A 144,179-nucleotide genomic window follows, 5' to 3' on the forward strand; every position below is an offset into this window, starting at 1 on the left:
AAAAATGTTCATCATCATTAGTCATTAGAGAAATGCAAATTAAAACCACACTGAGATTCCATCTCACTCCTGAACAAATGGCCAGGATCAAGAAAACCATCAACAACAAATGCTGGAGAAGCTGTGGGGAAAAAGGAACTCTCCTGCACTGTTGGTGGGAGTGTAAACTGGTGCAACCATTGTCAGTCTGGAGATTTCTCAAAAAGCTGAGATTGGAAGTCCCATTTGTTCCAGCTATTCCAATTCTAGGCATATTCCCAGAAGAACTGAAAGCATCATCCATAGTAATATATGTGCACCCATGTTTATAGCAGCACAATTTGTGATTGCCAGATCTTGGAAACAGCCCAAGTGTCCATCAGCTGAGGAATGGATAAAAAGTTGTGGTATTTTTATACAATGGAGTGCTACTCAGCTATAAAGAAGGATCACATTGAGATATTTATAAATAAATTGATGCAGCTGGAGACCATACTCATAAGTGAAATAAATCAACTCACATGTATGAATACTGAATAGTTTTTCTACTGTAAGAAATGATTCAAATACATAAAAGTATGTGGTAATCATGATTCCCCATTATGTGGCTTTGAAGTTTTCACTCATTAATTGGAATGGTTTTATTCTGGGCTGTTCGATATTATTGTCTGCGATGATATGAACAGCTATTTTGAAGAAAAGAAGATATCATAATAGCTAGTGCTGATTTAATATCATCTTGTTTTGAAGTCCCACCAAACTGTTGTTCTTTTGTCTCTATTGGTTTTATCATGTTGTATCTTACTGGATTTTATTATATGTGATAGTATAAATAAAAATTTTTATAGGCAAAGAGATAATATAGAAACCATTGTTCATTTTCCGTTAGCTGGTTCTAAATACCCTGTAATACTTTAATCCTCTTGAATGGTTTCATACTGCCTTCATATGTTTAATGCTATAGTATATGAAGTGTTATACTCAAATATTTCAAGGAAAGAGACACTATGGTAACCACTATTAAGTTGGGTTATCTTGTGGTGAAAAACACTATGCTGCTGAAATTGTTCTGCTTTGACCTGTATTGTTATGTTGTTATGTGTTCTTTTATCTCAGTCTCCCCCTTTTTTAAAAATTTTATTTATTTATTTATTTTTTAATTAAGGGAAAAATAAAAAAATTAGCAGGATATATTATAGCAACTTTTTGATTTCTTATTAACTTGATTTGAAGCTCTGTATTGCTCCCACCATCTTGTTTTGACTTGATTTTACTCTGGTCTGTTCTGTTTGATAGTATCAAATTTGAGGGTATAGGCAGCTACTTTGAACGCAACAAGATGCACTATGACGCCCATTCTGATTTGACTATTATCTTCTTTAAGTCCTGTAATGTCTCCAAAGTTTCAGTTTTATTGGTTTTGTTCTGTACTGTTTTGTTCAATTTTATTATACCTGTTGACAATTCTTTTTAAGGTAGGCAATTCTTTTTAAGGTAGCAAGAGGCATTATGGTAACCATTGTTGACTACTTTGTATTCTGTTTTTACATCACGTACTATGTCCATCCTTTGTTTTGACTGACTGCTTTGTTTTGTCATATTTGGTTTTATTCTCTTCCAAAAACAAGTAATAAGAACTATGAGAGTAATAAAACCCAAAATGTGTAAATGTTGTTGTTAAAAAAAAAGAGGGAAAAAAGTGCTCTAAAGGATACAACTACAAGTGTGTTTAGGTGTGTAAGATAGATGACCATATTACTAAGTTTTTGTTGGATCATTGAACACACTGTTTGCAGTCTCACTGTTTGAATGTCCACTTTGTATGTTTTAATCCTGTAACTTGAACAACTATCTCTAAGATGACAATATGTAATCTATTAACTAGTGATTTCTTACTGTTTTTTTAAAATTTTGTATTATTTGTACCCTTATGCTGTTTTGTTTTGGTTTTTTCCTTTAAATAAAATTTTTTAAAAACCTGCTACCATAATGGACAAAAGGGAGCGCAACTATGGAGAATGTGCATGTGGGACCCACAGCACAGCAGAACGGAGTAGTGCTGGGGCTGTCACCTCCAGGGATGGAAACTTTGCCAAAAAGTTTGGGGTCCCTTATCCCACCTGCTCCCATGGTCTACTCATTTTTAGCTCCTTTCCTCACCCATGAGCAGCAATAGGAGCCCCACCCCTAAAACACAGCTGCCTCCATCCCTCGTGGTAGAACCTAGAGGCAGGAGCCACATCCTGCTGTACCACTGTCCACAGCAACAAACCTAGAGTGTCACAAGTGCCTGTTTTGGTAGCAGAAGCGTAGTGCTGTCTCCCAGGAAATGTCCTCACCTCTCCCTCTGCCTTTTGTTTTGCATCATCAAGTGAAACTTATTCCTGCAGCTGACTTCACTCCAGCAGGAGCATGTGAGCCAGGTCCTGTTCCTGGGGCTCAGTGGTGGCAAGTACAGGGACCACAAGGACCACAGGACAATCTGTGATGTCAGAGGTGAGAAGGTAGTTGATCTCATTAATGGAAACAACCCATCAGCCTGCAGAGTGGTTCCAGGAGCAGATGAAGAGGAGGGAGCTGGTGGAAGAGGGGCTAGAGAGCCAGGATTCAGGTCCCTGTCCTCCAGCAGCCATCACAAGGGGTCCATTGATAAGTCACATGTTGAATGTGTATAATCAAACTGTTTGGTTTCAGTATCACACCTGGAAAGGACCAGGCGATAGAAAGGGCAGCTCTGCCTTGAGTGAGGCTAGGGCAGCCCTCTCTGTGGTCCTGGAGGCTGGGCTGGCATCTATTTTCCTCTGTGCACCATGTACCATGATTAAGTCAAGATTCATTGGCCTCACATCTTGACTGTGTCACCTCCCTGAACCTTCTCACCTGGTAACTCACATGTTTCCCCTCAGCCTTGAGGCCTGAAACTTGGAGAGAACCTGGTGGACATTGATATCCTACCAGTGCCAACCAAAAGGAAGCTAGGACCTGTAGCCTGAGGGTAGGGGAGGCCTGGGGCAGAGAGCAGCCCCCAGCTGAGCACAGGACCTTGGCAAGATATGAGTATGTCTTATAATCTTGCCACCTGCTTGCTTTTTCATTGCAATCTGTGGCTTTGTAAAAGCAGCCAGTTCCTTGAGGACCTCGGTATGTCCCTGCTGGGCATAGAGAGATGAGAGCTCTGCCCTGCACTTCCTAGCAGAAATGGGAGAGTAGCAGCTCCTTGTGCTCACCTGTCCTCAACAACCCCCTCACTCTGCAGAAGGGATGCAGGTCAGGAGCTGGAGCCCAGGGATCGATCCTCTCCTAGGAAGATACTGAGTCTCCCCACTAACATGCTTTCTTGGATTATGGAAATATCCATTGTTTCCTACAAAGACATGTGTGCAAGTTTCAGAAACATGAGCTACTGCTCTATAGAATATCACTGAGGGGCCAAATCACAGTCACAGGACAAGACCTATGTTTGCAGCATTCCAGGACAAAGGCTGGAGAGCACCTGGGAACTCCCTCCTTTGGCCCTGACACATGGGGACCGATCTTAGAGGTTCCTCCCCAAGCCTAGGAACAGGAAATGGGTTGGGGTCACATTTATGGAATAAAAACACCATGACTCTGTAGCAGCCAGCATGGATGATAGAACTTTATTTTCAGGGAGGTGAGGCTAACAGGGTGGAATTTCTTGGTCAGATGCCATACTGCCCAGCAGAGCTTGTGTAACTGACCACCCCAAGTCAGGAGGATCTGACTTCCTCCACTTCTCTGGAATCCACAAAGTCTGTGTCAAGTTGAGACAAGAAACTGTGAACACACTGCCTTTGAGGGAAGCATGTGATGCTGTCTATGGACTGTGATCCTGGCTCTTTTCATCCAAACGACCATCATGATCCTTCATTTAGCGAATCATTAGAAATTCTATGCACACCACTCAAGTGTTGAATAATGAATCAGGCCATTCTGGTATGATTAATTTTTTTAAATGAGCTATTTGCATCTGGTGATTAATTACAGCCAGCCCAGTTGGGCCCCTGTGGGGCTGGAGCTGGAGGAGGAAGTTGCCTTCTCAGACTGTGTACCCAGGCTTTGCTCCAAGGTCTCAGGTTCACAAACACACGTGGCGCCCAACTCTGCCTCTGGGCTTGAGATGTGAGGGCAGAGTGGCAAATATGGAAACCTAGGGCCCAAAGCAAAGGCATCCAGAATCCAAGAGAGGGTGTTTTCTTTCCTCTCAGCCAAAGTGTCAGAAATGCCGTATTTCCTGTGAATGTCCTTGCTGCAGCCAGAAGCCAGCTCTGTCTGTTAGTAGCCCTCCACATCTGTGGAGAATGTGCAAGGCTGGGCCTCATCTTACCAAGGACCCATGTTAGCTTAGGCGAGTTCTGCTTCAAAGGTGAAGAGGGATCCTGGAGAGGGTGTGATGACCGAGGTCCATGAGGAGGCAACAAAACTGTGCAGGTCCACTGTGGCCTCCCAACCTAAGACGTTCAGAAACTAAGGCCCCTCAACTCCGGGAGTCAGATGTCTCGAGACAGAGGTGTGAATACACCACACTACAGTCATCATGCGCTCCTAGCTGATGAGTTAATTCCACATACACTTAGAAAGCAGCTCTAGGGCTCATCACCCATGACTCACATTCCCTGTGATCCTGCACGGCAGTGCCTCAGCCATGGATGTGTCAATCAAGGGGACCAGTGTCTCCTCTGACCTTGTTGACCTTGAGGAGGATCATCCTGGGGGCCTTTGTGTGAAGCTACTCAGCTTCTGATACAGATGTGCACCCTCTCCCAGAAGGTCCCCAGAACCCAAGATGATCAACAACTACACTTGGAATATGGCAATCAGACTTCTGTCAGGGTGGCATTTGCATTTCAGCTGCCATATGGGCATGCTGGCCTCCTACAGAGGGTTACTCCTGTCCATGAAATGCTGAACTCTCAAAGGCCTCAGCGCTGACCAGAGAGTTTCTGGATATGGAACATTGACCTGAAAAGGAACTTCCCATTGCTCTGTGCCCTTGGGAATTGGTAGTTTAGAGGACAACTCCACAAACTCCCCAGGAGCCAGGAAATGGACCTGACAAAGCCAACTAAATAGGATATATTACCATACTTCTAAGACATCTTATCAAACACTGAAAATACCTTAGAAATGTAACTTTCCCTTTCATCAAACAGGTCATAAGTTCTAGCTTTGCAGCTAAAGCTGGGTCACACCTAAGAATGCTCTCACTTCAAGAGCATCAGCCTCAGAACGCCAGCTCTGCAAGTCACCAGGTGGCAACTCAGGTCCCATTCCCATGGCTGAAATATAGTTCACTTTCCTTCGCTGCTCCTCACAGCTCCAAGTGACATTGCAGGGGATGTTAGGATTGCCCTCAGCACTCCACAGCCCCCTTTGGGGGGGTTGATCCAGGTTCATGACAGGAAGTTCTACTGTCCAGCTCTGCTGGGAAGAGGAGAACGCAAAGCCTGGATGTTGGTGCTTAAGGCCAGTCTGGACGCCTCCCCCTCAGGATACCTCCTCCTCTGTAGAGCCAGTCAAACAACACCCTCTGTGCACACACAGCTGGATCTCTACCCATCATGCCTGGCTGCTGTACTCCTATAGTACTAGGGGCTCTGAGTCATTGTCACCTGGTGTGCTCTTCATAAACCTGGAGTACAAGCACCTTGGGGAAGACTGATGGGGAATAGGAAGCCATGCAGTTTTTAACCTGAGGACTGGGCATAAGTCAGCAAAGAGCATGGAAATCCTGAGCTCAGGAACCTGGCAGGAATCATAGTTTATATCTATCCATTCATTCACAGACTCTGGCTGAGTATTAGATCAGGCTGCTTTCAGGTCTCATGGGACTAAAAAATCAATGGAGCCATGTGGCCAAGAGGCAAAGATCCAGAGGAGACATCAGTCCCACATGGCCCCCCACCAGTGTTCTTCTAGCCAGGAATCAGGCCAGGCAGTTCTTGCTCCCTGCTGTTACTTCCAGATCCCCCAGACAATTTGTACGATTAACACAAAGCTGGTATTTAATCTCCCTCCCCAGGAAGGCAATATGGCAAGCCCTTCATATTTTGCTGTCTATGCTCCCAGATAGGTGTTGGCTCTGGGGAAGTGCCGGTGCAGGAAGCTTCAGGATGGCCAGCACAGGCACAGGCAGGGCCAGCTCCTTGCCTACCCAGGCCTGTCTCTGAGGCTCACTGGGAGCCTCACAGTAGGGCACAGCTGAGTGCGGTAAATGTGATTTGGGGTTGGTGACCTCAGAAGCATGGGTGGTGCTCTTCTCTCGTAACTGTCTCAGAAGAAGTCCCTCTGCACTTGCAACATGTGTTTGGCCAGAGCAACCTCCCTGAGTCAAAGTGCTTACCTGGCTACCTGCTCTGAGCCCTGACCCAGAGCTAAGCCTTCACTAGCAGTTGGGAAGAGCCCCAGACTCCAGCATCAGGCTTCTCTGAGACTGACTGGAATATGTTATGCAAATTTTATCCAAATGCAAACTTATTTTATTCAGTTGTAAAGTAAACTTATAATTGCTGAAATTCTTTAATAGTGACTTTTGATTTTTGCAGTGAGAAAAAGATATTTTCTTGCCTTGGGATGTTCTAAAATACATTCATGAAACATTTTTAAAGTCACAGAATCTTCGCCTCTAGAGGAAGCAGATCATAACCATGTCCATCACTCATGGCTGGGCAGCCAGGAGGTCCCACAATGATGGAATATTACCCTAAGACACCCAGCCTCCCCCAGCTGAGTGCATTCAGAGATGGTCACTGGAGAGAAGGAGGAAAGCAGGCAAGAAGCCAAGTAAGCTGACCAGCATGGAAGCTCTGCCAGAGGCCCAAACAAGGGCCAGGGAGGACATCTGGGCCTGCAGTGTGTGAAAGTGGCTGACCGAGTCTGCTCTCACAAGTCTCAGGTGGTAGTTTCCAAACCACTCTGTTAGAAATACTTGTGTGTTGTATGCAGCACACAAACTGTCTCTAAGTTTTTCTTCCCTTGAAACCACTATGCCTCGGCCCTGTCACAAGATAATCCTTATTCAGCATCATCACTCCCAGAGCTCTGCTCTGCTTTGCTCCTTTCTGGGCTTGAAAATGTGATAGAGTGTTTTAAAGCCAGGTCAAATCCTGAAATGTCCCTTGTTAACTGTTGACTGAGGGCTAAGCAGTCAGGAACCTACAGACATCTTTACATCTCACAGACATGATAAAGAAAATCAGTGACATCAGTGTCAGGTGGGTGAACCCACGGAGCCCATCTTTGTGTAAGCCCAGGCCAGCTGCCCAGAGTCCCAGTTGTGGCCTCAGAAAATGCCCAGAGGTCTTCTTGAATTTTCTTGCCAGACAAAAACCATCCTTAGCTCATGTGCTATTGCTCACTTTCAGGTCCATGAAAATGGACCTGAGTGACCATGTGAGTTCTATTTCCCAGGCTCTGAGGCTTGTTCACAGCTACACAGTCTGATTAAGGAATCAAAATTGAAACTGAGGATGCTATACTTTGCAGACTACAAACTGGAATGTTTCCACGGCTGTGTTCCAGGTTCCAAAGACAGGCATCCAGGAAGCACCTTGGAAGGTGGTCCTTCCAAAGAAAATTGGTTCACTCTGGACAGAGCCTGTGGCATAGAATGACCCTCTAGTCTGCAGTGTGATCCCCTGAGGATGGTGGTCCTGGTCCCCAACAGAAAGAAACAGTTCCTCCCCCTCGTTCTACTATGTTTCTCTTTCCCTCACCCAACACTAGGTGGCTTCAGGGCTCCCTAGACCAGCCAACTCATTCTATGGCCAAACTATTAATTAATACGCACTAACTAAACTCATCATCAGCACACAGGCAGGATTCTGTGCTGTGATTTCTCCCACTAGTGTATGGGCTTCACTTGCTCAAAGGGCTACTTGTGTTTCCTGCCACCTACACCTCCCACCTTCTTATTCATAGGCAGCTAGGAAACTTTGGGCAGTTGCACTCTATATTCATGTCACGCGAGTAAATTCAGCTCTTTGGGTTTTGCGTGTGTGTGTGTGTGTGTGTGTGTGTGTGTGTGCGTGCATATGTGTGTGCCTGCTCTTTCAAAGGAAGAAAACATCTTCAAATGAAAATTGCTTTAGCAAACCAAGCACAGGCCAAAGAGGAAACTTTTAATTTTTTAAGTCTTCTGTGCATTGTTGTTCAACACCTAGACTAATGGGATTTGAAGTGGTACAAGGCACGAATACTGATTCGGTGATGCTGCAAAATAAGTCAGCTGGTGTGAGCCCACACAAACATGTTCCTGGGATGATATTGAAGGGCTTAGCTTACCTGAGAGGCCAGCCAATAGAATAGTCCTAAAGTGAGGATTTTCTTGGGTTAGAGAGTCACAGTTTTCTGAATAATCTTATTGTTTATGTGTCAATATTGTGTGATAAACACCAAACAGAGTAACTTCTCCTGCTCCCATGATTTGGGACTTCAAGAGAAGGTTGTGTCTGTGTCTGAGTTAAAATATGTTTAGGATCCAAGCTGCCTTCTGCAGTAGTTGGGAGCCCTGCTCTTCATCAGGGGAGATTGACCAGGAAGCCTTGAATGCACTTTGGACCCCTCATTCCACAAGTATCCCGTGCCTCTTAGAAATGCCACTGCTACTAGGCCAGCAGAAAGAAGCTTTGCCACAAAACGTTCCTAGGTTCTGGATAGCATCAACCAACAGAAAAACCTCTGCTTCATAGAAAAAGCAGCTGAGGAAGGCAAACATGGATGGGTGGTTGAATGGATGACCTTCCTCACCATAAACACGTTATTTGAGAGCATCCTACAACTGCAAGCAGCTCTGTTCTTCATACTACTTTAAATATGCCCTGAGTGATTTTTGTTTGGCCTTTCTATCCTTTGCTAAAATGGCATTTTCTGCAGTTCAGGCCAAGAAATAACAGTTTTCCTAAGGTGCTCTGTGAATGTACCCTGGAGGCTACTCTTATCTCCTCTCATCCTGAAATTTCCTCTCCAAGCATGAGATTAAGGAAGGCATGAGTGGGTGGGCCTACAGTCCCTGCAGATCTTAGCTTTTCCTCCATCCTGCTTTGATCCTAGTGGTACAGTCACCTTCAAATACTTGGAACTTATGGGGGATATTTTTATCAAAACCATAACATTTTGACCCTGAGAGAACATCATCTCACTATGCAAAATGTGTTTAATCCATCTCTAAGAGTCACCAAAGTGTTAACAGTTGAGAAGTCTAAATCCAAAAGAACATGATAAAAAGGAAAGCATAACTGGGATAAGGGAAAGGAGAAAAGAAAGAAAGATTATATATATGTTGGTAAATATATATAAAGCTATGTGTGTGTTTGTATGCAAGGTAGAAGACATCAATCTCTGTTAGTTCATCAATAAGAACAATTTGTGCTGTCATTGTTTTATTATTTTTGTGCCTAGATCTTGTAACCTGAACAACTATTTCTAAAATAACAATATGCAATATATTAACTAGTGTTAATTTCCTACTGATTTTTTGAAATTCTGTATCATTTCTATCCTTTTTTTCTATTTTGCTTTTTAAAATAAAAAAAAGTCTCCTTTGAGAGTTGAAGTAAACTGTTAGTGTTACTCCATGTAAAAATAAAAGACAACATACAGTACTTCCAACATGCACTTTTCCCGAACATTCCCATTCCAAAAGTGAGAAATAGGGGCATATCATGGAATGAGACCAAAGCAATACCAAAACCTAGCAGGACAAACACTAAATTTCGAAGCTCTGTTGTCCAGCATCTGGGGTACATGGTGGTGAGATGTGAACTCTGAGGGTCTGGATAGCCTTGTCCCTGTGGCCCTCCTTATTGCAGCCCTTCCCACCAACCCTGACCTCTGTTTTGGCTGACTCTGCTGGTTGCCTGTAGTTTTCCTCAGCAAATGTTCTATATTCCCAGCATCTCCAATTTTGGGGGTCTATACTGCACTGTTAGCCACTCATAGCTTCACTCTGTAAGTTGCATGCATCACTCCCACTGCCTGCCTTCCCAGATCTTTTTCTGAAATCTGAGTAGAAACCTCCATGACCCCATAACTCTTACACTGTGCATGATTATAAAACTACCACCACATGGATGGACAATGCTGAGGTCTGCCACAAGGTCAGAGAGTAGCCACACCCACTTGACCCTGGCTATAGCAGTCTCTGAATGCCTGACTGGCTGAACTCCAATATACAGTTCTTTAGGCAGCCCTGACTGAGCAGATGTCTCAGGGCCTCACTTCTCAAATGAAATATTATAATTTTGTAAATCCAAGCCTATGATGGGTGGAGTCTTGCTAATTGTTGAGGTACTCTCAAGGCATCTTTCTTCTTGACCCTGTACAAATTTTTGTTTCTTTTTAATGTTAATATTTTTAGCAGCTAAGCTCTCCTTTGCCCCATTTTACAGATACTTCCTTTCTGGCCACCATCAAAATTTCCTATATCTGTCAACTCTGCTTTCTGCTTCTGATTCTTAGTATAAATCTGAATTGATGCCCCTAGCCATGCCCATACTACAGACTGAACATTGGGCTGCCTTAAACTTTTCTCTGCCCTTAATTTCAGTCTCTTGCAAAGTCTGAGTACACAAAATACAGACAAATTTTCTTCCATAAATTAACACACATAGTCAAGTGTCTGGAATCCTTGAGCCTAAGTGAAACTTTCTAAGCCTGGCCTGTTGGCATTCTTATCATCATTCTAGTCTTTTGAGCTGTCACCAGTATTGCACATTAAGCACAATTTACAGCACTCTAGGCCTGTAATCTGCATGTCAAATCTCTCCAAACTCCTCCCACAAACCAGTGATAGCAGCTACTGAACTACAAAGTTAGATACAGTCACAGCAGTGACCCTACTCTGTTTACCAATGTTCTGTATTATTTTTTCCATTTCTGAGATGCAGTACCTGTCAACAAACTCCTAGGAGGAGAACTTTATTTTGGCTCATAGTTTCAGTGGGTTCAGCTCATGGTTAGAAGACAGAAATGGCATGATAAAAGGGCAAGGCATGGGAAGGCTGTTCACATCATGGAAGCCAGGGAGCAATGATCAGAAGGAGGATCTGGGGACAAGAACAGAGCTTTCCAGGTCATGAGCATCATTGCTCTTCCTTTTCTGACCAGGTATCACCACTCACCTCCAGCTACTAACCTATCAATGGAATCTAATGATGAATGTAGTGCCCCCATGTTCTAATCACTTTCCACTACATGAGATATTTGGGGGATATTTTATATCTAAACTGTAACATTCATCTTCCCATACATACCACAGGCTTTGTCCTTGAGTGCCTTTGGCTTTATGACCAGGCCTCGGGGGACAGAGCGGGTCTGGGGCAAGATGGAGAGCCACCGTGCAGTGTCTACTTCAAGAAGGGCCATAGGCAAGCATCATAGCCCATGGGTGAGAAAAGATGGCCTGACATTAAGAACCAGTCCCAACTGGCTTCATCCTACCAAGGCGTCACAGTGAGCCCAGTTAGTCCATGGCTCCTTCTGCATCACCCACAATCTGCCAGATGTAAGGTAAATGTAGAGATGGAGTCCTTGAGGGGGACAAGGCCAGCATCAACTCCTCCTCATGACTCACATGTCCCTATGGTTGGCAAGTGGCCATGTTTTAGCCAGATGCTCAAACCCTTCAACCCTTAGTCTTCCAGAGTCAGTTCCTCATAAGCTTGGTACTAGATAATAAGATGAGCATCCCCCCCCTTCCACTCATGGCTCTAAATCCCATGATGGCTCTGCCACTTAGCTTCTCTAGACTGCAGGCCACCCACCTCCTTGATCAGTGGCTAGGCAGAAGCTGCAAGAGGCAGCCAGAAGTGTCAGGAGCCAGGTAGGATTTCTCTCATAAGTTGCAGGAGGTCACAGTAATGGCAAAATCAGGAGCTGAGAAGTAGGTGTCAACCTTGGTAAACATATCTGGGAAATGACCTTCAACCTGGCAGAACTGCCACATTTGCAAACACTAGAAGCTGCTACCAACACTGCTTTCCACATCAGTGTGTCAGGCTATTGGTGATTACCCAGCCCCATAGCCCAGTTCCCCCCACCCTGGTTGCCATCTTAAGGGTCATACTTAGTACAGATGCTGAACTTACAAGGAACCATGCTGTCTTCTCCCTAGAGGGGTGTCACAGTTTATGTTGGTGACCCCCAGGCCTCATGCATTTACATTATGCATTTGTGATTGGTTCATTGTATAGTGTTTGGGTTGATGGTGTCAGTGCTACACCCACAAAGGGGTGGAGCCAGGATGTGATGTAATGGCAGGACGAAGGTGTGTCTTGCTCTCTTGCTGGTTTCTGCCTTGCTGTTTGCAACTGCCATGAACTGCAGCCCTGCCATACCACCCTGTCTTGGAACCAACTGAGAATGAACTGAAACCTCCAAAAATGTAAGAAATAAACCTTTCCTTTCCCAACTTTGGGCATCAGGTATTTTGTCTCAGCAACCAGTAAAAAGTAACTAAGATAAGGGGCCTGAAGCAATTCATGACTTCCATGGCAGGTGCTTAAGATACTAGAATGAGCCATTCCAGACTGTCTCTACATCCCAACCAACAGCCCCTGCCCCACCCCAAGGGCAGCTTGTCCTTATAAATTCCATTTCTTCACATCTTTGTACAGGCACATACACCAAATTTAGCTGGGAAGACTAGTCATTGTCCTTGTCTATCCATAATTCACAGCTGCCAGCTGGCAGAGAGCTAAGGCAATTTGCAAAGATTGGTGCTTCCTAATTTAATATGGTAGATCTGATTGGTGATGTGTGTTGGCAATAAAGACAATATGTGTAAAGCCACAAGAACTGTCTCAAGGCTGAGGGAGCTGGCCTCTCAAGTGCAAGGGAGGCTGTGTCCACCTGTCCATCCTTGCCCCCCAGGTCACTGAGCTCTGTAGGCCAGGCTGCAGGGAGCTCTGTATAAGCTAAGGAGGGCTACCCCTGCCACCAGCCTGAGTCCAGCTGCCTCAGCAGGCACAGGGGCAATCCCACCGAGGTGGTGCTCACCTCTCCTGCCTGCTGAGGGCTTCTCTTGTGTCAGGAAGTCTTCTAGTGGAGAGAGAACCCAGAACTGAGGAAGAGGGGCTGCAGGACTAGGCCCTGACACCAGCAGCGCATTTCAGGACCAGCAGAAGGGTCAGGCTCTGCTGTTTCATAGAGGCCTTAGGGTGATCACCAGGCTGCTCAACTGTCTTGTGCCTGCCCTTCCAAGATGGGCCTTGGCCTGAGGCTGTGGGCTTTGCAGATTACATAAGCAGAGACTCAGGGGACATCCAGGAGATAGGCCATACTGAGTCAGAAGTGTAGCCACTATTGCATTACAGTGACCCTCAGGCTAGAGCCTCATCTACTTATTGGTAGAGCTGGCATGCCCTGTAGTCATGGCCTACACAAGCCTCCCTACTGAGAAGAGAAGTACAGTGAACTCTTCTCTCGTGGAAGATAATATACCAGCTATATTTTTTCCCTTGGCCTCTGGAGAGCTCAAGGATGAATGAAGGTTAAATCGGCTTATAGGTTAATTGAGTTGTTTACAGGTCCAAAATTTTAATCTGCATTTTAACAACATAATTCTGTACATATCTGCAGTGTTATAGCAGTCACATCTTCTCTTCACTCCAGCAGAGTATACATATTTGCAAAGTAGAAAACCACTTTTTAGGGCCAAGAAATGAACCACTCACAGTCACCCAGCCATTACTGTGCTCCTGATACTTCCTATTAAGCCATCCTCATTGCCCACACTCATGTGACTTCTCAAAGAATCTAATAGCTCTGGATTCTCTACTCTTGCCTCAGAAGATGCACCTTTGGCCATGAGTGGTCCGAGATCGTTGGAGGCTCCTTTTTTGGCTCTGACAGGTGTCACAAGTAGAGACAGGACTTTCTGCAATGATGTTTTCTTGAGGACTGCATTGACTTGGTGCATATGGTGACAGGGCCCTTCTACAGGCTATCCTAAGAGTGGGCACTGTGCAACAGTTTGTCCAGCAAACTTTTCTCTTTCCCACTCAACCCTCCTGGTAGATATCAGGCACTTGTATTGCACATTGCTTCCTTAGGGCACAAAAGATTCTAAGGAGCTTCAGCTGTTTCCTGTGACATAAGCCGCTGACCTAAATGGCCAACACTGAGAGGACAATGGCCATCAGCAACAGATTAGTGGTGTGAGCTGATCTTATACTGTCTCAGCCTGAATGGCCAGGGCTGAACTTTCTCTAACAGACGGTGGACAACAGATGCATCTTAACCAATGTCCGTAGAAGACCAGGAGATGTGGGCATTAAATTCCTGGCTGAGTGAAAATCAGTAATTCTGGCTCCATGCTGGAAGACTGACCTGGCTTTCATGGTCAAGGAAAATCAAGGAGAGGTGGAGATATGTCTTCTCCTGTTTTGGGGCCCCAGTAAGGCAGGACCATTGGTTCTGGCAACTGCTATTAGTAGGTGTTGACAGGGGCTCATGGGCTCTAGGCATGGTTTGCAGTGGGGGCTTTCTCCCTCCTGTGCCTGTGGTGAATATTTCTGTGGGGTGTAGGATTCATCCACTGATGAGTTTATGGCTAGGTGTGCTCTTAGGAGGTGGTGCTTTTTGAAAGGGGTGTACTCTCATCCCCAGCTCCTCCCTTCAGTCATGCCATGATGTGAGCAGCTTTTCTGCTCCATGCTGTTTCTGCCCTGTAGCTCAGCAGCCATGGATGGAAACTATGAGCTAAAATCAATCTCTCCTTTAAATTCGGGTGTCTAGTATTCTGTCTCAGTGATGGAAAAGCTGACTAATGCAGCAAGCATCCAAAAGGCCTTTTGGAAGGATGCCTGATTGCCAGGGCCTTGGTGTAAACCCATATCCACACCACTGAGAGATCACTTTGCCTGCAAGCTGTGAATCCCCAGTGTCCCAAAATGGAAGAGAAAAAGGGGGCTCAGGAAGACCCCAGCACTCTGGGAAGACCAAGGAGGGCAGGACTGATGGGACATGATGTTATCCCTCACTCTGCACCCTAACCCAACTACCTCTCATTCAGTCAGGAACCCTAGCCCACAGCTGAAGAGGACACAGGGAGGGCTGCAGTACTTGCTCATGCCACCCTAAGTCTGTAAGGTCCTGAGGTGTCCCTGGTACAGGACTCCAGGGCTCTGGAGCCTGGATTCCTCCCACCCTGGTGCAGCGCTTCATAGCTCCCTGGAAGTTTGGATAGCAATGAGCTCCACCCCAAAACATACTCTTTCATCCCAATCACACAAGTCCCATTTACATTAATTTTCTGCCTGGGATCCCACTGAGAAGAGCATGTCCCCATGTCTAACTAACATATAGGTCCAGTTGGTCCAAAACAAGAATCACCTTGGACATGTGTGACAGCAGATCAGGGCCAACTTAACAACCTGCATCTATCTATCATGGCCTCAGTTTCTGTACTGTGCTAATTCCAGACTCTCTGATCAGCTAGCTTGGAAACACTACACCTACTAGCTGTGCCCTGAGCATCAGCTACTTCCTGAGCAGCCACCAGCCTTGGTGAAGAATACAAGGCGGGCTGTGGGATAAAGGCTGTGCTTGTAGGTGGTGAGAGGTGCATCAATCCAAGGAGAGTAACTAAAGTGCTGCCAGCCCTGATGGCTGCATCAAGCCATTGCCTGAGGCTCAAGGTTTTTTGATGCTAGGGCTATGTTGGGAGCAAGTATGTGGCACAGGCATAGCGGAGACCCCAAAACAGGAAAAGACAAGGCCATCAGCACTGATAGAGCCCTGGGGTCCTGGCTGTGGGTGAGGGGCTGGCCTGGCTGAGATTAGCAGGGATTACAATGGTCACTGTCCTCCACCCATACCTGGACCCTCCAAGTGTCACACCAGGGATCCCAGAGTAAACCCTGCCAGTGTCCATTCATAGATGAGGCAGGGTCTGTGCTCCAAGACTGGGCCTTGTGAGCTTATCTAGAGGCAAGACCTCGGTGACCTACAAACTCACAGGGGACCTGCTGGGGGGCTTTCCTCTACCCTTCCCAAGTGAGCTGATGGGAACTGAGACAGTTCCAGCAATGAGGCATAATAAAGCCACAAGGGATAACAAGAAAGTGTAAAAGCCTCTGTGCACAGATTTTTCTCCAAGACACAACACTGGTGAGCCAGCACAAGGCCCTGTGGACAGATGACAGCTCTTCCTCAATCTGGTTAGGATGCAGGCATTCCCACTTGAAGCTGCATCTGAACTATACCAAGTCAGATCCTCCTACAAACCCTCCCAGCTACTGGATGAACTTGAGGGCTGGCCAATAGCAAGACAGGGATCTGAGGGTAAAATTGAGCTTCCCTGCTGCCATATAATAAATTCACTGGATCATTCTTACACAATGAGTGTGCTGTGACTGGTCACAGACTGACTGGAGCTATTTTACCAGGGTCTGTAACATGCTGTTTCTGGTGCCTCAAGCACTCAGCCACACCATCGAACTCAGCCGCATAGAAGCAACACAACACTGAAAGCAGTGGTCTCTTATGCCTGCCCAGCCCAGCAGGGTCAGAAATGTGATATGAGTAGCACACTTCCAGGTACCTCCCAGCCTGAAGCCCAGGGACAGTGGGGTCACAGTGCCCAACAAAGGTGGCCAGGGCTGTCCTTGGGTGGGGACCCTAGAGGGAGGAGGGAACATGGGCAGTGTTCATTCATCAGTGAACTCCCACACAGCAGAGGGACAGACCCCAGAGGATCAGAGGATCTGTGGCTTCAGTGGTGAGCCTTGAGAGGACCCCTCCTGAGAGCATTCCTCCCATACAGGCTTTTGAAAGCAGAAGTGACACCTGTCTCATGACCCCAAGGCTGCAGGGTGACCATGGAGCACTCCCTCTAGCTTCCTCAGAGTCTAAGAACAGAGACTACCACAAGGAACCCACTCAGAACTGGCTTGGGTATCACTTCAAAGTTGGGGGACTAGGGGTGCTTGGGGACATAGTAGCCATTCCCAGGACCCCTGTCCATGTACCCTGGTTGTGCATCAGCTCAGTGCCCACACTAGGCCTTGGCATCTTCATGAGAGCTCACAGCACACAAAAGGCTACAGAGAGGAGACATGTCAATCCATCTGAAGCTATCCACAGTGTCCTTGCAAAGGCTTTCAGCTCTGAGGGCTAATTTAGAAGGAATAAAATAAATGACATTGACCTTGCTTAAAACCTTGTACCAAACAGGTTACTTGTCCTTTCCGTGCACATCACTGGGAAGTCCTGAGGCCTATAGTAAAGGATTTCAGTTCTTGAAGTCCTTGAGGACAGGTAACTGCCATGAGAACTGTCTGTCCCCCAGAGGCCACAGCTCTGAGGCTGCTGTCGCAAGTGCCCTTACAACTATTTGAGAGGAGGGTATGGCCAGGGCCTCAAGGTAGGTGAGAGTCCTGTCCTGAGTGCCTCAAGGATGGCATGGAGGACACATGTCCCTCAGAGGCAGGGAAGGGACAGTCAGTCTTGGTCCTAACTGGAAGGGGCAAACCAGAGCAGGACCTCTTAGACAGGAGAGGCCACTATGGGACAGGCGATGAAGCCTCAGAGACCCCAGACCATTGTCACCTGCCTGCCCAGGCCCTCAGAGCCAGACTATATGCCCTGCAGGGTGAATGCCTGCCCTCCAGGCAGATTGCAAGGGGGAGTCACATACTGTACAGGTGACAAAAGTAGGAAGAGGACATGAAAGGAGGGACACTGGTTGGATCAGGCAGGCTCCTGGACAACTTGAATAACTGGAAGGATGGTAGTGATCAGCAGAACATCAGGGGTCTCCACACCCTTCGAGACCTGGAACATTAAGGAGAGGGAGACAGGTGCTTTTAGTGCAAAGGAGGTCACAAGTGTATTCAGTAAAAGCCAGGCACTATGTGAGGAGATGGTATGCCGAGAAGCCAGGCTGAGGTGATCGTCCCACAAAGCTGACACAAATCAAAACATCACAGATGTCCTGAACACACACAACTCTCATTTGTCAAATGTACCCCCTAGAGCTGGGAAAGACAACTTCTGGGTACATCCTATAGGATTCAGGGCACCCAGATGTCAAGACCTGCAGGTGGAATATGAGACTGCCAGCTCACTGAAATGGCCCGCCATGTTTCCCCAGCACTTCACAAAGGCCTGCGGTATGAAGGGAGTTGTCAGGAATGTTTTGTCCTGTGTGAACTCACAGGAGGTAGCTGGGCTTGGGAGCCTCACAGAGAAGAGGGAGGTAAGGCCAATGTGATCTTCACCAAGATGAGAACAGAGCCAGTGGAGTTTCACCAGGAGAAGGGATAGAGCCAGTGCAAACTTCACACGGAGCAACTGGGCTGGGCTGAAAGGCCACAGGAGGCAGCCACTGACTTCCCTACCTCCTCCCTCACTACCTACCTGTGTGTCCCTGATTTTGGTTCCTGTTTCCAAGTACAGGAGGAGTGCTGAGTCCTCTGTCCACCCAGAATTTTCCAAAGACTCTCTGGGAGATGGTACAGAATTTCAATCAAGAAGTCACCTTTCTCCTTCTTTCTGAAACCCACAGCCCCTCTCCACTTCACCCAGTGGACTGGCTCTTATCTCACTACGGAGAATCCCATGTCTCTGGCTTAGAAATCAGGGAATCCTCACACACAAGGAGGTCTGTGGCTACTCGGGCCCTGCAAGTGTCCCCTGGCTCTCCAATCTCCAGAAGATTCACCATTATGCAGCCTCTGGCAGGGGTTTCCTCCCCGGCCCAGGGTGGAGATATTCCTGCCACCTTGCTCTTGCCTACTGTGTGGGATCCACAGCCCCATGGCTGGCATCTATCTCCTGAAATTTCCTAGCTCTTTCTCAGCCTTCCCAATGATGCTCACTTCAGCAATTTTATTTTTAATTGAGAAAGCTCCTTCTCTCTAATTTTTCTCACTTGCTAACATCTTGTTTTTGGTGTACAGTTGCATTATCTTATAGTTGCAAGACTTCAGTGTGTTTAGTTTGTCTGTGGAGTAGTTTTTTCATCTGACAAAGACTTTTCTATGTCTCAGCCATCCTTGCTGGTGTTGTCCGACTGTCCCATCTAGCCAGTACTGAGTTTGAAGTATAAGGTATTCTCTTGATGCACACCCTTTCCCCTTATCCAGAGTTTGGGGGTTGTCAGTCCTCCTTCTGAGGGTTTCCACAAAGGCGAGGAATTTTCCACCTGACTTGGATGTCAATGAAGAGTTCTGGCTTCTGCCTCACCGCTCTAGTCCCTGGCGTCATGGGAATGAAGCAGCCCCAAAGGCTTGTCTACAAGGAAGCTGCACACATTTTTCTTTTTTTCCCATTTCTACTTCTTTTGTTTCCATTTCTCTTTAAACATTCAAAGTGTTTTACCTTTGCCTTGAGAAACAGAGTTCCTAGACACCCACCTCTCTGCCCCCCACAAGTCAACACAGTGAAGTCTCTGGAAGAAAAAAGGTCTCTGAGGACAGGGAAGATTCTTCAGGGCACAAAACCTTCCTATCTCTCTGGCTTCCAGAAGCCCAGCTTTGAGGCTCCAGCCAGACATTGTCTAACCACCCCAGCCAGGAAATCTTCAGGGAGCCACTGGGCATGAACCTGGCCCACCCAGTCGTCCTTGGCTACCTCTGGTGGCTGAATTTGGGTCTTGATGATGGTTGTGTAGCAATTCACAAAAGCAGTTATTGGCCACTCTGTTCCACACTGGGGGTACCGCGCAAGGGAGGATGGGAGCTCTGTGTCACCTGCACAGTCATTGGCAAGGACTGACTTGGCAAGGAGTTCTCTTCTTGCTCTGGTTTGTGCATTTCAGTCTAAGACAGGCGTTCATCAAGGGGCCAGCAGCTGTAGTCTGCTGCTGATTAGGCAGACAAGCTTGCTTACAGACTCCATGGAGCGCAGCGCCTGTGACTGACTGGCAGCCATACAGCCTAGGCACAGGCAACTGCTACCTCTTCAGTGGTGCCTAGGAAAAATGAGCAGCAGAGCCAGGCTTTAAGCAAAGCTGGCACCCAGAGCCCAGCATAAAAGAGCTGTCACCTCTACTTATCATGGAGACCACCTCTGGTTCCCTTTTGTGCCTGGGATGGCCTCCACGGATGCAGAACAGCCTCCTTGCTGTTCCTTCTTTTACTTAGAGGGAGAACCAGCCAGTTTTTGAAAGTCACCTAACCTCTGTGTTAATACATTTTCAGGGAAAGATCAAATTAACACATTATGCTCACTTTTCATTATACTAGAGTCAAGAATTCCCCCAATGAAAGTGAGCTCCTGAAATAGGACTTCAAGGTCGTTCCTCTACTAAGGACTCCACTCCGCTATCCAGCCACTAAGTTCCAACATCACAGTACCACATACACAGGATGCCCTCCCCTGCCCGAATGCCCATTTTGAGGCCACTCACTCACCAAGCAGGAAATTGAGAACCACAAGCAAGGAGCTACCAAGCAGTCCTTCCTGGCAAGTTTCAGCCTGGCTCAGCAGATATCACATTAGCCAGTTGACAGATTGGGTCCAAAACAGCCAAACTGGATATCTGTCTGAACATACCTAACATAATATTAATACAGTTTTGCAGGGTTCTAGCATTGAATGATGCTGGTAACTTGCTAGGAGAAAACCTGCTCTGATTGTTACCACACTGGCTATTTTCACAAATATTCGGCAAAGCCAAATGCGTACATATCCAGGGCTCAGCAAGACTACACAAGTTCCTATAGCCACCTGAATTGTCCCCAAGTCCAGGAAATCCTCTCCAATCTGTGAGGTCCAGAGATGGCCATGATGCCAGCCTTCCCAGCTCCTTTTGGTGAAGTGCAGCAATAGTGAGAAAGACCAGAGGTGCTCTGTGGGAACCTATGCTTGCCGGAGTGTCCATGCTGCTCTCACTTCCCTAGCCCCAGACCAGTCTGCTGTTGCCAAAGGGAGAGGCCATTCCCTCTTGGCTTCGATCTGACTGAGGGCCATACATGGGCCACATTGCCTCAACTACTGAATGCAGTTATGGAATCATCTACAGCAGATCAAGCCTGCCCCTGCCTCCCTTCTACCACCTAGTCAACTGTTCGTCCCCATCGCTGAGCTCTGAGCCCAGAATTGAGCAGGCTGCCTCCCTTCAGAGGTCTCCTATGGCCCAAGTGCCAGGCAGGTGACCCCTGACACTCCTACCACCTCCAGGCTTCCATGGTCAAATCACACATTTCTACTCAAAAGTCCCAAAGAACCTGCCAGTGCCATGCCAGGAGGGAAGACGGGCAACACCTCAGCTGAGCCTTGGCCCTTCTGAGCTGACATGGAGGCCCCCTCATACTTCTTTGGCTGGTGCTGTCCTGTACACAGTTAAATGTGCAATGAACTTCAGGGATTTGGATTGCTGCTCTTGGAGCACAGGCAAGAAAAAAACGCTATGAGAAATGAGGCCCATGTCACATTCCAGCCACATAGTCTAATGCAGACACCCCATTAGGAGGCCAATCATTTCTAAAGGTTAAATATGATGGTGCTCAAAAGATAATTCTAGCTGTTTAAATTTAGGGCACTGGAAAAAAAGTTCAGTCCAAGAATGTTCTCTGGCTTGAGGCGGGCAGCATTTCCCTTGATGGTGAATCAGACTCTCTATGCTTGCTCCCACCTCCTCCCTCAGGGTGCTGCAAGAGCACAGGGTCTTGGTTGCAGCTAAAAGTCACATGGCTAGGTCCCTCCTCTTCCACCACCAACAATTAGATGAACCTGCTGGCCAGCTCAGCTTGAAAAGTAAAGAGAATGCCGACTTTCTGCCTTATGTCACTTCCTCTCTACCTTCTGGTGGGGGCTTTCCTTATTCAAGACCTATCTGGGAAGTGAGTCAGATCTGACCTAGGGAGAGGGTGCCACTCTGTTCCGCAGTTGCTGTCTGGGGATAATACACACAGTCACGCTGCAGTACCACTTCACACACATATGCTCTGCGACAGCAACCAGATTGAGCATCAGGGGATTCACAAGCTATGAGGCCACTTGGTTCTGGCTGAACAGAAATGGCATGGCAAACCCCACTTCTGTCAGTGACAGTCACTGTCGGGTGGAGTTCCTCATGTGAATATGCCACAGCTTGTCCATTCTACTGTTTTAGATTTGGATTCTGAGGAAGAGTGCTGATAACCCTGTACCTTTCTCTCAGAGACAGAAGTACTTAATTTCTCTTGGGTTAGAATATAACAGATGGAAAAGTGGATGGATAAATGTGGGAGACTTGGCCAAGGAGTAAATGGTTAAACTGCGCAGCAAAAGCACACAGGATCTGTGAGAAGTGAGTGGTTAAACAAGAAGCTTAGATTAGAGAAAGATGCTATGTCTGGCTGCTGTCCTTCCCCTTTCCTCGAGAAATTGCCTAGCCTTGAGACTATCCCTTGCCCAGACTGCTTGACTCTGCTTCTGTTTTCTTATATGATATTCTAAATAAAAGCCAGAGAGTTCTCAGCTTTGGAGCTGCTCCTGGGAGCCTCTATAATGCTGGGTGCTGTAGATTGAGATAGCTCCTCAGGATTTCTCAGTGGTCAGCTCAAGTTGCGTCTCTAATCAGTCTTTTTCATTCTCTGCACAGCCATGGTCCCATGCTGTGAGACAGATATTCAGGCAGATGAGTGCTGGATGAACATATGGAGGCACAGGCAGATGAGAAGATGGATAAATGGATGGATGACTGGAGTGAAAAGATGGATGGGTGGATGGATGGATGGATGGATGGATGGATGACTGGAGTGAAGAGATGGATGTGGATGGATGGATGGATGGATGGATGGATGGATGGATGGATGACTGGAGTGAAGAGATGGATGGGTGGATGGATGGATGGATGGATGGATGGATGGATGGATGGATGACTGGAGTGAAAAGATGGATGGAGTGAAAAGATGGTGGATGGATGATGAATGGATGAGTGGATGGATGAATTATGAATGTAGAGGCAGGTTAGTGGATTGTTGAATGTATTAATACATAGGCAGATGAACTGACAGAAGGGTGGTCATGTGGACAGATAGATAGGGGATGGGTACATGGACTAGTAGGTGGGTGGAAGGCAGTAAAGGATGGATAAATGCATGCACGCATAAATGAGGTAAATGAGACGAAGAAAGAGCGAACAGTTAGCTGCAGTGTGTAGGGTAACAAATGAGCAGTAATGTAGGATGATATCACCTTTCACAAAAGAGAAAAGTTGTCCCTATGGAGTGGTAGTTTAGCATTAGTTTACTTCTGGAATTCATTATATCTTTGTGAATACAGAGGCAGATATTTATTGATCTGTTTCACAAGCAAATTGTTCTTCAAATTCAACTATTAGATGAAATATGGTGAAACAAAATCATGTCTGAACCCCCCTAAAAGAAATATTAGCTTATAAGATATAATGAATTATAGGAACCTAAGCAGAATATTCTTTATTCCTGCATATTAGATCCAAGCAGATCTGACTTGATATGGAAATTCTCCATAGAGCAGCTGGAGCTCGTGAGGCACCATCACACAATTTCCAAAGTTGCGTTGAAAATGCCCTTGAATGCTCATTTCACAGAGAAGTCTGTAAAAGGGCTGAGACAAACATAAGAACAAATTTTTTTTCAGTAATTTTTTTCTTAAACAAGGTTAAGTGTAATAAACACACAAATTAGTTTAACAGAAACAAGCATGTTTGGGACTTCCCCAGCTACTGTGTGAAAATTATTTTGCCTTATGCAAAGAAATTATGGGCTTAGTGTTGTTTCCAGAAATACTCATTACTGAATGTGTCTGAAAGGTGGTGACTGAGCAGTTGGTGAGTTATTGTGATTCACACAACCAGCTGGAGCGGGTTGGGTATGGGCGTGTGTGAGAGACAGACATCCAGACACGCCAACACATGGACATGGAGATACACTTCATGCAGGGATGTCCCTGTCCCATACACCAGAATGCTGTGGCCCAGATGGCCCAGTTACTGATTCCCTATGTTCTGATTGCTTGGGTGCACTAAGCTCAATTGGGATATTTGTGAGTATGTCTCCCTGGAAGACAGAGTAGAGAAATGAGCTCCTGCCCACCTCCTGGGCCACTTGCCTGCTGAACTTACCAGTCCCAGGAACAATACCTTTCTGAATCTCCCAGATAACTCTTACTTTGACACTGTGCTCTGTTGAGATTCAGTGCCTCAGAGCTTCCTGCACCACTTTTGTTTGTCCAGTGCTGACCTTGATCCAAGGATGAGGTTGCCCTAGAGACAGATCATCAGATGGAGAAAGAAATGCTAATGCACAGGGTGCACAGAGGGAGCTGAGCCCACTAGCTTGTTCCCTTCTGACCTTACAGATGGACTCTGGACCTTTTTGGCCTTAAACATCAGCTCAACTAAACTCTGCTCAGTCTGGCAACATGGTCACAGCACCACACATGCTCTACTGGCAGTAGGGGACGCAGTGCCTTGAGGTCAGAAGGGTGTACAGCTTCTTAGCCCATTGGTTAGAAGCTAGGGAGGTTCCTTTCTGCGCTGAGGGGTAGGGCAGCTATGTTTGGGTCAGCTTATGACCAAGCTTCCATGGTCACAGCCAAGCAAGAGGCCTCAACAGGCAGGCCTGACATGGAGAGCATTCAGCCCTCTGACATGGTCAGAGATTGGCCCCTGCTATTTCCTGGCCTGTAATGTATGGTGTCTGCCTGGGACATCCCTATATTTCTTATATTCCTCATGATTTACCCACCTGGCCAGCCCTTCTCACAGATTGAGATGTCACAGGGACTTTTTCATCTGAGCATCCCAGGGACCCTCTGTGAGGCCATGGCTTTACCCATGCTTCAGCTGGACCTGGCATTCCCAGATACAGGGCAGTCCAATGTTATGATGGAGCTGTGACCAGGATGATGAATGTCAGCCAGACCACAATAGCTTCCAATTCTCCCAGTCACTGCCGTGATGCCTGCCCCAAGCCCTGATCCTAACTTTGACATAAAAGAGCAATAAGAATCCTGTTCAACTCTTTCTCTTTCTCATTTCAGAGCAAAAAGACGTTTGCAGGGGCTTCTCTGAGAAGTGGTCATCTCTGGTGTCTGAGGATCTCAGGCTTGGGGAGGAGCAATCATTTTGGGGTTGTGATTAATGTCATCATTATCTACTGCAGAAGTAAGGTCACTGCGAGGCTAAGAGGGTTTTGGTGGATGTCTAAGGGGAGGAGAGAGCCACAACTTAGTACCAGAGTGTCTGGCTGGTGTCACAACCTGGCTTGGGGAGAGGAGGCTCAGAGTGACCAGTTCCTGCAGAGGAGAATCTGCCTGACTCTCAGGCCCTCATAGGTGGCATGTTCTCCTGAGTGGCAGTCAGTGCTGGTCTCAGAGGTCTCAGCCTGAATGATGTGTCCTCAGAGGACATAACCACATGATAGGGACCTTGGCCGAGGTTGAGCTTTGGGAAGGAAAACATGTGTCCCATAGATCCCATGACAATGTATGTCCCTGCAGTGATGCACAGAAACTGAGTGGACACAAAATATACTGCCAGAGGCACACTGGGGTGTAGCTCCAATCAGCACTGGTCTTCGCTCTGCGTGTGTACATAGCTTAGTATGGCCTTTGGCCTTAGAGTCCTTATAGGATGAAGACCATGGCAGTCACCAGACTAGCAACTCTGAGACTGAACCCTGTATTCAAGAACCCAGAGAAGAACAGGGCCTTTTAGAAGGTGAACAGAGAGGGCCTGGGTCTATAGTATAGCGCAGGAGCCTTAGAAAGTTGAAACCATTCTGCCATTCACATACTATTAAGCCCAGGACCTGGTGCCACAAAGTCATCACAGGTAGGCAATGTGGACAGAGAGACCAGTGGGTGGACACATCAGGGCACCACCAGACATTGGAGACTGTTGTGGAGAGTTGTCTCAGAACTGTGGGCTAACAGGCTAGAACTCTCAAGCAGCACCTGTGCATGGCATCCAAAGCTGCTTCTGGGTGGGACACAGGGTGTGTGAGGGTACTAAAGTGGATGGTGGAGCATATGGGTGATGTGACATGGGGACACCAAGCCAAGTCATGAGTGTGTCACACCTGAGTACTCCCTTGAAGTAGGAGGAGTCTAACCAAAACCTGGGATCCTTGATCCCTCCCTCACACTGACCAAGGCCTCCCTCTCTCTGAATTTGGTTGAGTCACTGATGTAAGGGACCACTCGTGTTGTGAGGAAAGACCTCACTTGCCCCTGGAGTGAGAAAGCCCAAGTGACTCCTTTGTAGTTGTTTCTCTGTCTCAAAGGAGCAGCACACATCACTGGAAGGTGGCCAGCACAAAGTACCAGTCCCAAGGTGTAGGTCCCGGTCTTGTCTCTGCCATGACTTGTGGGGGCTGAGAGATGTTGTCTGAGGTGGGAAGCATCTGGCCTGTCCTAACAGGAAGCTTCATCCCCCTGTGGTGAATGCTAGTCCTCCAGATTGTCCCCTGAACAGCTCTGTCAGGTCAGAAAGCAGAGAAGTCTCAGGATATAACATTGCAGCCAGTGTGGCTAATTTTAATTACCTTAGTGACTTTTCATCCATTTTAGACCAAAACAAACATGTCCTTCTATGGCTAAGGGATGTGGTACAAGGCTCACTGCAGGCCTATTGCAGACCTGGGGAACCCAACCTGGACTGTCACTGCCCTAAGCCAGTACAATCACACCATGGACCTGACTCTAACTCCTGCTCGTGGTGCTTATGGTGGAGAAGCCACAGTGGCCTGCTCAGCCTGAGGCAGGGCCTAGTACTCACAATGACCCCCACTGCATGTGGGGCCATAGCAGACAAATCACACAATGAGTGAAGGAAAGAATGAAATGCAGTTAACACTTCAACCATCGAGAGATGCACTGGGTAATTTTAATTGTATTTTCCAAGAGTATTTTTAAATTCCCACAGAACAATATGAGAAAACCACACCCACCAGTGTGGGACCAAGGACTGAAGAACAGGGTTCAGTTTTGTGAACAAAAGCAGAAACCCTCATCCTGGGCCCTTCTCTGCTCTACCTGTACTGCCCAGGGCAACTCAGATCATTTGTACCCAGTTTCCTTTCTTCAGAGAGCCCCTGTCAGTGGGACAGAGGCCTGTGCAGAGTTGGTACCAGACATGGGAGGAGCCCAGTCTACAAGAGGGTAGAACAGATGAGGACAAGACTGACCATGAGGAGAAAGAGGAATGATAGAGGAAGAGGTAGAAAGAGTGAATGAGGACAGACCTGCACATGGTCCACAAAAGCAGGAAAAGACCAGCAGTCCCTGTTCTCAGCTTTGTGGGACACACGGTCTCTGTGAAAGCCACTTAGCTCTGCCAAAGACCATGATGCCTGGCTCTGTGCCAGTAAGACCTTCAATGAAAATCGGGTTTTGGCCATAGTTTCTGGCAGTGCCAGGTGATCATGTGCCTTGTGGGTAGTAGATACAAGCTAGAATATCTTTTTCTCTGGGCTTTTGCCCCCAGCTGTGTACCTCCCTTGGAGTGGCTCATGAGGCTTGTGTTATGGAGAGATGGGAGGGAAGCTAAGACTACCAAGCAAAGGAGGAGTCCACCAATGAAGGTGCATCCCGAAGGCAGAAAATGCTGTCACTTGGCTCTGGGGCAGAGTTGGAGTGGTTCCTATCTTTGGGAAACAACACATACAGCTGGTTCCCTCTCAGCCTCTTATGGTTTGTGCCTAGATGTCCCCTCTGAAATCGCATGTGCTCATACGTGGGGCTTTTGGATGGTGACTTTTGGGCTTTTGGGTATGTGATACTTACTGATCCCTGGATAAGTTCACTGGTGGGTTTATAGCTGGTCATGATGGTGGGAGTGAAGCCTGGTGGAAAGAGGTAAGTCACTGTGGGCATGTCCTGGAACATTGTACATCCTTGCTCCTTCATTTATCCCTTGCTGCCTCCTGCCTACCATGCCATGAGCTGTTTCTCTTTGCCATGTCTCTCTGCCATGCTGCGCTGCCTTGGATCCAGTCAACCACTGGCTGAAACCTCTACAAACTGTGAGCCAAAACAAACCTGTCTTTAACTTATGGGTGTCAAGTATTTTGTCCACACAATGAAAAAGTAAGTAGGACACAGCCCAAGACATGAAGGAGGCCTGAAGCCAAGCTTACTGCTGGCACAGCTCCAGACCACCTTACCCCAGGACTGCAAAAACATTCCTATAGCCCTGAAACTCTCCAGTCACTACAGCCCAAACCCCAGGCCTCTTCTCCAACCAGATGGTTCCCCTACTTGGTGACTTTATGAGTATGTCACCTGATTCCTCCCAGCTTCTTACTGCTGCTGAATAAACTCTGCCTATTCCCACTGGTACTCTGTAACTCCCCTTGCTAGAAGCTTCCCAAACCCTGTGAGTGTCCCTCAGTTCCCATGCATACCAGGGCCCCTACTTCTATGAACACATAGACCTCTCCCTATTTATTCTCTGCTCCTCTGTTCCTTCCTCTGCTTGGCCTCTTCTCACTAAGTGGCTCCTATTTATCCCTCAAAGAACAGTTCAAGAGCTACCTCCTCCAGGAAGCCCTGCCTTCCTGAAGATAGATGATTCCTTTGATTCAGATTGGCTTCTGTCCCATTACCTTAGGCTATAACTATTTCTACACCTTTCCCAGTGGGCAGCAGAGTCTTCCCTTTCCACATCCCACATCAGGACTTTGCATACCCTGCAGAAGACTTAGATCCATCAAGAGGCTCCTGGAGTAACTCTAGGGAATATTAGGTCTTGAGCAGTGGAGGAAGGGGAACCCTTAGCCTGGACGCCCAGCCCATTTCAGAAGCGAACCCCTGCCAATGACTGCATTGCCCATGGAAATCATTTACAGTTGAAATATAAGTGTGTTCCTTTTGGAAACATCACACAAATGTGCATCACAGGAAGAATGTCACCTAACTCAAAGGTCACTTGGATGGCCAGCATGAGGTGGGACATTTGGGAACAGACAGCCCTCCTTTAGGACCACAGCCACATAAAGACTTTCTACAGAGATGTGCAGGGGGATTTCTGTTCTGTACCAGCTTTTTGGTTGTCTGGAATTTTCCAGAACTGGGTTACCTCCTGTCTCAAGTATCAGAGTCAGCCTCCCCCAAAGAGGACACCAATAGAGGCAAGGTTGTCCAGGTTAGAGGGGTCCAAATCAGCTGGACGTGGCCCTGGGACCACGGATGAGGTCTTTTGAGGAGAATCTCAAAGGTTCAGCAGGAGAGAACCTAGTTTCAGGCCACGGGATCAGCCTTAGAACATCCTGTCTGACCAAGTAGGACAGGGTACACCAGAGAACTCCCAATAAGGGGCATAGCCTACTGAGCACTGCCCATGAGTGGAATGTCCACTTAAGGGCTAGTCACCAAGCATGCAGGATGCCCCTGTGGGGCTGAAACAAGCCAAGTGGTTTTGAGACAAAATGTTGGCTTCACATATGTTTGTTACACCTGGTTTAAAGTTTAAAAACTGTAAATATCACATTTACAGAGTTCTGCATCAAGCTTTTCAATTTTATTTCCAGTTTAATATCATCTATCCAAAAGTGTTTTCCTCTCACACGGTCTTTAAAGTTAAGCAGCAATGACCAGAGTGCTTTCAGCATCACTTCCCAAAGCACCCGTTCCAGGAGCACTGAAGGGCTGCTCAAACCCTGGATTTATTAACCCACCCAGGTGGCAGCAGCCTTGCAGATGGAAATGCAACTGCTTACAAATGGGATGTCTATTTCTCCTAGCTTCCTAGTAACAAATCACCAGAAACTGAGAATTCACCTGGAAAAATGGCTTCCGGGAACTGCTTTTTGAACCCTGTCTTGTACCCATCACCTGCCCTCCTGCCACTACCATGCAGTTACACACACACCACAAAATCTAGAGCTTCCAAAAAATGCCCCAGTAATCCCCTAAGGGATGAGCCCCAAGCTTGGCCAATGCTCTGGTCCTGTGGCCAGTGGCTCCTGGCTCAGGGTACATGGTGGCAGATGGGGTACAATGTTCCTTCCAGGGCCAAGGCTGAAAGCAGGGCCCTTGCCCAAGAGGGTCAGTCTCTACATCTCTGCAGCAGGTAAAGACCCCAGTGACTACAGAGATAAAAGGGTGAAAAGAGCTCAGGCCACACTAGAGATCACAGCTAAAAGCTACCTGCATAGACAGATGGTGGCGGCAGCCTTTCTAAGCACACACACAATCATGTATTCACACCCGCAAGGGTGCACGCTCTCACACGTGCCTAGTTTTAACATGGACATTTTCAGTGTGGTAGAGTGACAGTAAGAATGGTAAATGAAATGTCAGTGCCCAGCTTCCACGACTGTCCAAGTCAGCTGCCTATATCCCAAGAACACCCCACCATCCTCCACACAGGTCATTTAAATAAACCTCAGGCAGTTTATTATTGTCCATAAATGTTCAGCATGCTACCTGAAAGATAATGACTCTTACAAATCGCCATAGTACTAGTATGCAAGCTTTAAAAGTTAGTGACAAAATTGCTTTATTTAATTGAACACGAAGCCCAGGTTCTGCTTCTGGATGATCTTCTAACCCTTTTCCTATAACACATCTGACAGGCAGATGTGTCACTCAGCGTCTTCTGGTTGGGTCTCTTCCCTCTCTTCCTCTTGCATGTTTTCTTCTAGAGAAATCTCGTCTTTCCCGATGCTATTTCCACTCCTGAGCTGTGCAATAGCATCTTTGTCTTGTATCTGCATAACTGATAAATGGACAGCTACATGTAGGGCCCTGACTACTGAAAGCATTTCAAAGTAGTTTTTTAGGATGTTGTGCACCCCTCCTCTTCTACTGGTCACTGTGGCATAAACTACTTTGCATAAACTAATAATTTTTTTTAAACTCTGTCATTTTCCTTTTCCTAGAAGGCTTCTATAAAGAGAAACTCCCCTCAGCTTGGAGGCCCTGATGTATACCTACATAGGAAAAGCAGGACACAGGGTCAACATAATGAGTGCATTCCTTTCAGTTCTCCAAGGTAACCAGTGAGTCCAGTTCTGAATGTGTGAGTTCCAACTGAGAGAACCAGGTGGTCCTCTGCAGTCACGTTTCATGTCAGTGCCCACAGCTCCTATGACTGGCAGCTCCTCAGCCATCCTGAGCTGACTCTAGCTATGGTGGTCTTTTTTCTAGTGCAAGCTGATCCTTTAGGCTTCTTTTTCACTCTTCTTTTCTCAAGCTGGGAGCAGCATCTCCCTCAGGAAACCTGGCTTCTAGCAGGAGGACCAGACATTTGGAGACCTCAACATGAGTACTTAGAGTTTAGTTGAAACTGGTTAGTCATTGGTTCTTGGCATTTTTACAGGACAAACTGGAAACACGAGACCATCAAGGCTTAAGGTTTACTGTGGAGATTAAGAAGAGGGATCACAGGCTGTGGGGGTAAGAGGTATGCATAAGAGACACCTGAAGTCTCCTGATGGTGGAGCTGCTGAAGGTCGCCAAGCAGGCCATAGCAGGATGAATGTGCATCTGATCAGATGTCCATCCTGGTGAGACCCTGCTGATGAGGCCCAGAAGGATGAGACCAGGGCAGAGGTCCCATGTCATCATAGGCACAAGAGCAGATCTGAGCTGGGCTGTCTTTTGTCTCTTTGGCAAGTTCTGCATGAACACAGAGATAAACTGCCTGTCTATGCACAGGGCCTCATAGCAGACACCCACCAGGTACTGAGTCTCGGGATGCCCAGAGCACCCATCAGTCCATTCGAAGTTCCCACACTTGAAAACTGCTGAGGACGTTTTCACAGAAACACATTTCTACTGAGCTGCGCAATACTGCAGTGGAGTAAAGCCCCAAGGGGCTACATTCCTCACTATCTATCTCAGCTCAGCATGAAAATATCAATCTTCATGTGACACCGCATCCTCAGGGACTAGCCAAGCATCAAAGCAGGAAGGAGAGAGTCCTTTAGGTTTTTATCCACACATCATGTGGTGGGAAGTGGTAGAGTTTCCTGTTCATCTCAGAGCTATAGCAGAAGCCTCAGGCCAGGCCCTGACCTGGGGCCACAGCAGGAAACAGGCACAAGCCATGGACTCCAAGCCTCAGTGTAGTCCCTTGGCACTTCCTGCCAGAAGCACTGGGTTGCCCTCTGTGCCTGAGGTATTGCTAACAGCACCATGTCCTGGCCTGCTAGGTCCAGACAGACAGTGTCTCACCCATCTGCTGACTCTCCAGATGGAGGCTGATGCTCCAGATATAACTCAGCCAGTTTATGCTTAGAGTCCTTGATGCCTTTGCTTCCCACATAGCAAAGAAAGCTAAGACAGGGAGCCCCAAATCCATGGCCTCCTGCTTTTCCCTCCAGAAACCAAAGATTGCTCCCAGACCACATGGGTACCATGGGAAAGTTAGAGGGCTTAGGTCAGAAGAGGGGCCATTGTTTACAGCACAACTAAAAGCTGTCACTATCTCTGCCCTCAAGTGACCACAGCTAGGGTTCTGTAGAATCCTCCTTGGAACCCCTTGGTCAGGAAAATTCTTGCATCATAAGTGAGCTAATGGCTTCCAGGTGCTAGCTCACTCCTCTGCTCTGTTACACCGAGAAGGGTTGGGGCTAAGATCTGCCTCAGACTCCCTGGCCCCACACGGTCCTGTTTCTTTGGGTAGCTTGGCGGAGGCTTGTTTGTTCTTCCTCAGGACACATTTCCAGTTACCCAGGTCCTGGAGGTGCCTGTCATTGGAAACTACCAACTCAGATGGCAGTGGGCGAGAAAGTTGAGGGAGGACCTAGAAGGTTACCCAGAAAGATCACAGATGGCATCCAGAAGGAATTACTTTCTCAGAAACCTTTCTTTAAAATGACACTTAGCAGGACTTGATTCTTCAGAGGTTTGAGGTGGCTAAGGACAACAGAGCCTGAAGGGGCTCCCCAACTCCTGTGGGATAAACGAGGATGCTAGTCTTATCATCCTCAACCCCAGACACTTCTGAAGGTATCCCCAGCAGATCCTGCCCCAGCACCTCTTCAGGCAGGCTTCAGACCAGGAAGGTCTCTGCTTTCAAGAACACATTGCAGGTCTAGAGATGTGAAAAGTTCACTCACATTTGAAAGCTGTGCTCCTCTCAGAGGTCGAGTTTCTACTCTTGCATCTGTTTATCATAATGGTTTTTTTCACTTTACTTCTTGATTTTTTGTTTGGAATTTTTTTTTTTGCCTTGCTTTGCAGGCAAAGGTTAGAACAAACCAAATAATAACAACTAAGAAATTAAATGGAAAAAAATAAATGTCACAACTATAAAATTTTCATTTTGAGGTCTTTGAAGTGGTTTTATTGAATGTTTAACAATAAAACAAATGCAGTGAAGAAAATCACATCTGAAAATTGGAATATACAATAATAAGGTTATGTATACTTATTACACTGCACACCCAGTACAGTCAGAGCTGGGCTCAGATCCTGCCCACACATTCACACTCACCCATGCACACACACATTCTATTTGCAAACACACACACTGTCACACATATATGCTTGCACACACACTCAGACACATTTGCACACACTAGCACACTCAGCACATGCTGGTGCATTAGTACAGAAGGACTTACACCAGCTTCCCTCCTCTCCCTGACAGGTTGACCAATGGCCAGTGGGTGGATGTGTCAGTTACTCCAACCCACCCCCTATGGTTAGATATTTAGGTTGTTTCAAATTTCCTCTCCTACCATCAGCTCAAAGCAGAAATAACTGACAAAAAAATTATTAGAAATTTTTAAAATACAAAGACTATTTTTAGGCTCAAAGATATTTTGAAGGGAGAGAAAGAAATGTTTCAAGATGTGAAGAAGCAGAAACTATCCCGTGGTGTGGCAAAATTGCTAATGCTTGAAAAACCAGTGACTCGATAACGTTAATCTTTAAAGAAATAATTATTTTAACAAAATTACCAGGTGAAAGGACTGCCTTTCTACATTTAATTTGATAAAACTGCTTTAATTGCCAGAAGATGGCAAGGAGGCAAGCAGGGCAAGGAGGCCATTGCCGAGGGGCAGGCAGCTGGCAAGGCCACACCCACCAGGGCTCATCTGACTGGCCAGCTCAGGCAGGTGCAGGCAGTGGGACCCAGGCAGGGATCTGGACAGAGGCGTCTCCAGCCAAAGTGGGAGGCAGAACTGAGAAGAAGCCCCTCAGCCCTGGAACTGTGCTTGGTAGCACCAGAGACAGCTCATGAGTAGCCTGATCCTGGAAGGAGTTGTCCAAGCAGATTAATACCCCGGGAAGGACTGTCCAGGCAGGTTTATATCCATAAAGGAGGTGTCCAGGTAATCTGGTCCACAGGAATTGGCTGTCCAGCTGCCTATTCACACTATTCCAGATCAGATGGCCTTGTGATCTGAATCTAGGCTTGACCCTCAGACACACTTGACCCTCAGATACACTTGACCCTCAGACACACTTGACACTCAGACACACACAGCGCATAAGTGATGAGGAAAGCAATTAGATTAGTAACCAGGGGATAGAGAGAAGAGGAGGCAATGGGCTGTGGGCAGGTGAGGGCATAGGTAGTTGGAAAGGGAGATGAGTGAGTAGCCCATCATCTGCAGTGTGAAGAGGGCAGGGTTATTCAGTTACCTTCCTCACTCCCACGGAGCCTGCTCTTGATTTGAGGATGGCACTCAGGGACAAGTGTGAACGGGAGCCTAGTTCTCCTTGAATTCATCCACTCTATATCCACTGCCTGAGAGGTGGCATCCCAGTCCTGGCAGAGCAGGGACAGAACACAGAAAGACCCCACAGCCATCTCCATGCCTGGGAGTATCCCAAAGACGGAGTCAACCCCAGAAAGTAACAAGACACTGTGACACTGGCTCACATCTCACCAGGCTGAATCTTTTTATAGAAACCAAAACAGCTGGTTGATTTTTTGGGTCTAGAAATTGGAAAGGTCCCTAAAATGTAAAACTGTCTGGCTAATTGAATGTTTCTGTTCTGTCTTTATCCACATTTGAGGTCAAGACAGGCATCCCAAAGCCAACAAGAGCAGAAGTGCTGCTTTGATGCAGGAAAGTTTCTGCAGATCCATGTTTACAAATGTTCCCAAGGACCCATGTTAACGCCTGAATCCATCTGCTTGAAACTGGAGAATTTCATTGTGCCTATTTCTGCAAAGCCTGCCCCTAGTGGCTGTGTGCTTTACCAGCTAACATAGTGGGTCATGGGGAGGTAGGAGTGTTGCCTGTTAAACTGGTCAGTGCCTCCCTATTGTATATTGCTTACCTTTCTCAATGATTAGCCCTCGTTAAAATTCTGTGCTTCACATGCAGCAGAATCATAGGGGTTTCCTTCAGGCCATGAATCAGCCCCAGGGGGTGCAGATGATGATGTGTTCTGGAGACAGGTGAGCCTGCCCCATGTGGTTGCTGTGTCTCATGCTGCATCTGTGCTGTGTGCTCTCCAACAAGCACCAGTGGCGGTCCCCCTTGGTCTGTGGAGCGCTGATTCTATGTGAAGGTGTCAAGTTCTCCAGGACCATCCATCTGCATGTCCAGGAATGTCTGGACTTGGGGAAAATAGCTGGGGTTCAACCTTCCCCACCTGGTCCTCAGCAGTGTCCCAGGCTTGCTCTTTCTGGAGTTTGGGTGGGCTTAGTGGGCAAGGGGGCCATTCAGCAATCCATGATGGAGCTAGCAGGAGTGTGCAGGAGTGATGAGTACCTCTTCTTGGGCCTCTGTCATCACGGTTCAAGGGAGAGGGACTCTGTTGGTATAGTTCTTTTCTCCTGCCAGTTCTCTCCAAATAGCCCACAATCTGAGGATGCAAGGAAGGAAAGTAGGGCTCTTTGTGCCTTCTTGTAGAAGGGAAGGAATCTGAAGTCCAGGAAGTGGCAACTGGCAATACCACAATGGCTTTGGCCTGGGAACTCAAAGGCAGGAGACAAGGGGTCCCCTCACCCAGAATGATCTTATGGTTAGAGAGCCTCCACAGCTTGGCCTAGGACAATGGGGCCTGAACACTCCTGACCTGAAGCCCTAACATGATTGGGCCCAGACCCAACTGAGAGATCACCTAGACTTGCCTGAACACAGAGCTGTGTGATGGATGCCCTTCAGGAGTGGAACTCACCTGAGAACCCAGAAGGTACCTGTTTTTCACAAAGAGCAGTCAGCAAGAGCTACATAAAATAGCACAGTGGCCTCCATGTGGTTGTGGACAGAAGGTCCCTAAGCTCACTCTAAGCTCTCTCAGGGCTCCTTACTGTGTTAAAGGACCAGCAGCATCAGAATACTTTAAGATTATTAATTTTATTATTTGTTTCTCAAAACTGGCTTCCCTTCAACAAGTTTGTTGGCTTAAATCTGTTGGAAAATGGTTGGCACAAATTCAGACTGATGCGGCGGGGTGGGGGTGGGGGGTGCTGTTGGTTGCCATAGCAACCACTCTATAAACCATAGATGCCATACACATAGGGAGGCTGGCGGTCATGGGTCCCAAGCCCTCCAAAGCTAGGCTGAAGGCTCCAAAAGTCACCCTTTCCAGTATTTGTGGCATCTGATTCAGGCTCTTAGTCTCTAAGAAATGGCTGGAAAGCAAGCAGCTGCAGAGACTCTGTAGCATTCAGTAAAGAGGTCTGTCTGGCAGGGACAGTAGCTATATCTGAGGCCATCCTTACTCCAGGGATGTAGTGTTCTCATAAGCACTGTGTCCTCAGTAGCCTCAGGCCATCCAGGAAAAGCAACATGGCTCAGTAAGTGTCCTGAGTTTCTTTAAATACCTGTCAGATCTTCTATTGTCTTATCTAGTATGCAGCACTGTCTTTAGGTCACTTTGTTGCTGGTCTGTGTCCTGTTCTCCCATAAACAATCTGCAAACTCTGGAAGCCATGAGATGCAGATGGCAGCAGGGACCTCATGGCCCCAGACTGGGGACCCTTAGGCACTGTAGGCACTCTGGCCTGCTCCTACCAAGCTTGGCCCTAACTGGCCCCAAGCAGTATCCACAGCAGCAAGCCTTGCCAGAGACTTGACAGGCTCTTCTAACCACCCTTGGGAGCAGGTAGCAATGTATCACAAGCCACTGCAAGTCTTCTTGTCAAGGAAGACTATTCCTCCATAGGATCTTACACAAGAATCAAAGATTGGAAGGCTCCTGGGGAGGCCACAGATTTGGTCAAGAGGAAGCTAGCTAGAGTTACCTATCCTGCAATGAGACTGTCTAGCTTTTCCCTCACAGGACATCCAGCAAACTGAGCTTTCTGGGAAGGAGAACAGGGCTGAGAACAATGGGAAGCTATGTAGCATCCAACTGCTGGAGAAAGCTACAAACTGAGGGGAATGCTGTATACTCTCCAAATATACAACATACAAGAGTCATGGTTTCAAAAGTGAGCTTTCAGCACTGTTGAACTGAGGATGATAAATGCTTCTTTTGAAGGTTATCAGTCTTTAATGCATTCAGATTAGGGCTGTGGTTCTACCTCCACTGCAACTCATTCTGAGTCCCCCTCAACAAGGCCTTCTGCAACAGCGATGGGGACAACAGCCCCAGAACCAACACAATGGCCACCTGTTCACACACAGCCTAGGAACAGAATATTCTTACAATTTTAAATTGTTGGAAAAATTCAGAAAAGCAATGTTTCATTGCAGCTGAGAACTATGTGAAATTTAGTTCTTGTGCCTGTAGATAACTCTTTATCAGCACCCAACCGTGCTCACTTACCGACTGATCACCTACACTGAAGTGTGGAGCACAGCCCAGAAGAACTGCGCTTTGGAGAAAAGATGGCGGATAGATAACAACTGGCTACAGAGGCTCCCTGAGATAGTCAACTTAGAATGCAACATAATACACAGTGGGGAGCCCCAAACAGAGGGAGATGAATTCTCTCCTCCCAAGAAGAAACTAAGGTAAGAAGAACCAACCAAACATATAGTCCCAGTGCTATTATTGGAACAGCTAAAGATTTAGTGTTCCCGCTGCAGTGAAAACTTACCAAGCTGTTCGAGGTCTGCCGCTTCAACTCACTGGAGGCACAGTTACACTGAGATTAGGGTCAGCAAGCTGAACAGAGAGCTGAGTTGGCAGGGTGCTTGCATCAACCTGTGGTGAGTGACAGGAGTAGAGCCATTCCACAGAAAGGTGGGGGGGGGGGCTCCAGCAGAGGACATCCTGGGACCAGGCAGGACTGGCAAGTACAAGGGGCAACAGTGACTTCAGGCAATTGTTCCCTTCCCGAACGGAATTGGTGGAGTGAGCTAGGCCTGGATCACATGACCTGGATGACATCCAATAGGTTATCTGAAATCAATTCCCTATGGTGGTGGCGCACACTAACCACACTAACACAGTGAAGCCTCAGAAGTTTGACTGACCCAGAGGGGAGGTGGTGCAAAGTAATACAGTGCAGGCCACAGCAGCTTGACTGATCTGGAGGGGAGGAGCCAGCATACTCTGTCCCTGTCTGCAACTCACTAGCACACTAGCAGTGGGAAGGGTCATCTAAGCCAGCGTGCTTCCAAAGAATTGTAACCAACAAAGAAAGAAACTGGGGCCTCCTGGAAGAAGCAAAAAAGATGGGAAGAGGAAGCAACAACAAAAAGTTCCCAGGTCCCAACCCTGAGAAGATTGACCCAAGACAGGTAAATACAAAGGAGAATGAAAACAGCAAACATTCAATATCAGACATGTTACCAGTGGACATAAAGAGATATCTTTGGGACCTCATAGACAAATTCAAAAGTGAAATATTTAGCCAAGTAAAGCAAGATATAAAAAGGTTAATAAAAGAGATGCTAAGCACCCCTCAAGCAGACACAGACAGAAGAAGGGAGGAACTCAAACAAAGGAAAGAACTCTTTGATGAAGAATATAAAAAAAATATAGAATACATGAAGCAGATTCAAAGAGATTACCAGGAAATTAAAAACTCTATTGAAAGATGGCAAATCTAGTTGAAAGAAACTGAGGATAGATTATCCAAACTGGAGGGTGGTTTTGCAATGTGGGATTATGAAAGGAAAAACTATTTTAAAATAACAAGGAAACAAGAAGTAATAATACAAAGGCTAGAAGATGACAAGAGGATCTATAACTTGAGAATAAAGAATGTGAATGAAGAAGCTGGGGTGCAAACAAAGGAACTACCAAGGCTATTCACAAAAATAATTAAGGAAAACTTCCCAAACATAGGAAAAGGAAATGATATTCTGATGTATGAGGCATACAGAACTCCAGCCACCTGAAACCAAAACAGAACTACACCCAGGCATATAATAATCAAGATCCCAGAAATTCAATATAAAAACAGAATATTAAAAGCTGTTAGAGACAAGAAACACATCACCTATAAAGGAAGGCCCATCAGAATAATGGCAGACTTCTCGACACAAACCATCAAGTCAAGAAGAGCCTGGAGTGAAATATTCCAAGCCCTGAACGAAAATAACCTCCACCCCAGATTGATATACCCTGCTAAACTGTCTCTAGAAATTAATGAAGAAGCAAAATGCTTCCAAGACAAAGAGGAACTTGGGAAATTCGCAACCACCAATCCAACTTTACAGAGAATATTGCAGGGCATTCTAGAGAGAGATAAAAGTACTAGGATTCCAGGAACAGTGGCAGAGAGGCCTCAATGAATGGAGCAGAAAACAGAATGAAGAAGATAAGCAGACAACTGATGGCAAAAAAAGAGCATAACAGAAATGAGGCAGAGAAGGTGGGTTATAATTTCTAATATAGATGGCTTTGATACACTAAATTAAAAACAAAAAAGAACCACATGTGGAGTAAATCAGGAGGCAAGGTCCACTGAAATGCTATTTATAGGAAATGTAATTAACATGAAAAAGAGTACATGGACTGAAAATCAAATGTGAGAAAACAATGATCTATGTGACAGAGAACCAGAGATTAAAGGGGCAACTAGACCAGTATTTGTGGATAGGTTGGAAAGACAGGCTTTAATAGGTAAGGGAATACAATTAGAGATCAAGTCCAGGAGAGAAAAGGTTCGGAAACACTTAGGTAAACAGCCGGTTGTCCCCCTCCAATTTAAAACCAAGGGTCTTGTTCAGACCCAAAAATGTATGGTGTACCCTGGGGAAGTGAAAGGGGAGGGAAAGTCTTAACAAAGATGGGAGAACATATTGTTAATAGTGCCTCAGGATTTAAAACCCACATTGCTCCCACCACTCTGCTTAGATAGATTTTATTCTATTTTTTGATAGATTTTATTCTGTCCCAGTTTGCCTACTTGCATTAGATCTGAGGGCACAGACAGCTATCCCAAAAACATCAGGATATAGCACAGTAATCATCTTTAATTTCCTATTATCTTAATCTGGAGCCCTGTATGACTTATACTGTCTTATCATTACTTATCTTAGTTAAATCTGGTTTGTTTGATTGCTGCTTGGTATAGACAGATTTTATTCAAAATTGATATGATTGACAGTATTACGTCTGAGAGTACAGACAAACTACACTGAAGATGACAAGACTCTATGATACACATTCTGATTTGATAACTGCCTGTTTTTGAAGTTCTGTGTATTTTTATTAGTACTGTTATGTACTGATATATTCAATTATACTATGTCTGATGACATAGCCAATTCTATTGAAGATAACAAGAGACAACATAGGAACCATGGTAGAACTCTTTGTACAACAGTCTTATATGTGTTTTTCATTTCATGTGTCTATAGGAATATGCTTTGTTTTGCCTTGCTTTGTTTTGTTTCTCCCTCTAATATAGAAAAGATAGAAATACATGTTAAGACTCATGCATGTGTAGAATCTATAAACAGTTTATGAGAACTGGCCTTATGACACATGATGAAATGAACAGATACTTTGAAGAAAAAAAGACACTAAAATACCCAGTGCTGATCCTGCAGTGTCATAATGTGAAACCCAGCAATAGTATTATTCTGTGTTCAGAGTGATATTAGCTCCTTGGGTTTGTTCAATCTCAACATAGTTTAAGATACGGATAACTGCATGTATGTTTAAGTGTATAGGATTGATAACCATATTTCTAAGTTTTTGTTGGATAGTTGAACAGAACTGGTTGCAATCTCACTATTTGAATCCCTACTTTATATGCTCCACTTTAGTATCTTGAATAACTATTTGTAAGAAGATACTCTGTAATCATCAACTAGTGATTTCTTACTGTTTATTTTTTCTTTGAAATTATGTATTATTTCTACCTGTTTTCTGTTTTGTTTAATCTTTCTTTAAATTAAATTTTTAAAAAAGACACCACAGTACCCAGTGCTGATCACGGAGTGTCATGATGTGAAATCCAGCAATACTATTATTCTTTGTTCAGAATCATTTTAACCGGCTTTAGTTTGTTTAATCTAAACATAAATGAAGATATGGATAACTGTATATATGTTTAAGTGTATAGGATTAACAATCATGTTACTAAGTTTTTGTAGGACAGTTGAACAGAACTGTTTGTAGTCTCGCTGTTTGAATTCCCCCTTTATACGTTCCACATTTGTATCTTGTACAACTATTTGTAATGACAATAAACATCAGCTAGTGATTTCTTACTGTTTATTTTTTTCTCTGAATGTATGTATTATTTCTACCTATTTTCTGTTTTGTTTAGTCTTTCTTTAAATAAAATTAAAGAAAATAAAAAGAACTGTACTTTGGCTTTTCCAGGGAGGGATCTAGTAGATGGCTCTATGCGTCCACTGGGGATGCTGCTGTCCAGTTTTCAACCAAACACAAATCAAGGTATTACTGAGAAGGGGACTTATAAACCTTGTGAACATCAGCAACCAGTTGACTGTTTGTGTCATAGGTAAAGGATATTACCCTTGATAGCTGAGTGATTGACCTGATGTCCAGAGCCAAGACCTCCGTGATGCAGCTAGAATCCTTCCATGAATGGCCGTGTCAGCACAAACTGATCAAACACTGCATGGATCAGCTCCACGCAACAACCTCTTCTTTGACACAACTGTATCTAGCTGCAGATGTAGATGCCTCTCCTCCGTGTCTGTACTGGGACTAAGCTTAGATCTGATTAAGTACCTCAGAAAATTTGCAAATAAAATTTGCCTTGAGTCAGGACTACATGCAAGGGTAGAAAATGACTTTTTCTCAATAAGAATCTTTCCTGGCATATGTTTAAAATGATCTTAAATTTTGGTTTACTTGGTTGCTGTTGTCCTGGTCTTGTCCTCCTCCCCGCTTCTTTTGCCTAGTCCAAAAACTAAGGAGATCTGCAGGTGTTCTTAGCAATGTGCCTTTTTGACACCAAGTAGGTACATTTCTTTTTGGCAAAAATGGGCAAAGGTGAACAATATGGTGGGACTGTGTCCCATGGCAACCTGTGAGGCCACAAGACAGAGGCTTCACTGAGGAGCAGCATAAAGATGGGAATGATTACCTGATCACCTTGGGACCAGGCAAGCACAGATGTCCCAGGGCCCTGCAGACACTGCCCAGGCCTAGTGACAAACACTGCTCCAGGCACCGCCTCACTGAGGCACAAGACCATGACTTTCAGCAGTCACTGTAATGAGAGAAAGAAGATCTCAGTCTCAAAGGTCACAAAACAGCCCCAGACTCACCTGAGCTCCCCAGAAAGGTTCACCTGGGGTTCAATACTAAGGACCAGGCAGCTCCCAGGGCAACAGCAGACATCAGGGTGGGTGACTGACAAAGCATAGGACTGCTCTGTGCCTCAGTTTCCCCCCTCACAGGAGTGCTTCTCTGTATCAAGTGCAGAGTACGGTATACCAGATGGAGCATCACAGCATCCCTGTCCCTGACACCACCACAGAGACTAGGTCTGGAGTAGATGTCCTCTTCAAGCTGTTCCAAGGAATAGGAAGTGGGGCAGCCACAGAGGATATTCAGGCAGCTATGAGTGGGCAAGGCTAAGTGGCCCAACACCCCCTGAAGCCTGAGCTCCAGGCTTTCAATCAGAAGACTCCAGTCAAACCTGTGGCCGGGCTCCCTGAAGCAGGGGAGAATGATCCTGTGACCACTTCTGGAGCCCTAGATCACACCACGATGGCCTGGGAGCCCCTTGAGGGGAAGAGGGAGTGGCCTGTGTCAACCCTTGCATTGCACACCTGGGTTGCCTCCATGGGAATGTGAGGGGCTCGGGTGTCAAACAGAGCCCTCCCCAGTCTGGATTCATCCTTGCCCCACTGCCTTTCCATTTCTCTAAGACCATTACCCAAGTGCCACCAAGGTGCTTCTGGCTTCCTTCCAACTCCTTGGGGCCATCCTGGGAAGTCAGAATACCTCAAGGCCACCCTGACTTACAGAGAGCTGGAGGAGACAAGTCCCCATGGATTCCCTCCAATTAAGCTCCTGGTTCATTGGTGCATACCCATAGAGGGGCACAAGGTACCAAGGGGTACCTTGGAATGAAGGCACCAAGCCACACCATGATCAGAAGCAGCATGTCCCAAAACTGTGGGATCTAGAGCTGCAGTATCCCTCTAACTGACTCTTCCTTTGTGGTTTTTATTGGCAACACCTCCTCTGCTAGGAGTTCCAGCTTCAGGACCCTCAAAATCCAAGATGGCAGAAAACTGAGCATCCTTAGAGAAGACGTCAGCATTTGAACACCCAGAGGAATGAAGCCCCTGTGGGGCCGAAGACCAAGGAGAAGGAAAGGTGGAGGGCACAGGTGTCGGTTCCCTGACTGGCGGGTCTCAATCATGTTTGCCAGACTTTGATCCTGGCAATGTCTCGGCCACATTAACCTTGTGAAGAGTCCCTTGCCAACCCAGACCTGCATCTCAGGCAACTGTGGGCCGGGTAAAGCTGCCCACTGCATGCGGACCAGCTCGCCTCCTCTCCATCATGCACCTTCCTCCGCAGTGCCCTGTACTGTCACTCTAGCTACAGGGAGAGGGTGTCCCAGATGAGGGATGCTCTCTCCCCAGCCAAGCCCTGTCCACATGGCAAGAACAGCCCTGCTGACTCACGCTGGGATGGATTCAGCAGACTTTACCTCAGTTTTGCCTTATTTGAATTTGACAATATTTTATTAAAGGACTATGAAAATTGCTCCAAAATCAATTTCCTTTTTCAGATTTCTGTTCTTGAAGCCCTCGACAGACACAGATTATCTTTTAAAATGAAATAACATTATCCTGTCCTCCTTTCAGGGAAATGCTTTAATGTGAGTTGTCTGAATCTGTTGGAAGCGAGCGGCAAACCCTGGTCGGTTGTCTCTTTAAATCGGCTCTGCAGTGTGACAGGCGGCTGGCCGGGCTGGCTGGGAAGAACCATTCCCACCCTGCCGCAGGGAGCCCGGCCACGGCTGCCGCCATCCATGCCTCCCCCAGTCCCCATGGTTACGGCTCCTGCTTCCTGGCCAGTTTCTCATCCCTGGCTGCCGCCACAGAAGACAGGCGAAGGCGGCTGGCATCCCCCAGCAGAATCCTGGAAGCTGCCCGCTGATCTCGATCTCGCACTGAGTGCCTGTTCTCCCTGGCTCTGACTCATCCTCTCCCAGTGCAGAGCTCTGTCACTGCCGCTGTGCACTGGCCACAGCCTATCGCCAGGCTGCAGCCCTGCAATCTGTTGATAACTCCACTTTGGAGCTCCAGTCCAATGCCTCTTGTGATGGAAAGCTTTTCCCGGCACAAGTACCCTGCAACATCGCACCAGTGACAGGAAGCACAAAACCAGTGCCGCTCCAGCCTTTTTTGACAAAACAGGTGAGAGGTTGGACAGTCATTCTGGGGTCTGGAGGTAGAGGGTCTTTGGGGCAGAAAGACAGTGGGACAAGCACGAGAAGGCGAAGGTTGAGCTGCTGGCTGCAGTGTCTGCTCACCAGGGCCATTTCTCAGGCAAACACGCCAGCGAAAAGATGAGACAACTCCTGATACTGGGAAGCAGATTCTGAATAACTTTGGGTGAAGGGGAGGCACCGAACCACAGCCAAAACCAAGCAGCCTCGGCACAGACAAGAGCATCGGTGTGAAGATGCCAGCCTCTAAGTCTGGTCACAATAAGCAGCAGAGGGTTCTGCCTGCCAGGTCAGGCTGTATGCTGGGAGATTAATTCAGGTTTATTTAATTCTCTTGATTTAAAACTGACAGACATGTTTATTTGGTTTTGGGCAGCCTAAAACAATTGAGTTTAGTTCTTGTATTGCGATGGTGAGCACAGATTGATTTTTAAATAAACAGAGAGAATGTTACCCAAGAGGGCAGTGTCTGGCTGCTGACACTTCTCTCTGAAGTCTCTAAGATTCACAAGCCCCAACCTGTCACCTGGATCCCCTGGATGTCCCAGACAGAACCTGAGCCAACCACTCTAACAGGCTGGCCCAGGTCTAGAGGAGCTGAGAGGGGGCAAACTTCAGAAGGTGCTGGCAGGACCAGCACCCAGGTGCTGAGCTGTAACAGACATGGGAGGCCTCAAGCTACAGACAGGAGACGAGCCCTGTGCCTGTGCCTCTGACCAAGTGCTATCTTTGCAGATGAGTGCAGCCTGCGGACCCTCACCCGCCCCATCAGGGTCATCCTGAGGCACACTGCTCTAGAGCTTGACTTTAGCTGCTGTTTGGGACTTTGACCTTCTGAATGGCCATGGAACCTGGTGGGGAGAAGGGCGCGACATAATTGTCTCTGCGGGCGACACCACCCCCACCAGTGCTCTTACCTCAGTAACTCTGCAGGGCTCATGGTGAGTACTCCCAGCTCAGTGCATCCTTGCCAGCCAACCAGCCAGACCAAGGGCTATCACCCCCTGTTGGAGAAGACCCAGGTCAGAAAATAACTTGTGGTTAGTCAGTTAGCAGCAGTCCAGCACGTACTCACTGCTAGGGTGGGGAAGCTCCGGGGCAGAGCAGGGGAAGCAGGGCTTGGGTCTTGGGCTGCCTGTGCAGGTTCCCACTGCCTGCTGGCTTACTTATTGCTGTTCATACTAATTAGCTGCAGCCATACAGCAATGTCAAATCATTTAATCAAGAGAATGTCATCCACGCCCCTGGTCTTGCCTCCATGTTCCGGGGAACCTTGTCTGGTCCTGAGCTCGGATCCATTCTATTCAGTGCCCTGTGGCCAGGTCTCAAGGCCTTTCCCAGTGCCCCTGCCCAGCAGAAAGTCAGTGGGCCTCAGTAGTCAAGGCAGTGATTGGAAGGGGGAAATAAAGGGTACAGTGTGGTCAGCTGACTGGAGCAGTGTCTGGGACTCAGTTGGGGCCCATTCCAAAGGCTCCTGCATGGTTTTATTGAGGTTGCCACCAGTCTGGACTCTGGGAAGGTGGACAGGCAAGTAAATAATGCATTGTGTGTGTTTGTAAAGGCCAGCTGACAGGGACACGTGCAGCGAATGCTGATGGCCTGTTAGGATGGCGCCTTCGCAGGCCAGACACTACGGGAGCACCTCAGCACAGACCAGGGTGTCTGCCTCATGAGGCACTGTTCTGTCTGAGTCACTATTGCATTTTCTTCTTGTTGGATTCAAAATGTCCAAATGAGGAAGATGCTTGCTGCCAAAATCCAGCATCATCTTATGCTGCTGCTCCGGGCTCTGAGTCTGAAGGCCATCAGCCGCATTCCTCTCGGACATCTGACAAGGTTATGTGGACAAGGCTCAGGCAGCTGTCTGAGGACAGCAGGCTGGCCCCAGGGCTCCTTGGCTATAGCCTTCAGGTGCCACACCCAACATGGCCACCACCCTTCTAATGGAATCATCCATGGCTTTCTGTCTTCAATTTAGTATGTTTTCAAAATGGAAATCTGCTCTTGGCAGGTAACAGGCAAACTGAGTGTAAGTTTAGGAGGACAGAGTGGCCATAGCACCACCTCTTGGGACCTTGGATGGGGGTGGAGGGGTGTCCAGGATCCTGGTTGAGCCCCAACTGTCTCCAACCTAGAGAACCTTCGAACATCTCCTGCATTAGTCTCCCACCCAGGAAGCCCATCACCCTTTCGCTCCCTATCAATCAGTCCAAGTAGGGGACCTACCTTGGTCCCTAACAGCACTATGGAAATCTCTTTTCTACTCCAGGGCCATGCCTGGTCCCAGCAGTTCCATGCTGCCCATCAAGGTGCCTCCTGCGCCACACTGTAAAGGCAGCCCAGTCAGCCACACCTGCGGAATGGTGAATTTCAATGGCGTGTTGAGTTACTATTCTTAATAAATAACATTTACATTAACACTCTCACTGTGAGAATTTCTGAAAAGTACAGAAAATGTGTGGGGTTGTGTGATGCTGGGGTTCCTGCTTTCTGCATGTTTCAAGGCTGTGAACAGGCTTACCTGAGCCCAGGGACAAGGAAGGGTTAAGTGGTCCTGGCCCTGCCTATTCTCAGCTAGTGCATCATGACACCAGTATGGTGCCCACTGGAGCATCCCTGACTCTCGTCCAGAAGCAAGCAGCCTTCTCAGCTCCCCACTGTGAGTTGTAGCTCACGCTCTCCTGAGCCATGCACCTGGGTTGCCACAGTGCTGGATTGTGAGCCTGTGACTGTGCCATGCTCCTCTCTCAGGGTGCACTCCATGCCTGGCTCTTTGTACTCCAGTGGGTACAGTAAATCACTCCTCTCCAGAGGGGTCATGTCCTACAGGACACACGTTCACTGTGGGAGGCCAAGGGCACCTCCACCTCTGAGTGGCACGTCTGCATTATTGTTGATGATAAGCAAAGCAGACATGGTCTATTTTGTTTCTGAAATAGGTGCTGTTACCGTTTAAATCCAGTAGACACTAAGATACATACGATTTTGTACTTTGTCATCTGTAATCCTCATACTTAGCTCCAAGAAAGTGTGTACTTAAAGGGAGCAAAATGTCATCTGTGAGTTACAGTAAACATAGTTTCAATCTTTGTATGTTCATACTTTATGCTTCCTTGAGAGTTCCTGAGCCTGGTGAACTGAACAAGGAAGCTTTTACATGCATAGATCTGGTCTTCCAGCAATGTTCTTCTTGGTGCTAAGAGTTAAGTGGGATAGACAGTGTGATGAGTGTGGAATGTGTCATGTGGGTGGGGTGGTGCAGAATAGCGTGTAGGCTAGTGCAGGATGATGTGATGTGGTTTGATGTGGAGGGAGATGGTGTGTTGGGTATGTGTGATATAGCATGGTGTGAGATGGCATGGTGTGGGATCCAATGATGTGGTGTGATATGGGATGGTGTAAGATGATATAGGGCACTGTGGTGTGAGGTGCTATACCATGGTATACCCTGGGGTGGGATGGGTGCTACAGTGTGGAACTGTGTGGGATAGGGTGGCACATGAAGGATATTATATGTAAAAAGATGTAGTGTAAATTGGTGTGGCATGGAATGGTGTGGCAAATGAGATGGTAGGGCTTGGCATGGTGTAGGATGAGGTCGTGTGTGTAGGATGGTGTATGTGGAATGCTGTATTTAGGATGGCATACATAGAATGGTGTATGATGTGGTGTAGGGTGGTACATGTAAGATGCACAGTGCAGTACAGTATATGTAAGATGATGCCTGTAGGGTAGTGTGGTAGGCTCTTGGCACTACTTATTGCTGGTAGTAGCAGCACTTGAGTCAAGCTGATCTGATGTGCCTCCCTGACCCTCTAGTGTCTGTGCCAGCGCTGGGGCACCATGTCTGGACTTCAGTGGCTTTGTTTGTTAATACTGCAAGCAGCAGGGCTTGGAAGCCCAGATAACTTGCTGGATCTCTGCTTACTCTAGATTCAGGGCTGACCTCACTGTGGTCTTTGCCACATTTTTCAGGGAACTCAAGACCAGGAATGCAGAGACTGGTCCTGCTGCTTGGGGTAATGGGGGGAGCATTCTAACACATGGTATATTAAAGTACCCTTGTGGCTATGATTTTCTTTTACACATGTAAATGTCCCCCATTTTAAAAAAAAGATGGGATTAAGACTCCACAGGGACCAGACAGATAGATGGAGGGTGGGGTCCTCTGACTCTGGAACTATAGCTCCACAGGATACAGACAGGCCATAGGGAATTGCCCTTTCCCCGCAGTGACCCAGAAGATCAGGAAGACAGGAGACATCTGTGTGAGATCAGTTCTGAAAGGACCAGAATCAGGACCTGAACAAAAAAAGGGGGTGAGATAGTCATAGGTCTGCACTGTCAGAAAATGTGGCCCTCACATATTGATTTATGGGCCTTGATAGAGGCCCACAAGAGATAATATGTCACAATTACAAATATTTTAGAACTTTTAATAAGTTTTTAGTCTGTCAATTTTTATTCAATGTAGTATCTAAATTACTAAAAACTCCTAAAATTTACCTTTATCTCACAGATGGAGTTTGTCATCTCATCTAACATATTCCCATCAATTATGAAATTTAAACAAGTAACTACCAGTCTAGAAGGAAACTCTCTGTGATATTTTAACGTTTCTCTCCAAATCTCTTTAAAATTTCTCTAGCCTATGTACCCCTCCAAACAAGAGAACCATAGAGAACTATATTTATGCAATGTTCAATTAGGGTAATTTGCTTTTCAAATTAATAAATTACTTATCTTCTTCCTTTCCCCCAAAACACTTCCATGAAAGCTGATAGATCAATAAAATGCAATTATTAAAAAGGCAGACAAGAGAATGCATGAGGTTATAATTAAATCAACGTGAGTTGGCACAGATCCAGGAAGAAGAATTACGGAAAACCCAGTCGATGCCTCAGCTGAAGCCTTCAGGGCAGGCCAATGGTCACCTCATTGTGCAGGAAGGAATGTGACTTCAGACAGTGGCTTTTGAAGAGTTCACTTTCCCAAATCTCACTGTCACAAAAGGGCAGCATTTTTATCAAACAATTGACACATCACTGGATTGGCCTCTTTTGATTTTGTCCTCCTTAATACCTGATTCAGTTTGCAGGAAATATCAAAAATGGCGCATCCAACCAAAATAAGAAAAAAATATAAAAGGAAGCCATGATTTAAGAAAGGGAGAGAATAAAGATTGTTACATGTCAGGGCCAGGATGCTTGTGAGACTATTAGCGGTCAGGTCAGCCTATCACAAGGGGACACCAAGGCTTCCCAGGAGAACAGAGGCATTTCCAAAGTGGCTTTTGCAATCAGGCCCTCCTACAGGCACAGAAAGCAGCAGCATCCCAGCTGGCCTTTGTCCTGCCCCTGAGGGTGCTCTGGGCTGTTTTTCCAGTCTTTTGACCTGAGAGCCATGCAGTGCTGCTCCAAAGAGTGCTGCGGTTTCACCATCTCAGGGAGACCTGTCCACCCATCAGGCAGATTCTGTCTAACCACACACTAAATCATCATCATAATTTTGCCTGAGGAACAGTTGCAAGGTAGACTCTTCCAAGAGGAACTTGCCCATGTGTGAACTTTAAAATATATCTCTATTTTGTATTACCTACTTTGAATTTTAAATGTCACCTCTAAAAATGTAGAAAGTCACTGCTGATAACTGTAATTTGGAGAAAGAAAAAATAAGAAGCCAAATCAAATCCCTGTTTCTTACCAAGTTCATTGCTGACCCTCAAGACATTTTGTCTATAGTCACAGGAATGTGTCCTCACATAGGTGATGGCGATGTCCCTCGCCCTGGCTTCACAGAGCTATGAAATTGCTCACCTCAGAACTGGGCCATCAGACAAGAATCAAGTCTCCTACCCCAAGATGGTGCAGCCTTCATGTCCGGCCTCCTGCATAACCTGGCTAGGTGGCATTTCTAACACCTCTGCCTCCAACACTGGCTCCCTGAGAAATCTGCATGTTGCAGAGGTTGCCTGCTGTCTGGAGCACTGTTTTGACTTTTCATTTGACTTCCAGGAAGGGGCTTTGTTAGGTGATTTAAAACCAATAAATAAGATGTGACCAAATGCAAGCTCTCCTATGTAGACCCTGGGGACAGATGGGAAGGGACACAGTTCTCAGACAAAGGACACCAGGGATATTTCAAGCACTGCTTTAGAAGTATGAGCTGAGCCATTCACCCACCATGACCAGCAGAACAGGAATCTGAAATGAACCAGAAGGCCAACCCACCAGGTATGCTCACCACAGTGACAGTGGCTCCAAGGAAGCCTGTGGAGGACTTGTGAGTCCTGGGCCTTTCATGACTAGTACAAAACCCTAGTTCCAGTTGACCATCGGGGAAATATTCTGGTAGCATCAGGAGAGAACTGGATTCAAGGAGCAGACTGCCCTACTGCAGTGGACATCTGATTCTTTGGGGTTTGGGGGCTTTCCTCTTTACCAAGGGGCATGGGGCACAAGGGCAGGAGTCTCCAAGCAGACTTATCACAATCCCTCAGGGGCAGGAGGCACTGTCCAGAGCACACTTCGAAGTCGAGCTGAGTCATGAGTCTGGGTGCTTGGCATCCAGGAAAAAAGAGCACGCACAGCCCTGGTAAAATGGTCTTACCACTTCTCTCAGTCCCACAGGCACCTGTTGTTGTTCAGACAAAGGCTCTGCCCAGCAGGTGTTGCCTGTCCACACTCCTGGAGGAGGTGCCCTGGGTTGAAGCAATAAAGGACAGGATGGGGCTTAGCAACACCAGGCTTTGGGGATTCAGACCACAGACCCCTCCCAGTGCTTCAGACCAAAGATGGCCAGCCTATCAATCAATCAGGAGCAGGCTGGCCTCAGGGTCTACTGAAGAAGTTGCTTCAGACTGTGGCATTCCTGACATCTGAAGCTGATATCTTCAGTCATGAGCTGACAGCTCCACCACGAGCTTATGATCTGGTTGTAAGGTGGCCTATAAAGTACCAAGAGTCCTGAAGTCCTGTGTTATCCAGAATCATTTGTGCTCTGCTGAGGTCCACTCTGCCTTGCTCTATCCCTGGCCCAGAGGCTAAAGGACTGGGGAGCCCCTAACTTCCCATCTGATCAGGACATCTCCCTAGGACTGTGGGACCAAAACTTGGCCCTCTGCCTGAATCATGAGGATGAGGGCATCATCCCCACAAGGCCCAAAGAGGGCAAAGCTACAGCAGTTATAACACTGTTTACCTGAGACATTCAGATTTACTCTGCCACAGAGAAACCATGCTCTTCTTTGAACTGGGACCTGGAACCTTTTACTTTGGCTGTGATATTACAATGGGGTTCAGGATGTCCAAAATGAGAGTCAGGTCCTCAGTCTCATGTCTGTTTAATTTTTTTCTTTGTAACAACTTCTCTTTCTCCACCAGCTTCAGTCAACAGGACTCAGATCTGCTAAAATGTGATACAGAGTTCCCCTGGGAGACATTTAAAAGTAGAATGTCAAGGGGTGTGAAGTGCAGAAGTAGGATGGGGAAATTTGATGTTTAACCGCCTTTCCAGAGGCCCCATCCAGACACCTGAGCAGGCATGCTGCCAACAGACAAGTACATATCAGAAGCCAGTGCTGTGTCCTGCCCTCTGCCAGCAACATTTGACAGAACAGGGACTGCAGCCAGGCGTCTGGCACTGCAGAAATGCTGCCTCCTTCTGGGAGCTGCTTTCAAAACCACATGTAGACAGTCTTGGCTGAACAGACCTAGGGGAGGTGAAGACCAACCCCACTGCAGGGCACTAGCTTGCTGCAGACCCCCACTGTGAGCAGTGTGATTCTCAGCCACCAGTCTGACCCCTCCTAAGCAACTAACAAAGCAAAGCTCAAATCCAAAGCTTCCTTGAGCCACTTGGAATGAGGAGGCTGAACTTGAGGTGAGAGCTCAGGTAACTGGCTGTGTAGAGACGCTCAGCTACATAGTCAGCCTTGGTCTCCTCTGCTTCCTTTTTAGGATTTGAAGACTGTCCTCTCCCTGCCCCAGTACCCAGGGGAGTTCCTGCACCCTGTGGTGTATGCATGCACCGCAGTCATGCTGCTGTGCCTCCTCGCCTCCGTTATCACCTACATCATGCACCAGAGGTAAGGCTGGCATGAGAGGGTGGTATCCCCATGCTACCAGAGACAGCAGGCTTTTATTCTTAAGTGCAAACCCCTTAGGCAAGACCTCAGCCCCTCCACATAGCAAGATGTTCCTGGAAGGTACTGCACACACCACATACCAACCCACGGTGCCTATCACAGCAGCCAGCAGGGGACGGTGCCTAGGGAAAGCCTACCTCTTCTGTTCTGGACCTCCATCAGGTCTTCTCAACAGTAGCCTACACATTCTTATCAAATTAAGTGAAATAAGTCCTTTTTAAATGGGTGCATGTTGGTTCAAGTACACTGAGGCCCTGCCCAGAAGCCTGTAAAACTTTTGTTATACATTTGCATCATGCCTTTTTATCTGGAGAGGGGAGAAAAGTTGGATTTATACTTCTGAGCTTGCTTCTGGCCACCTTGTCTGAGAGCAGGGGTGGGGGTGACCTCACTGCATCACTGGGAGGTGCACTGGAAAGCATGAGGAGGGGCTCCAGCCACAGCCACAGTCCAACTCATAATTAAAGTCATGGGTAATACATAGGCCTTGGCTATAGGTGCAGCCAGGGAAGAAGCCTGAGTGCATTTGTGGTAAGAAGCCGAGGTTCACCTGAGGCCATGGTCAGGACAGGAGTGAGCAGGCCCAGGGTCACAGTCATAAGAGAGTTTCAGGCAGATGCAGAGCTGTTGCCTTAGCCTGTTCAGGCTGCTATAACAAATTACCACACACTGGGAGGTTTATGAACAATTGTTTAGGATGGAAATTGAGTTCTCACACTTCTGGAGGCTAGAAGTCCAGAACAAGACACAGTGAGATTTAGTGTCTGGTAAGGTCCTTTTGCTGGTTCCTGGTGCCATTGATGGCACCTCCACCCTCTGACCTCATATGGTGAAATGGGCAAGGCAGCTTTCTGTGATGTCTTTTATAAAGGCACCAATCCTTATGAGGGCTCTGCTCAAACATCTAACCTCCCAATATCATCACATTGGTGATTCGGATTCATCATATGGCCGGGATATAGCTCAGCAGCATAAGTACCTGCCTGGCAAGTGTGTAGTCCTGAGTTCAAGTCCTGACACACACACACACACACACACAAGATTCAATATGTGAGTCTGGAAGTAATACATACATTTAGACCATAGCAGCTGTGATTATAAGAAAAAGCTTGGGCATGTTCAAGATCGTGATGAAGTCACAGTTATAAGTTAAGCAATATCACTCCTGGCCATAGCCAGCTGGGCAGAACCTTAGCCATGGAGATGTTCTCAGCCATAGACATTGTGCCAGTCCAAGCAATAGGCACTGGGACGTCTACAGTCATGCTCAGTTACATAGCCATAACCCTCTTCCTGAGAGGCAGACATCCATGTGGAGGGCAGAACATCTGGGAGTCAGGAGCAGGACTTCTATCACTGAGACTACTGATTAGGCATAGTCCTGGGGCCTTAGCCCTTTCACTTGTCAAATAATCAGCCCGGCCTACAGTCTGCAAAAGCCCTACCAGCCATCACACTGCAAGATGAACTACCACACAGCTAGCCAAAGGCAACCCACTGAACTGCACACGACACCATCACTTACCTCTCTGTCCCATAATCTCATCCTTTGCACAAATTGCTCCCAGCCCCACTAAGGGTGCACTATTCCCACTGTAAACAGAGCTTTGCACTGGGACAAGAGTGCCTATTTCCATACTGCTCCCTGATACATTGGTTCCTAATATGAAATCTCCATTCCCCACAGTGCCATCCGGATCAGCAGGAAAGGCCGGCATACGCTCCTGAACTTCTGCTTCCATGCAGCTCTGACCTTCACTGTGTTCGCAGGTGGCATCAACCGCACCAAATACCCAATCCTGTGCCAGGCGGTGAGTGCTGTCTGTGTCTCGCTGTTCCACAAAAATGAAAGTGTTTATCAGCATTCTGACCAAGGAGAAATGTATGCTAATTGTCTTATTTATGAACTAATACTCTAGTATTTGCTCAGCTGTTGCTTATGAAGGGAATAGTTAGGCATGTATCTAGCAGGTCCCTGTTACTGTTTCACTCCATCTGAAGCCAATTGCTTTGTTTATAATTTGATTCTATAGAACAATTTGTTTTCAATTGGACCAGCTTTTCTGAGATGTGATACGCAGCTCCAGCTCTAGTCATAGTGAACCTTTTAGAACTTTCGATGATACAAAAAGCCCACTGTGACATGTGTGCCATAGGTTAACCACCTCTGATCTAGACATTTACTCAGCAAATGGTAAGCTTCCCTAGAATTGGGCACAGCTGCCTTTCCTGAAGAAACCAGCAAGACAGAATTAGGAGGGGCTTAGTGAAGTCTCCTAGCTGCCATCAGGAGAAAGGACTACAGCATTTGGAGGTCACCAGGTTGTCCTCAGTTGGCAGCACCCTCAGAAGTTCTGTCCTATCTCAGGGAAAAGGGAGCTTGGAAGTATCTGAGAGTTGCCAAATGCATTTTCCTTACACCAGTGATCTGGTTTTGGTTTACAGGAAGGAAATATAAAATACCTCTAGCTGTAACAGAGTCAGTTGTAGAGACCCCCGCATGAAAACCAGGCATAGTCCTACTCCTGTTGGGCAGTGGCTCTGGACCCACGAAGAGAGTCCAGCTAAAGTTCCAGGGTAGTACCTGTATGCACATTCAACCTCCAGGCTAGCTCTGTGCCCATGGATGGGACCATGCCCAAAGACCCAGAGCAACTTACCAAAGATACCTACATTTCTGTCACTTCGTGGACCAGTGTCTGACTGGGCTCAGCGTCACCCTGCTTCTCTGCCCTTTGTTGCAAACTCAACAAAAATCTGTTGACAGTCACAGATACAGCCTTTGCCCAACTACTTTGGGCCTGGGTGACCCTAAACTGATGGCAGTGACCATTAGCCATCCCCTGCCCTCTCTACCTGCACAGATGGCCGCAGTCAAGATGTCCCCTGGAGTGTCTTGGCAAGAAGCTCTTCCCACAGAAGCACTTCAGGGAAAGTCCAGAGCACATGCCTCCCTCCCTGTGTAGTTCCCGTGCCACCTGACACTGGTCTGGCACATTCCTGGGGCTGCTTTCTTTCCCAGATGACCCAAATTGAGGCCAAGTGAGAAACAGTTGCTGGTCTGGGGGACACTGCTACTGTCCCAGAGCCCTGGGCACCAGATGATATCTGGAATGTGTGCCTGAATGTCATGTCCAAACCCCTCCAAGGCACGAGCCTGTGGAACAGTTGGCAGCACAAGTATAAAGGGAGACTGAGGGGAGAGGCAGACAGTTTCTGTCTTCAGGCCTGTCCTGAGCTGGAAACAACCACAACAAGCACAAGGAAGTCTCATTTATGCTCTGCTGCAAATGCCTGCCTGGGAGCCATCAGAAGGGCAATCAACTGTGTCGTTATCTTTATGATTGCACTTTGCTACCAAGAACTCTATAGCCAGGACCTGCCAGCCACACAGCCCTCTGAAATCGCTCAGGGTTTCAGACAAACCCTCCCAGGGCCCTGCAGCACAGCTATGACTGTCCCCATGTTCTGACCAGCCTAGATAAGGTTTGTAGAGGCTAAGTACCCCAGGGAATTCAAAGGCCACATGAGGTCCATCAGTGTTTGGTAAAGACCAGCAGGGACACATCTGGAAGGACCTGAAGAGCTCAGATTTGTAAAGGAACTCCTGCTATGCTGGGAAATGTTCAATTCATTGTGACAATCCTTGCAATCCCCATCTGAGGGACTGGGCCTGGTTGGTGGCATAGGAAAGACCATGGTCCTTCAGATGCTGTCTTGATCTCCTGATTACTTTTCTAGAATATGCCAGGCTTCACCCACTCACTTGGCAAACATACCAACCTGGTGCCTGAGCTTGCTGTGGGTGCATGAAGCAGTCAGAAACACACCCACTGGGCTTGCAATACAGAGCCACCACTGGGGTGGGGGCTGCAGACAAACACATCAACAAGCCACCAGCGAATTGGAAGATGCTAAGCTCCTAAAAGTGGGAGTAAAGCCTGCCTCGGGTCAACAGAGGCAAGAGGGGCTGAGGGGTGCAGCTCTCAGTGCATCCACCAAGCCCCATTACACCCAGATGTTTATCTCCCCATGCCTGTGGACAGAAGTATGAGTGTCTATTATCACCAAGGGCTTGTGAGCCAGAGCCCAGGCTGTTTCTGATCTGTAGCCTGGTGGGTACAGGAAACCGGGCCCAGTTTACGTAGCACAGGATCTACATCCATCAGTGCTGAAGGCGAGACACCTGAGGAGGAGCAGATTAAAAGCCAGACTGTTGGAAGATAGAACTGTCCCCTTCTCTACCAACAACCTGTAACCACCACTCCCAGGCCTTCCTCCTGTGACTCAGTATCACAGCAGAACAAACAGGAAAAGTGGTCCAGAATTCTGAATGGCTGGAGTGAACAGACAGTTGTTATGGTAACAGGAAGATGACCATGAGATTCATTAAAGTATTAAGTGACATCATAGAAACAGACGGCAGCCGGTAGTTCCACATAATGAATGTGCGTCAGCACTGGCCCTGTCAGGGTCTGGAAGTGAGAGAGAGCAGTCTGCTTGCTACCTCCTTCCCTCATGGCTGCAGAGTGCTCTCTGGAAGCCAGCACAATGTTCCTAAGACCTCCTCTTGAGTCTACCCTAATGTGAGTGTTTGGAAGACAGAATCTTGCCATCCACACATTCTTATGATCCTAATCCCACACCTAAGTGAGGCTTAGATAAGAGGAGGAGAGAGCCAGATCTCCCAGCTCTGTTACTGTCCTCTTAGCCACATTCCCCACCCTCCTGTAGGTGCCGGGTCAGCGTACCACAGCTGAGGATCAGGCTCCTTCTTAGAACAGGTGTCCTGAGGCTTTGTTTGGACATGACAGTGATAGCCATCCTATAGTTACCTGAAGAGAAAGAGGAACCTTCCTTCAAATCAGGGCCAGGCCAAAATGGTCACCTTTGCCCCACTGTTTTCCAATACAGAAATGTCTCACTGGCAGGTTCCAGTGCCTCCTGCTCTCAGCAGCCAGCATGAGGTCTGTGTACTTGGAATGCCCACACGAGCCCCCACATGCTGAGGGTCAGGAGACCCAAGGACAAGATGACTTTCGGGATGTGTGAGCTCTACACAGAGAGCTCATTCAAAACCATAAACAGTTTTTTTGATCTTTCTACCCTACAAAATCCTCAACAATTTTTGCAGAGTTTGCTCGTAAGTAAAAATTGAACTCTGGATTTGATAAATCATTATAGTGGTGCAATGTTAACTTTATTCAGGGAATCTCTGTATTCCTTAAACATTTATGTCCTTTCCAATTATAACAGTATTTTACTTGTCATTTTGAAATGTCAGGTTATTACCTCAAAGGTAACCTCGTTTTATGGAATCAGATGGAGACGAAGGAGTGTGGAATACATAATCAGCTTGCACCTAAGTGCTGTGGATGGGCCTCAAGTTGGCTGTTTCCATAGTAATGAGTCACTCTGACATGCATGGGTGGGTTGTCCAAGTCTCATCCCTGCAGTGCTTTATCCTACATGCAGTACCACCGATCCTGGCACACTGGGAGTGCCCCACTGTACAGCAGCACCCTCCTTCCACATAGTGGACCCTGCAGGTGGGGGCCCATAGGGAGGTGTGTGTGCACAGGTCCCACATGGGGGAATGGCATGGGCACCCCTCAGGGACCAGGATGCAGGCCGGTAGGCTCCACACTGGCTCTGCCCCACCTCTTGCAGAAGGAGAGCAAAACTCAGCAGTTGAAGAGTCTTTACACTCCTCTGGAGTGTCCCTCCATCTTCCTACTAGTCTTACTTCTTGTCACTAAAGGGCTCTAGAGAAGCTGCTGGGGCTCTGCTCACTGAGGCTTCCGGAAAGGCCTGGGTGTGCACTGCAGGTCAGCAGTACGGGGCAGGTGGCTGGCAAAGGCAGGCCTGGCTGATGACTCTCCCCTTCCAGGTGGGCATCGTGCTGCACTACTCCACACTCTCCACCATGCTGTGGATTGGGGTAACTGCCAGGAACATCTACAAGCAAGTGACCAAGAAGGCCCTGCCATGCCCAGTCGCAGACCAGCCACCGTTCCCCAAGAAGCCCCTGCTCAGGTACCCAAGCCCACTCCTACGCACAGTCCCTTCCATCCTCTGGGTCCCTGGAACCCTTGCCCTGGACACATGGTTTACAGGTCTTGGAAAATTCCTTCACCAGTCAACTCTGCTTGGGGCAGAATGGGGTGGGAGGTGTCCAGAGATGAAGGTTGGGGAATAGCATTTAGGGATGAGGATGGGGGCAGCACAAGGAAAGCAAGGTAGGGTCTTGGGTGAGACAAGGTGGGGAGGGAGTGAAGCTGGGGTAAGAGCAGGGTCCTAAAATAGGACTAAGGATCAGTATGCTGGTGGAGGAGCAGGACATTGCTGTGACTGAAGCTTGGCTGCTGTGGGACATGTGTGCCCACATGCTTGGTGTGTTCTCCCCAGCTGCTCAGGTTCTGGCATGAGGCCCTCTGTGCCCTCTGGGGTGGTCAGGCTGCAGATTGAGTGGTTGTGACTTGGTTTACTTCCTGATATTAGTGACTCTAAGATCCTTGCTGCTTGCTGGTAGTAAACCATTATGCACTCAGGCACAGATTTCAAGGTGACTTTGGACCAGAGTCAATTGGGAAAAGGGACCAAGTTCAGCAGGGCACTCCTCCTCCTTCCTCAGTGACTCCAGCAGAGAATGGGTGGTGGTGCTGACCAGCAGTGGACTGCAGGCCCTGTTCCTGTGCTCTGATAAAGCTTGCATTCATGATGCTGCCAGGAGCATCATCATCCCTGCCCTTTCCCCTGGGCCTTTCCATGGTGCTGTGATCCTCAGAGAGTCCCTTGGTCACTGGCATGCCTTGCCCCTCCTGACTCTCAGCTCCTGCCCAACGTAGATGGTCATGGACTCAGTGTACTGCCCTCTACAGTTGCAAACCGTCTGCAGAGGTGGCCTGGCCGTAAGGGACCAGCATCACATTCCACCGAGTACCTGCTCCTCTCTGCTGCTCTCTGGCCTGGCTGGGGACTGGTTGGGGAATATGCCGCCCCTTCCTGAGGAGATCAGGCAAAAAGCAATTAGAGACCAAGAGTCTTCCCTTTCAGATCTCCTAAGGGGCTCTCAGGCCCTGACTCATAGCCTATGCTGCATCCTCTGCAGTGTAGTGTCCCTCTCAGATGCTGCCCTTTCCCTGGCCCCACCATGAGCATCCCTGAATCTGCATCTCAGGCCCCAGCCCCAAAAGGCATATGTGGTCTATGTATATCCACAGTGACAGAAATTGCTCCTGAGCCCTGAGAACTCAGCCCTGAGGACAGCCCCAAAATGCCCTGACATGTCAGGTCTTGCTTAGCCTCACCCTTCCTGCTGGACCCTCAGCAAAACAGGCCGGGCAACCAGATCCCAAAAGCAGCAGGCCAGGGCCACTGTCTGTAACGAGGAATCTATATGTCCTGGCCCATCCTGCAAGTTTCCAATAAGAGGTTTAAAAATAAATGTCCTTGAGAGGCTTCTGTGGAAAACTGGGTGTTGTTATTTGGGCTTTTAACTTTTGAAAAGCCTTCCCCTTCCCTGAGCCCCCCACAACTGGGTCTGCATGCACTCTTAGAACTCACCTCTGCTCAGTTTTGGGCGATGTATGCCCATTTCCTGGAGGTTTCAAGGAAGATACAGTCATTTAAAATTTTGCAGATCTGAAGTCAACGAATACTATAGAAGCCTGCATCTCCTTTCTGTGTGAGCATTGGTTGGGAAGTTAAACTAGGGGCTTCTTTTCTTCACAAGACTTGGTGAGGAGAGAGCACTGACATTCACACAGTCCTCACAGGTGTGTGGGGAATTTGCCCTTGAGTTAGAACTGGGTCAAAAAGGGGGAAGAGGGGATTCAGCAGCAAAGCACCTGCCTGGCAAGCACAAGGTTGCGAGTTTGATCCCCAATACCAAAAAACAAACAAAACTTTGAAAAAAAAAGTAGGGGTATGGGGGGAAGACTCAATCAAGGTCTTGCAGAGCAAAGCACCAGCCTTTGAAAGTTCAAACCTTTCAACTGAGTGGGCCTCATTGCCAAGGTTAAAGTTATCTACTCACGCCTCAATCCTGAGGGAGGTTTCTGGTTTCCATGACAACACAAACTGGAGTCTCAGTGGAGATTTTATGACGTTAGACAGCAATCCGGCTGGTTTCATTTTCCCCTTAGTCCCCAGTGCCCCCATATAAAAATATGGCCTATGGAAGCATCCTGTAGATCCTCAGAGAATCCCTGTTGGTCATGTAGAAAAAAGTCAGCCCACTCAGGCCTCCAGCCTGCAATATGGGTATAGCAGGAATCCATATCAGATCAAGTCACGTAGTATGGGAGCCCAAGCCACATGAGCTGGGGAGCACTAAGAAAAGCAGCCAACACCCAGGCCCCGGTCCTGTGTGTGACAGGTGAGCAGACTGACAGACACAAGGCATGGAGTTTGTATCCTGGGAATCAGCCATCAGATAAATCCCACAGATAAAGAGGCAGACCGTGTGCAGAACAAGTTCAGCAACCAGGCCCAGGGTGGCCCATGCAGGCCCTCGACAATCTGTCAGGGTCCATCACAGGAACCACACTGGTCGAGACCACATGAGGGAGTATTACTGTTTTCACAGGGTTGACTCTTCTGGTTTGTAAGAATGGACCTTGTCATTCACTGACAATTTCTTCCTGCAAAGCTTTGTAATCTGCAGCACACAAATCGTACATCTCCTTGACTGTTTGCCCTGTTTTTTGTTCTTTATAATATTACATAAATGGGATTGAGTTTTCATTTCTGATTACTCATTGCTTAGATATAGAAATACAATTGACCCTTGTGTGTTGACCTTGTATCCTGCAGCTTTGTTGAATGGCTTTATTAAGCACAATAGTTTGCTGTTAATTCTTCAAGGTTTCCTGTATGTGTAATGATCACGTCATCTGTGAGTAGGGCTTTTCCACACCACCGTAAGTGCTTCTCACTTGGTCTTTCTCGCGCTTTCACTAGAACCTTCCAAATCAGTGTTGATCCTCTCTCTTTCCCTTGGGCAGCCTAGCAGGGTTTGCAAATTTTGTTAATCTTTTTAAAGAAGTTGGTTTCTCTGTTTTTCTATTCTCTGTTGCTACTTTTGCTCTGGTCCTTGTGATGTCCCTTCTTCAACCACCTTTGGATTCGGTTTGCTCTTCTTTTCTCACTTCCTTGACAGTACAAAAATCAGATGATTGATTTGACCTTTCTCCTTTCATATAGACATTTACAACTGTAAAGTCCCCTTCTGGGCTTCGTTGCTGTATTCCAAAGCTTGTTGAGTGGCTAATTAATTTATCTTGAGTATTTTCTTTGCATTTCTTCTTTAACTGTTGGTTATTTAAGAGTGTGTAGTTTAATTTTCACATATCATTAAATATTCAGGGAAAAAACACCATCTCTAGAAATGCACTGATACTTCAGAGATGAGAGGAGTGAAGAACTTTCAGCTTGATCACAATGGTGCATTGCTGCACAGCCTGTCTCAGTGGAGAGGCCTTCACAACAGTGGTGAGACACGTGGCTTGTTCTTTTCTGTGTTTGGAAATCTCTGCATTTGCCATTGGCTCTGTGGGCAGGGAAAGAGCAAATAATCTGTATGTCCTGCTTGTGGGTGGCTTTGGTCAGACTCATCACTGTGACTTATATGGGGTGTGAGCAAATTGTGGGACAGTGCAGTGATGTACCCAGCAGGGGTCACTACCTCCAGGAAGTACCAAGGTCTTGTGTCCCAGGCCTGACTTCAGCCAAACTGATTCAGAACCTCTCTGGAGTCCCTCATGCAGGCATGGCTGCAAGTTGAGAATGATTTGGTTCCCACCCTTTGGTCTCTGTGGGTTAGATACCACCTGGATCCTAGTGTGAGCCCCAGGCCAACGACACAAGTGCTGCCCTCTGCGTGGAGGAGGAGTCAGGAGGGACAATTGTGAGACTAGGAAACTCCAGAAGAGGAATACTTTTTCAGTAGGCTGAGACCAACCTAGCACAGAGCAGGATGTGGCCTAAAGAGGGAACAGTGTAGGAAGAAGAGAGGATGAACCTTCAGAGGCACGAAGGTAGACCCTAAGAAGACAGAGGGAAGCATTCAGCCACTCATTCAGCTTATGGGAAGCACTGCCCCAGCAACCCAAGGATCCCTTCTGATTCTAGGACACATCACCTGGAACCTCCATGGTGACACAGTTAAGTCTGACATTCTCAGCTCTTGACCATGGGACTCTTGCCGCAGTCAAATGACACTGTGGCCATTCCAGCATCTACATCAGTCTAGACTTTTAGACGCACAGATCTCACTGTCACTCCCAGATGTCACCAGGCACCTCAAGTGTGACCACAAGGAACTAGAACTACCTTTCTCAGGACCACGATGGTATTTCTTTCCTGCCTGTGTCATCAGAGCCTGGCAACTAACTTCTGTTCATTAAATGTTGTTATCAGGGCCCAGTGTATGTCTGTTAGATGAACCTCCAGGGAATCACCTCAGTGTCCAGTATGATCTGAACATTGTTCGATGACAATGTATAATTTCTGCCTTCTGAGGTTATTGACCAGCAGGATTAAATACCCTTGTGGGCAGGCAGGACTCCATGGCTACTCACCATAGGGAGCAGGCTAGGACTCAGCACACAGAGACATACTCTTCCTGAGCATGGTTCTTCTATGCAGCAGACCATCTAACAGGGCTGCAAGGACAAAAACCACAATGGACAGCGTCTGGGAGATCCAGGCAGGGGATTCAAGATTTCTGCTTTGAAGGGTGGGAACCCGGAAGATCTGTTCCCTTTCTGCTTCAGCAAAACACAAGATGCTAACTGTATTTCCATGCAGGGAGGCCACCTCAGTCCTCCTCAGAGTTCTTACTGGAACTAGTCACAGGTGTGCTCTACCCACTGACTGGCCACAGTCCCAAGCCCTGCAGGCTACCAGGGTGAGTACAGGTGCTCAGCACACACCACGCTGCTGGCATATGTAGCCTAGAGAGCTGAATTGCCTCTGCTGATAACATGCCAGAAGCCAACTTCTCAGAATCCAGCCAAGAGCCAGCCCTGGAACAGGTCCCTTACAGAGCAACCAGGGCCCTGAGGCTCTGCATTCTAAAGGGAAGCCATTGAATCTGCCCAGTCCTAACTATATGGATGAGAAGAGAGAGGGGAGATTAAGAAAAGGAAATTGGGTAAAAACTTTGAAGAAAAGAAAAAGTACAGTACAGTATCCCCAAGCTGACCCTTCTCCCCAAAGCAGGGGCACACTTAGGACTTCACATCAAAGTTTCACAGTAGACATGTTACTTCACTGAGCTCTCATTATCACTGTCTCTATCTTCAGTTTAACTGTTCACCACAGTTGGGACTGCTGAACAGATTAGTGATCGCAGTCCTGAGTACATCCTTGGATTTTACACATGGCTGCTTTTGACACGCTCCACACCTACTAGGTTAGCGGGAGTATGGCTGATCCTGCATAGTGCCAGTATGCTGGGCCAGCTCTCCGTCGTGGGTACCTTTCTCTAGCCCTGCTGGCCAGTCTTTGCTCAGGAAGGTCTCTGAGAATCCACATCTGTTCATATCTCCTACTCCCTCCGTCACCCAAAAAGCAGACATTTCAGGAGGACCAGACCTTCTTGTAGATGCTCAGGGGCTAATTTCCAATTTAGCTACATGGAATTACATCCTAATTCTGTAATCTGTTCTGCCTCTCTGATAGTGTGCCTAGGTGGTTTCCATTACCGACAGTTTGCTGGTGGTGTTTCTGTTTAGGATGGTTTCAGTAGCACCACATCTGAGTTTATGTCCATCCTCATAGGCCAGCACTGCTGACGCCATTCTGTTTCCCAATCTGCTTAGATGCTTCCCTGGTCAGCAGAGAGTGGTTTCTTTCCCAGCCAGGAACCTCTTCTTGGTCCACAGTTGCAAATTCTAATAGCTTCCCTGGGGCTGGGACATAGTCACATGTCACACTAGCCACGCTTGACCTACACAAGCAGCTGGGCCCCTCAGAGTACGCCAGCCCTAAGAAGAGCCAACACAATGCTCCATTTTGAATCCACACCTGTGGGCCACTTCTTAGGCAATCTGTTTTAGAGCAAACTGGGGTCATAGGTAGGTGGGCAGATGCTGGGCATGGGGTGGGAGCATAGCTGATCTACCTTCTTCTGGGTGCCTACTGCTCAAGAGAGCATGGAGTTCATGGAGCCAAGGAATGTAAAAAGCAGCAGCTGATACACTCGTGTGATGGTAAAAGCTTCTAGGGACACAGTGAAACCCAGAGCTCTTCATGAAGCAGCCCCGTATCAATTTCTACTTCTCCCCATTCATCCTCTGGCACCAGGCCAGGAGGGCCCTTAGGGTTAGTCTCCTGGCTCAACTCTGAGCTTCGCAAATAGGAAAACTGAGGTCAGAGAGGCACAGTCTCAGCTGGCCACCAGCTGGCCCCACCCTCTAACCCATAGACCCAGTAGGACCCTCAGTCCCCTCACCAGTCACTGCACATCCTTATCCAGACCAACTGGGGGCCATGGTGGGAACTTGTTCCCATTATCTGCTGGCCAGTAGTGAGGGGTAGGGAGGGGTCACAAGAGTACCTGAGGCTTCTCCACAAGTCCTGTTGCTGCCACTGTGTCTGCCCACTGCTTGGATGCCCTCTGCAGGAGCTTAGAGTGTTAGAGGTCTCCAGAGCCTCAGCAGAGCAGATCACACTGAGGCTGATGTCCATATCCAGCAGCAGCCTCTTAAGACCACACTTGAGCACAGACATTCTGAGACACAGATTTAATCCAGAAAGCCCAATATTCTTCATGACAAAAGGATCATGTTGCCTTATGTATGTGCACCTGCCTCCAAGCAAATCCTAGCAAATGGTGCTGTGATATTTTAATGCATCTCATTAATCACTGCATTTCTGGACATGGCATGTCACAGTGTGGTCTGCAGGGAGAAGCCCAGAATGCTGATCTCATTTTGCACTTGATGCCCACCATCCTTGTCCACCAGCTGTTCTCCCCATGCGTGCAAAGCCTCACCATGCACCTCCACCTCTCACTCAAAGGCTGTAAAAAACAGATGGGCATGAACCATCTCACAGCAGTAACTAAGGCAGTATACTTACACAAATTGGTGGACGTAGTTCTTGTACCTTAGCTGAAACTATCAGTTTGATTTCTTAGAATTCAAGTCATTTTTAATATCTCTCAAATGAAGTTCTGCATCTCAGAGATGTAAAGAGCTGCAAATGGCTATGTCAAGGTTTCTGGGCTCCTGCCTGGGCCAGTTCAGGGGAGCCAGGTCCATATACAGTCTCCACACCCCTCACATTCCCCTGCTTAGCATTAGCCTCATGTTCAGATCAGCTTTGACCCAGTGGCCCCTTGGCAGGATGTGATTTCCTCTGTGACAGGAGTTGGGTCGGGAGCAACACTGCTTATGTGGTCCAGGGGGAAATCTTCAGTGAGGTGCATTTTGGGTAGCATTTTGGGTTGCTCCTTCAAGGGCAACCTGAAAAGGCCAAGACATCAGAGATCAAAGTGCCCCAGAGCCTTGTCTGTCACCTGTGTGAGGCTGTGGATTCCATTCCCAGTCTATCCCCACCAGCTGGAGCAGGCCAGGGCACAGGGGGCCATGCTTGGTTGGCAGCAGCAGGCTGGGCTGAGGGCTCCAGGATAATGGGAAACAGCCAGGCCCTAGATCCGAACATGAACAGCTCTCCTCTAGCCTGGATACCCAAGCCCTGAGGGGCACTGGAGTGGGCGACATCCCAGGAAGCTCAACAGTGGTCAGTCAGGCCTGGCCAATGGCTCCATTGAAAGGCTGCAGTGGCTAGGCATGGAGACTCGCATTCAGAGCAAGTGAGGAAAATTAAAGTGGGGAAGTGCAAAAAAGAGATCCCTGAGTAAGACTGGTGGTCAAGGAATTTCTTCAGTAACAAGGATATAGACCACATCTACAAGTGAAACACACAGCCGGGGACACCATGAGGACTCAGCACGGCCCAGAAGTAGGTTGCAGGTGCCTGACCTTGTCCCAGCCTTCTTGGTCACCTGCACCCTTTGTGCCCTACCCCCACCCTGTTAGCAGAAATCGCCTTGTCCCTCAGTGTCCCAAGGACAGCCACGTGCCTTCTGCCTCCTCAGCTTCCAGGGTCATTGCCACACCTCACCAGCCAACATAGGCCCCCTGTCCCTCCCTGCCTTCCAGAGATCATTTCCAGGAAAGAGTAGGTATTCAACACTCAGCACCCACCCCCAGCCACTCTCTGCTCCTATCCTCAGCCCCTCTGTGACCGCTTCTCTCCTTCTGCCCTCCATCCAGTCACGCTGGGAACTCCCAGGGTCTGCTCTTGACTCAAGCTTTACGTGCCTAATAGACTTCCTTGTGATGGTCATTTGGCGAAGACTGACTGAGCCCACCTGAGCTACTTGAGAGGTCTGGCCTGTGTTTTAGGTCTGGACCAGCAGTAGGGCTAACACATATCCAGTGCATCTCCGCTATGGCTAGACTCAGCCCCACAGCTGCTGGCAAAGTTCTCAGCCACTGGGATGCCAATTCCAGCTGGCAGGTGTCGTCACCTCTCTGACCTGTCTCTCTGCTCTCTTACTGGCTCCTGTTCCATCTGCCCATCCTGAAGGACAATGGGCTTATGTCATGTCTACTTCCTTAGCCACATGTGATGGTGGAGAGACTGGGTGAGAACAAACTCCTGAGGTGAAGCCCCCACCAGGACTTCTGGGTGATTCTCTGGTCTCAGCGCCTCAGGATCTTGAAGCCCTGACTCCCTTCCTGCCTTTAGGCTTGTCTGCTCATAAACAATAATTCTTCAGGAACCCCTTTCTGCCTGGCTGCCATAGTCCCACAAGGGATTCATATTGTGATACCCATGTCAAGGCCTTGCTTTTACTCATGTCCCTCTAAACTGTACTTTAACTGATGTCCTAACCTATGTGCTTTCTATGGATGTGCAGGCATGAGTATGAGAGTCAGTACATGAAAATGTATATGTTCAAGTGGTCCCCAGAGTGACACTGGAGGCATGTGCATGTTGTATATGCATATGCACAACTCTGTGTGCGGGAGTGTTTGCATGTATGCATGAGTATGTACATATGAGTGCATACATGTGTGAGTTTATGGGATTATATGAGTGTGTGTGTATATATATATATATATATATATATATATATACCAACCATGTGTTAGTATGCACTTGTGTGATGTGTGGAAAGTGTGAGTATATGTATTCATGTGTGCATATGTGTGTGTGCAGGTATGTGAATATGTGACTTTGTTTATGAGAACTGTGTGTGAGTACACATATTATATGTACATATGTACAACTATATATATGAGAGTGCATACGTGTGTATGAGTGTGTGCATGTAAGGGTATGTGCATGTTTTTGTGGTTATGAAAGTGTGCATGTAATCAAGCTGTAATGTAACCCTGCATTCTGTGTATGTGGGCAAGTGCATGTGCAAATATGCACTATGAGTGTGTTACAAGCATGTGTGTTATGAGTGGTGTGTTTGCATATGCAAATGATATGTGCAAAGGTATGCATTACTGTGTGTGGTGAATGTGCACACATGCAAGTTTGTGTGTGCAAGGGGTCATGTGCTACTGCTACTGCGTGGTGTGTGTGCAAGCATATGAGCGTGCACTCAGGTATGGCTGCACCATCAGAAGGACGAGCACCACTGTGAGGCATCTGTGGGTGCAGAGATGATAGAGACCCTCTGCCCCCAGGGAGTATGGGCAGCCAGGAAGGGAGGGTGCTGAGTTAAGGCAGAGCAGCAGCATGCCATCTTCTATCAGCTGTGACTGCCAGGTCACTTGTGCAAACAGTGGGCTTCTGTGTGGACAGAACTTGTGGTAGGAGTGCCTGGGTCGGGCACTTTTCCATGCTTTCTACACATCTTAGAAGGTGGTTTATTACTACAGAACCACAGATCCAATCAATAGTAAGGTGAGTGTGAAAGGTAGGGGTCACCGAACTCACAGAGGACAGCGGGCTACTAGGATCAAGGGTACGAGCAGGGTTAGCTGCTCTCAAGTGCCAACAGGCTGGGTCAGAGAGTGTGTGCCCCCTTGTGTAGGAAGCTTTGCCCACAGCAGGGTTAGGGTTAAGGTTAGTTAGTGCTTCCTTCTCTTTTTTAAAATACATTTCTTGATATAACTTGCTCTGTCTCTGTCTCTATCTCTGTCTCTGTCTCTGTCTCTCTTTTTCTGTATGTGATGGAGCTCTTAACCAGAGAAACACCAAAATGACCAAGTGCATGGCACATGGCCTGTGAGGCAGGACAGACCTCTACGTTTGGCCCAGTCCCGCGTCCTCAGCAGCAGTCCTCACTGACACTTCACTGTCTTTGTTCACATTTTGCCACCCGAGTTTGTATCCCTAACCCTGATACTGAGCTGGGTGTGTGTGAAATAATTTCACATCATTTTGGTTGTGTGTCTTTCTCTGCCTGTTGATTTTACAGCCCATCACATAACTGTAGTACAAGACAGATTCACCATGCACGGCACTCATCAAGCTCTCCTGTCACCGTTAGCGTCTGTGTCACATGCTTGCAGCCTTCAGCCTTAATCATCTCCAAAGCAGTGTTACTCATTTCCCATGGACCCCGACTGAATGGGAAGGCTCCTGGTGCTGCATCCATCTGCTCTGCATCCTTCCATGGTGTATTCTCACTGGGTTTGGGCGACACTTCCCATGATCACCATCACTTCTCCCCACTATGGAAAGTATCTGCTGGAGCCTCTTCTCCTTTTCTCTTGGCCATGTCTGGCCCTCACTGGCCAGTATGGCCTGCACCAGCATTATATAAGTCTTCCAGTGGCCTCACAGCAGACACCACAGCTTGGTGACTTTATGCAACAGTCTGTAGGTCAGAAGTCCAAGGCCAGTCCACTGGGTTAAAATCCAGATGTAGGTAGGGCTGCTTCCCGCTGGAGGTCCCAGCGAAGATCTTACCTTCTCAGCCCTCCAGCGTCCAGAGGCCACCTTGCTGCCTGCACTCCCTGGCTCTGTCCTCTCCCTCCATCCTCCAGGCCAATAGCATGGACATTTCCCTCTCTTCTGCTGACTTGTGATCACACCAGATCCACCCAATCTGGGACAATGTCTCCACCTCAGGATCTCTCATATAATCACATCGGTGAAAGTCCCTTTTGCCACAGAAGGGCACACATTTACAGGAAATGGACATCTTTAGAAAGCCATCATTAGTGAACCGCCACAAGAGCCAATTGCTAGTCTTGAATATGATCATTCATTTATCCCAATCTCAGCCCTCTTCCTGCTATAAACTTGCCCCTTTCCCCTGTATGAAATGGCTGTCTGCTCGGGGCGGGTCTGAACTCTCTCATCAGTCTTCAGACGAGGGTCTATTGTGGTCCTACTGCTCCATCTGTGTAGCTCTATCCATGTGGCTTTATTAAATGTGGCCCTATCTATGTAACACTATCCATATTGCCCTTTGAATTTCTGTGCCTCATAGTAAGGACTAGAGAAGCCCCCCGCAGCCCCCGCCATTCTTCTGATATCTAAGAGATGAGAGTTTGACTGAGAGTTAAATTTCCCCCACTGTCTTTCTTTAGGAAGAGGCCAGTCTGACCTTCAGCAGCTGGACACAGAGAACCATATCTGCTCTGTACCCCCAGGAGACCTGAGCACAGAGGGGTGGATGGGGGAAGGCAATTCCTAAAGACCAGAGTCATCTGTGCTATGCTGGTTAGGGTTGATATAGCTAGAAGAAAGAAACCTTCTCACAGCTTGATGTGGCATTTAGTATAAATAAAGTGACACTCAAGTGTCCGGGACACAGGAGAGAGTTCCCAAGGAGGGAGCAGCCCAAACTGGGGACCAGACCCTGTTGGAGAGAATTTAGCAAAGTGGGTGCCCAGCAAGGATAAGCTGAGGTTAATGCAAAGGGTTCTCTATGGATTTAGGACAACAGTCAAGACAAGTCCTGGACAAGACAGGACTTTGCAGACATCCACAGTCCTGATAGCCCAGCAGTCTCCACAAGAAAAAAGATGGCTGGGCCAGCAAGGCAACTGCAGTGGCCTCTCGCGCCCTCTGCTGACCAAACTTGGCCCTACATGCAGGGAAAGAGTCCACAAAAATTGTAGGCCTGGTTCCTGGGAACGGAACTGGAGCAGCCCAGAGGAGGGGCCACCTCCTTGGCCTCTATTTATGCATGATATGTGCCCTTTGAGCTGGTGGTGGCAACAGCTTCTCCGCAGTGCATGGTGGTGGTGGTGGGGGGGGACCCCATAGGGGTTCCCTGAGGGCCAAAGGAAAAGCAGGCATGGACAGGGCTGAGTGGGACTCACATGGGTAAGTTGTCCTTCACGTAGCAACCGGCTTACTCCATCCAGCCTGGGATGCCAGGGACCTGCTTTCATGGGCTACCACGAGTCCTGAGGCCACAAGTGGGTTGGGCCTCAGGTTTGCCCCTGAATCAGAACAAGCGGTGTCATTCTTGTCACATGGCTGCCTAATCCCTGTGAGGGATGTCAAGGGGGACCTCATAACCAGAGCCTGCAGAGGCTGGGTAGATAGTGTGGGGTTCTGTAAACTGTGAGCAGGGTCTTGAGATTCTCTGTGCTGTTAACTAGCAAATTGCCCTTTCTCTTCCTACTGTTTGGCTGGTCTTGTGTGTGTATATTCATGGTGGGCCACAGAGAAAGCCCTTAGAGGCTCACAGCCTTAAATCATCCCTTTGGTAAGTCCAGGACTTTCTGTGACATCTGATTTTCCCAGGAAAGACAGAATCATTACCCATCTTGCAGCTTTTGGTGCCTGCTATATACTGGAGCAATCTAAATGCCTGGGGTCAGTGAGGCCCTGCCTTTGTGGTGAGACTAACAGATGAATAAGCAGGTTGGTGTAAGGTGTACAGAACAACAGAACGTAGATATGTGGCAGGCCCCCAAGCTGTTTGTCAGGCTAGAGTTCAATTTACTCATGGTGAAATGCATCAAATACACACACACACACACACACACACACACACACGTGTGCACACACAAAGTACACATTGAATTCAACAGATGTCCATGCCAACCAACGCAAAGAATTTGATCAAGTCAACTAAAGAAGAGTCAAGGGGAGATTCTCTGAAAATGAGATCATTGGGGAATGAGAGCTTTTCAAGGAGAAAGGCAAGAGGAAGTTTTAGGGACAGTAAGGAGGAGAACCTCAGATACTGTGAAATGTAATCCTCGACAGCAAAGCTCCGTGAGAGTGGACCCAGCCTAAGACTGAGAAGTGGCTGGATAACATCCATAGGAAAGTGATTTTTGCAAGGTATGATGACCACTGCACAGGCTGATGGCTCTGGTAGAGTCTTTCGTGATGATGATTCTGGTGCATGTATGAGTTTTGCCTCCTTTATTGCCTGCTGCTTTATCCATTTATGTTTTGTGTGTTGGGTTGTTTCTGCTGGGGAAGAGATTGTTTGTTGGTGGGTTGATACTAGGGATTAAGTCCAGGACATTGGCAATGAGCTATACCCCCAGCATCCTTATTTTTATTGTGAGACTGTAACTCACTAAGTTGCCAAGGCTGTCCTCGAGCATGATGATATGCCTGCCTCGGCATTCTGAGCCACCAAGATTATAGGCAATGTCATTCTGTGTAATTTGTTTTATTTTGATTCTGACAACTTTTTCTCATGACCAGTTTAGGCAGCTCCATCTGCCTCCAAAGGAATCACTATGCTTCTTTTCCATCATAGACTGATTTTGGCTGATATACAGCTTCTAAATAAAATCATTTGAGAGTGTGTTTCAGTGGCAGACTATTTGCCTGGCATTCAAGAGGCACTGGGTTTCAGCCCCAGAACCACCAGAAGCAAGAAAGCAAAAAAGAAAGATAGAGAAAGAGACAGGAAGAAAGAAAGCAAGAGGAGAGAGAGAGAGAAGGAAGGAGGGAGGGAGGGAGAGAAGGAGGGAGAGAGGGAGGGAGAAGAAAGAGAGAAGAAAGACAAGAGAGGAACAGCAGGGTTTGGCGGCTCACACTATAATCCCAGCACTTGGTAGACTGAGGCAGGAGGATTGTCTTGAGTTTGAAGCCAGCCTGAGCAACAGAGTTCAAGACCAGCCTGAACTATACAGCAAAACTTTCTCTGAAAAAAAAAGAAAAAGAAAAAAGGAAAATTAATAGCAATAAAGAAGAAAAGGGAGAAAGAGAAAAATGAAAATACACCCTGCACACAGGATGGGCCAGTACAGAAGCAGGAAGACAGCAGAACAGAAAGATGGCGGGGGCTGCAAAGTCAGTGGCCTCCATTCTGTACACCCCTTTGGCTCTGGTACCTGGGAAGCAGCTCCACCCATGCATCCTGACTGTGACTGACAGGTCCCATCCTGTTGTTTGGCCTCTGTCCCTGGTCTTTGCAATTGACAGGTTACATTCTGTTTGCCAGCCAGACTGCCATGCCCCGAAATCCTCTGCCTCATTTACACTTCTCCCTTGTAAACTCCTGTGGCTGAGTCTCCGAGTCACGGGATGGGTCTGTGCTTTCAGAGTGGACCCTTTTATCCACTGGGTGAGGAGCACTCCAGTTGCCCCACTCTCCTTCCAAAACTGGAGTGATTGGTCTTCACATTAGTGACTGTGGCTGTGAGGTGAAACCTCCAAAATGTGGTTTCACTTTTCATTTCCTGGTGACTCACAACCTTGAGCACTTTTTCCTGTGCATATTGGTCCTTTAGATATCTTAACTGAGGCAGTAACCTCTCAAATCTTTTCCTCATTTTCACTGAATTTTTAATTCTTTTTAGAGTTTGTATACATCCGGAATGCCATTCCTTTGTCAGAACCATCTTCTGGAATTATTTTTCCCACTCCACAGCTGTGTATACATTTTCTTAATATTTCTCATGAGCAGAATTTGCCAATTTGTTCAAGTTTTGTTGATCAGATTTTCATTTCTACTTACACTTTTTCTGTGACACACTGGAAAACCCTCTCCCTATCACCACACTGTGATAATTTCTCCTGTTTTTTCCCATAAATCTTTGGAGTTTGAACTTTTCCTTATAGGTCTATCTTTGAGTCACCCACACCAAGTTTTCATACAGCATAGATTTGAGTCAAGTTCCAGCCTGCCTCCACCTTCAAAAGGAATGCCCTTTCCTTATCATATTGTTTGATGGCTTAACAGCAAATCATCCTACTGTGTGACTTCGAGTCTATTCTGGACGACTCCTGTGTGTCTGTGGGTCTGTCTTGCACTCCTCCTAAATGACTCTTTTCTACTTTTTGGCAGGGCGGGTGGTACTGTTTTTTGCTGTTTGGTTTTTCGACAGTACTTCCTCCTGGCCCACACTGTCTTGATAGTTGTTTTTCAGAAAGTCTTTAGTCTGATGAGGTGAGTCCTTCAGATGGCTCTGTATATTCCATGCCAGTTACATCCTCATACAAATTTTAGAGTAGATTTTTCAACCTTTACAAAAAGAGAATCAGCCCAGAGTACAATTGTGATTATGCTTTTCATGCCATTGTGAAACTTTTTTATTTCCCAGTGGTTTCCTGTTGATATGTGAATATAAAACTAGTATTTGTATATTAATCTTGCTACTTTTCTAAATTCACTTCTTAATGCTAATAGTAGTACATTCTACAGAATATTTCATGTAATCAGTCATGTTACCTGCAAACAAAAATATATCTACTTCACCTGTTATCTAGGATAAAGTTTTCCATGAATGCATTTTACAAACTGAGGAATGTTGCCTTTTCTTGCACTTATTGAATGATCAGACTGTGTTCTTGCTGTGTTCATATGTTGAACTATGTTCACTGATATCTGTGAATTACAAACTAGCTTTGCATCTTTTAGCTCAATGAAAGCATAATGCTTGGCCTTTGCATGAAGTTCCTAGCTTTCGTTCCTTGATGCTTTATTAGAGGAACTAATGTCTGCGGTCATAAGGGACAGTATAGTAACTTTATTTTAGTGCCTATGTTTGGTTTTGAGATCAGACACTTGCTAGCCTTGTAAAGAAATTAAGAGGTGCCTCCCTTTTCAGAGCTTATATGAGAATGGTATCACTCCTTCTGTGAGTATGTGGTCAGACTTACCAGCCAACCTGCCCATTAAATGTTTCTAAATACTGAATCAATTTTTATTAGACACTGGATACCAAGACTAATTCTTCCTGCTTAAGTTTGTCAATTTGTACTTTTCCCAAGGAATTTATGAATTTCATCTAAGTTTCTGAGTTTACTGGTATGTAATTATTTATTATCCCATTTTATTATTTTTAACACCTGTAGGATATATGACATTGATTCCTATTTTTTAATACTCGTAATTTGTCTTCTGTATTTTTTTCTTACTGACTCTTGCTACAAGTTTTTGGTTTGGCTTGGGGGGGGGCTTCTTTTTTCTGTCTGTCTGTTTGTTTGTTTGTTTGTTTTCAAGGAATCAGCCTTCACAATTTTGTTATCTTTATCATCTGCTTCCTCTGGCTACTTGGGTCCACTTTGATCTTGTATTTTTCTATCTTGTTAAACTGTATTCTTAGGTCACTAAATTTTAGATGTTTCCATTTTTTTTCAAACACAAGCATTTAAAGCTATAGATTTCCCTATATGTCCTGCTATAGCTGTATCCCAGAAATTTTGGTATGATGTATTTTTAAAATCATTCTACTTAAAATACTTTCTGATTCCCTTGTGATTTCTCTTTTGATCCATGAATTATTAACAAGTTTGTTGTTATTTCTACACATATTTGTGTTTTTCCTAGTTATGTTGTTGTTAATTTCTTGTTTAATTTAGTTGTAGTTAGAAAATATACTCTGTGTGATTTTAAGTCTTGTATTTTTTAAGGCTCATTTTGTAACACATCATGTCATCTGTCGTGGTGAGTAAGCCACTTACATTTGAAAAGAATGTCATATGTGATGTTCTACAGCAGTTAGGTGAAATCAGTTATTATTCTTCATATCTCTATTCCTTTTCCAGTGTTTTTCTTTTGTGTCTCATCACTAGCTAAGAGAGAGGCATGGGGTCACCAGTTATGATTCTGGCATCATGTATTTCTCCTTTCATCTTGTCTACTTTGGTTCAGGTGTTTGAAGCCCTTTCCTGGGTACACCCTGACAAGCACTGCAATCATGAGAGAATGCCACCTTTTCTTGGTGCCACAAAACCCACTTTATCTGGTAATAATGAGCTTTTGGGGGCTCATGGATGAATAAGAGCAAATGGCTTTTTCTATCTATTCTATTTCTTCATATTTAAAGTATTCCTATTGTAGAACACAACACACCTAGCTGGATCCCACACACACACATTCTGACAATCTCTGCCTTTGAACTGGATCTTTTAATCTGTTCAAATTTAATAGAATTTTGGCTTGAATTGAGTCTGAATTTTACTCTATTTTTCTTAATAATAAGCAATATTTATTGAGAAAAATAAAGTTTCTATCTAAGAGAGACAGAAGGGATCCCAATGGAGTAGTCAGGGACTTTGATTCTCAAGGGAGTTTTATAGGGCAAAACACAGTGTAAGGCTGGTCTAAGGTGAAACAGGACTACAATCAACCACTAAGATGCTAAGTATTTTCTTCCAATTTTTAACCTCTTTGATTTTTGTTTTGTTTTGCTTTTGTTCAGTCCTCCTTTTCTTCCTTCTTTTGTATTGTTTTAATATTTTTGTTTTTATCTAGAGCTTCTTTTCTATTACTATCTTGCAGACTTTAAGGATTAAAGTGTGCAGCCTCTCCAAATCTACATAGAGTATAAAGCTACATAGAGTATAAAGCTAGAGTATAAAGCTCATGTAAAGCAGAGGAACCTTTCATTTAGGGCCACCCTCCTTCTTCCTTTTGTGCCCTGCTGTATGTCACCCCTATATAAATTATAAATGTCACACAGTGATGTTAAAATTCTCCCATTAAATAATTACATGTATTTTGAGTGGTGTATATTAGTATCACAAAAGGGTGGGGTTGGTTTGGGGGAAGTTGGTAATGTATCTTGATCTTCTTCAGTCCCATTACTTCCTCTCCTCTTATTCCTCATCTATCTCTTTCCTTCTCTCCAAAAATCTACCTTTTGGTTTCCTGTCATCTCTCCTTTATTTTATACATTTATTTGTTCATTTACTTGGGTTCTCATGAAAGAGGAGGAAATATGCCATTGTTAGCTTTCTGAGTCTGTCTAATTTTACTTAACATGATGGTTTCTAGTATTTTGAAGAAATTAAGGGAAAACAAGATTTTTCAGTAACCCAGAAATTAACATTTCTATCCTTTCTGATGACCCTTCCTCTAGGTACAACACCCCTCTGATTAGGGAACTACATGTAACATTTCTCAAAGCACAGCTTGGCTGAGGACAAATTCTCAGTTACATGTTCATCAGGAAATGTCTTTATTTCACCTCCATTCTTGAAGGTCATTTCCTTAGCTACAGAATTCTAGGAGGTGAGAATTCCCTGGGGTCCTCCTACTCCTACTCTTCAAATGTGAGACCCCATTACTGTGCTTGTAGGAACAGAACACCCTGCTTCCCAGGTGTTTTGTAGTCCCCAAGAAGGTGGCCCCTTTTCTTAAATGGGCCCCACAGTGGCCCTTTCAATAGGTCACCCATGGCTGGGCAAAGGGGCCATCACTGGGTACCCTTGGTGACACAACCAGTGTGCTCTCAGCCCCATACCCAAAGCACACAAGCTCTATGCTGGTATGACTAACATTTGATTGCCCTTGGTGAACTCCTCTTAACTTTGGTGGGGATGAATGCTGTCCTTCTAGGGCACTGGCCCACAGGAGAACAACTTGCCTCAGGATCTGCAGAGGGCTGAATAGGACTGAATTCTTACTCCAAGATTTTGGGGTCACTGGTCAGTGACTGACCCAGAGAAGCTAACTTAGAGGAGGAGCTTGACCTGGGATCTGGCTCAGAATAAATCCAGGAGGAATCAAACTGAGTCACCAGCTCCTGGCCCAAGGGATCTAGGTGACCCCACTCAGTGTCTCCAACAACTTGTCCTCATCAGGGATATGCTCGCTCTATCCCTCTGTGGCTGACCCACCTCCACCAGGAACCTTATAAGATCTTCACTGAGTCTGTAGCAGACTGGAGCTGCCACAGGCCCATCCTTCCCAGAAGCACCAGCCAGCCCACCAAGCAGCTGAGTCTCCATCAGGCTTGTGCTTCTCTATCCAGAGGGGCTACTTGGCTGAGGACTCCTCAGCTGTCTATTTGTACGAAGGAAGCAGAAAGAGCAGTTGGACTCAGGTATTCTCAGGAATTCAACACTTTGTTCTTTCTGACAGGTTTTACCTCATAAGTGGAGGCATTCCTTTCATCATCTGTGGGGTCACGGCTGCCACAAACATCAGTAATTATGGGATTGAAGATGAGGACACAGCATAGTGAGTACTGAGTCCTAGCCACACATATGACAAGGGAGGGTAGGCAGGACTGCTGAAGGACTTGACTATTTTCACACCCAGATGTTGGGTGGGGGAAAGCTGGTCTCCACAGGCATCCAGGGGAGTCAATTTTGGTCAATAACTTTTCCCAAGGTGCCCCTGATAAGAAAGGAGCAGCAAGCCCTGGGCCCTGGGCCCAAGGGGCCACTCAGAGCTCTGGATCCCCTCCCCTTCCCTGGGTGTGTAGAGCTGCTTCTTCCCTACAGTTTCTTGCTAAATCTCTTTGCCTAGACACAAAAGGCTTGGTTTTCTTTAGGTAGAAAGTGCCTCATGGACAGAGATTCAGCAGCAGCCCTGAGGTCAGCTGAGAATGGACACCCAACCCTTGAGCAGGAACAGACCCACCCCACTTCACCCCTTGACCATCCTCAGAGCTCTGGTCAGACTCTCCTCACACTCCAACCACCACACTTACCCTCTCCCTGTGGCCCAGAACCTCTAGTCCTGAGGCTCAACCCCAGTGCTTCCCCTAGCCCTCCCCAGTTCTGCTCCATTCTCAGCCCCCACCCATCCCCTCTACTCACTTCTGCTTTCTTCCAGTCCAGGATACTTTCCTATCACCTCCCTTGACCTCCCAGGCCTGCAGGGCTGACATCAGGCCCCAGATTTCCATCTGGTGACATCTGAGCTACCAGTGATTGCTCCAGTTCTGTCCCCATTAGCCAATACTTATACCTCTCCTCTGACCAGTCTCCGATGCTTTGGCTTCTTCCCTTTTCCATCTGTTTCCTTCCCACAAATTAGTACAACACACTAGAAATCTTCCTTAGTCTGCCCAACCAGGCCCACACTGACTGGCATCTCCTCGCAGCTGCTGGATGGCCTGGGAGCCCAGCCTGGGTGCATTCTATGGGCCGGCCGCCTTCATCGCCCTGGTCACCTGCGTGTACTTCCTTGGCACCTACATCCAGCTGCGGCGCCACCCTGAGCGCAGGTATGAGCTCAGAGAGCGCACAGAAGAGCAGCAGCGGCTGGCAGTACCAGAAGGAGGCCACTGCCATGGGATGAGGCCCAGTACCCCAACTGCCTGTGATGCCCTGTTGGCCTCACAGCTGCAGAATGAGCACTCATTCAAGGCTCAGCTGCGAGCCGCCGCCTTCACACTGTTCCTATTCACAGCTACATGGACCTTCGGGGCATTGGCTGTGTCTCAGGGCCACTTCCTGGACATGATCTTCAGCTGTCTGTATGGCGCCTTCTGCGTGACTCTGGGGCTCTTTGTGCTCATCCATCATTGTGCCAAGCGGGAGGATGTATGGCAGTGCTGGTGGTCTTGCTGCCCTTCGCGTGGGGACACCTCCACCACCAAGCCCAGCACTCATCCTGCCCTTGATGCCAATGGAGACATACTGGGGCACACCTGCCTGCAAGACTCACCAGGCCCTGGCAACCCAAGGGGCTTTGGCCACCCACCCACAGGCCACTGCAAAATGACCAACCTGCAGGCTGCCCAAGGCCATGTCAGCTGCCTCTCACCAGCCACCCCATGCTGTGCCAAGATGCACTGCGAGCAGCTGATGGAGGAGGAGGCCCACGTGCACATGCCTGAGGAGGACGCCTTCAACCCAAACCTACACAGGTGCCTCAAGGGCAGAACTAAGCCTCACTACTTCAGCCAGCACCAGGCAGCTGCAGCTGAGCATGAGTATGCCTACCACATCCCCTCCAGCCTAGACGGCAGCCCCCACAGCTCACGCACAGACAGTCCCCCCAGCTCTCTTGAAGGCCCCATGGGGGTACATACACTGGCCTGCTGTGCCCAAGGTGACCCTTTCCCTATGGTCAGCCAACCTGAGGGCAGTGACACCGGTCCTGCACTCTATGGCTGCCCCCCAAGGCTGCCTCCAGGCCCTGCCCACTTGGAGATGCTCCGGAGGACACAGTCCCTGCCATTTGGTGGCCCCAGCCAGAATGGGATGCTAAAGGGTACTGTTCAAGAAGGCCTGTCATTCAGCTCTGACGGGACAGGCAACATCCGAACAGGACCCTGGAAAAATGAAACTACCGTGTAATAGGGACAAGAATACATCGCCCTCATCAGTGCCACCATGTCCCTGGAGGAGTTTCAGAGCAAAAAGGGGACATATTTGCCACATGAGATTGGTGGAGAGGCTCCCCAAAATGACCAAGCCTTTCAGGAGCAGCTCACACCTTAGAGCTACGCGCCCTTTGTTGTGAAAGATTCCAGCAGGAAAATGCTTTGGGCCACAGCTACCAATGTCAGTCCCAAAGTGGGATGTGGCTGTCTACATAGTCACCCAATTTCTGTTCGTAGCATTCCATCTCCAGGGTGACCCAGGAACAGAAAATAGATTCTATCAAAAGCCACCCCAGTGCAGGGCCACGCACCCATGCTGTATTGCTGGGTGGTGATCCAGGCAACCTCATCAGAGGCCCATCTGATGTTTCCTGGCATTGTGTGCATATGCACACATGCGTATGTGTATGTGTGTATATGCGCACGTGCACACACATATGTTTCATTTTGTTCCAGGATCCTTGGTGGCCAATCATAAAGAGCATTCTCCCACTGGGCAGTTTCCACAGGTCCCTTCCAGTTCCTTATGTCTATCACACCAGCATTGCCCCCTGGCACTTCTGCCAGCTCACCTAACCCTAACCCCCCAACCACCTGAGAGCATCTTGGATGCTGGGGGATAGGGTCCCCTCACCATGGAGATATAGGCAAGGAAAGCAGCCAATGGCTTCCAGCCTTCAGAAGGCTGGCCACATACTCCTGGGGGCCCATGTGGATGCCCAAACACTTCTTAATGGAGACTCAGCTTCCAGATGCAGTCACTGTTGGGATTGGACTGGATTCTACACCATAATGGGCATTTCTCTGTTCCACAAAGAAGAGGAGCTGACTAGGGTGTGATAGTTATCAGAGACAAAATTTACTTTTCTTTTTTCATCTTCATCTGGGTACAAAGCCCCAACTCAAAGGGCAGATGTTGATGACAATGAGCCTTTTGTGAAAAGACATAGTCTGTCCCTGGGAAGAGTTCCGAGGCTGGAGCACTTGTGTTCAGAAGGCCATGCCAATGGGACTGTGCATGGCCCTTCCTCTCTCCTCCCAGCCATGGCACATATGCACACACATGTACACACATACATGTACATAAGCACATATGCATATATGACACACATGGACACACATACATTCACACAGGGTGCATACCACAAAGGTGCACACGTACACACAGGTACATGCACATGTACTGCAAAGTGTACATGCACACACCTGCAGAACAGGCATGTGTATGAGTGTATGTATGCACAGAATACAAAACACACATGAATACCTGTATGTATCTACCTGTGCAACATAAATTTGCACACACTGCAGTGTATACAAATATGCACATGTGGACACACATTTACACATGTAACCCACACACAAGTGTTTTCTATCCACTTCAACCCCTGGGTTTTCACTGCAGATGCTCATGTCAGCATCGGGATCAGTGTCACTGTGACTGGTCAGTGTGCTCCACTGTTGGGGCAGGTGGTTTCACCAGGAGCAGCAGCTTCCCAAAGCATGCCTCAGAGGGGACAGCATGAGGCAGGTTGAGGCACCTTGAAGGTGGGCACACTCTTCAGCGCTGCAGTGGGAAGTGCCATCCGGAGCCCAGTGCTCAGTATCTGAGTAAAGAGCCTGTCAGCCCTGATACTTATAAACTCATCTGTGACACTGCGACTTACTGCAGGTCGCTGCACCCAATACAGACCCCATGTGTCCTTACAGGTCAACCAACAGACAACCAACAACCTCCGGGTGGTGTAAGCTCCTGTTACTGTCCAGGCTTGTCACCTGCTTCCTAGCTGATGCACACAGAACCCAGCGCTATGCTGTGTGCTCACTGTAGATGCAGACCGTCCAGATGAAAATACAATATTTTGCATTGTTTGTCCTTGGTGAGGCTGGTCAATAGCATCCTGTGTGTGTTTTTTTGCCCTTGACGGAACAGTGGTCCAAGTGGGGCTGGGACCCCACCCAGGCTGCTCCCTTGAGCTGTGGCCCCTCACATCCTTTCTGCCCTCCACGCCCCTGGAAGAATAAACAGGGCACCTCGTCATTCAACCAAAGAAAATTCAGCATTAAACATTGAACTTTATTGTGTTTTGATATTGATTTAGCCTTGTGACTAAATCTATTTGACACCAGTGTTGTGACATATCCCCTGTGTGTGTCCTGATTGGGGAGTACAAAGATTCACAGAATTACTGCGTGGGGCCAGCCTGCACAGGACATGGTTAGGAAAGCAGGCCACTATCATTGTCTTGGGCGTTCTTTGTGTCTCTTCTTTCTTTCATGAGTGCCCACGTGGATATATGTGTGGATATGCTGCCTGTATGTATGTGTTGTGTCTTTGTGAGTTGTGCTTGGGTCCTATGGATATGAACATGCATGATTGTGAGTATGTGAGGGTGTGTGTGCCTGTGTTTGGGGGTGGATGTGTTTGTGAGAGTCGTTGCATGTATGCATGTGCAAATGTGTGTGCCCGCACATGTGCACTCTCGAAAGAAACAGTATGAGGTACCCCCTCCTCTCTGTACAGGTACTAACTCACAGAGGTGACCTCTCTACCACACAGGGGAGCTGTGATAAGTTTGATCACCTTAAGTATAAGAGAAAGTGAAATTCACCTGTGCCTTAGGGCACAGGAGGATCTGAACAGGCTCCTCTGTGGTGATTCTAGCTGAGGAAGCCCCCAGAGGTCTGTAGGCTATACAGGCAGCTGCTCTCTTTCCTGTGAAGTTGCCCTATATCTCCAGATAGATCTTATATCTGCTTACTCAGATGCCAGAGCTGCTTAGGTAGATTAAGAGCATCTCTTTGGCCACTAACTGTTCCATGAAGCCCTCTGAACAGTCTCTGAATAAGTCATCTCTGTGAGGGCTTTCAGTACCTGAGATTTCCCTGGGACTTCTAGTAAGGAGTGAGGCGATAGCCTGCCTCCCAGAGATTCTAAGAGATACAGGAGGCCAAAGGCAGTTCTGGGCCCCTGGGAAGGACAGTCAACTCAGAAGAATGACCTATTCATCAAAGGGTGAGGGTTAAGGAGCAGCTCCCTAAATGGGACCTGCATGCAGATTCTTCTGCATAGGCAGCTGCCCTGAGGGCTTCTGAGTTGTTCTGGGTTCTGGTATCCCAGGAAATGGAGGCAGCTTCAGGAAGCTTGTCTAGTCCTCCATCTGTCCTTGAGACTTTTAGTGTCTCTGGGTGGATATTGCCAGGTTCTGCATGGTCTTCGGCCTGGGGCAAGGGGTATCTGTTGGCCCTGAGGATTGCTGAGCCCTCCCCAGATCCTCCCATTATACTTGCTCCACCATGGCTGTTACCAGGATTTGCATTTGAGTCTGAAGACCTCAGTAACACCTTGGCTTCCTGAATCATTGTGAGGCTGAAATGCTGCTCATTAGGGTTACAACCAAAAATTGTTCTAGCCTTTGAGTTAGGAATGGCAGAGCCCCTGGCCCTGATGCAAGCCAGCTTTGCATCTGCAGGAGAAGGGACAAGGTAGGAGAAAGAAAATAGGATGGACACCAGACACAGGGCAAGGCAGAGGCAGGGCCCTGATGGGCTTCTGGGGAGACCATATCAGGGCAGAGAGGCTGGCAGTTGGAAGATCTCAAGGCAAAACCTGAGCAGTCATGTGACCCCCACGGTCATTCAAAGGAATGGATAGAGCAAGAAATCAACCACAGAAGCCAGGCATGAGAGATGTCCATCCTTGGGCCACTGCTGGAAGATCCCCATTCCCATTATGGGTTAGGTCAGTCTTCAAGGGGTGGGGAACAGAATCACTGTACCATCGTAGGCCCCAACAGGTCAACTCCTGTGGGCCCAGGAGGGAGTGCTGGAAGGGTCAGAGATTTATATGAGTACCTCCCACTGCCCATGGTCAACTGTCAGAGCCTCCTGGGCTATGGGGCCAGTGGGTTGAATACAGATGCATGTGGCCCATGATCAGTCCTCCAAAGCCCAGAATAGAAGATGCAGGCAGCCTCCCCAAATTGTGGCCCAAATTTGCAGAGGCTGTGCACCAGGTTCACAGAGACTGTAACACACAGCAACACCACAAACATCCCAGGACCAGGCTGGTACTGGTCAACTTACCTTTGTATGTCCTAGCACATCACCTGATGACAGGGGCCCCAGGTTGTCCCCATCTCCCCAGGATGAAATATGGTGGCTGAGAGCAGCACTGTTTGAAAGGCACCCTTAACTTCAGATTATTTTAATTCTTCATAAATGTCAGTACCTTCATAGTTTAACAATAGCACAAACCTTTCTTCACAATTTAAGCTCTAACTGTTCCCCTGGTATAGCCTCTTTGGGGGTGCTCTACTGGTCAAGACTGTTAGCTTTCCACCCCTATAACAAAATACCTGAGAAAATAAACTTATAAAATAAAAAGATTAATTTGACTTACTTGGTTTTAGAGATTCTAATCCACAATCAGGAGGCCCAATGCCTGTCTGCTGAGGGTGCCACAGCAGTGATGGGGAGTAAACGGCAGTGCTAACTGCTCATATAATGATCTAGGAAGCAAAAAGGAGGAAGGAGGATGTTGGGACTCACAATCTTCCACTAGGGCACAACCCAGTGACCAAAGGACCTCCCATCTCTTCCAAGTGCACAAGAACTTCCCAAGGGCATTTGAGGCCCATGAGGCCCTACCTTCTAAAGGTCTATAACACCTCCCAGGGGAACCACCCTGGAGACCAAGTCTTTACATGTGGACCTTTAGGAGACATGCATCCAAATCACAGCAAAGACATTGCAGCTAGGGCACCAGAGTTCCAGTCCTCCCTAACTCCAGGTGTCATCAGTCTGTTCTCAGAGCAGAATCTCTTGCCTGGATATAAAGGTGAGGAGGGTTAACAAAACCCAGAGTGAGTATTCATGGTCAGTATGTTCAAGGCGGGGCCACATCTCAGCTCATGCTGAAACATATTAGCACGTCACTGTCTGTGGCAAGGCAGACAGTAGGTACTCACCACCAAGGCCACAGGGAGTATATGCTGGGTCTGTCATGTTGCACTGTACAGCTACGGTCGACATCATGGTGAGACAAGGTCTGCTGGTTTAAACCATGTCTCCACAATCTGCATCTTGAGATGGCCTAGCATACGATGCTGGTGTTAGGTAAGCTGCCTATGCAAGGACTCTTGGCCTTGTTGCAGGGTCCAAGGATTCAGTGCCTCAGTGGAACAGGAGCAATGGCTTGCACCAGATGAAGACTGTTAAAGAGCTATCCCATGACACTTGCTATAGCATGGAAGGACAGTCTTTATCATGACCATGGGGCTTGCAGTGGGGGAAGGGACTGGGCTCAACTTTGAACTCACACAGCCAGATAGAAGTCAGGTCCTTCACTGGTCCCCAGAGTTCAGCCTGGACATATGAAAGCCAATGTGCTTCCCAGTGGAACACACCTCTTCCCACTATATATCAGGCTTTAGAAGCAAATGAAGAAGCAAAGTGGTTTTGACTTCAATTCCATTCCAATGTAGCCGGATTGAAGATTAACAATATTGACAAAAAGCAGAGGTCTGCAATAATGATGTGGTGAGTTGGATGACATGTCACAACACTACAAATGCCCTTGGGAAGTTCTTGGGCACTTGGAAGACATGAGAGACTGCAGAGGTAGAGCTGCCCTTGTGTCCCCTAATGTATCTAGCAGTGGGGACTGCCAGGAAAGGCTCCCTTGAGAGAAGATGAGGCCCGTACAGGGTGTCTGGGCCTCTTCAGGTGGAGGCATGCTGCCAAATGTGCTTTCCTCCTCTGCCCTCACCACTGCTGCCCGCCAGCAGTCATTCCTGCCCCCATAACGTCCCCAACACATCTGCCTGCCTTTTCAGTAGCATCATCCCCTTCCAGGAGCATCAGCCACAATCCCACTCACTGCTCGCCAGTGGGATCTCTGTTTCATGAAGCAAAATGGTGGATCACAGAGGGCTGACTTGGGCTGCAAAGGGCACCAGGAGCCTGGGAACAAATGTGCTTTGTTAACAATGTAAAACAAATGTGAAGCTCACAGAGCTTCACAATGCCACCACATATCAAACTTAACAGGGTGTACATTTTAGCAACATGCAACATATTACCTGTCACTTGTACCTCAACAGTGCTATGAAGACAACTTGACACACCAGCAAGAAGCAAGGGACAGAACAGGGAGGGCTAAGCCTGGGATACCAGACCTGGGCCATCAGATTCTGAAGCCTGTTTCCTGGTGCACTTGGAGCAGCACCAGATCCGTTGGTATTTCTGGAGCCAAATGGTCACCTTTTGAAGTAGAATCAAGACAAGGCTATTTTGTAAACCTTAGCCCTCAGGCATGCTCAGGGTTTCCTGGTGCTGAGGCCCCACAGTGCCTTGGCAGCCCTTGCACTTCGGTATCTGTCCCTCTCCATCCCCCTACTTGCAAGCAGGCTGACCACTCTAGCATGTATAGAGACCCTTTCCCTGCATGGCTAGAGTCTCCACAAGGACACAGAGAGGAAGGGTAGGGGGATAGGGTGGACAGACCCCATAGAAACTCCTGTGGCCAGCTAATAAAGCTATCTAGATGCCAGCCGCTGGGGGGAGCTGGGAGCCAGGCAGGCATCCCTTAGCTATTCCGGTTACAGAGAGCAAGAAGATAGAGCTGTCAGAAGCTAGTTGTAGTTTGGAGCTCCTGGGAGACGGGTCCATGTGGTAGTCAGCTCAAGACCTGGAAAGATCACTCAGGAAAAGAATTCAGAGGGAATGAAAAAAGAATCAAGAAGCCAAATCATGCCTTCCTGTGAGCCAGGAGCAGCCACCATATGGAACAGGAAGAAAATCAAGAAGCCAAATCATACTTTCCCATGAACCAAAGGTAGCCTCCACAGGGAACAGGAAGAGAATCAAGAAAGAAAACCATGCCTTCCAGTGAATCAGAGACAGCCACCATGGGGAGGAGGATGAGAATCAAGAAGCCAAACCCCAACTTCTCATGAACTAGCCAGTGTGCAGGCTGGGAGACAGGAAGAGCAACCCCCACCTCCACCCCATAAGCAGTAGGCTAATTTGGAGGAAGTCAGGCTGAGATGATAGCAACTGAAGTAAAAAAATAACTTAATGCTTGTCTTGTTTGATTGACTTTGCAGGCCTACAGCTGGTAGTCTGAGCATGTATTTGGAGAGTAACAATATGCACTATAGCAACTGTGGGGGATTTCCTTCTGTCTCATTTTTGAAATGTAATATTTTTTTCCATTTTACTGCTTTGTTTTATTCCTGTATCTGGTAACCTGAATAACTATTTTGAAGATAACAATATGCAATATAATAACCATTGTTAAATTGCTATCATCTTGTTTTGAAAACCTATATAGCTATTGTTGTTCTCTGTTGATATTTTGCTTTTGTTGCTCTGTTGTCATTTTGCTTTTGTTGTTTTTGGTTTTTTTGATTGGTTTGTTCCTTGATTTTTCTGCTATTTCTTTTTTCTCTTTAAAATAAAAAAAGTTATCAATTATCAGATAAAAGGCTTCTAAAGAACAGCAAGGGATTACAAAAAGATCAATCCAATGGTTCTTAAGTGATAGAAAGAAGAATAACATAAAATTGATAGGAATCAATGAAAAAATCAGAAGCTAGCATCCAAAAAAAAAAAAAAACCTATTCACAAAAGTAATTGGCAGAAAACTCTGCAAGCATGGAAAAAGAACTGGACAATCAGATAAATGAGGTATAGAAATCTCCAATTAGCCATGATCCAGAAAAAAAAACTACACCAAAGCATGTAATATTCAAGATTACAGAAATTCAATACAAGAATAGAATATTAGAAGCTGTTAGAAAAGAATAAGAAGTCACTTATAAAGGAAAGCCCATCAGAATCACATCAGGCTTCTCAACATAAGCCCTTAAGTCAAGGAGAGTTTCAAGAGAAGCATTTCAGGCTCTAAAACAAAAGATTTCTAACCCAGATTAATGTATCCCTCAAAATTATCTTTCAAAATTAATGGAGTAATAAGACATTTCTGTGATAAGAACACCTGAAGAATTTCATGGCAACCAAACCAGCACTCCAAAACATTCTGAACTATATTCTAGAAAATGACAATTCATAAATCCCAACAGAATGAATCTTCCAGGCAAGGAAAGCAATGGAACAGAAAGGAAAGAAAGAGAACTAGATGTCTCCCAAAGTCTCATGTAGTCACAGGGTTTCTTCAGAGATGGCTGACTCTAGAGTATGTGACTGATTCAGAGTGCAAAGCTTGGATTAGGTGTGGTGGGATTAAGGGTGAGTGAATCAGTTCACTGACTGGATTGCTAATCCTGGCAAACTGGAGATAATATAAGGGACACAACTGCATATGTACCACATACAAGCACATCCAACTATATAAAACAAACATTATTTGACAGGAAAAATCAGTTTAGCACTAATAAAATTTTTTTTTGTCTTTTTTTTTTTGTTTTTATCGGTACCAGGGATCGAACTCACAACTGCCTGCTTTCAATGCAGGTGCTTATGCCGCTGAGCTAAATCCCCAGCCCCCAGCACTAATAAAATTTAATAGCATACCTCAATACCCCACTGTCATGAAAAGATCAAAATCAGCAAAAAAAAAAAAATCAACAAAGAAATATCAGAGCTGAGCCAACTGTTTGAACAAATAGACAGTAGAAATCTACAGAACATTACACACCACAACAGCAGAACACATTCTTCTCAGCTGCACAAGGGAATGTCTCCAAAATAGGCCACATACTATCTCATAGAACATGATTGAGTAAATTCAAAGGAATTATCCCATGCATATTATCAAATAATAATGTAATGAAATTAGAAGTCAATGCCAAAGGAAACACAGAAACAGTACAAACACATAGAAATTAACACTATCCTGAGCAGCCAAGGGGTCACAGATAAAGTTAGATAGTTTCTACAATAATGCCAATACATCATACCAGAATTTATGAGATTTAAAGAAAGCAGCCCTATGAGGGAAATTTAGAGTGGTGAATTTCCACATCAGAAAAACAGAACAAGCTCAAATAAATAACCTAATATTGAACCTCAAGTTTACAGAAAAAGAAGAACACATCAAGCCCAAAGCTCAACAAGAGAGGAAATACTTAATCTGGTAGCAAAAATTAATACAGTTAAGATGAAAAACAATACAAAGAATCAATGAATCCAAAGTTGGCTTTTTGAAAGATTAAGTAAAATCAATGAACACTTAGCCAATCTTATAAAAAAAAAGTAAAGACTCAAATCCAAAGATGTCACCAAGAAGCAAGCCCTCCCTGTGAATCAGCGCCATGCACAGACCACTGGAAGTATAACCAACCCCAGCTTTTTCCTGGGAGTCAGTGCCATCTGCAGGGGAACTGCAAGGGAATTGCAGGGAAAGAGAACAAGATGTCATCAAGAAGCAAGCCCTCCCTGTGAATCAGCACCATGTGCAGGCCACTGGGGTGATGGCCAGACCCAAGCCTTTTCCCATGAGTCAGTGTGATTTTCAGACTGCAGGGAAGAGAACAAGAAGTTGCCAAGAAGCAAGGGCTCCCTTTGCATCAGTACCATGTGTGGTCCACTGGGAGTACAGCCAGACCCCACCCTTTTCCCGTGAGTCAATGCCATTCACCGACTGTGGGGGAAGAAAACAAGAAGTTACCAACAACCAAGCCCTTCCTGCAAATCAACACCATATGTAGATCACTGAGGGGAAAGTCAGATGCCAGCCCCTTCTGGGATGTGGGCTGGGAAACATGAGCCAACTCCACACACACACACACACACACACACACACACACACACACACAGTAAGCAATCAGCTGATCCAGAGAAACACAGGCTGCCATGATAGCTATTGTGGCCTGTACTGGTTAGTGTTTTACTAATTTTGCAGGTCTAAAGTCAGTAGTCTGATCATTTATTCAGAGGATAACAATATGCAACATAGCATGCATGGGGGAATCTCCTTCTGAAGATGGTAGCCATTCTTAATTCCCTATCATCTTGTTTTGAAGTCCTGTATCACTTTCATTGTTTTGCTCAGTTGGGTTTTATTATTTTGTTTTGATTTTATTATATCTGATGGCATGGACAGTTGTTTGAAAGACACAAGATATATTATGGTAACCATTTTGGATTTACTGTTGTCTTGTTTTGAAGTCTTTTATCGCATCCATTGTTTTCTTTTTATTAGTTCTACTTTGTTCTGTTTTGTTTGATTTTTACTATGTCTGAGAGTATCTGCAGCTATTTTGAGGATGGTAAGAGGCATTGTGATAATCATTGTTGATTTCCTATTGTTTTGAAGTCCTGTGTCACTTACATTGGTTTGTTTTGATTGGCTTTATTGTTTTATTTTACATGGCTTTATTCTCTTTAAAATAAAAATTAAAAAATTTTTAAAACACTCAAATCCATGCAATTAGGAATAAAAAGGGAGAAATCACATGGATACTACAGAAAATCAGAAGATCATCAATACCTATTTTGATAACCTGTACTCTAATAAGATAGAAAATATTGAAGAAATAGACATATACCTTGATACATATGAATTACCAAAGCTGAATCAGGAAGATATAAAAATCCCAATGAACCCAGTATCAGTCAATTAAAATGAAGTAATTTTTTTAAACTACCAACAATGAAAAACGTGGGGCTGGTATAATCACTGTGAAAATCAGTGTGGAGATTCCTTTAAAAAAAAAAAAACTTCAGATTAAAGGTTCAATTTGACCCAGCTTTCCCGTTCTTGGTCTCTTCCCAGAAGAATCTTCCCAGCAATATTATGCACACCCATATTTATAGCAGCACAGTTTGTATCAGCCAAATCTTGGAAAAAGCCCAAATGCCCATCAAATAGTGAATGGATAAAGAAGATGAGATTTTTTCAAAAGTGCAATTATTATGGTTTGTGTCTGGGTGTCCCCGCAAAACCTCATGCAGTCACGAGGGCAGGCTTCTAAAATTTGTGACTGATTCATGTTCCAGTGCTAGGATTATGGGTGTGAGTGCTACATCCACCCTAGGATAGGCAGCACACATACAATAAAAGGAACAGAAAGAATCTTCTCTCACACTCCTCCCTTTTTGCTCTTGTTGCTTTTTCTGTCTTCTAGTTAACTTGAACTGTTGCTTCTCTGCCCTACCACGCTCCTGTGGGGCCAGCTGATTATGGACTGAAACCTCCACAAATTGTGAGCTAAATAAACCTTTCATCCCTTAATTTTTTTTTTTTTTTGTCTTTTTCCTTTTTATCGGTACCAGGGATCTAACTCAAGACTGCCTTTGCAAGGCAGGCACTTATGTCGCTAAATCCCCAGGCCCCCATCCCTTAATTTTGAGTGTGAGATATTTTGTCTCAGCAAAGAGAGAAAAGTGATTAAGACAGCAATGGAGTACTACTCTGCCATAAAGAATAAGCTCAAGATATTTCTAGATAAATGGATGCATCTTCATATTATACTTTTTTTTAATCGGTACCGGGGATCGAACTCACGACCGCGCACTTGCAAGGCAAGTGCTTATGCTACAGAGCTAAATCCCCAGCCCCCAGATCATACTCTTAAATGAAAAAAATTTGACACACATCTGTAAATGCCACATTGTTTCTCTGATATGAGAAACTAAAAATGTAATTAAAGACCAAAATATATACTGAAAGGAAAAAAAAAGATGGATTCACTGCTGAATTCTACAAAAAATATAGATTTAAAGCAACTACTCCTCAAGCTCTTTAATGACATTGAAATGAAAATAATTTTTTTTTGCTTTTTTTTTTTTTTTTGTCTTTTTCCTTTTTATCGGTACCGGGGATCGAACTCAGGACTGCCTGCTTGCAAGGCAGGTGCTTATGCCGCTGAGCTAAATCCCCAGGCCCCGAAAATAATATTTTTGACCCCTTCTTGGAAACAAGCATTACTATGATACCAAAACCAGAGAATGATCCATCCAAGAAAGAGAACTACAGGCCAACCAATAAACATAAATGTAAAAATCCTCAATAAGGCCAACAGAATACAGCAAATCATCAAGAAGATTTTACACCATAATCAAGTAAGATTCATCCCAGGATGCAGGGTTTGTTCAACACATGCAACTCAAAAATATAATATGTCACATTAACAAACCCAAGGATAAAAACCACATGATCATCTCAGTAGACAGAAAAAGCATTTGTCAAAGTTCAACATCCATTCATGATTTTAAAAATCCTACATAAAATTGTAATAGATAGTCTTCATCTCAATCTGATAAAAGCCATCTATGGCAAACTAACAATCAACACCATACTAAATTTTCAAAAACTGAAATCTTTCATGCAAAAATCAGAAGCAAGACAAGGATGTCCACTACCACTACTTCTATTCAACACAGTTCTGATTATATTAGCCAGAGCAATTAGACAAGAGTGAGAAATAAAAGGACAGGAAAGGAAGTGGTTAAATTATCATTATTTGTGGATAACATCATACATGTCTTAGTTACTTTTCTCATTGCTGAAGCAAAATCCCAACACTCAAAGTAAAGGAGGAAAGGTTTATTTACTCACAGTTTGTAGAGGTTTTGGTCCATAATTATATGGCTCAAGGAAGGGTGGTGTAACAGACAAGGATGGCAGAGAAGAAACAGTTCATGGCAGGCAGAAGTAGGCACAATAAACAAGGAGAAACCACTGCTTTTTCTAGCCCTTACATTCTTATCCAATCTACCCAGGGTGGCAGCATTCCCAACTTTAATCCTAGTGCCCTTCATCCTAGCATTCCACCATGAAACAGTTCCAGCATCACTCTAGATCCAGCCACCTCTGAAAAGCCACACCTAAGACCACAAGAGGCTTTGAGAGGACAGCTAAACACCAGCATAATATACTGCCCTATCCCCAGAGTCATGCATACTCCTTTATGGAAAAGGCTTTTAGTCCATCTCCAGGGGTTGTCAAACCCAAACAGTTTCAGCATTGCCAAAAGCTCCAAGTTCCAAATCTCTGAGGTTTAAGGCAAACTCAACTGCAAGATCCTGCACAAATGGGAAAAGAAGACAAACACTTTAAATGTTAGATGGCACAAGATAAACATTACCATTCCAAAAGTTACAAAAAGAGAATGGGAAGCAATGGTAACAAAGTGAGACCCAAATACAGCAGGATGAATATTAAATCCCACAGTTTCACTTCCAGAATCTGAAGTAATTTGTGGCAAGTTGTGAACTCCAAAGGGCTTCAGTGGCTCTGCCTCTTCAACACTTCTTGTGGTTGTAGCTTCCATGGCTTCTTTCTTTGGCTGGCTTGGCCATGGCTTCCCCAACCTGCTGAGGTCTCCACTGGACCTTTGGATCCACAATCACAGCTTCACCACACTGCCCTCTCAGGGGCACACTACCTGGCCTCCTGAGCCTTCTGAAACCTGAATAGAAGCCTTCATGATCCCATAGCTCTTGCATTATGCATGTGTGTAAAGCTAGCACCACATGAATGATGCCAAAGTCTTGATACCAGCCAGAGCAATAAGCAGACTTCCATCTCTCTTGACTGTAGAGGTCTAGTGCCTATGAAATGAATCCTGAGGAACAACTTCTGAATGTTATCTACATTTTAGAAAATGGTGGGCATCTCATCTCAAAGCAAAGTTTCACTTTTGCAATTTTGAGGCTGCAAAGGGTTGACTCCTGCTACTTCTTGTTATGCTCTCAGGCCATCTTTTCTATTTCCTTGTTCCTTTGCCAGCAATCAATGTCTCTTCTGTCCCACTTTAACAGTCTACAGTTTTACTGAAGCCTCTTTTCTGGCCAAACTCCAAATGTTTTAAACCGTTCTGGTGACCTTTTTTCTTTTGATTCCAACATAGATCTGGCTAAAGCCCCCAACAGCATCCATGCCACCACCTCATAATTAAATTGCCTAGAATTTTCTTCTGCCTAATTATTTAGACCACCACCCTTACTCTCAGGCAAAATCTCTGGACACAAGCCAAATACAGACAAACTTTCTTCCAAGGGATACTACACATTCATTTGGAGTCCAACAACTAATTCAGTCTTTCTCTCCTGCAGAAATCTCCTATGCCTGATCTTTACAGAATAATTTCTACCATAATTTTGGCCTTCTGAGCTCTGATCAGAATCTCCTATCAAGTACTATACCAGGCATGCCATCTCTACTTTTTCAGCCCACATCTCCAAATCTTTCTTAACCCTTCCCTTCCCCACAAGCCAGCTCCAAAGGCCTAAACCACATGGACACATACATTCATAACAATAACCTCACTCTCAGTACCAAGTTTTTAGTTACTTCTCTCATTGCTGAGAAAAATACCTGACACCTAAAATAAAAGGAGCAAAGGTTTATTTAGCTCACAGTTTGTAAGGTTTCAGGCCATAATTAGCTGATGCCAAAGTAGGATGACATGTCAGACAAGCATTGTAGAAGAGAAACAGTTTATGGCAGGCAGAAGATAGCAAAACAACAAGGGAGGATCACAGCTCTTTCTACACCACTTCAGAGAGTCCAGGTAGATTTCAGATTGTTCCACCTCATTGTCCTCTAGGTTTGCCTTTGGTGAACTGGCTGTTTAAGGCTGCATCTTATTTAAGTGTCTTCTCATTTTGTATTTTTTAAAAGTTTTATTCCTGGGTTGATGCATATAGATTGCATTTGGTGAGTAGCTTTATTGCCAATATTTAGAACCTTTAGGAAACGACTATATCTCAGAGGTATCTTCCAGGTATAGCTGGGTTTGGGGGGTTGAATGCATTGCAAGATCCTACCTCTTCAATTTATTGGGAATGAGAAGTTGCTGCCTAGTTGGCCTGGCCTCTGGCTCTTTGCCACTCGCTGACAAAATTTTCTATGACCCTTAGGCAATCTCAATACAGGTATAACAGGAAGAACAAGTTGTCACTTTGGCTACAGTGGTACAATCAAGAATAACAATAGCATTAAACACAACCTAGAAAATGACAAACTGAGGCAAGCATTAATTTGCCACCTTTAACCATATGAACTAGATTTGTGGTTGTATAACAAAATGTGAAACAAACCAAAAATTATATGCAAGAAATATGGCCTCAATATGCCAGTTTTACCCTCAGAAGAGAAAATTTAAAATGGGCTAGGGGAAAAAATAGAGATACAGAAGAAGAGATTAGAATCAAGACTAGAGAACAGAGAAGGATTGTGCAAACACTGGGAAGCTGGTGCAGAAGAGAGGAGGGGAAGAGAGAACGTAGAAATAAAAGGAAGAACAGAGCAGAACAATAACCACAAAAAACTAGAAACCACATTTACAGTGCTACAAAAACAAGATCAAAGAAAGAAAGAAAAGAGAGAGACAGAAAAAGTCCACTTCAAGTTTTTCTCTGATGTCACTGATAGACAAGTAGAAACTGTGTTGATTAATTCCAGAAAGCCAGCAGTAGCTTTACAGCAGGGTAGTGGGTTGTCTTAATGAGTCTGAACCTTTATTTTTCCTGAAGTTCAGGCTGAGTTCTGGCCATAAGGCTGAAACCAGATCTGTTCACCCTGAAAAAGTCAGTGCATCTTCTGCTGGCTTTAACTCAGCTGAGATCTTGTAGATGGAGCCAGTAATGAGTCTGAGGTCTAGGCTCAATTGGCCCCTCTCCAAGATGGTTCCCGGTCAATCACACTCCGCACCAGATGGCCGAATCTGTGCTACCTAGCAGCTGGTGAAATAAACTGGACACACATGTGCCATACTGCATTGTTTCTCTGGTGTGAGAAACCAGAAATGTAAATAAGGATCAAAATGTATATTTTGTATTGTGAAATAGAAAGAAAATATTCAAATGGAGAGGGGGACAAGAGAGGGGAAATAAAGGAAGGGGAAAAATGATGAGAAAAGAAGGAACAATGGAAACAAACTTTTGTAAATATGAAGAGGAAAAAGGTTTGGAGAGAGTAGAGGAATGGGGAAAAAACCAACCAAGACATATCATGTACAAGTACAAATTCCTTGCAATGAATGTGATCATTATGTATACCTACAATGCATCAATATTTTAAAAATAAGGGAAACATACACTACAAGCAGACCCTAAAAACTGTAACTGAATGATTTCCAGATTTAATAACCAAATTCAGAAGCATATCAGGATACAAAGTCAAACTTAAAAATCAATAGTATTTCTGTACACATGTAACAAACTCATTGAGAGGGAAATTAGGGAAACAACACCTTTCACAATAGCATCAAGAAAATGAAACACAAGGATCAATCTAACAAACGAAGTAAAAGACTGTTACATTGAAAACTACAGTTCTCTGAAAAAAAGATTGAAAAGGCTTTGGGAAAATGCAAAGCTATGCCTTCTTCTTGCATAGGCAAAACCAATGTGGTGAAAATGCCATACTCCAAAATTATTATACATATTTAATGCAAGTCTGATCAAAATACCAAGAGCATATCTCACAGAACTAGAGAAAAGAATCATAAAATTGATTTGGAACAAGAAGAGAGGTCGTGAGTTCAATTCCTGGTACCAAAAACATTATTTTTCAAAAAAATAAGACCCCCTCACACATACCATTTAAAGATTCAATACAAAAATGGTCATCTGAAATGAATAAACACTCCTCAGATGAAGGAATACAAACAGCAAATAAATAAATGAAAAAATGTTCAACATCACCAATCATTTGAGAAATGCAAATTAAAACAGCACTGATATCCCATCTACCTCAGAATGAATGCTTACAATCTGGAAAGTAACCAATAGTAAATTCTGACACATCTGTGAGGGAAAAGGAAACCTTCTTCACTATTGGTGGGAGTGTAAATTGGTACAGCCAATATGGAAATAATATGGAAATGTCTCAAAACACTAAAAGTAGATGTTCCACTTGATCCAGCTATTCTCCATCATGCTATCTTCCTGAAAGAGGTAAAAGCATTTTACCACAGTGATATATTCACACCCATGTTTATAGAAGCACAACTTACTATAGCTACATTTTGGAAATAGCCAAGATGTCCGCCATTTGAAATGGATAAAAAGATACGTTTTTAATACAACGGAATACTATTCAGCCATAAAGAAGAAAAACTGCGAGATTTTTAGGTAACTAAAGGTACATTGAGACCACACTTTTAAGGGAAATAAATCAGACACACATACTTCAATATCACTTATCACTTAATCAATATTGATTCTCTTGTGTGAGAAATGAAAAGCATAAATAATAATCAAAATTGATGATAAATACTGGGACATAGAAAAAATGTTCAGATAGGAAGAGGAAAAAGGGGAAGAATAAAGGAAAGAAGATAAAAATAGGAGAATAAAAGGGGGAAAAGGAAATAAAACTTTTGTAAATAAGGAGAGATAGGAGGGCTGAAGGGAGGGAAGAGGAATGAGGTATAAAAGTGTTATTGAGGCTTATTATGTACAGGTTCAAATTCTACATGATAAATGGGATCATTATATCAAAAGTGTACCAGTAAAATTAATCTAATAAATAAATAAGTTTAGGGATGTAGATGAGCCTAAATTCCTGATTCAGCCCCCAACACTGTAAGAAGGAAAAAAAGAAGGAAGCAAAGGAGAGAGAAAGGCAGAGATAAGAACTTTCCTAAACTGATTAAAAGCAAAGACATGGCTTTTTGAAGCTCCACAAACTTCCAAGCAGAAACAGAAGAACACTGAAATAATACAATAAGAAACATGCACCACAAGACAAAAACGAGTAAAATGAGCATAAAGCAAGTGGAAAAACAGAAAGCACAAAGACAGATAGCCACACTACTAATTCTGTTAGTTCACCAAAAAGAAGAGCTTGTGCTGTCCTTGTTTGTCTGTTCATATTTTATGCTTAGATTTTGTAACTTGAACACCTACTTCTAAGATAACAATATGTAATACATTAAATAGTGTTGTTTTCTTACTGTTATTTTTTGAAATGCTGTATTATTTCTACCCTTTTTTCTGTTTTACTTTTTAAAAATACAAAACTGTAGAAAAACAGACAGCACCTAACAAAAATGATAGATTTCATGCAAATATATAAGTAATTAGAGCCAATATAAGTGTTCTAGTTGAAACAAAAAATGACCACTCTGGGATTTATGTATTTCTTTATCTATGTGTACATTTTCTGTGTACAAAAGATATAATCTAAATATAAAGATATAAAACATTTAAAAACAAAACAGTGAAAAACACTTGCTTAGGTAACAGCTATTTTTTAATATTAATGTTAAAATCAAACATTGTAGATTCTAGTTCACAATATATTTGCCCAAATACTTCTTAAGGCAAGAAGTACTTACCAAAATTCACAAATAAAGGATTTCATAAAAGCAAGGGATAATTTTAATAGAAAGTTAAAATTAATTGAAATTTGTGTATATGTATAATAATAACCAGTACAGGCACTCAGATGACCTCTGCAGCCCAGGAGAGCCTTGATTGCACATCCCCTGCACCTCAGCAGCCAATGGGATTGTGGGCCACCCCTCCCCAACATCCGGACTTTAGCAGCCAAAGGGAACCTCAGCTGACCTTCCCCTGCACCTGAAGGACCTCAGCCACCAACAGGCTTGTAGACCACGATTTCCCACCCAAAAACCTCAGTGGCCCAAGAATCATCAGTGACCCCTTCTACCGCCTGCAGGATTTGGTGGGCTGGTGGGAACCCTGGCAACCTCTCTCTCTATGCAGGGGACCTCAGAGGGTGAGAGACAGTGTGGTGAGTTTCCCCTTCAAGTAGAGGACCTCAGTGGGTCAACAGGATCCTCAGCAAGCCCTCCCTGCAACTCTAGGATCTTGGCAAGACAGCAAGAGTGTGAGTCATTTTTTTTTTTTTTTTTTTTTTTTTTTTTTAGTGCATCACTTTTGCATACAGAGAATCCCAAGAGAGTTGGCAAAAGTGCTGACAAGGCCTTCCCCCACCTGGTCTAAAAGACCCTCCCCCCAGTGACACAGTAGCATTCCTGCTGGGGCACACACTGTAAACAGATAGATCTGGCAACCTGGGACAACCTGAAACCACAATGACAATAGGAGATAAGGGTTGGTTTACATCAATATTCCTAGGTTAGCAAAACTAGGAAAAATGTAGGCTTCACCCAACAGGCCCTGCAAGAGGAATTCAGGTGACTGCCCCCTCTCCTACACTGTAGGAACCAGTAATTGGGTGAAAGTCAGTCACATGTTAGGAGCCAGAGACACACAACAGATAAGACTAGCAAAACTGAAAAACCAAAATATTAACCGTGAGGTGAAAATGACAAAACAAAAAAGTAAAATGCAAGCTCAAATACCCAGTCCATCAGGAACAACTACAGGAGACATCAAAATAGAGGACATTAGAAGTCATACACCTGAAATTTCTGAAAAGGTAGCAAATGAAATAAAGAAACAAATACATGAGGCTATAGAGGAAATCAGATTAGAAATACTCTCCCAGGTAAAGAAATAAATGACAACCTTAATAAAGGAATTGTTCAGTATAACTAGAGAAGACATGGATTTTAAAAAGTACAGGAGCATGAGGAAATGATGGAAACAATGGAAGAACATTATAGGGTGGAAATAAAACGCATGAGACAAATTCAATGAGATACACAGGAAATTAAAAATTCTATTGAAGGGAGGGCTCTTCCAGTGTCATGGTGCCAAAGTGCTTACCCCTAGCACATTGTGGAGAGAAACTTAGCTGAATGGGTAGTTTTCTGTGACTTCTACAAGATACAGCATGTATAGGCAATATCCTAGGAGACCTTCAAGCTGCTCTATGGTTATTTCCTGAGTTGATGCTGCTAAGTTGTCTATAGTGAGTTAATTTATTGCTAGAATTTAAACCCATTAATGGGAGAACGCAGTGCCGTGAGCAGTGGATCCAATGGGAAGAGCTATATTGGTTCTTGGCAACTGCTGGAAATTGGGACCTGGGGCCCCGAGAAGCAGCCAGAGCCACCTGGCCATGCTGGAGGAGACTGCAAGAAGTGTCCTGAAGCTGGACACTGCACAGTTTTTTGACTGATCCACACTGTGCTGGGAACGCAGTGAAGACACGTGGCACATGGCGCAGTGTGCAGTGGACCCAAGGGTAAGATCTGCATTGATTCCCAGTGAGTGCTAGGGATTGGGTCCCACGGCTGCTGTCACTGGCTGGAGGACATCTTAGAATTGGGAAGAGTCCAGCACCCTGGTGACATCAGATAGTCGCCCCTGGTGTAGAGAGGTCTGGTGGAGGACAGCTTGGAGTTGGGCAGAGCCCAGTGCCACCATAACATCAGTCAGCCGCCCCTGGTGCAGAGAGAACTGGCAGGATCTGCTGGAACTGAGCTGCACCTCTGATTGGGACCCAATAAGCAGGTACAAAATTGTTGCAACTCTGTGACATCCACAAGGAATAGCCTAACTTGCGGATTGACTGGCTCAGAGGCTCCAGGCTAGCCTGCACTGTCCCTGCATCCCTACACATACCTCAGATAACAGCAAATTGGGGAAGGCAGCAAATACTCCAATCAGCTTAGGGAAAGACCCTAAGCAATACAGAGAGGGCCAGAGACCCCCAGGACACACCAGTCTGAAAGAAACCAGAAACATGACAAGAGATAGAAATTTTTAAAATCTCCAGCTGCTAAACCTGGGAAAATATGCCCAGGAGAAGTAAATACAGAAGAGAGCCAGTGCAGTAACCATCCAATACTAGACACAGCATCAGCAGACATAAAGAAATACCTTCATGACCTCATAGATGAATTTAAAGCTGTACTTCTGATCCAAGTGAGGCAAGATATAAAAAGATTAATTAAAGAAATGATAAGCCTCTCCCAAGAACACACAGATGGAAGAATGGAGGATATCAGAAAAAAAAAAGAAATCTCTGATGAAGAATTTAAACATAATCTAGAATACATGAAACAGATCCAAAAGATTAACAGGAAACTAAAAACTCTATTGAAAACTGGCAGAATGCCTTGACAAAAACTAAAGTTAGCCTTTTGAAACTTGAAGAGAGGTTGGCGTTGCGGGCGCAGGGCGACGGGACATCTTCCCGGGACCGACCTGTGTGCTGGTCCCGGATTGACGGGTTTCCGACTCGTGTCTCTTGATGGAGGCTCCCGGAGCCCGGCGGGCTTGGGCCTCAGTATTAACAGAAAAGGTTGGCTGGGCAGATCTGGGGCACCTGCATCGGCCTCTCCGTGTGTCTGGAGGTCTGTGGATATCTCGCAGGTTCCTGAGGTACCGCAGCCTGTGGTGAGTACCCTAATCCGGCTGTGATTGGAGAGCTGTGGAGCTTCCAAGGGACAGGTGGACGCACAGTGTCCCTAAGGCCCAGCTTGTCTGGAACTGCAGAGTTCTGAGCAGGCAGAGGAGGGTCATTGGTTCTGCAGGCCCAGAGGCTTGGGGTGGCATGGTGCCAGAGTCTCAGTAGCTGCAAACATAGAAGGGGATTTTCAACAGATCCTGAGGAAGCTTTCAAATAACACTTGAAACACAGAAATATAGGAAAATGACAAAACAAAAGACCAAATTACAACCTCAATCCTCCAGCCCATCTCAAGAAACCCTAGGAGCAATGTATATAGAAGAAAATATATGCCATCCACCTCAAATATCGGACACAATAGCTACTGAAATTGACAAGCAAATCCACGAAGCTTTAAAGAAATTCAAACTCGAAATAATCTCCCAGATAAAAGAAGAAATGATAAAAGAAATGAAAGAGATTCTGAATATATCTAAAGAAAACACAGATAAAAAATTGGAGGAACTAAACAAAAAGATAGAATCCCTAGACGAGCAATATAAGAAACAAACAGAATACATAATGCAGATGCACAGAGATATACAGGAAATAAAAAACTCCACTGAAAGTTGTAAAAACCGCCTTAATGAAAGTGAAGATAGAATTTCAGACCTTGAAGACGGGATTGCAGCTAGTGAACAGGAAAGGAAAGATCTTTTTAAAATAACAAGAAATCAGGAAACAACAATTCAACAACTGCAAGACGATGCAAAGAAGAATAACATAAGAATGATAGGGATTAATGAAAAAGAAGGAGACAACATAAAGGATGTCAAGAGGATATTTAGAGACGTAATAGCTGAAAATTTCCCAAGCATGAGATCAGAAACTGACATCAGGATCAGTGAAGCATATAGAACTCCAAATAGTCATAACCAAAATAAAACTACACCCAGACATATAATAATCACCATCCCAGAAATCCAACACAAGAATAGATTATTTAAAGCTGTCAGAGAGAAAAGACAGATCACTTATAAAGGAAAACCTATCAGAATCACAGCAGACTTCTCAGCACAAACAAAGTCAAGAAGAGCATAGAGTGAAGTATTCCAGATCCTAAAGCAAAATGATTTCCAACCTAGACTGATATATCCTGCAAAACTATCATTCAAAATTGATGGTGAAATACGATACTTCCATGACAAAGAACAGCTGAAGAACTTCATGAACACCAAACTAACCCTGCAAAAAATATTGAAAGACAGTTTAGATACACAAAGGAAAAAACCACTAAGCAAAGCAAATAATTAAACAGAACAGAAAGATAAAGATGCAACAGCAGAGAGATAACATTCCTACAATTAACCAGCATTTAACAGTAATAACCATTAATGTAAATGGTCTCAATGCACCAATCAAAAGAAACAGACTAGCAGAATGGATCAAGAAACAAAATCCAACCATATGCTGTTTACAGGAAACCCATCTAACCCAGAAGGATACTCACAGACTGAAAGTCAAAGGATGGAAAACAATTCTTCATGCAGCAGGAATCCAAAAAAAAGGCAGGAGTAGCCATTCTGTTTGCAGACAACGTGAACTTTAAACCAACAATGACCATAAAGGACAAAGAAGGTCACTACATACTCGTAAGGGGAAAACTCCAAGAGGAAGAGATAACTATCTTAAATATATACGCACCAAACTCCAGAGCACCCAGTTATATAAAACAATTATTAACAGAAATGAAAACTCAAATTATCAGTAACACAATTGTAACAGGAGACCTTAATACGCCATTAACACCAAGGGACAGATAAACCAGACAGAAAATGAGCAAAGAAATAACAGAACTGAATCACACCTGTGAAAAAAATGGGTTTGATAGACATATACAGAATGTTCCACCCAACAACATCAGAATACACATTCTTCTCAGCAGTACATGGATCATTCTCTAAAATAGACCATCTATTAGCTCACAGAACATATTTAAACAAATGCAAAAGAGTTGAAATCATCCCTTGCATGTTATCGGATCATAGCGCTCTGAAATTAGAAATTAATGATAAAAGATACTGCAAAAATCCCGCAAACACTTGGAAACTGAATAACACACTCTTGAGTAATCAGTGGGTCACAGAAGAAATTAAACAATACCTAAAAGAAAATGAAAATGCAGATACAACTTACTGGAATCTGTGGGATGCAATGAAAGCCGTCCTGAGAGGAAAATTTATTGCCCTGAGTTCCCACATCAGGAAAACAGAACGAATACAAATAAATAACTTGATGCTACACCTCAAACAGCTAGAAAAAGAAGAGCAAGTCAAGCCCAAAGCCAAAAGAAGAGAGGAAATTATAAAAATCAGAGAAGAAATCAATGCAATAGAGACTAAGAAAACAATCCAAAGAATCAATGAATCAAACAGTTGGTTCTTTGAAAGAATAAATAAAATCGATAAGCCCCTAGCCAACCTTATTTAAAAAGGGGAAGAAAAAGCTCAAATTCATGCAATAAGAAATGAAAAAGGTGAAATCACTACAGACCCAATAGAAATACAGAAGATCATCAACACCTATTTCGAAAACCTCTATTCTCAAAAGTTTGTTAACACAGAAGAAATAGACAGATTCTTAGAAACATATGAAGTACCAAAGCTAGATCAAGAGGATGTAAAACTGTTGAATAACCCAATCTCTGTTAATGAAATTGAAAATGTAATTAAGTCCTTACCCACCAAGAAGATCCCAGGCCCAGATGGATTCACTGCAGAATTCTACAAGAAATACAAAGAAGACCTAATGCCGACACTCCTCAAACTATTCAATGAAATTGAAAGGGAAGCAATCCTTCCTAAGTCATTCCTGGAAGCAAATATCACTCTAGTACCAAAACCTGAGAAAGACCCAACTAAAAAAGAGAACTATAGACCGATCTCCCTAATGAACACAGATGCAAAAATCCTCAATAAAATATTGGCAAATAGGATCCAGCAAATCATCAAGAAGATTATACACCATGACCAAGTGGGATTCATCCCAGGAATGCAAGGATGGTTCAACATACGCAAATCAATAAATGTAATCCACCATATCAATAAAGCCAAAAATAAGAATCACATGATCATTTCTATAGATGCAGAAAAAGCCTTCGATAAGGTCCAACACTTATTCATGATAAGAACTTTACAGAAAATTGGAATAAATGGTCTTTACCTCAATATAATAAAGGCCATTTATGACAAACCAACAGCCAGCATCATACTAAATGGCCAAAAATTGAAAGCCTTTACTTTAAAATCAGGCACAAGACAAGGATGTCCTTTATCACCACTCCTATTTAATATAGTACTGGAAGTACTAGCCAGAGCAATTAGGCAAGAAAGAGAAATAAAAGGGGTAAAGATAGGAAAAGAAGAAGTTAAATTATCATTGTTTGCAGATGACATGATACTCTACATAGAAGATCCCCTAAACTCCATTGAAAGACTCTTAGATACAATAAATAAATTCAGTAATGTGGCTGGATACAAAATCAATACTCAGAAATCAATAGCATTCCTATACACAAACAACAAAATTACAGAGAGGGAAATAAGAGAAACTGGACTATTCACATTAGCAAGCAAAAAAATGAAATATTTAGGAATTACTCTTACGAAAGAAGTGAAAGACATACAGTGAAAATTATAATACACTGAAAAAGGAAATTGAAGATGATCTCAGAAAATGGAAAGACATCCCTTGCTCATGGATAGGAAGAACAAACATTGTGAAAATGGCCATTCTCCCAAAACTGTTATACAGATTCAATGCAATCCCAATAGAAATACCATCAACATACCTTATAGATCTAGAGAAATCACTCCTAAATTTCATCTGGAACCAGAAGAGACCTAGAATCTCAAAGGCAATTCTAAGCAGCAAAGACAAAGCAGGAGGCATGACAATCCCTGACTTGAAGTTATACTACAAAGCAACAGTAGTAAAATCAACATGGTATTGGAATCAAAACAGAGCCGAAGATCAGTGGAACAGATTAGAAGATACAACCACAACTACAAACACACTCAACCACCTTATCTTTGATAAAGGAGCCAAGCAGGTTCACTGAAAAAAAAGAAAAAAAAAAAAAAAAGAAAAAGAGCTCTAACGGATATAACAGCAAGTGTGTTTAGGGGTGTTAAATAGCTGACTATATCAAAGTTTTTGGATCATTGAACACAGCTGTTTGCAGTCTCCCTGTTTGAATGTCCACCTTGTATTCTTTGATACTGTGATTTGAGCAACTATTTTCAAGATGATAATATGTAATCTATTAACAGGTGATTTCTTACTGTTTTTTTTTTTTGTAGTTCTGTATTATGTGTACCCTTACACTGCTTTGTTTTGTTTTGTGTTTTTCTCTTTTTCCTTTTAAATAAAATTTAAAAAAAAAAGAAACTTGAAGAGAGATTTATGATATGTGATCACGAAAGAAACGACCTCTTAAAAATAATGAGGAATTAGAAAGAAAAAAACAATTCAAAGGCTAGAAGACAACAAAAGGATACATAACTTAAGAATAAAGCACGTGAGTGAGGAAGCAGGAGTAACCAAAAATGAACTACAAAGAATATTCACAGATATATTAAAGGAAAACTTCCCAAGCATAGGAAAAAGAAATGATATCCAAATAAATGAAGCATACAGAACTCCAGGCACCTACAACCAAAACAGATCTACACCCAGACATATAATAAGCAAGATTTCATAAATCCACCAAAAGAACAGAATACTTAAAAGCAGCCAGGGAAAAGAAGCAGATTACCTACAATGGAAAAATTATCAAAATAACAACAGACTTATCAACACAAACTCTCAAATCAAGAAGAGCCTGGGAGGAAACAGTCCAAGCCTTGAAAAAATAATTTGCAACCAAGACTGATATACCCAGAAAAACTATCAAAATTAATGGAGAAATAAGATGTTTCCAAGACAAGGAGGAACTGTGGGAGTTCATGGCCACCAACCCAACCCTACAAAGAATGTTGAAGGACGTTCCAGAGAGAGAGAAAGAGATACTAGGATTCTAGCAATAGTGACAGAGAGGCTAAATATTTGTAGAAGAATAGCAAAAAATTTCCAAAACATGGGGAAAAGACTAATATACAGATAATCAAGGCATAAAACATTCCAATTAGCCATAATCAAAATAAACCTACACTCAGATATACAATAATCACATCCCAGAAATTCAGCATTAGAACAGAATATTTCAAAAGAAATCAGCCAAGTGAAAAGAAAACCCACAGAATGGGAAAAAATTTAGGCATTTATCCCTAGTTCCAAAAGACTTGTATCTAGAATATATAAAGAATTGAAAAACATCAGACCCCCCACATTCAAAGACCCAATCTAAAAATGGGCATCTGAGAATACACACTTCTCAGATGAAGAAATACAAATGGTAAATAAATGCATGAAGAAATGTTCACCATCACTGATCATTCAAGAAATGTAAATTAAAACAACACTGAGAGTTCATCTTACTCCAGAAAGAATGGCTGCCATCAAGAAATCAACTGATAACAAATGTTGGCGAGGCTGCAGGGAAAAAGAAACATATCTCTACTGTTGGTGAGCGTATAGGATGGTGCAGCCACTGTGGAAATCAGTGTGGAGATTCCTCAACAAACTAGGATTAGAAGTCCTATTGAATCCAGCTCCTGGATATTTTCCCAGAAAAACTGAAAATGACATGCTACAGTGATATATGTGCACCCATGTTTACAGCAGCACAATTTGTAAAAGCTAAATCTTGAAAACAATCCAAATGTCTATCAACTGCAGAGTGGATAAAAAAGATGTGAATTTTTATACAATGGAATATTACCTAGCTATAAAGAAGGATAATCTTATGGCTTTCATAGATAAATGGAGGCAACTTGAGACCATACTCATAAGTGAAATAAATCAGACCCACATTTGTAAATATCATATTTTCTCCATAGTGTAAAAAAAACCTGAAAGAGTAATAAGATCCAAAATGTACAATAGATATTGTGATAATGAAAGGGAAAGAAAGTGCTCAAAGGGAAAGAACAACTGGGATGGGGGAAAGGAGAGAAGGAAGAAGGGAAAAGATTTTATGAATATAGGTATACATATTTATATATGTATATATGTATGTGTATATATACAAGATCCATAGCTATACTACTAATCTCTGTTAGCTCATCCAAAAGAACAGTTTGTGCTTTTATTGTTTGATCATTTTTTTGGTGCCTAAATCTTGTAACCTGAACAACTACTTCTAAGATAATAATATGTAATATATTAATTCATATTAATTTCTTACTATTTTTGAAATTCTGTATCATTTCTACTCTTTTTCTGTTTTGCTTTTTTAAAATAAAGAAGAATTTAAAATAAAATAACAATAATAACCAATATATTGTAATGGGCACTAAGAAAAACTGGCCAATTCTCATCATAATGAGTGGTTTCACCAACCCTTCTCAGAACTGAAGGAACAAGCAGATTAAAAAATGAAAGGGCATAGAAATTCTGGTGACGGGAGCAATAGAGTTGAACCAATGGCATACAGAGAACGTATTGAGCATAGCCCACAGTGCAACGTATTCTGGAACATAAAGTGTCAAACATTCTCTTAACACCCGGCATTTACACTAGAAAGAATTAACATCAAGATGACTAGAAAACACTCACATGTTAAACTGAAAGAAAATATTTTGATCTGAATGACAGTGGCAATTGTGGAATTTGTGCTGAAACTATATTTTGAGAAAATTTATGGGGAAAGGTCAGGAAGAAGGAAGGAAAGAGTTTGAAAACCAATGAGTTATGTATCTATCTTAAGAATTTAGAAAAGTAGCCAGATAAACACATTCTATCATTAGGAGGCTGAAGCAGGAGGATCACAAATTTGAGACTAACCTAGACAACTTAAGGAAACTCTGTCTCAAAATAAAATAAAAAGGCTGGGGTGCAACCTTTGGGGTGCAGCAGATGTAGAGTGCTTACTTAGCATGCAAAAAGTCCTGTATTCAATTTGCAGTACCAAAATAAGAATTTAGAAAAGGAACAAGAAATTAACCAAAAGTAGAAGAAATGAAATACCAAAGATCAGAAGGTAACCAAATAAAATTATAAATGTTCATTTAAAAAATTAATAAAATAAATACAGTGCTGACAAATCTAATCCAAAATCATAAAAGGAAACACAAGCCACAAATGTTGAGAATTAAAGAGGTGCCATTAACAAAGACCCTACAGACATAAAGGATAAAGAGAGGGTAGACAATGCATGAAACAATATGACATTTAAGTTTGAAACTTAGATAAAGCAGATAAATTCCTAGGGAAAAATGTAACAAAATTAATAAAATACAAAGGCATCTTAATAACTGTCTAACTATTAAATAATTCAATAATTTCCTACTTTAAAAAGAATGTCTCAGTTCAGATGGCCAGATGGCTTCATCAAAGAACACTTAAGGAAGAACTAATATGAATTTTGCAAGAGCTTTTCCAGGGAATAGAAAAATTATGAGCAAGCATAAACTTGGTATTTAAACCAAACAAGGACTATACGGAAGACAAGTTATAGGCCAATAAAAATAAGTGCAAAAATTCTTACATAAAATCTTAGTCAACTGGGCTGGGGATTTAGCTCAGTAATATAAGCATCTGCCTGGTAAGTGCAAGGTCGTGAGTTCAATCCCCAGTACAAAAAAAAAGTCTTATTCAACCACTAGGCATAGCGGCACATCTTAGCTCTTGGAAGACTGAGGCAGGAGGATCTCTGCAAGTTCAAGGCTAGCCTGGACTACATAGTGAGTTCAAGGCCATCCAGGACTACACAGTGAGACCCTGTTTCAAAACAAAAAATATTCAACCAAACTCAGCAATATTGGGAAAGATAATATATCGCAATCATGTGGATTTATTCCAGGAATGCAAAACTATGCTTAAAGGATAAAATTTACCAATATAATCTGACATAGCAACAGAACAAAAAAATCATAAACACCTTAATTGATGCAGAAAACATATTGCAAAATTTAATGTCTATTTTGATTTTATAAAGAACACCTGGCAAATTAGCAGTTGAAGAGAAGTTAATCTGCTAAAGGGAGCTACAAAAACCCACAGCAAAATTATACTTAATAGTGAACTGGAAAGTTTGCCTTGTCTCACATTCGGAATATGACAAAGGCTCTTATTACCATTTCTATTTAATTATTACATAGGGGGTTCTGGTAGGAACAGTAAAGAAAGAGAAAGAAAGTGTATGACAAGAATTAGTGAAGAAATCAAAATGTTATTATCCTCAGATAATATGACTGCTTACATGAGAAATTGAAAGCCATTTATCTATAGGTTAGAATTAATAGGCAGGCTTAGCAAAGTGGCTAAATACAATGTCATCATACAAAAATCTTTTTATGCCTATAGTCTAACACTAAATAGAAAATAATGTTTTCTAAATTATATAATTTATCATAACACCATGAAATAGTATGGTAAATATAATACAAGATGCACAAAATCCCTTCACAGAAAGCTATAAAACATTATCAAGAAGACATAAAGAGAACAGGAGCATACATGTTCATGGACTAGAGAAACTCTTCTTACAAAGATTTGTGGATGAGTGAACTTAGTGAAATCCTAACCAAATCCTAACCACATCCCTAAGGCACACAATAAGCCAATTCTAAAATTTATACAGAAATAATGAAAAACCAAGAGCATTAGAGATAACCTTGTACATAAAAGGAGGAGACAAGGAAACTTAGTAGGTGGACATCAGTGCATTTGTCAAGACAAACTGACAGCGCTGTAAGACAGGAAAAGACCAATGGAAAAGAACAGTGAGAGGACACAGAAATACATGGGTGCACACTTGATTAGATGACAGTTGATATGACAAGCTCGTGGATAAAGAAATGTCTTCAATAAATGGCATCTGATGTATCAGACATCCACCTGGGGAAAATTATAAAATTTGACAGTTGCATAATGACTCAGCAATTCCACTCATAAATATGGACCCAGGAAAAGCATGTGCATATGTGCAATGAGGAACTTGAACCAAATACATCCCCAATATCTATGTTCATACTATGTCAAATTTAGAAATCACCAACAACTGTGGGAAGAGAACACACACTGCAGCATGTTCAAATAATTGAGCATGGCTCAGTAACAATAACTAACAAACTACCTCTGCCAACACAACGTGGCTGAATCTCAAAAGCATGATAAAAGCCACACCAAAAAAAAGATACTGTATAATTACAAGGTATAAAAATAGCCAAAGAAAAAGGGGTAAAGCTAAATTATAGTAATGACATAAACTTAGGAGGGAAAACTATGAAAAGCAGAATCATACAGAGAGTGCTTATACATGAGCATGTGTGTGTGTGTGTGTGTGTGTGTGTGTGCGTGTGTGTGCATTCACATGTGTTGGAAGAGATACAGCTTTTGGACTAGACTACTAAGGCCGGATTTTCCCCTTCCTCACTGGGTCCAGCCTCAACTTCATGGGTAGTTTCCCACCCAGATTCTCAAATGGGGAGACTGGGCTTCCAGAGCTCTCCAGGTGTGAGAAATTGTCCCGAGCTTTTTGAGGTGTCCCCACTCTGGGCATGTTTCCAGGGGCAGCAGAGTAAGAGACACGTGTTCTTTTGTGATCTCATCTCCCTATGCACTTGATCACTGAGCACTTCTAGATGCCTCACAGCCAGCTGGGGAAGGCACAGGGCACACGGGCCAGAAGCTTGGGTGAGGCCAGCATGCATACATCTCAGGAGAATGTGTGCTGGTGAGGAAAACCTCACAGGTACCCTCACAGGTACCCCAAGCCTCAGTCTGGGTTGAGCTACACGTGTGTCTGGTTGCCAGCTTCTTCCAGCAGGTCAACAGGAAGGAACCGCAGCAGCCTGGGTGTGCTGGTAAGTGGTACTCAGACATCAAAGGGCTAACAGATAGTGAGGCCACGGTGAGCTTCTTTCGGAGACAGAAATTGCAAGCACCTACTCGGGGTAGGGGCTTCTCTGATTCCCCAGCTGCCCCCAGTGCCCCTATAACAAAAGCCATCATGACAAGGGAAGCCTAGTGCACATGTGCACAGACCAAAGAACAAGGGCAACTCACAGCTGCCAAGCAGCAGGAGCAGGTGTCCACCCTCCATGTTTGTCAGTGCCGACTTCTCAAAAGCATCATCAGCTACTTTGTCATTTACTTCTGTCCTGTAAGTCAAGCCTTGGTTATAAAAACCAAGAAAAGTATAAAATTTTTAAATTATTAAATATTCAATTTATTAAAATTTACATGTGTATGTAGAGTGTGATGCAGGGGTCAATAGACACTTTCAGAAATAAAAACACATCACATGGTGGGATGAAATTCTAAACAAAACTAGGTACCTAAAGTGAGCCTAAAGAGATTTCTGACTCAGAAAAAATGTACTCATGAATTTTTGAATGATTGATATCAGAACCACTCTGATGTTTAACTTCACAGACACATTAACAAGAATGACTAACAGTTTTATTTCAAAACATCAATGTTTAAAGCACACCAAAAATTACATTCTTTGTAATTATTTACATTTTAATTTTAAAAAATTTAAACGTCAAATTCCAAATGTACAACTGGTTTGACACCTTGTCAAAAAGATTTTTTTTGAGACAGGGTCTTGCTATGCAGTGTAGGCTGGCCTGGAGCTCACTTTGTAGCCCAGGCTGGTCTCAAACTTGCAACAATCCTCCTGCCTCAGCCTCCCAAAGTGCTGGGATTACAGGCATGTGCCACCACACCTGGCTTCAAAATTCTTTTTGAGAAAATAAGAGCCAAGGCCTGGAAGCCACCCGTTCCACCTGCCTCTGTGCCCCGACTGGTCAAACTGAGGATTTACTGCATGCTCTAAGGATGCATAAGCCCCATCCAGGAGAGAAATGGGGATCCCAAGAATGAGGCAAATCCTGACAGTATTCAAATGTGACAAGGATCCAGTGACCAACACAAAACAAGATCTCAAAAAGTGTCCTCGGCTGGACTCCTAGCCACTTCTTGAGGAGAAAGGTCAGGAGAAGGCAGGTCCCTGCCAGGGAGGCAGCTCAGGCCAGGAAGAACAGAGGGGCAGAAGTGTTGATGGAAAAGGGGAGGGTCTTTCAGGAAAGGCAGGAGAGCGGAGAGTGAGTAGATGGCCCAGGGAGTGTAAAAAGGCCACCCCTTGACTAGGGGCTGATGCTGCAGATTGGCTGCCTCTGTAGAATTCTTACATCACCCGGGAGAAGCCTTAGGACACAGAGGGCAAGAAGAGTCACTGAGGGGTCAACTCGGAGAGGCCACTCCATGATCTGTCATGGAGTGGACATCTTGAGATCGCTTGGACATTCAGTTAACCAGCTTGCTGGATCATCAACTCTGGGAAGACTGGAAGTGCCAGAGCAAGCCTGTTCTCATCTCAAGCACCATGTCCTCACCCAACGTTAAGCGAGCATCTACAATACACAAGCTACCAAGATGTGGGACCAACTTTTCCCTTAGAGCAAAGCTTGGACCAAATGCTATAAATGCGCTCAGTAAAGGCTTCACATCACCACACAGAACAGGAAAGACCAAAGATCACAAACCTTTCAAGGGAAGTAGCCAGCCCGCTGGTAAAAGAAGAGATGATATTGCTCCAGTCCAGGCCCTCCAGGAGCCCCTCGTTGACCCATCTCCAACTCACTATGCCTCCTTCTCTCCACAGGAGCAGCAGTGGTACTTGACCAATAAGGGAAATGCCCACTTTGTAGTTCTCAGCTGCCACAGCCAAAGCTGATTAAGCCCAGTGTTCAGTTTTAATCCCAATCACAAAGCACTTTTTCAGGAGTGAACAGTCATTATTAGACCCTGGAACACATGTGACATGACTGCTGCGTAAGTCATGGGATTATCTCCGTCCTTCCCAGGAAGTACCCCAGCCCTCCCCGTAAATCTGGGCCCCAAAAGCACCTGACAAAATTCAAGGCCTTCCCTTTGTAGTTGTATGAGGCCCAGGTTCCAAGGGAGCACAAGCTGGGGACAGAAAAGGGCCACATTCACACCTCAGCAAAGATAGCAGCTTCTCAACCCTGCAGCAAGGGAACCTGAGGCCAGGGCACAACTGTGCTCTTCCGGCCCCAACCATAGGCTGGAGCAGCATCTGCCTCCCACGTATCCCCTCCTGAGACTGAGCCTGGGGCTGCTGCAGACCCCATGTGGTGTCCACAGAGACAGCAGGCTTGTACAGCTGGCCAAAGCCACACACTGTGAGATGCCTTCTCTCCCACTCCAGTTCAGCATGCCTTCCCCATCCCCCAATCCCAACTACTTGCTCAGAGCTCCCAGACACCCCAAGGATGGGGGAGGCTGCCCAATTTTTTATTCAGACAATTAGAATGGGGCTTAACTCAGGTTTTGTTTGGCTTTGGATGTTTGTTTGTTTGTCTGAGACAGGATTTCCCCGTAAAGCCCTGACTAGCCTTGAACTTTTGTATTTAAGCAATCCTTCCAAGTACCTGGGGCTGCAAACATGCACTACTGCACCCAGCTTAGGACCAGGGTTCAAACAAGGTGAGGCTGCCTGACTGGATAAAGGACACTGCCCAACACCCACAGCTTCTCGCTGAGGCCTCGCTGTCTGCTTTCTTCAGTGTCCTCAGTGCCCCTTACACCAGACAGGCATGGCTGGGGGCCGCAGCACCTGCCCCAAGGACGCTAGGAATTAATATCCCTGCCCACACTGCACCCTCAGACTTTACACACCTGCCACAGCCCCGTCTCCTTCATGCAAGGAACATATTTAAGTGCCTGCTGTGTGCCTGGTCTTTCTAGGCTCTGGGGCTAGGGTAGCCCCATGGGGGAGCTGGAAATCAGACCCACAGTTCTGCTGTCTACAGTGTGAGGGGACCTAGCCTGGGTGATGAGCATACCATTCATTCTGTGGAGAGGAATGCGCAGAGCCCTTTGAGGAGCTAGGGAAAAGGCAAACTGGCCCTTACCTAGCTGCACAGGATGCATCCTGGCTCTCCGCCCCACCACTAGCTCCAGCTAATAGCAAGACTCACTCTAGTGCTGAGGAAAGCCCAGAGCCCTGACCTCTAGCCAGTCCCTGGTGGGCAGGGGCCATCTGAATTGCAGCAGCCCCACCCCGGGAGCAGAGTACGGGGAACCCAAGGAGGACGGCGGTAGCACATACTCTCTGGGCAGCCCCGGCTCACAATACTCAGGTAGGCGCAGACCCAGGTTTCTGCTCGCTCCCTGGAGTGGCTCCGCCCCGAATGGTCACGGGCCAAGCAGGCGGCGTCCGGTGCACCCATGAGACCCACGTCACCTAGAACGCCCGCTAAGCCCCTAGACGTCCCGCGCCAGCAGAAGTGACCGCGGGCCCTTAGGGCCCCGCCCCTGGCCCCGCCCCAAGCGTCCCCAGCGCTGCCGCTGGGCGACACTGCGGCAGGCGGCGGGCGCGTTGCCATGGCGTCCGGGCGCGCGTAGCCGGCGGTGCCCAGCACGGCCGGGCGAGAGCAGAGGCGGCGGCCAGCTGGGGAGGGGACCTGCTGGGGAGAGAACACAGGGGGAGGGGACCTAAAGGGACACGCGGACGCAGCCGGAGACCCAGCCTGCCCCGCAGGCCCCTACAGAACGCGCACCATGCAGGCCATGGACCCTGCCGCGGCAGGCTTCTACGAGGAGGATGTCAAGGACCTAGACTTCTACGACTTTGAACCGCTCCCCACGCTGCCGGAAGACGAGGTGAGCCCCGGGCCCGCGCGAAACCCTCCCATTCCCAAAGAGGGGTCTGAGGAGGAGCAAGAAGTGATGAGCAACCTCAGGCATCTGGCAGAGGTTGGGTGACAGGTGGTAGCCACAGGGGGTCCTTGTCCTCCCCCCAGGACTAGTGAAATGCCGCATAGAACATTTTAGGATGTCATAGCAGAAGTCGGTGCCCTCCCCCCAGGCTGTGGGGTGGGCTCCTGATTATAACTGTTATGCAGACCAGTGGGTATCTGCCAATGCAGAGGACAGTGGGGGCACCATGTACCTCCCTCTGTGGTCTAGGTACAGGAGCTGGAGGACTAGAACCACTGGACTCCTTGCCAGAGCTTAAGGTTCCGGCTGACTTGCTTAGGGTCTAAGGTAAAGCCCTCCCCTCCAAGGGGCAGAGTAGCCGGGCCCCACTTCGTTCACAGGCTGGGGCTTTGGAGTCAAAGGCTGTAGTTTGGGGTCCATGGTTCTGACCAAGTGTGAAAGGTGGCCCTCAGAGGATACAGGACATCGTGTCCACTACCAAGAATATGGGGTCATTAGGGAAACCCTGCCAAGCTGGGCCTCTGGGTTCCTGTTAAGGAATTGCATTCTGCAGCCTACTGGGCACCCTGCGGTGTTAAAGATTCTTCACCAACCCTTCTGGGCCTGGCAAACGGGTGAATAAAACTCAACCAGAAGCCTTCTGGAGCAGATGCCCCACGGGTGTGTTCCCCAGGGCCTGAGCCCCCTTTCAACCCCAACCCACTTCCCTGCAGAAGTGGGCTCTGAAGGATGAAGAGTCTGTGGCTGCTGCCCAGCTGTTCAGAGGCCTCTGGGCAGTGCAGGGGGTGGCACTACCTGCACCCTTAAGGTGGCCTGGATTTGGTGCAATTCAAGGCTGCAGAGAGAGAGGCCAAGGAATAAATAAACCTTTGGATCTCTCGCTGGCTTTGATGTAAAAGAAAGGGTGCCCTCAGAGCACCAGAAGACAGGACATATTTCAATGTATCTACTAGAAAATTCGCTTTCTAGTTGCCGTCAGAAGCAGATCTGAGACTATGGCTGTGTACCCAAGTACTTCCTTTGTATCAGCTGCTGAGCTTTGAGGGTCTAGTACACCAAAGTAGTGACTGAGACCACATATAGCAGAGTGTGTCACGATTGAAACGTAAGTCTCACACTCAGAAAGTGGTCTGCCTTTTCACCAGGCCCTCCACATTCTGCTATAGGAATGTCCCCAGTGTTCCTCTGGGTTGGAGATGCTTTCACATGCATAAGTGCATGGAGGAGGGGGTCTCCTTCTGTGACAGTGCCAAGGCCCCTAGGTGAACTGCAAAACTCCTATTTTAATGTCATCCAGTGGGAAGTTCAGGTGGGCTTGTTGCCCAGAGGGATCTCCTGCCTTTGTTTGTGCTCACAGGAGGGGTCCCCAGGACATCCTTGAGCCAATATTGAGCTGGATCTGAGAACACATGTCAGGTTCATATTTTATGCTTCCTTCACGTGTTTAGTGTGGTTTACATTGAGAGGTTTTACTCTGTACCTGTCACAGCCTTCTATAGTTGGGCTGCATCTGCAAGCCATGAGGTATAAGATGGAGAAAAACAAGGCTGTATCATCATCCTAGTGGCAATGCTAGAAGAGCCATCAGGAAGGGTCAGTGTGGCCCAGGCCAAGGGCAGTGCCCAGGAAGGCATGATGGACCCAGATACAGGTCACATCCTATGAATAGAACGTAGGAATTCACTCCAATGAGGTCAAGAGGTGGAGACCTACAGATCCTCTAAGATCCCCTGGAGTATCACTTCTCCATTGTGACCCAGAGAAAACCTAAATGGTTACTGAACTCATGAAAAGGTATTTGACCTTATTATAATCTAGAGAATGCAAAACATGCGCTCTGTGAATACCTCGACATGACCACCAGGGAGGGGTAACAGAGAAGGTGGACAGGCATGTGCTGGGAGGACCTGTGGGCCCCCATAGTCAGTGTTGTGGTGTTGCTGTGGAAATGTGAGTGGGAACAGCCTGCTAGTCACTGGGGAGACATAGAGACTAGCATGCAGCATCCTGGCAGTTTCACTCAGATGGACCGTGAAGACACGGGATATATGAGTGGACCATGCATGTGTGAGAACCACTCAGCTGGAAATCCCCCAAAGCTCTTGGTGAGCAGACTGGTGCAGCCTAGCTAGATCCTGGAAGCTGTAACCACTGTGTCCCTGGCCACCTGCAGCTAGGACCACTGGGTTAGTACAAGTGGAATATTCCAGGCACAAAGGGAAGATGTTCTGCCCAGGCCCTGAGGAAGGTGGGTTTTCTGAAAAAAGTATCTCTCCCTGGATTCACATGGAATTTCAGCTTCTGTGGACAGGAGATGCACAATCAGGGGCAGAACAGCATGCTAGGATGTGGGCAGGACCATGGTCCACAGCACTTGCTGCCAGGTCAAGAGGGAGGTGGTGCTGGTGGCTTCAGCCTTGCAAACCACAGCAGGTTGAAAGATGAAGATGGTGCCATTTGAGTGCCAGATGGGGCAATTCCTGTCCCTGTTCCTATCAAGAACATTCTCACCCCTGAGCCCAGCAAATACCTTCCCAGAACCTTATAGGGATGGGCTCTGGACTGAGCTTAGAGTTTGAGGAGGGATGGGGCCCACAGCTAGGAACATCCTTTGAAGAAGGGTTATTCTCACTGAGCCCTCCAGGGGCCCTGTGAGCTGTACCCCAATTGTTAGAAGGCAGCCTAAAACTCAGGAGAGCTTCACAGCAAGGGACAGCCACAAGCAGGTACACCAAAAGGACACCATTCAGAGATCCCCAGGGATCTGGAAGCTCAGGGACCTGGGTATTTTCCTGCCCTTAGCAATGACTTCAGTTTTGCTTTGGCAGAACTTTTAGGACATTCCACAGCTGAAAAGTTAACTAGGTATGAGAATTATATTTGAAATGTGCACAGTGACCTTGGGTCCCTTGCAACCCCAACTCAAAGTCAGTAGAGTGGGTAGGTTCTTCAATACTCAAAAGCTCTTAGAGAAATAGAAGGATCCCACCCTCTGGGGACCCAAGAATAAGCTAAAATGACATTGCTCTGGAAAGCAGCCCCTTCTAGAAGTCTCATCCATTTGCTTTCCCATATTTCCCCCACCCCAATTTCATTTAGCACCCACACAGTTGTTCATTCTTGCCCTGCAGGAAACATAACTTGGATGACCCTGGGCAACACCTAGGCAGCACCTTACTGCTTAAGTGTAAAAGCAGGCTGGGGTGTGAAAGACCCTCTCACTTGCCCGAGGAGCAGGGGATGTCCTGGCAGGTGGAGCCACCCGAGGTTGGCTAGCAATGCAAGGAGAGGCTGTGTTGGCAAGAGCTAGCAGGGTCTTCCGTGTAGAGTCATGATGCGGTGGTCTGTGTGGGGTCCTCATGTGTGCTGGGATGGGAGCTTTATATGGATGGGCCTCTGCTGAAGCCAAAGCTGCTTTTCTATTCCTAGCACATCGCCTCCCTCTGAAATGTCTGCTATGGTCCTACACAGCCCACTTGGGCTGCCTGCAAGCAGGCTGAAATTGGACCCACCTAGTTGTGAGGCTAAGAACCACAGGACCCTGAGGGGCTTCTCTATGCAAGAGCTACAGGGTGGGTGTCTGTCCACGGAGTTGGCTGTGGAGTGTCTGCTAGAATTGGGAGAGGGGATATGGACTGAGGCTGAGCAGCTGGCAAGCACTGCCCACATTCCTGCTGGTCTCTCATCCTTGTCCCTGGCACCTTAGCCAAAGCTCATCCCACACTCCCACCTGTCCTAGCTGAGCTGCCATATATTTTGGCACGGATGAGTGATTCCTCACACCTGAGTCAGAGCAGGGAGGTGGCAGGGGCAAATGTAGATTCCAAAGGGCAGGTGACCATGAAGTGCAATATTCAGACCTGGGGTCCTTGGTGATTGACAAGGGGAGCTAACAGGGTGCCATGGGCTGAATGCCACCTGGGGAAAGCAGATGTCAGGGGGCTGAGATGGTCCCATCATTGAGGAGGCTTTAGCGATGGCCAGAGGCAATGACTCAAGAGGCCTCTCACAGTTCATCCCAAAGAAACCCAGAGAATCCCCAGGGCTCCTGCTTCTCCACATTTAGACCTCTGCCCATAAGTACTGCAGGGTCTGCAGGTGTCTAGCTGCCCTGAAGACCAGCTCAGGAGTAACTTCCTCCTGGACCTGAGCAGGAGGTGCTGGGGGCCACAAGCTCACCTGATGGGGCTCCCTTCTCTTGGCAGCACACTCTGCCACTGTGGGGGTAGGGGACGAGCAGGCAGGCCTGTTGGCCAGTGTAAGCAGCAGCCAGCAGAGTGTTGGCAGGCCCTGCCGTGGAACTGGGACTGGCTCAGACTCATATTGTGGGCTGGCTTCCCTTCTCCTGAATGTCACAGACACATGGGGCCAACAGGGTTACCACACTTAGTGTGTGCCTGTGTTTGCTTGCATGTTCACGGTAAACACATGCGCATACCTATATATATGCACCATGCTGTGCACTCATGTATAGGTACACGTGTGAAGATACATGTGCAGACCACATGTCTGTGTGCAGGCTTGATACATATGAGTGCATTTTGTGCACTTCTTTAGCTGGGTCTCATAGGCACTGCTGTCATCTTCAGGTGCACAGAGGTTTCAGGACTGAGCCCACATCAGAAAGACCAGACAACCAGGGAGCTGCCCACCACAGAAAAAGCTGGAAGGCCTGGGGAAGTGACATCATTGGGCCTCTCTGAAAGGGAAGTAGTCAGGTGGATATGCCAGTCATGTGGGAAGCAGGAGATCCAGAAACTCAGCCATGTTCCTCAGTGGGATGATGATTCTGTTTGTTGGCTGGCTGGTTGTTTGATTTAAGCCCTTTATTCCTTCATCTGTGCTTGCGGGCACTCTTTGTAATACAAGCCAAAGGTGGACCTGGCCATTTGGCTGTCCTGGGCAACGATCTGACAAGGCTGGAGGAAAAGGTGGGAGTCCTGATTGTCCATGCCCCAGTCATCCTGTTCCCATGGCCGCATCCTTTGCTGACCCCAGCTCCAGCCCACTTCCCTCAGAATCTCCACCCTGTTCTGTAAGTGGGATGGTGTGCAAACAGAGTGAGGCAAGGGAGTCCAGGAACAGTAGGCCAGGAGAGGGCTTAAATTCCTGGGGATCTGATGTGTATGCCAGTCTGAGTGCTTATGTACATGTGACAGCAACTGTGTGCTTGCGAGTGTGGATGTGTGTAATGTGTACATTTGTGCACATAAGATGTATGCTAAATTTGAACATGGTAGCATATATGTGTGGAAGTGTGTGTAAATGAGTACACACATGCATGAGAAAGTGTGCTAATGTTATGTGTGAGTGTGGTTCATGTATTGTGTGGATGTGTGTGACAGGGTATGAGTGTATAAATATGGTTGTATATGTGGAAATAAGTGAAAGGATATGTGTGTTTGTGGTGTATGCTTGTGTGTATAAGAATGCTTGTTGCCAGATGTGGTCATGCATACCCATTATCCCAACACTTGGGAGGCTGAGGCAAGAGGATTTCTGTGAATTTGAGGCCATCCTGGATTATATAGTAAGTTCAAGGGTAGGCTTATCTACATAGCAAGACCCTGTCTCAATAAAACAAGACAAAACAATGATTGTGACTCTTGTATGAGAGTGTGTACATGAGTGAGGCATGTGAGAATGTGTGATGCCTGTGGGTGAGGCTTGGCATGTAAGTATGTGCACATATGAAAGCATATATGCTAGTACATGTTAAGGCTACATGTGTGTTTCTGCATGTGCACATGTGTGCAAAGAGAACATGGCATGTAGGTCCATGCATGTGTGAATTACCTGTGTTGTATGGGGACATTGCCCGTGTACAGGTATGCACTTGTTATGTGAGTGCACCTGTGTGGGTGTTGATACTGACCGTCATACTCACAGACAAGTTCTCACGGAGTCACAGAACCCACTTGAATGTTTGTGTTGAGCTGAGCAGGTAAGCAATCAAGCTATGCAGGCGGAACCACCATCAACTGCATCCTCCATGTGACCTGCATCTTGGCAGCTTCACAAACATGGGATACAGCATAGGATTCTGTCATAGGCTTACGCCACATTAGCTAGTTGAAAGCTTCCCATGCACAGATGCATGTTCTGTAGGCATTGACTGTCTCCACAGGTACCTGTGACTTATACGTTCATAGCCTCAGCATGCTGGCTGCACTGTGAATCTGTGGGTTAGGGGTAGCTATGTGAGTAGCTGGATGCATGTTGTCAGCCAACCTCCGGAGAGGGTGGCCTTCTCCCCAGGCTACATGAGCACACATCTGCTCTGGACAACATACCAGTGTTTCAACAAATGCTAGACGGCACTGACATTCAGGGAGCAGCAGGATGAGACTTGCTTTTAAAAGACCTGCCTAAAACTTTTCTTGATACATAAGATTGCTGAACCAGAGATTCAGTCTCAGTGTGGGGTGGAGGGCTCTGCCCAGAGGAGGCCCCTCAGTGGGCTTACACTGAGGTGTATTTTGGCAGGAGAACGTGTCCCTGGCTGACATCCTCTCCCTGCGGGACAGTGGTCTCAGCGAACAGGAGGCCTGGGCTGTATGCCTGGAATGCAGCCTGTCCATGCAAAGCGTTGCCCACTCTGCCATCTTCCAGACCCTGTGCATCACACCCGACACTCTGGCCTTCAACACCAGCGGAAATGTGTGCTTCATGGAGCAGCTCAGCGGTGAGGCCCAGCGGGCAGTGCAACTAGGTGGAAGCCTCCAGGCAGCAGCTAAGTGGGCACAGGGCGCGGGCCCAGGCCCAGGTTTCCTTGGAGCTTGATAGCACCCTCAGCCTGAGGTATCTCAGAGGCAATAAGCAGGAGCTGTACCAACCAGAGGTCTCACATTCCCCAAGGCTGCCACATAAGCCCTCAGAAGACCAAGGAGAGGTTGGCTGATGCAGGCAGTAATCCTAACCCTAATTCTACCCCTGAGGAAGGTCTGGGCTCCTTGTCTTGCCTGCTAACCTGAAGCAAATTACAGATGAGGCTCACCTGGCCGAGGTGGACCAGCCATCTCCCTGAAGAGCCTGAGCCAACAGACATGATTTTCTCAAATGGCGGCCTTCACTTGTCCTTCTTTAGGAAGCCAAATGATATATTTTTTTCCTTCCCTTTGAAATGAATTTTCCACATTTACAGTTAAGGTATCTTTTTTTAACTGCTTAAAACTGTGCTCTGGGATGGCCAGCCCCAAGGGAGGGGCTGGAGGGAGAGGACTTGGCTCTGGGGACCTGGGCCACACCTTCCTGACCTTTCATGGAGCATCTGAGGGGCTGAGCTCTAGTTGATAATTTTCTTTCTTCACTGATTCTTTGTGGGTGTCACCAAAACATCTTTTTCTTTTCTTCCCCAAGATGACCCTGAGGGTGCCTTTGTCCCTCCAGAGTTTGACCTGACTGGGAACACCTTCGAGGTAAGAGCTGGGGAATCCCTTAACTGAGCCCCTTCCTCTCCGCCTGTACCTTTGTAGCTACTTGCTTACCTTGGGTGCTGCAGTGGGTGGCCCTCTGAGTGTTCCAGACTGTTGCCAGTGGAGGCTGTCCTTGGTGGCAGCAGGACAGCTTTCCACATGTGGAAGAAGTGGCCTTGGACACTGAATGAACTTGCATTCAGGCTGCTGCAGTAAGACATCAGATGTCCTCTGAACCTCCCTGTCAGCGCAGGAGAGAAGGAAGGTGAAAAAGGAAAATGGTGGGGCTGGGGATTTAGCTCAGTGGCATAAGCACCTGCCTTGCAAGCAGGTGGTCATGAGTTCGATCCCTGGTACTGATAAAAAGTTAAAAAAAAAAAAAAGGCAAATGGTGAAAATAGTTCTGAGCTCTTGAAGCACACTTTGAGGAAAGCCACCTGTAGGTATCCTCTGTGGAAAAAGAATGTCTCAGTTTTAATGCGATCATATCGACTAGTGCTTCCTTTGTTAGAGTGTATCATGTCCTTAACAGACTTCCCCAGCTCAAGGTCTCACAGATACTCACTGACATTTACCACCAAGAGTTTCAAAGTTCTGTTCTTCATACTTAATTCACTTGAAGCCGATCTTTCCTTGCTTTATTAAAGTGTAACTGACAAACAAAATTTTCCTCCTTACACAGAGTACATGGCAATGTTCAGACATATGCACACAATGTGAAATTACTAAGTGAATTAGCGTGTGGTAGCCAACGTTTTTTATCCAGTGTGAGACAGGGATTGCTTTTGTCCTGCTCTGTGTTGCCCGCCAGCTTTCCTGGCTCTGTTTATTTACTGGTCCCAGAGCAGCCACCTCTCCCATACCTAGGCCAGCAGAGATGAGAAGCTTTGGGAGGTCCCCGTCCTGCTCTGTTCCTCGGTCCCTCATTTGTCCCCTTCCTAGAACAGCGTTCTTTTAATCACTCATTTCTGGTGAGCTCTGCTGCTTGCACAACTGACCTGACTGTCCTCAACTCCTTATTCCATACATGTTTTAGAGTAAATTTGTCACGTTTCATGAAAGCTCTGTTGGCAGCTTGTCTGGAATGGCAGTAATCTGTAGATCAATTGGGGAGAATTCACCTCTTTATCATGTATGAGCTTCTTTTTCTAGAATCACCTGACACTGCCTCCCTTACTGTGTTCCTCTTTAACATCTCTTAGTACCACTATAAACTTTTACCGTAATGATCTGAGATATCTTTTATTAGATTTATTCTCAGGAATTTACGATCTGATTCGATTATAAAATCGATGGTCATCTTTTAATTGGTTCTCTGCTTGCTTGTTGCTATTTACAGAAATGCAATTCATCTTAATATCTTAAGTTTATATCCAACCATCTTATAAAATCTTATTTCTAATAATTTATAGATTCTTTTGGGTTTTCTGTTTAAGTTATTCAGTCACTGGCAAAAACCAACAGCGGTGATGCCTCAGGCCTCCCTTGTGCCAGGAACAGTGTTGAACCTTGCTGGATCTACAGTTTACCCATCCTGCCCAGGGAACTGATTCCATCCACTTCCCACCCCCCATTCTAACTGTGTTTTCACCTTTTGCCAACCAGGAAGGCTTCAGACTTGGCCACAAGTTCCCTTCTATGCTGAATTCACCATGGTTTGTCAAGGATTTATATTTCATCTTTATGAAATGCTTTTTGCATCTCTTCAAAAATTCTATAGTTTTAAGATTGTCATGTTTATATACGTATTTTCTGGTATTAAGTCACCTTTTTCTACTTAGAAAAACCAAGATTGGCCAAGTGTCTTATTTTCCCTATTAACTGCTGAATTTGACTAACAATTGTGTGGCGTGGATTCTCTCATATTTTTTTCATGAGTGGCTAGTAATTTTCCATTCTCCTGCTATTTCTGACTGGCATTGACATCAGGATTACCCCACTCTTGTCTGTCTACCCTCTCTCTTTTTGTTCTGTTTGTATAAGAATGGAATGATCTATCCCTTGAAAGTCTGGTAAAACTCACTGCTAGTGCCATCTGTTTGCTTTGCAAAAAGATTTCTAATTACTTTCAATTTTTACTGGTTATAAGGCTAGCCTGATTTTTAATTTTTATTGAGTCAGGTTTTTTGTAAACTACAGAAGGTGCGTTAAAAGGGCTAGCTGCAAAGGAAACCCTTTCCCCTCCCATGGTTTCGGTAGGCTGCCCCCTTTCTCACACTGATCATTTAATTTGCACTATCTCTTTCCTTCTGCTTGTCAGTCTGGCCATGGGTTTTTTGTTCATTTTTTTCACAAAATCTTCTCTGCACCACGTGGTGTCTACATGTTTGCATGTTCTTTTACTTTTTTTTTTTTCTTTTTCGTCTTTTTGAGATGGGGTATTGCTATGTAGTCCAGACTTTATACTCCAGACTTTGTGTCTGCCCTTTGTAGCCCAGACTTTGTAGTCCAGTCTGGTCTTGAACATGTAACAATCCTGCTTCTATTCCTGCCTCAGTCTCCAAAGTACTGGGATGACAGACATGTACTACCACACCCACTTTATTCTTTTCCATTGATTCATTTTTTATTTCTTCTTTACTTTTATTGTCTTTTCCTTTTGTAACTTGAGTTGCAGGCTCAGCTCATTCATTTTTAGTCTCCTCCTTTCTAATACCATTGTCACTACTTTGGGCTATGAATTGAGTTTTGCTGTGTCCTGTGAGCTCTACCACATAGCGTTTGGTTCTAATTTTTTTTAAATTTCCATTGAGATTTCTTCTTTAGTCCCTTGATGGGTTGCAATTTTCATATTTCATGTGTGAATGGGGAGAGTTTACAGAGAATCAAACCCCTGGGCAACTACCACTGACCTATATTCCCAGCCCCCCTTTTTTGAAATGCAGTCTCACTAAGTTGCCCAGGTGGAACTTGAACTTGTGGTCCTCCTGCCTTCCTCAGTTGTTGGGTTACAGGCATGTGCTGCTATGCCTGGCTGGTTCTGTTACTCATTTTATTGAGATATGAGCCTCAGGCTTACAAGCCTGCTCCCATAGGCAGCACACAGATGGAGTTAGAATGTGACCAGCACCTGGTACCACCCAGGGTGGCATCCAGATGACAGAAAGCAGAGATGAGGGTTTCATCCTACTTTTGTGATTTCTGTGGGTGGTCTTGAACAAAGCTGACCTTAGCTGGCTTGTTCTGGCCAGCATTTGTGTCAAGTCTATCATACAGGCCCACTACTTTTGCCCTGTCTATTGGTCTCCCATCAAAGATGGTCCCCTATAGGGATTGTGACCTCCACACAGCAGGACCCCATCTGTCCTGTGGCTCTGATCCTTGTCAAATGCACATTCATGTACAGGTGATGTGTGACCATTGTTGCTGTTTCTGAGCACACTGTGGCTTCTTATTTGTCTTGGTCTTTCTCTTTATGACTTCTTAGTCTGTCAGATTGTGAGTGAAAAATGCTATCTGTGCACCTGTTGTTTGCAGTTTGTTAAGGTTTTTTCTTTTTGATATTTGTGTTCACCAATCAGGATGCAGGCTTCTCTGGATGACTCAAACCTACTCATTGGGTTGTTTTTACCTTCTGTAACATTTTATTCCATTTATTTCATTTTATTGCCCACTTCCCTACTAACCATCAAGGTAAATGCATTGAGATTCCTGGCTCTGCTGGTGGGCGGATGCTATTCTCCCTGTAGAGTGCATCATGTTCCCACATTTGCAGAGAAGCTGAGGCCCAGCATAGCAGGAGCCACTGAACTATAGGTGCCTAAATTTCCCGGGGAGGGACTTTCCTGGAAGCCCAGGGTAGGAACAGGTGGTGCAGAGACAAGACACAGTGGTATTGACATCCAGGATGGATGTAGGAGGCTGACGGGCATGTGACAGGGGAAGGACCCCTATCTTTACATCTCAGAATCATCCAACAATGGAGCCTTCTGTTCTTCCAGTTGTCTCAGTTCCCAGAGTGACAAGTGATTTTCCTGTCATTCTAACCACAGAGGGAGAGGGTTTGTTGTACCTTACCCTTGTGAAAAAAACTTCTGGGTGTGCCAAGGCCTGTTCCCACTTCTACGTGGAGCCACACACCCCATTCCATGGTGCCTAGGGTCTCTGATCGGTCCGAGATTAGCTTTACTCTGGTGACTTTGGCTGGGAGCTGCCACCCCTCAACAATTTAACTATTGCATATATTGACTCCCAGGATATTAAGTCTCCATGTCTTGCAGAATCTTGTCACACAGGTCAAGTCCATCCTATGACCTGGAACTTGGGGCACCACATGCCAGCTCACCTTCCTGGTGCTATTGTGCTCCTGGGAAAGTCTGGCTGGGTCAGCCTGTGTGTTGGACACATGATACCCTGCTCTGGCCTCCTGGGTTTCTGTTGAAGGTGGTTGTCAGTTGCATTCATGCTGAGCTCACTCCCTCACTTACTCAAGGGCACCTCCTCCTGGCCATTATCCCAAACCTCACTGCACTGATACACAATGCAGTTTCATGCAGGCCATAACCCCTCTGTGCTGGCCCAGATATTCCAGGGACCACAGAGCCTCTCCCTACCCTCCAGGGCCATCTCCCCTCCTGCTCCTGAGACTGACACCTCCACTCCCCAAATCTCTAGGACACATTGCAGCAAGCCTTCCCAGGACCATGTCTGTACACCTGACTCTTTGCTCAGGAAACTCCAGAGGACGCTTACTTCCCAAAAGTTAAAAATGGGCCAGGTTCTAGCCCACACAGGACCCTCTGTTACCATCATTGCCCTGAGAAGATATGGGCTCCTGAGGAACCAACTAGGACATCTCAGGCCTGATACATGTTGTTTGCTTGTTCACACATCACCTGTCCATGGGTGTGCATTTGACAGGATCAGAGCCACAGGGCAGATGGGGTCCTGCTGTGTAGAGGTCACAGTCTTCATAGGGGACTATCTTTGATGGGAGACCAATAGGCAGGACAAAAGTAGTGGGCCTGCAAATAAGGCTTCAAGGAAATAACAGGTGTCTTTGTTTTCATCGAGGGTCCCAGAGTCCATAGTGAGCAAGTGAGCCTAGGCCAGAACTGAAGGGCGCGGGTCACCAGGTGAGGAACAAGGAGCTTATAAGACATGAAGGGGCTGTGAGTGAGAAGGGCATCAATACAGGGTAGGCAGCTGAGGCAGGCTACAGGCTCCTCCTCACCCCATATCCTGATGCCCCTCACAGATGTGACACCCATTGCTGCCTCTGTCATTTAAAAAGTGACAACACTGAGAACCATCCTAGGGCTCAACAACAGTCTGTAGCTTGGCTGGGTCCCCACAACATGTGAGAGGGAAGATGAGGAGGGTTCCAGCATTTATCTGTGAGAAGTGGGGGAGACTGAGGGCCTGCATTGTGAGCATGAGAATAATGGTGGGATTCAGGAGGCCAGGGGAGGACAGGGTCCTGTAGACCTGTAACACAGAGAATAGGAGATGTCAGAGGCCAACTGAACACAAGATACATCCCCAATAAGTGCTTTCCTTTGTTGTAATTACCAGTTAGAAATGAAACTTAAACATTCCACTTATATAGCCACAAAACCCACAGGAATTCTAAGAGTCAGTACAACAATAGGACCTTTAAAACAGGAAAACAAGCCAGGAACAAATAATTCCACATTGTAAATGTGAATCAAGACATTGCATTTTAACCCATAAATGTGTACAGTTGTTTGTTAAAAATAAAATGAACAAAAAAGACAGACCCTGTCCTATAATAGAGATATTATTTTGTAAAAAAGTTGGCTCTTCCCAGATTAATATAAAAAATCACCGGAGTTACAATATAATATCAGCCATGTTTGTTTGTTTTATGAAACAAGAAAGGCATTGCAGTGCCTAGCTGCAGGAGGCACCAGCTGCCATCAGCCTACCAGAATCTAAGCCAAGGCCTTTGATGACGCTGGTATCCTGGCCGAGCTATGTACTCACTCTCATGTGCTCGGTGAGGGAAAACCCAACTTTCCAACAAAAGGAAAAGCCATCCTGCTCATATCTCACCTAGCGTGTGTGAGACCATGGGTCACACACATACTCCACCTCCTTCTGAAAGGAATTACAACCTTGGTGAGGAGCTCATGCCCGCACTCTGTAGAGCCAGGTGGGGCTGAGATGTGGGAAGTGTAAAAGGGACTGGTGGGGCTATGGGGTCAATGAATACCCAGACCTGAGTGCTCATGGACTGGTGCCACTGTTTCCCCTGGGGATGATAGGTGCAGTGGGGCCAGTGCCCAGCAATATTGCAGGAGTGTCCTGAGTCAGTCCACAACAGGAAGTGGTTGCAGGCAGAGTTCCTAATGGTTCCTTGGTGCCTCTCTGGTGCTGCAGGCTCATATCTACTCTCTGGGGGCCACACTGAAGGCTGCCCTCGAGTATGTGACAGAGCCTGAGCTGGAACCCAAGCTAAGCCTGGACCTGGAGACACTACTGGGCCAGATGCAGGCAGAGGATCCCAGAGACCGGCCAGATCTGAAGGTAAACTAGAGGCCTAGACATCATCTGACTCCTGCCATGAGCTCAATGCCTGCACGCGCGCGCGCACACACACACACACACACACACATACACACACACACACACACACACACACACACACACACACACACACCACCTGGGGGCCCAGCAGCCTCACCAGAATTTTGCAGCATTGCAATTCTGTCTACACCAGGACTTGATTTTTATTACACATTTTTGTAATGAAGAGTTTTGACTTACAGTTACCATGGGCATAACTTTTCTGTAGTTCCAGGACGTCTTGTCTTTTATGGGAGAAGGTACACTGTGGTAGGCAGGTTGGGTGGCCCTGGGGACTGTCAGACACCACTACTTAGCTATATGCAGGGAGGCGGGTCTCAGGAGGGTGGGCCTCCTGCTGGTGAGTTTTCATTCCTGAAAGGTGTATGCGTGTCCCTAGAGCATCATAGCACTGTGTGAGGAGAAGATGAAGCCTATGTCCTCATGCCGCCTGTGCCGGAGTCTCTCAGCCATCGGCAGGAGGGTGCTATCCATCGAGTCCTTTGGAGCATTTCAGGGTAAGCACATGCATGACACATGTGCGTTCATACTTGTACATATACACACTTCTGCATATGTACATGCATTCACACATGTATGCACATATAGACAGTCTTATAGAATGCAAACTCAGTACACACATATACACATGCATGTGCAAAACACATATATGTACACACACCCACTAACAGAAGTGTGCACACAGAAGGCAGACATCAACACAGATACATGCACACTCACGCATATTCATACTAACACACATATCCTATAAATACCCACCACATTCATGATCACACACATTCAGATGAGATGCATGTATACTTCATATACGCATACTCACACTGTGTTCGCACTGTCCACATATGCAAATTCACAAGTGTCTGGCTGTACTACACACATTCACACTCTCATGCATACCACCTGCACTGTCATACATTCCACACATGTGTATACTATGTGCATTCTGGTATTTTCACACTCACACACCCACACATACTCAGTGACCACCAAGGAAACCTTGCAGTGCCATGCAATAAGTGAGGATCAGGATCAAGTCCAGTAGCACCTGAGGCTGGTGCTGCTCATCTGTCTTAGCTCGTCTCTGCTTTCTGGCAGAGGCCAAGGGCATACCACCATTGTTTTGCCTGCCTATACCACCCAATCTGGTAGACCTCCCTTTCTTAAGCTGTAGCTGCTGTGGTCTTATGTTCCATGACTCATATGAGTCTCAAGTCATCTCAGGAGCCTGAAAGGCCTCAGGGAAAAAAAAATGCTTGGGGCCACATGAGCATCCAGAACCTCACGGGGGCCAGAGGGTCCTCCTTGCCAAGGGTTACTGCAGCATTGCTCAGGCAACTACAGAGGGTGTTAACCTGGAGTGCAGAGCCGCTGTGAGAGGGACACAGTGCTGCTGAAGGGACTAGTGTCTGGAACTGCTCCCACTGAGGCATGTACACAAGAGTGCATGTCCCACAACTGGAGCCAGATTCACTTTCCTCCTTTGGGGATCATTTGTGTGATCACAATAGAAAAATGAGCTACTTTGGGATGAGATAATCAGATCAGTGAGGGCTAACCCCATGGGAAGCTCTGCCTGGTGGGGTGAGGGAAGCCCAGGATCCTGTCTGCTTGCAGCTTCTAATTAGCTGGATGACATGACAGGGCAGGCAGGCAGGCAGGACATCTCTGGACTTGCACCAAGGGAATGGTGAGGATTTGCAGGGTGGGCCAGGAGTCCCCACCTGTTAGACAGGTGCCCTAAGCACTTGTGGAGATGAATGGGGCAGAGTCAGAGTGGCTGTGGGAGTCACATGGGGTGTGGGACCCTGGTGCAGGATCCTCCATAGTAATCATATCATACCTTGTTCCCAGACATCAGCGAGAACACCTGGAAGGGGAGATATGCTCCAAGAAGTGTGGGGCCCAAGAGATCCCCTGGAGACCTCTGCGCTGACCCAGAGGCCCTGTCCACTTCTGAGAGCCAGACCCAGCCTCCTGCCCCCAGGGACCCAGAGCAGGAGGCCAACCCAGGCCCCAGGCCCCCACCCACTAAGCCACTGCTATCAGCCCCCATGAAAAATGGCGAGAACCCCAGCGGGGAGGGGCTGGCCAGCCTTGTTCTGGACACCACATCACTCCTTGGTGAGCCAGGCAGAGACATCCTGAAGAGGAACCGCCTGAGGAAGGTGCAGACGTTCCCCAGGCTGCTGTCTGAGGGCCCTGAGGCCAGTGCCCTCTGCCTGTCACTGACGAGCTCAAAAAACCAGCTAACTCTATCTGACTTCTTCTCCCCGGATCCCAGGAAGTTCCTTCTAGAGGGGAAAAATGGCCTTTCAAGCTTCAGGGCACAGTCCAAAAGCAGACTGTGTCCTGAGAGGGAACTGAGACTCCAGCGGGAGGAGGCACTGGGATCCAGCCACAACATAGACAGAGGGCCAGGGACCTTGGGACAACATGACACTTCATCCACTGACCAGGGGCCTGCAGAGAACACACCCTCGCCCCACCCTGCAGACCTTCAAGATGCAGGCCACGAAACCTGGACTCCTGAAGACACCAGGGGGATTCTGGAGGAAGGCAGGAAGACAGGAAGCACTGCATCAGAGCAGGTGGGTGGGCACTGCAAGGGCTGGGGAGTCAGGGTACAGCTGAGTACTGCAACCATGCTTCTCCAGGACCTCAGGGTTCAGTCAACACAAGGGTGGCACCACAGCCTTCACTGTTGCCTAATAATTTCAAAGTTTTCATCAAGCTCCCTGATTTGGTTTGATACTAGGGATCAAACCCTAGGGCTCTCAACCACTAAGCTACATTCTCAGCCTGTGTTTGTTTTTGTTTTGTGGAGATAGGGTCTCACTAAGTTACCTAGACAGAATTGAACTTTTGATACTCCTGCCTCAGCCTCAGCGCTGTGATTACAGGTGTATGCCATCATACCCAACAAGCTGCCATGTTTTTTAATACAGCTTGTGAGGCCAGCTGTCACTCCAGTATGAATTCAAGGTCAGAGCTTCTCCCCACAGCCTTCTGGAGGGTGGGATTCATCTCTGGACAATCCAGAAAGTAGCCACTCCCTCCAGCTTCCACCCTGCCCTATATGGCTCCAGCCCCACATACTTATGAACTGGCCCACCCAAGGCTTGACTGTCTACCCAGTGCAGGGTTACTCAGGGGCCCTGTTTCCTCAGTTCTAACCTCAGGGTCTTCCTTGTCCTGCTCTTCTGATTATTTTAAGTTAGAAGACAAACCAAGCATGGTATCACATGCCTGTAATCCCAACACTTTTCGAGGCTAAGGAAGGAGTCTAAATTGGAGCCCAAGCCAGGCAATTTAGTTATTAGGCAGATCCTGCCTCGAATAATAAAAAGGATACTTAGGATGCAAAGGCCCTGGGTTCAATTCCCAGAACCACACATGCACAAAATAATAATAATAATAGTAATAATAATGATAATAATAACAGTGGGATAGATTTGTGGTATGTGAAGAAAGCCTGGTAGAATCTGCACCTGGTTAGAAGCTTTGTCCACCCTAGAATTTGTGCAGCTGCCAGTACAGGGCCCCTTGGCAGGATGTGGTCTCCCTGGCCAGGGCAGGGTCTCTCCAGCCCAACACTATCCTTTATGAAAGACAGAGGGCTCTACTTGGAGTCAGCTGTCTGGGAGGATTGAGTTGCTCCTAGCCTTGTTATAGGTGATTAGAGTGGCCTCCAGCCAAGGATCCCTGAAGTGAGCCCTACCAAGTGGCAGTTAGTCAAGTATATAAGTAATCTTCTGAATTAGTCTGTTTTTCATTATTATAACAAAATACCTGAGGTGGGGTACTTCCTAAACAAAAAGAGGCTTACTTCGCCCACAGCAGTGGAGGTTTAAGGTTGAGGACTACACCTAGTGATGAATTCTTGCTGACAGAGTCCCAAGGTGGGAAAGGGCATCACATGGCAAGAGACAGGAAGCATGTGTCTCCTCTGATCTCTCTTCCTCTTCTTATGAAGTCACCGGGTGTCATGGGGGCTCCTTGCTTGTCACCTTATCCAGTCCTAATCACCTCCAGAGCCTTTACCTCTGTACACCATGGTCAGACCTGGTTCCCCCTTTAGTACCTCGCAGTGGGGTAAAATTCCAACACATGGACCCTTGGGGACATTCAGACCACATCCAAACTGCAACAACAAGCATGTTCCCCAAAACTTTAGAAAGTCACCCCAAAACTCTGTGCCCTGGTGTGTTCCTCAGGGCAAAGACAGCTGGGGCAGTGGTCCAAACAAATCTATTCACCAAGGTCTGAGCCCAAGGACAAAGGTGATGCTCCCTGTGACCCAAAGGACAAGAGGCAAGTGACTGCATAATTCATATGATCATTGTCTCTGTCACTTTCTCATCACAGAGACACTATTCAGCATCCACAGCTTAAAGGATAAAAGGCTTAGTTTGGCTCACAGTTTGTAGAGGTTTCAGTCCATAATGTGCTGGCTCTGAGGCTGAATGATATAATGGGAGGGTCTCTGCAGAGGAGAAGCTATTCACATCATGGTGACCAGGGAAACAGGTCAAGAGAGAAGCCACAAGGAAAATAAACCCATCCAGGCCACTCCCCAAGCGACCCACCTCATTCAACTCTGCCCCACCTCCTAACAGCTAGTCTCATAAATGATGCTACCTTTAACATGAGTGGAAAAATATCTTCTCAAGTCCTTACTTTTGGTTCTTTATAGTATGTTCTCAGAAGTGGACTTATTAGATCATAGGATAATTCTGCTTTGTTTCTTGAGGAATTGCCATTTTCTGTGGCAACTGCACCATTTTTCATTCCAACTAGCAGTGTGTAAGGGCTCCAGCATCCCTACAGCCTTACCCATGTTTGCTTTGACTTGGGGACATTCTTGTCCCTTCTAGCTGGAGTTCTGAGGACAGAGAGTAAAAGGATTCTCACCTATCATCCTCCAACAAAGTCCTCTCTGGGTATCAGGCCGGGTAGTGGTGTTCTCACCTGATGCTTCTCTCTCTCCCGCAGTGCCTGTCCCTTCAGGACCTCCTGTCCAAGCTGGGCCGACCTTTCAGGGAATACGAGCTCTGGGCCCTGTGCCTTGCCTGCCTCAGTGCACTTCAGAAGCACACAGAGCATCCAGGTGACGCGTATCACCTGCCCACCTGAGCTGGGCCAGGGTCAGCAGAGGAATGTTGGGTGGTGGTGTCCAACTGTGATCTAGAGCAGGGGTCATTACTCACACTTTGAGGCAGGAAAAGGGAGGTAGTGTCCACATTGCGGGTGGTGGAAGGCAGCATCTATGCTGTGTGCAAAAAGCAAAGGCCAAGCCCACCCACTGAAAGCTCCTCTGGTCTCAGCACAAGGAAGGGAGTGGGGATGCTTGTTATCTGTGGATCTGAATCAGATGATCCCTGCTATAAAGAGGAACAGGATAGCTCCAGCCCACACGTTCTCTACAGAGGTAGCAATGTTCCTGGGTATGGGGGCAGGAAGATTAGCTGTTGCACTGACTTGTGGTCCCCTTGAGCTGCATGTGCCAGATAGCAGGACAATGTGTGGTTCACCTGTGGTTTCACACTGCCATCGTCGTGACAAGGACAACTCTGTTAGAGGTGGAAAGGTAATCAGAGAAACACTGCCATCAGGCTCCAGTGAGCTGCTGCTCCCAAGCCACCCTGGGCACTGAGTCAGGATAGAATTTGAAACTGAGGAGGAGAGTGGACTTCCCAACCTCCCCCAGAATAACACTTTCCCTACGAGCAGTCACAACGTTGACCACACACTTCCCACCCCACCGTGGCCACTGCCCTGCCCTGTTCCTGGCTCATGGTGTGCACATTTCCTCCCCCTATTTTTCATCCCCAGCATGAAAGGGATAATATTGCTAGGTGACATTGGTGACCAGGACAGCTTTGACTGGTGGGGTAAAAGGGCCCATGCCTAGCCACTCTTGGCCAGTCTCCTGGCCCTCTGTGGAGGGAGGCTGCTCGCCAGCACAGGACCCATGCTCTGGTGTCTCCTGGGTGACCCTGGAGGATGGCATGCCCTGAGCAAGGTGTGCAGGCTATGCTAGTTCCTGACTTGCACTGTGTTGTAGCCTGCCTGTGCCTGGACAACGTGCTGGTGGCTGAGGATGGAACTGTGCTCTTCGGGCCACCCCCTGCCAACGGTGTGTACTGGGGTCATCCTCGGGACAGTTCTAGCATCCACTGGCCAGGCATGAAAGAAACTAAGCTGGTTTTTTTCTCCTAGGCTCCTACAACTCCTTCTTTCTGGCTCCCGAGGTGGCAGAGGAAAAGTTGGTGACAGAAAAGGTAACTAGCCCTGTCTTTTCCTTCAGTCTTTGTGCCCGAGCCTCAGTGATGCCCACATGCTTTTCTGTCCAGTGTGCCCCAGGAGTGATGGGTCCCCAATACAGGACCCATGTCCGGAGCCTAGGCCCTGCCTGGCAGGTGGCCATGGACAGCACCTTCTCTAAGGGTGGCAGGTGTGGCCCTGGTAGAGTTTCCCTGGGCAGGATGAACCATGTATTCTAGAGCTGCCCTTCTGACTTAGGAGGACTGAGGTCTGAATTTCAGGAACACTTTCATGGCATTTGTTGTACACACCCATCACTAAAGGATTTTACATCCTTTGTTACATTCAAAACTGAGAGGAACTGGAACTGGAGGGTAATCTGTCCCTGCTCCTCTAAAAAACTTGGATTCACCCACAAGGGAGAAGAGACATACTGTGAAGGACGAGTGGGGCATGAGAGCCCTGTGATTTCTTTTGCCTCATGCATGGTGATCTGGGAAATTCGAGTGGGTAGAAATAAAGGAAGCTCCACAAAAGCCTGTCTGTCTAGCCAGAGGACCAGGAAAGAGCCAGTGTCTGTAGACATAGGCTCCCTGCATCAGCCAAACACCACAGAATGCTGTGGCCCAACCCACCCAGCAGAAGACTGAGAGTGGGATTTGGACTCAGCCTCACATAGAAGGTTATGGGTACCAAGGCCACTCACAGCCATGTGGTGACAGAGGAGGTTGGATGGGGCAGAATCTTACAACATGAAAATCTTTAGGCGCCTGCCATCTGCCATACAAAGAGCCAAGAAGATCTCAAACAGCATGAGAAAAGGCAGTGCCAATCCCAAGAAGACAGAAATGTTAGATATAACTGAAAAAGATTTCAAAGCAACCATCATAAAAATGCCTCAATGAGCAATCATAAGCACACATGAAACAAAAATGAAAAAAAGATAGAAAAAGTCTCAGCAAAGAAATAGAAGATAAAAAGAAAAACTAAATAGTACCGTTTTTAAAAAAGAAGCAAGAATTTAAAAATGCAACCATTTTTTAAAAAAGTATTTTGAGAACTGGATTTTTTTTTAAAACACAGTCCCACAGAAGTTGTAGCTCAGTGGATGAGAGCTTCCCTGGCATGCACAAGGCCCTGGGATCAGTTCCTGCACTGCAGGAAAAGGCCTCTATGGTTAGGCTTACTAGAGAAGGCAGAGGAAAGAATGGGTGAGGTGGACAATAGAACCATGACAGTTACACAAGTTGGACCAGAGAGAAAAACCATAAGCAAAAATGAACCGGGCCTGAGGAGCTTATGGGGCTGTAACAAAAGATTTGATATTTATATCATAATCCTGGAGGAAAAAGAGAAGGAGAATAGAGGACAAAAAGTACTCGAAGCCAGGAGTGGTGACTCATGCCTGTATCCCAGCACTTGGGAGGCTGAGGCAAGAGAATTGCCATGAGTTCCAGGCCAGGGAGGGGAGGAGAGGGGAGGGGAAGGGAGGAGAGGGGAGGGGAGGACAGGACAGGACAGGACAGGACAGGACAGGACAGGACAGGACGGGAAAGGAACGGAACAGGGAGGGGAGGGGAGGGGAGGGGAGGGGAGGGGAGAGGAGAGGAGAGGAGAGGAGAAAGTATTTGAAGAAATCATGGAGGAAAACTTCCATTATGGCCAAGAACATAAACCTATAGTCTAAAGAAGCCAAGAAAACCCCAAATAGGATAAATCCAAAGAAATCCACACCAAGATACACACACCATAGTTAAACCTCTGCAAAAAAAAAAAAAAAAAGACACAGTAGTGGGGGAATCGTAGCATACATATGGGGGAAAATTCAAATGGCAGATTTTTTATTAGCAATCTTAGAGACTGAGAGGAAGTATAAAAATATCCTTCAAACATGGAGATAATGTCAAGATTCTCAGATGAAGGGAAACTAGGAATTTGTTGCCAGATCTGCCCTAGAAGAATGAGTACTAGAGCTCTTTAAAGAGAAAGTAAATGAATATCAAAATACCAAGAAGCAAAAATATGTATAAATATAAAAGGCTTCCTAAAATTTTTATTAGTACATGTTAGTACATAATAATTACATTCATTGTAGGGAAAAGATACAGGTACATAACACATCTCAACTATTTTTCTCTTCTTTCCCTCCCCCACCACCCTCCTGGCCACCTTTTCTTTTATTGCTGTCACCAGATTCATTTACTTACCTTATAAATCATTATAAAGTTAATTATCACTGAATGTGGAGGTACATGCTGTAGTCCTAACACTTGGGAGGCTGAGGCAGGAGGATCACTGTGACTTTGAAGCCAACCTGGGCTAAATAGTGAGTTCACAGTCAGGCTGAACTACAAAGCAAAACGCTTCCAGAAAAGAGCGAGAGACAGTGGGAGAGGAAGAGGGAGAGAAAGTTAGTTAACTGTCATGTATACACATTAATAACCAGGTTAAGGGACCAAAAACACATAAATCAAGGTACACTTTTAATATATTTTCCTCGCTACATTACAATAACTGTCTCTTTTATACTTTATATTGCACTTTATATATTTTCTCATATAAAAGAAACCGTATAATAGTCAAGCTTATCTGTTTGATTTACTTCATTTAACATTATGGTCTCAAGGCGCTTCCATTTTCCTATGACTCCATTTACCCTTCTTAATGGCAGACCATTGTGTATAAATACAGACCTTCATCCATTGGTCTGTTGATGGACACTTTCAGTATTTAGATATTATTAACTGTGCTACTAGAAACACAGTATGCATACATCAGTGTGGTGTGATGTCTTTAACTCTTTGGGGGAGATACCTATGGAGAATATCAGGGTCAAATAGAATTTCTGTTTTAATGTACTGATTGTATCAGTTTATACTCCCACCGACAATGAAGAAAGGCTCTCTCTTCCCCACAACCTTGCCAGAGTTTGTTACTGACTGATTTCCTGATGATAGCCATTGTTTCTGGAGTGAAATGGAATCACAATGTAGTTTTATTTGCATTTCCTGGACGAACACAGTGTTGAACATTTTTTCATGTATTTCTTGACCATTTGTACTTCTTTGGTGAGAACTGTCTGTTCATATCAGATACCCATTGTTTGACTGTGTCTTAAATTTGGGAGAGTTTAATTTTTTAGTTATTTATATTTCTAGATATTTGCCCTCTGTCTGACAAGTAGCTAGCAAAAAGGTTTTTCCTTCCTGTAGGTTGTCTCTTCACTCTGTTGACGGTTTCCTTCACTGTGCAGAAGCTTTTTAAGGCCAAGTGTGGTGGCCCACACCTGTAATCCCAGCACACCAGAGGCTGAGCCAAAAGGATCACTATGAGTTCAAGGCTGGCCTGGGCTATGTAGTGAGTTCAAGACCAGCCTGAACGACACAGAAAGACCCTGTCTCAAAAAAAAAAAAAGAAAGAAAAAAGAAAAGAAGCTTTTAAATTTGATGGGATTGCATTTACTGATTCTTGGCACTATTTCTTGTGCAACTGGAATTCTGCTCAGAAAGTCTTTGCTTACACATACGGCTTTGAGTATTTTACATGTTACATCATTCAGCAGATTAAGTGTTTCTGTTCTAATGTTTAGATCTTTGATCTCTTTTGTTTTAGTTTAGTGCATGGTGACAGATCTCAGTCTAGGCTCAGCCTTTAGCATATGGAGAGCCAGTTTTTTTTAGCACTGTTTGTTAAAGATAACACAGTGAAAAATAAGGCAGTTTAATGTGCCTGGAGTTGTTTCTGCATCTTCTATTCTGTTCCATTAATCCACATATCTGATTTTTTGTTTGGGGGGATTGTTTGCTTTTAGTTTTGGGGGTGTGTCTGTCTGTCTATCTGTGGGTTTCTAGTACTATACTGCAGCTTTGCAGTATAATTTGAAGTCTGGGATCCTAATACCTCCTTGCTCTTGTTATCTAGAATTGTTTTTTCTGTTCTAGGCCTCTTCTGGTTCCCTTTGACTTTTACACGTGTTTTCTCTAGTTTTGTAAGGAATGCTAGTGGTATCTTGGTTAGGATGGTGTTAAATCTGTATAACACTTTTGAGATTATGGCCAGTTTGACTACATTGGCTCCGCCTGTTCAGGAATGAGGGGATATCTTTGCATTTTCTAATATTCTCTTCAATCTTTTTTCAGAATATTGTCGTTTTCATTGTAGAGCTCTTTCACTTCCTTGGTTCAGTTAATTTCTAAATATTTCATTTTCTTTGATACTATTATTAAATGTGTTGTTTCTCTAATGACTCTCTTAATGAATATGTTATTGATATACAGGAACACTATTGATTTTTGAGCGTGGATTTTGTATCCAGCTATATTACCAAATTTGGTTATTAATTCTAGGAGGCCTTTGGTGGAGTTTTGGAGTCTTTTATATAGAGAATCTCGTCATCTGTAAATAATAATTCAGCTTCTTCCTTTCCTACCCATGTTCCTTTTATTTCTTTCTCTTGTCTAATTGTTCCGGATAATAATTTGAGAACTACATTGAACAGCAGTGGTGATAGAAAATATTTTCTTTTCTTTCTGATTTTAGAGGGAAGGTTTTCCGCTTCAGTTTAATATGATGTTGGCTGCTGGTTTGACATTGATGGCTTTTATTAGGTTGAGATAAATACCTTCTGTTCCTATTTTTTCAGGGTTTTTATCATGAATGGATGTTGGATTTTGTCAAATGCTTTTTTTGCCTATAGTGAAGTGATCATGTAATTGTTGTCCTTGCTTCTATTTATGTGGTATAGTACATTTATTGATTTGCATGTGTCAAGTCATCCTTATATCCCTGAAATGTATTCTATTTAGTCATGACATAAGATCTTTTTGATGCTTTGCTGCATTCTGTTTGTTGTGCCTTACTGAGGATTTTTGCATCTGGTATGACTTGCATCTAGATGTCCCCCCACAGTCTCATGTAGTCATCGGGGACACTTTTTGATGATGGATCTAGCGTGTGTGAATGAATGTGAATTAAGGATGTTACACTGGAATTAAGGATATGTGGTGCTAGATAAGTCCATTCATTGGTTTATCACGGTTGTGGGTGTAGGTAATGGAAAGACCCACCTTTGGTGTGGATGGTACCACTCAAAAGACTTGTAGCATGAATGTTATAAAAGGGAAAGAGAGGCTCACTGCTTTGCTGCTTACTGCTTTTGCTGCCTTCTGCCTGCCATGGCATGAACTGTTATTTCTCTTCTGTGACTTCCCTTTACCATGCAGCTTGCTTGGGAGCCAGGTGACTATGGATTGAAACTGTCATAGACTCTGAACTGAAATAAACCTTTCCTCCTTTACTGTGTCAGGTATTTTATCTCATGATAAAAAAAAAAAAAGTAACTATGGAGCTGGGGATTTAGCTCTGCGGCATAAGCACCTGCCTTGCAAGCAGACGGTCGTGAGTTCGATCCCCGGTACCGATAAAAATGAAAAAAAAAAAAAAAAAAGTAACTAAGACAGCTCTGATGTTCATTAAGGAGACTGGCCTATAGTTCTGTTTGTTTTTTTTTTTTATTGAGTCCTCTGGTTTTGGAATCAGGATAGTACTTATTTCTAGGAATGACTTTGGGAATACTGCTTTACTGTATGTTTCATTAAAGAGTTTGAGGAATATCAATGTTAGATGTTCTCTAAAATTTTTGCAGAATTCAATATTAAATCTTTCAGGACCAGGGCTTTTAATTGGTAGTTTGGATTTTTTTTTAATGTTTCACTTTCACTGAATGATACTAGGTTATTTGGAAGTTTTATATCTTAGAGGTTCAGCTTTGGTAGTCCATATGTACATAGGAATTTATGCATTTCTTCTACATTTTTCATTTTATTTTATTTTATTAAAGTATAGGTTTTCAAAGTAGCAGTAATCTTCTGGATTGGGGCAGAATCTGTTGTGATTTTGCCTTTGTAATTTCTAATTGCATGGATTTGGGTCTGTTCTTATTTTGGTAAGATTGGCTAAAAGTTTATCTATTTTGTTTACTCTTTCAAAGAACAACTCTTCAAATAATTGACTTTTTGTATTTTTTAGGCTCAATTGCATTAATTTCTGCTCTGATCTTTGTAATTTCCTTCCTCATACTAGCTTGGGTTATTCTTTTTTCTCTAGGACTATGAGATGCATTATTAGGTTGAGCTTGCTGTGTTTTTGTAATGTGGAAATTCACTGCTGTAAACATTCCTCATAGAACTGTTTTCACTGTGTCCCACAGGTTCCTGTATGTCATACTTCTCGCACTACATCACTTGATCATAAAAATTTGTCAGAATTTCTTCTTTAATTTAGTCTGCCTCCTATTGATTATTCAAGAAGATATTATTTAATTTCCATGTGTTTGTATGGTTTCTGTGCTGCCTTTTACCATTGAGTTCTAGTTTCATTGCACTATGATCCGATAATATGCATGGAGTAATTTGGATACTTTTGCATTTGTGTAATATAATATAGGTCTATTCTTGAGAAGTCTCATGCGCTGCTGAGAAGAATGTATATTCTGTTAATGTTGGGTAGAACCCGCTATAGATATTTATTTGTTTAAAGGTCTGATATTTCTTTGTTGATTTCTTTTTTTATCTAGTTGATCTGTCCATTTGTGAAAGTGAGGTATTGAGGTCCCCATAAGTTGTATGGGTGTTTATCTGATTTTTTATGTCCATCAGCTTTATAATTCAAGTTGGCCTTACACTCAAAATCAGGCTGACTTTGAACTCACAGCAATCCTCCTGCCCAACCTCCTGAGTTCTGGGATTACAGGAATGTACCATCATACCAAGCCTTCAGTGTTTATTTTATGAAGTTGTGTGTACCAGTGCTTGGTGCATACATGTTTATAATTATTAACTCTTCCTATTGTAAAAGGCTTTCTCTTGAGTGTTCTAAATTATTAAGTCTTTTGTTGTATGGCTTTTAGTTTGATTTGGTGTGTGTCTGTGTGTGTGTGTGTGTGTGTGTGTGTGTGTGTGTGTTGCTTTGCTTTGCTTTGCTTTGTTTTGTTTTGTTTTGCCTTTGCTTTCCTTCCCTTCCCTTCCCTTTTCATCCCTTTCCTTTTGAGACAAGTTTTTACTATTGAAGCCCAGGCTGACTCAAACTCTCAATCTACCTCCTCAGCCTCCCAAGTACTGGAATTACAGGCATGCCTAGCTCTGAACTATGTTTTATGGTCAAAGCAAAATTTATAACAGTTTAATGTGATTATAAATGTAGATAAAGGAAATATTTAAAACAAATATGCTGGGGGCCAGGGATTTAGCTAAGTGGTTAAGAATCTGCCTGCGAAGCATGAGGTAGTGAGTTCAATCTCCAGTACACCAAAAACAAAACAAAACAAACAAATAAAACAAACATGCTGCAAGTCAGAGAAGGTAACAGGGTAGAGAGGGTGGTATATAAATTGCTGAAGTATTGACATCTGTCCACTGTGATAAATTATGTTTGTGATATAGTTATGTTCATATCAATAGAACCTCTAAAAAAACTGCTGATTACACACAGATTTCCACTAATAGTATATAAACAAATAAAAATGAAATTGGATGGAGAGAAAAGACAGAAGACACAAATGATCGGGAATGACAGAAGGGACACCTTCATAGACATGCAGACATGGAGAAGATTGTAAGAGAGCACCACAGACTGTTCACACAAACATGCTGATGACTTGGATGAAGTCGGCCAATTCTCCAAACACACAAAAATACCATCACACACTATAGATCATTTAAACAATCTATGACTATTGAAGAAATTGAATTTATAGTATTAAAACTTTCCAGGACAGCTTCCTAGTTCCAGATGGTTTCACTACAAAATTATAGCACATGTTTAAGGAAAAATTAACACCAGTTCTGCAGTCTTTTTCCAAAAGCAGAAAAAGAAAAATGCTTCGTAATTTGTTGATGCTAGTATCACCCTGACTTCCAAATTAAATGAAGTATCCAAAAATATAGTACCTCTTATGAATATGAAGGCAAAAATCTTCAAAATATATGCAAATAGAATTCAACTACACATAAAAATAATTATGTAGCATGACAAAGTGGAGTTTATTCCAAGGATGCACATCTGGTCCAATATTTGAAAATCAGTATAGTCTAACATTGTAACTGGTTAGAGAAGAAAAGTCCCATGATCATATTAATTAATGTAGAAAAAGTGCTGGACAAAATTTAACACCCATTCATCATTTTTTAAAAAATTTTCAAGAAAAACAGAATAAACTTTCTCAACTTAGTAAAAAAAATGTACAAAATAAATAAAATCACCTTACTGCTGATGTTACACTTAATGATTAAAGACTGAAAGCTTCTCCCTAAGATAAGAGCAAGGCAAAGGTTCACTCTCACTCCTGTAAGTCAAGCTCTAGCCTCTGTACTAGAAAAGTAACTAAAAAGCATGAAAACTAAGACAAAGGAAATAAGACTATAAGTGACATAATTGCCTATATAGGAAATCCCAAGAACTCCACCAAAAAATACTCTCCCAGGACTTATAAGTAAATTTTTCAGGGTCACAAAGATGAAACATAAGTATTCAAAAATTGATTGTATTAATAAAAATTAACAATTTCAATAAGTTTACAGTCACTTCAAAATATACTAGGGTTAGACAAATACTTCAGTGATATAATGTTCATCTAACGTGTGTAAGGCCTTGAGTTCAATCCCTA

At 45.5% G+C, this 144,179-nt stretch overlaps 2 protein-coding genes across 3 annotated transcripts in view; both read left to right on the forward strand.

Moving 5' to 3' along the window:
- The first annotated feature begins 44,103 nt into the window (after positions 1–44,103).
- Adgra1 (adhesion G protein-coupled receptor A1) lies at positions 44,104–82,328 on the forward strand. Its single transcript, XM_003479595.5, has 7 exons — positions 44,104–44,594; positions 45,362–45,567; positions 52,585–52,712; positions 54,460–54,583; positions 58,663–58,808; positions 78,052–78,150; positions 79,022–82,328. Exons 2-7 carry the CDS (start codon positions 45,565–45,567, stop codon positions 80,220–80,222), a joined length of 1,701 nt encoding a protein of 566 aa, XP_003479643.2. The 5' UTR covers positions 44,104–44,594; positions 45,362–45,564; the 3' UTR covers positions 80,223–82,328.
- Positions 82,329–114,854: 32,526 nt separating this feature from the next.
- Positions 114,855–144,179, forward strand: part of Kndc1 (kinase non-catalytic C-lobe domain containing 1) — a 57,367-nt gene continuing 28,042 nt past the window's right edge. Inside the window, exons 1-9 of one of the 2 annotated variants that reach the window (XM_063245018.1) lie at positions 114,855–115,232; positions 121,776–121,974; positions 122,649–122,707; positions 129,047–129,193; positions 129,633–129,750; positions 131,105–131,841; positions 134,246–134,360; positions 135,318–135,389; positions 135,473–135,534. In XM_063245018.1, coding sequence (XP_063101088.1) covers positions 115,131–115,232; positions 121,776–121,974; positions 122,649–122,707; positions 129,047–129,193; positions 129,633–129,750; positions 131,105–131,841; positions 134,246–134,360; positions 135,318–135,389; positions 135,473–135,534 — 1,611 coding nt within the window. In that variant the 5' untranslated portion in view covers positions 114,855–115,130. The remainder of the gene's footprint in view (positions 115,233–121,775; positions 121,975–122,648; positions 122,708–129,046; positions 129,194–129,632; positions 129,751–131,104; positions 131,842–134,245; positions 134,361–135,317; positions 135,390–135,472; positions 135,535–144,179) is intronic. The other variant, XM_003479802.5, reaches the window with a different exon arrangement.

Source organism: Cavia porcellus, unplaced genomic scaffold, assembly GCF_034190915.1.
Source record: "Cavia porcellus strain 051 isolate PalLab524CR breed Dunkin Hartley unplaced genomic scaffold, mCavPor4.1 scaffold_2, whole genome shotgun sequence".
Taxonomy (NCBI): Eukaryota; Metazoa; Chordata; class Mammalia; order Rodentia; family Caviidae; genus Cavia; species Cavia porcellus.

What these genes read in the sequence shown, in the direction of transcription:
- Adgra1 (XM_003479595.5), top strand. An exon ending in ACCCAATCCTGTGCCAGGCG is followed by an intron (nt 54,584 to 58,662) that starts GTGAGTGCTGTC and finishes CTCCCCTTCCAG; the next exon opens with GTGGGCATCGTGCTGCACTA. An exon ending in GAAGATGAGGACACAGCATA is followed by an intron (nt 78,151 to 79,021) that starts GTGAGTACTGAG and finishes ATCTCCTCGCAG; the next exon opens with CTGCTGGATGGCCTGGGAGC.